The sequence below is a fragment of the Cydia amplana genome, chromosome 5, assembly GCF_948474715.1.
Source record: "Cydia amplana chromosome 5, ilCydAmpl1.1, whole genome shotgun sequence".
Lineage (NCBI taxonomy): Eukaryota > Metazoa > Arthropoda > Insecta > Lepidoptera > Tortricidae > Cydia > Cydia amplana.
The window spans coordinates 5,970,425-6,114,603 of record NC_086073.1 but is presented as its reverse complement, the minus strand read 5'-3'; the positions used below and the strand labels follow the sequence as shown (position 1 = coordinate 6,114,603).

Below are 144,179 nucleotides of genomic sequence, written 5' to 3'. Positions count from 1 at the left end.
AAGGGATTATAAAGTGCATTAATTCTTAGACTACATGTTCAAATTAAATGTTATTTTGATAGAATGTTATTGAGATTTGATGGTACGGTCGTGCCACTTTGTTTTGCTCGACTTGGCGGCGGCACTGCCGTGCCCCCAGATCCTTTGTCCTTCCCCGGGCCTCAAACTATCTCCATGCCAAATATCATCAACATAATATTGGTTCAGCGGTTTAAGCATGACGAGATAACAGACAGACAGACAGAGATACTTTCGCATTTATAATATAGTAAGAATAGGATATATTTAATTTTTCTTGTATTAGAAAAGCTAATTTATAACTAATCTATTAAACGAGCAATTCTTGTATATATTTCGGGGATCTCGGAAACGGCTCTAACGATTTCGATGAAATTTGATCATATATGAGGGTTTTCTGGGGTGAGAAATCGATCTAGCTAGGTGTTATCTCTGGAAACACGCGCATTTTTGAGTTTTTAGGTAGGTATATGTTTTCCAAGCAAAGCTCAGTCTCCCAGATATTTAAACTTTATACGGCATACGCTGTCAGCTGTCAAATTTACAAAAAAAAAAACATTGCAAATTTGAGTCATTTTGTTTCATGTAACCTTAGGTACAGGTATTATAATATGTAATCATTCCAGAAATAGTTTTATGTTTATATAATATTTTAATGTTATAATATGATCAATGAATAAGGTAAGGTGGGGCAAGACTAACAGTACAAGGATTCCATACAAGTGATAGTCTTACCCCGGTGTCATCTTACCCCACCTTACCTTACGTATTAAAATTGCCCGGGTTATTCGGGTCCACCCTGTATGTACTATAATACTTATACTAAAAAACCGTTCACAGATTTTTGTGCATTCTTTAAGATTTCCTTAAATGTAAAATAAAAAGATATACTTCATATTATTATTACATATAATATATATTCAATGCCAATATATATATGTAATAATAATATGATGTAAACATTGCCAATTAACTTACAGTGCCCCCAATAAAAGATTTGTTGACAATATATGTAATACTTTCTAATTCCCGTGCCACTTAATCAGCTGTTTTAGGTAAATATGCTATGGGAATTAGGGCACGGAAATTAGAATTCGTAATAAAAAAATTCGCCAAAAATTTAATTCGTGTTTGACCAAACTGTTATGTTATCTCTTACATAAAGATACATAAAGGGCTCCTAAATATGACAATTGTTATTGAAAAGCTATGTGGAAAATAAAATTTATAAGGGGCATCGAAATTAGAAAAAAATTGTCGCCCACCCGGCTTCCGAAATACTTACGCGATTTGCTCGAACACGCCGCGGCTTGACTTACATCCGCTTGCTTTGAGAGACAGCCGAATACTGCCAGTACAGGTGAGGCGGGATACGAGGCGGTTCAAATACAAACGTCGGCTGTCAGAGCCCTTTGAGTTTTGCCAACGAAATTGTACTCGCGCGCTCGGACAAAATTTAAACATCGATCACGAGTTATTTACCACAATGAAGCTAATAGTGTATGTGCTCAGTGATAGTAAATATCATCTAGTTTAAGTATTTGACACTAAATTAGTGATACTAATGTAGAATTTTTCGTAGGATTTTTCATTATGCTCAAAAGTCGATTCCGGACAGGGCACGGGAGTAGTAATTTGAGCCTTTAGGTATTTTTAAGTGTACTCTAAAAACCAACTAATCAGTGAATTCATATGGAACTCGGTGAGAAAGGGTGACTTCTTTATGTAAAAAAAAAATGGTAAGTATTATCTGATGCTAACCCGCGATTTTCATCACGGACAGAAAAAAAATCGTGTTCAGAAATTGACCCATTTAGGAAATTTGTCCTTCACTCTTTAAGCGTATTTGAAGTGAAACAGCAGAAAAGTCAATGTCGAAATCGCCATAATTGTGTACACAGTACACATAGTCGCTTAGTAAGCGGCTATTCAAGCAGCGATTCGAGGTCTATCGGCTCGATTTGTGTGTACAAGGCAATAACTGCGCGTGCCCTCATTTCAATTCAAGAAATTAATTTCAAAAGCTCACATCTCATTGAATCATGTTGCAATCTATGACTTAGTGTAAGGCCTGAGTGGACGCTCGAAGCGGAGCGTTCGGCGGGGCGTGCAGCGTGGCGTTGAGCTCCCAAGGGATTAGAGCAGCGTGCACTAAGGCCGCTACTATACGTTTGCATTTGTTTAACATGTACGCCGCACGCCCCGCCCCGCTGCACGCCCAACTCGAGCGTCCACTCAGGCCTTACACTTATTGCTTGGATATAGCGACTATTTAAACTAATGATGAGAGTTTTTGCAAGTACCTACATTAATTATATTTCTGAATCATATTAAATGCATATTTTGTATAGCTACACGTATCGGAAAGCCAGGACCGCGATATAACACCCAGATTGCTGTTACTGAGTACATATAAAAACTTTTGCTTGTGTAGGTAGCACAATCTTAAAATTTCCTTAAATTAACCACAATCAGTGAGTTGACATTCACACAATCCCAATAGTCAAAATCAATAATGTCAATTGAATGATTGAATGTGATTCAAAACAAATCGTGAACTTAAATTGTTCATGGAATGACAATTGGTTTCGCGTTGAAAATATCCAATGTCAAATTCCACACATACTGAAAAAGCTTTGCTCATGTCTCGTGTGGCGTTCAAAGGGTGTTTAGTAGCTTTGTGCATATGTAATCCAGCGTCAGTTCTATTTTTGTCGCTCAACTACAGGAACCATTATTATCCTGATCATTATTAGAGCTTAGTTGTTACAGGAATCTCTAGTACCACAACCACTAACATAAAATAAAATATTTATTTTCAGGCTACTTTTGGCCCATAGATTAAAACTAGCAGATTATAAAATATTTATTAAGAATAAAAACCTAAGTATTTAACTAAGGTTTAGGCCAAGATTAATAATAACCACTAAGGTTCGCCAGAGGAGAGTGCACGTTGCCAGCTTTTAGTTCCCCCGTCAGAGTGCCTTTGTTTCTTTGAGGAAACTTACTTATTTCAGATGTTTTGTTACTGTTTTGCATTTCATGCAAATGTGACTGGTTTGGCTTCATTCCAGGTTTGATTGCAGATTGCTCAATGTATCTTCGAACCATGGCATGTATCAGTGCCAACGAGGTTTAATGAAGGGCATAACCCGTGGCACGATACGCGGCGTACAACGGCGTGCATTGAACTCAGGACTTTTGAGTCAGAAGCGGGACGCTTTGGTTTGAGAGCTTGTTACAATTTGTATACTGATAACTTCATACATCTTTATCGTGAAGATAAGTACTAGAATTATTATTAATTCAGCTAGATCCTAGATCAAGAGAATGATAAATTGTTGTAACGAATTCGTCTCAAATAAAATAAACTTTAGAAAATCTTAACTGAAGTACGCTACTTAGTAGGTAGTAGCAACACATTAAATAACAAATAATAACGGAGTGATATGCTGATATGTCGTCGAGCTTAAATAAAAAGCTCTTAATGTAAAGTTTATTTATGGGCAACTTTGTATGGAGCCTGGACCCAACGCCAACAGAAATGAGAGTAAGGTAATAGATATAGGTATATCTATGTACTTCATTTTTTTCTATGGGCACCAATCGGAATTCCATTGTAGAACTGAGATATTGGTATTTTAGCCAAAATGACATCACCCTTATTACCTAGGCAATAAAGTCCAAGTAAGTAAATTAATTGCTGCAGGGTATTAGATGTTCGCGCACCGCCGGGCGAGCACACCGAATGATTTGCCGCGCTCGCCCGGCGGTGGACTCTATTGCCTAGGTCTAGGTAATAAGGGTGACGACATTTTGACTAAAATACCAAATTTCTCAGTTCTGCAATGGAATTCCGCTTGGTGCCCATAGAACGAAATGAAGTACAGAAAAATACCTATGTAATGACCTAACTCTCAACTTTGTTGGTTTTGGGGCAATTTTGACGCATAGTCCTTTATGGAACGCATTAATTCAGTTAACTGCGTCTGATTGACCCCAATTACATTAACAATTCACAATTCATTATAAAATTTAATTAAATAGAACGTCACACATCCAGGGCCGGATTAAGCGTGTCGGGGCCCGTAGGCAGTGCAATGCCCCCTTATAGTCAATTCTGCATGCATTTTCGGTTTTAATTTCAACCTTCAGATGTCGATTGAGCCGATCCGAACAAGCCGAGCGATGTCTTTTTCGCTAGGTAGTTAAATATTTGTCCGACTATAACACCATAGTCTGAGCCACAGGATTAAAATTAAACTACTAATAATGATTTTCCATGTATTCATTGATCAGTTAAGCTACCATGTAGGTACAGGGTCAACCAGCAAAAAACGCGAGCGTAGCGAGCGCGAAATTTTTTGTGAATAAATTGTGAGAGCGTGTTAGAAAGGCCGAGCCGGCCCTAAAAATTCGAAGTTCTCCAGTGAGGCGAGCTTTCATGCGAGGTCAAAGCCGTGCTCCAGGACAAGCTCAGCTAGAGCACAGACGCCAACTAATGTCCTTGTATTAAAAAGCGAGACCGCAGGCCGAGCTTGGCGCAGCGAGACCAAAGGGAAGAGAGAGGTAGCCTCACTTTTGGTTGAAGGTCGAGCTCAGTAATCTCCACATTACTTAACAAGCCCAAAGCGTACTTATAACCAGCGAGGTGAGCTTTTATGCGAGGCAAATGGCCAAGCTTCTGAAATCAATGTTGATATTTGTTAAAAAGCGACGCCGAAGATCGAGCTGTGAGAAAGCGGCGTGCAGCGCTCTGACACGAACCAATCGTCAAATGTTACTCAACATTCTCAACAATAATATGTGTCATAACTCATATGTACAAGAGTTACTCGGAGGGCCGAAGTTCCATTGATGAGATTTTAGGCCCTCAGGAGCCTGAAATTCGAGCTCGACATTACTGACTTTAAAAGCCATAAAATAACATAATTTACATAATCATCTAATGATTGTGTGTCTGAGAAACTGATATTGGACATTAGGTATAAGTATAAGTAGGTACCATAATTTATTTATTTATTTGGCCCATATGAAACAAATATTTTTTTTGGCGCGCGCGGGCCCCCCTAGCCGAGGCGGGGCCCATAGGCAGTTGCCTACTCTGCCTTAGGGTTAATCCGGCCCTGCACACATCTGGCCCGTAACCCGTTAAGATAATAAGAATCCGTTTGTGTCATTAAAACTTGAGCGATAACATTTTTCCGACTACTGCGACACGGGGGTAAAGTCCGAGGCATTTAGCCTCTGAATAAAATAGCTCACAAGCTAGCCAGTAAATTTTTGTTTGTAATGATACAAATGATGTAAGAAAGATAAGTTGTGAAGTTAATGACTTATTGTTATATAACAATAGCATATGAAACGAGTACGATGATATTTCATAATCCATCAGACCATACATTTTATTTCTAATAATAATAGTTACGAGTAAGTTCGCCAGAACGCCAGTAAGTTGAGTCTAATGATGCTGAAATAGAAAATTACCTATTTTATTCTCAATAACCAGTACTGGCGTTCTGGCGACACAGGTACCATTTTTTATACTACGTCGGTGGCAAATAGGCATACGGTCCGCCTGATGGTAAGCGATCACCGTAGCCTATGGATGCCTGCGACTCCAGAGGTATTACATGCGCGTTGCCGACTCTAACACCCCGCACCCTCGTTGAGTCCTGAGCTAGCAACCTTTCTTTCCGGCAGGAACACAACATTATAAGTACTGGAAGAGATCCCTTTGTACCTATAGTTCGTTTTTTTTAGCATTAGAAATAAGGTAAACAATCTTGATGTGTCTTTTAATTGAAAAACACATTTTAAAAATAAGTTACGGCAAATATGTAACAATTATGAATCTAATACGATCATTTATATTCTTCTGCTTTCATAAGTAATAGTCTTTGATTTATAAAAAGCGTTTTTCAATTAAAAGACATGTCAAGATCGCTTACCTTCTTGCAAGTTCTTTCTAATGCTAAAAAAACGAACTATAGGGATAAATTCGCCTTTGTAACTAAATTTTGTGTGAACCTATATTTGTACAATAAAGTGATTTACTACTATTATTAAGTATTAGTACCATATTTAATTTTGACTCTTTGTCAACTGATACAGTTATATCTAAAATGCTCAATTTTGACACCCAGACCATAGGGGCCGATGTCTGGATGATAGTTACTTAGTCGTTAGTAGTGTAAATGTACCTAAGCGCGTTTGGGTCAGTGCCGTGCCGTAGTAGTCACGGACCTATTTGAGGCGGATATTAGTTAATTGTAACGTAGGTGCAGCAGCCCACTCGTTAGTTGAACGAACTGGACAAGAGCCACATTTGTATTTTAAAAACATCATCTTGATTTGATATTCACTCATATCACTTACTCCTCGTCTCGCTTCCACCGCGAGCAATATGCAGTAAGACTAATATTTCTACATTAAGCGTTCTTCATAAATTTATTTTCTTCTTCTAATAATAACTTATTGTAATATTTTAGTATTTACTCTAGTATTTACGTATCTACCTAAATAATGTACAGTCAGTATAACAATCAGCTTAGCTTAGTGGTCACGTAGCGGACAAACGTGTAAAGAAATAATCATTTATAGGAAGATATAATATTTGACTGGTAGAGAATGCCTTTTGGCATTAAGTCCGTTATTATTTTAATATTATAGGAGGCAAACGAGCAGATGAATCGCCAGATAAGCTACTACCGTCGCATATGGACACCTGTAACCCCAGAGGGGTTGTAAGACTTGTAAGTGCATTGCCGGTATTTAAGACGCTCTTTTGTTTGGTCAGACGGTCCGGAAATACCGCAGGTGGGACACTAAATTGTTTGTGTAATAATTTAATAAAGTTTATAGTACATTACATACCTAGGGAGGTGAATTCGTAAATGCTCCAGATCACAGGTGTTTGTGGCCCGAACCGAAGGCGAGGAACCGTCTTGGCTTGGCCAGGAAGTGAGATTTACTTCTCGCGTAGCGGAAAGAAAATCCCACTTACGGGTCTAGGGTGACGTAAAATAAATAAATAGATAGGTATTACCAATACCAATCAATTAATTGGTACCAATCAATCTCTTTCGATCGATCGGCGTAACGAGCCCGCTAGTCGTGTAGTATTTGTATTTACCCACTTCGCCTGTCAAATCATTTCGTCCATATTTGCACACCGTGTACATGACGGCCTGTCATGCCAAGCGCCGTATCGCAAACAACTCATTAGATTAGAGCAAAGTAAATCATTTAAATATGTGTCGTTCGTTAACAATATTTCAATAACTTATTACGCTCTAATGAGTTGAGTGTAATTAAAATGCAGACAATATGATTAAACATTTCTATTTTACAAAGTACGAGTACTTAAGGATAATAAACATAATTATTTTAAGTTACTTTGCAAATTAGTATAGGTACATTAATATTCAAGATTTTTTTTATCAGCTATCAGGGTCCAAATGTCGGTACCACAAGCTCTTTCAAATCTTGTAGAAGAACATATATTTTTCAATCCTTTTTTCGTTGACTTTCTAAAGCAATGGAAGGAGCTATAAATGTATGGATATTTTGTGTCTTTGTTTCTCCTACTAGGATCAAAATAACTCGTGAGTCGGAATATAAAAACAAAAATAACCAATTTAAAAAAACGAGGTGTGTGTTCAAATTGGCATAAAGGTGACATTCGGATGGCAACTCCAGCTGTCCTACAATACAATACTGCAGCTGCAGGTACTATCGGAATGGCACCTCATTGCCTGAGGCAATCGGTCGCTTGCGTTCGGTACGCAGAAGAAGCTCTGTACGAGCTTGAGACAAAGGGCTGTAAGCTTGTAATCTAATAAGCAGAAAACTTTGTTACCCGGCTTTATTGAAACTGAATCCGCTCGAAGTGCTTCCATCCTCACTTTATTGGCAAACCCAAGTTCGCAGGCAAAACGATAACATATCAAAAATATTGTTTTTTTTCTGTCAATATCACATGTCAATGTGCCATAAAATATGATTACAATAAAATAAATCGATCTAACCTAAACTTTGCTTAAGTAAATATAGTAAAAATACTGTCCAGTATCGACTTACACCTGCAGTAGAGGGGCTACCGCGAAAACCGATTTTCCCAAATTGAGGGCATTTTTCTCTGTCAATCTAATTACGCCTTCATTGGATTAAAAGAGAAAGATCCCCGCAATTTGTGAAATTCGATTTTCGCGGTAGCCCCTTAGTAGAGTTTGTGCGGAAAGAGAATTAAGAGTCGTGAAATGTATCAATACATTCTACGACTCTTCTCTTTCCGCACAGACTCTAATATAAGTGCTTGGAGTAGATATTCTTCCAATCTTACAATGAGAAATAAAATCAAGATTCTGGTAGTCATTGTGTTGAGTAGGTATTGAACAAAACTGTTATTATTCTAAGCACATAAATATCTATCAGTAACATATTTCGTTCAAATTGTTTACTTTCAATTGTAGTGTTTATTTTTATCAGACAGATAGTTGTTAATAGCCGTTATATTTAACCCGGCCTCGGCGGCGGGCGCGGATACAGCGATTATTTACGTATGCAGGCCTGTGGATGGTCCACATTCTATGCAAATAGGGGTCGGCGGTGCAAGAGACTACGAATAGCTTGTATTTAACTGACATAATAATATGTATGTGTATGTAATTATATATAGAATAGAAGAATGAAAATACTAGTGACTGTGTGAGCAGTAAGTAGATCTCGCGCGTATAGCATAAAACTGAATAAATGCATACATACTACGCACTTAAAAAAAAACCCAAATCGAAATATATAATAATCATTCATTTACAAACAAGATATATACAGAGTATTACTAAAAGAAATTAAAAACTAGCTTAAATCTAAAATAGGCCCTTGAGGCATTGTACCAAGGATGCTGGCGACATTTCCTCGCTGTATCGCAATGCTGATACGTTGTGCGAGGTAGCCGCCAGCTCTTCGGTCACCAGTTACGTCAACCAGACGTTTCGCGATTTCTGCGAACAACTTATGCGCGCTGGGACCCCATGGACCTAGAGTTTCAACTCCAAATGGTACAAAATGGTACTATTGACAATCGAAATTGTCAATTAAAATATATTTAAGTAATCATCGAACCTGCTCACAAAACTTCACGAGAATTGGTTGAGAATTACGACCTGCAGAGAAGAATATTTGGATTTGGACATACGAAAGCAATTATGCCCAAGCTGAAACGGAGACCTTCGCTAACGCTTGCTCAATAATTGACATCTGTTGTTTGCAAGCACAGAAAAGTGTTTGCAAGAGATGTAGGTAATATTAGTTATGCAGAACTCTGCGTAGGGGACGCCACTAGCACAAACAGTGGGTCTACCGCGAAACACGAAAATCTAAATGTTCTGTCTCTTTCGATATTTGTGCGAGATAGAAAGATAAGTATATAAAGAAATTTAGATTGTAACTAGTTACTTATTTTATAAATTATTCTCTTTGAATACCAACGACAATGGCAGCTAGTTATGTAAATATAAAATGTCACCAAAACTGTTCTTAGGTACTGTTGTATGTATGTATTTCTAAAATATGTTTTCTTTAAGCCTCGATACCCCTCTCGGAGGCAGAGCGGGCGTGGAACGCGATTACACCCGGATGATTGGTTGTGCACTCGCTCCGTAGCAACCACTGAACTCATTTGATGGCTAAATTTCCACGGCCCAAGTGTCGAGTCAAATGTTACACAAGGGACATAAATTATTGAAGCATGGAACTGGTCACTATTTTGGTAAATAAGTAACTAATTTCTTTTAATACTATCTCTTCTAAAATATGTTTTCTTTAAGCCTCGACACCCCTGTCGGAGGCAGCGATTACAGCGGGCTGATTGGTCGCGCACTCGCTCCGTGGCAACCACTGAACTCATTTGATGGCTAAATTTCCACGGCCCAAGTGTCAGAGTCAAATGTTACACAAGGGACATAAATTATTGAAGCATGGAACTGGTCACTATTTTGGTAAATAACTAATTTCTTTTAATACTATCTCTTCTAAAATATGTTTTCTTTAAGCCCCGACACCCCTGTCGGAGGCAGCGATTACAGCCGGCTGATTGGTCGCGCACTCGCTCCGTGTAGCAACCAATGAACTCACGACTCATTTGATGGCTCAATATCTATGATGTGGGGGACCACACTACCTATAGTTTTGATGCGAAAAAAAATTACACCCCCACTTTATGTGTAGGGAACCTCCCCTAGGGTACCTACCCTACGTAATAAGTAGGTACCTACCTAGGTAACAAAAAATATAAGATAGTTTCAAGCTATACTGATAGCATTATATTTTAGTTGTAACCATTTTTCATATTAGGCACTGATTAGTAGGTAATTGGAACATTAGTAAATTAATTTATATTAAGCAGAAACGCCTGCAAACGAGGCTATTAAGTTATGTCACTATATAGTATAAAACAAAGTCGCTTCCCACTGTCTGTCTGTATGTATGCTTAGATCTTTAAAACTACACAACGGATTTTGATGCGGTTTTTTTAATAGGTAGATAGAGTGATTCAAGAGGAAGGTTTATGTATAATTTGTTAACCCGTGCGAAGCCGAGGCGGATCGCTAGTTATTTATATACTAATTACATCCATTTGGGTCTGCCCGCGGAAGCAAGGTCGATGGGGTGGAAAGGTAACATGCCGACCATGCGGCTGATATTTCCGTCGTTCAGGTTTTATTTTGCTTTTTCCGTATCGTGAAAAGGTTTGGCAAAAAGTTGGTAGAATTTTAATTGCGTGTGCTATAAACATTTAAGAAACGAACCGAAAATAAATTTAGTAGACACATATACTTATCGATATCATATACCTATTATGCGTTATATATTTATTATATTATTCAAACATGATATAGCACGACTAGTATAATATTTACCACTGCAGTAGATCTTCAAACATATGTTTAGGTACCTATTTTTACCCGACTACGGCAACGCAAAAGGAGGGTTATGATTTTCATCTAATGTTGTTAACAACGATTTCTCGTAGGTACTGCGTAGGTAGGAATTAAAATGTTAACCTTTAAAAATAGCTTTGAATACCTATAGAATGTTTGATAATCATTATCCACCAGTTCCACGATCGCAAGTATCGCAACATAAGCAAGAAAGAAACACGTGTGGAGCCCGTTATAGCTACGTCACGTGCGCTGCAGTCTGCAGTGCGAGCCGCACCGCAATGGAAACAATCACTAATACACAAGCAACTATATACCTTTCTACATTGTCTTAAGAGCGTTGGGGTTAGTCTTAATACACATTATATCAAAATAAACGCACAATCATGCAAACGCGGACGTGAATATGAAAATAAAACCCGCGTAGAGAACGGCGCGGAGTAGACTAAATACATTCATATAAATTCCTTTGTTAATGATAATTCAAATCGTAAGCGAATCAGCATCTTTTAAGTTGGTGTATATGACATTGGGCCCGATTCGGATTTTGTAATAGACATCTATTAGATATCTTTTAGACATCGCCAAGATACGATAACGATATGCTTAAGATCTAACCTGTCAAATTTGACATTTCCGCGATTCTGGAGATACTCTTGAACGATTTCCACAAGATATTACTTAGAGATCTAATTCACATCTAATAGATATCTAACACGATCTATAGTAAAAGTGACATTGGTTGCCCGAATTGCGCTGCAAAAGAGAACTAGTTGAAATCTAAACTATAACGTATCTAGAATGGATCTAGTACGTGTCGTCTCTTGTGAATATCTTGAAGTTCGAATACGGCAGATTATTTAGGAACTTTAACTATTTACAAGCAACGATTCTCAAAAAGCTAAATGCGTGCTTATAAATAACAAAAAAAAGGCTGGTTTATTTGTATAAGCATTATTCTAGGTATATAATTATAGTTTATTTTAAAATGTATCATTAAATATAATTCTTTACTCTACTACGACATAAATTTAAAATTATGCCTAAACTTTTAAAATTTAAAGCCTTCGAAACAAACACGAAACGAACAGCAATCTAGTGTCATAAAAAATACTTACACTTTATTCAGGTTTGAGGTTACGAAGCATTTAACGATCTGCTAATACTCTCACTTTTTAACAGCTGTAATCACTGAATCGATATACACATTTGTTTTGATTTGACTCTGAACTCGCACCTGACTCGTCCAAAATGTAAATTATTTTAAAAGTGCCCGTTTACATTTCCTTTGTCATTATATATGTGGCGTTGCTTATGGTGTGGATATTAGAAGAGGGGTTTAGGGTAAAGGGTTCTTTGATGGATGGTAAGTTGGTTGTTTTAGGTTATGTTTAGTGCGCGGGTAAGCCACGCGCGGCGCTGTCGGCGGCCGGCGGTGGTCGACTGAGCGAGGGCGGGCGGTTTCTTGCTTCATTCTTACTCACTTACGCTTTTAGAATAAAATCATCCGTCTCATTTCCCCTTCAAAACTCGTATAACTCAAACGGGACAGGAGTAACATTTACACTGTAGTTTGTACTCGATTCACATTTTGGCCATTGGTAGGTATTAAAGTGTCATTCTATAGAACTTGCTAACTATGTACACGAATCGCCATAAATAAACTGTCACAAAATATGAATTTACTAGTGACTTTTGTTGACATAGTTAGCAAGTTCCATAGAATGACACTTTAAATGATAATGTAACGCTACTAATTTGATGGTTTGGCGAACTTTGGTCATATTAAATATTTCATTTCGTTGTCGATTATTTTACAGAAGTAGTTGGGAGGTGGGCCACTTTAATTTAAACTTCTGCCTACTCAATTCGTCGCAGCAGCTGACTAACCATGAGGCGTATTGAGATTGTAATAAATTTGATCACGATATGATCTATCAATGTCAAAAGTTACGTTTCCGGTTGAAGAAATGAATATGTCTCCATGTAGGTATATGTTCTACGTACAAAAGCTTAAAGTTACCTACATAGTAGAGTCTGTGCGGAAAGAGAAGAGCCGTGGAATGTATTGGGCCCAATATAATCCACGACTCTTCTAAGCTCCTTCCGCACAGACTCTAACATTACGTTTGTCAACATTTATTATCATGTAAAGTGTATGGGATAACTTCATCACGGGGTAATTTTGAAAATCGCTAATATCTAACAAGAAGCACTTTGGCATACGGATGTGCAAGTTGCGGAAAGCTTCCATAAAATTCTATAAATTCTCGGAAAATTTATAAAACTTTCACTAGGAAATATGGGAAATTTAAATTTTAAATTGGAAAGTTTCAATTCTCATACAAAAATGTAAGACATTTTCCGAATTTTTTCTACGTTAAATTTCCGAAACATTTCGCAATTTTGGAAAGTTTCCTTAGGCACATCAGTACTTTGGCAACACTTATGCTACTGCACCGTTTACCATACCGAGGCATCTTGATTGCTGTTGCTACGAAATTACTCCAAACACCTTAACAACATTTTCCTACCAACTTTAAATTGCGCATTTATTTATCAAACCCTATTATTTGGGGGGAAGTTGGTTCGATAAACTATTGATAGTAGTGTGTTAGTTCATACATACGTCGTGTGAATTTTGTCGTATAATTAGAAATTGATTGTAGTTGAATTTTGCCACTTCACTGATTTTACTCGACTATAAAATCTCCAGTTATCGAAGTAGAACGCCCCTGTATCGACGCTTTTAGGAGAACATGCCTTATAGAACTTCAGTTTTTTTTTATAAAATTACAATTTATTTCCAAGTTAATGCCGTTGTCTGCCATATAAAAGACTTAGGAGAAACAAAAGTAGATTTATTAAAAGCAGAAATATTAATAGCTGGTGGCAAACCTGCGGATTTAGAATCGTACCCTTGGAATGTTCAGTTCTTGAACAGTGGAGGCATGTGTGCGGCAAGCATTTTAACTCAGAAAACCGTGTTAACAGCAGGACACTGTTTCGACTTTAACAAAAATATTGGAGATATGTCAATACTGGCAGGTAGTACCTGCTTGCTCGTAATATCACGTAGAACGATAGCTAAGGCACAGTTCCTAAATTTTAAGTATAATTTTCAGCATCGCGTTACATCTTTGATCACCATAGGCAACAACACAATGTCTGGGATTTTAGGATCCACCCGGATTATAACACTTCAGCGATATTCTCCGATGACATAGCCATCATTTTCATAGAAGACATGTTCCTCTTCGATCGGCACGTGAAGCCCGCGAAGCTCGTCAATACTGATCGGTGGATGAGAGAAACTGGGACTACGTTCACAGCGACTGGATGGGGACAGACCTCGGTATTTGTTTATATTTACATCAAACAATTATTAAGTTTTCTATTATGTTTAGATGAAACGTACGTGTTATAATATTTTATGATTTATTTTTTAGGTATAACTCCTAAAGATTAACTCTGTTTCGAAACTGATAAACCTTTCGTATACTGATCATAAAATATATGTGATTAACTTAGCCTTAGCCTAGTAGTTTTTGTGCTTAATCTGCATTGATGAGAATTGTTAGTTATGTAGGGTTTTTAGAACGCTAGTTATATACAATTCATTCATTTTATCCCACATGTTTAGTTAACGTAATGTTGTTCTTGCGTACCTAGTGTAGTCGCATTTCCGTTACCAAAAATGCCCCAAAAATCAGTAAGGGATGAACCTTTCGTTTGTCTTTACATTTTTCTAATTTGCCGGTTTTTCATGTGAGGTCTGTGGTTTTTGATGTACCGTCACGCTCCGCGAGTGTTACGCCATTTAGGGTTGTAGCTAAATTGGACATTCCATAGCGTAAGGAACCAATTTAACTAGGACCCTAAATGGCGTAACAATCCCGTGTGGTGACTGTACGTGTACAAACTGTTATTGTTCAATCCAGGAAGATGGTGAACTATCACTGAGAGGTCTTATGGAAGCAAAATTGCGCTTTATTCCACGCAAGGAATGCTTGAAAGAATACGAAGGAGTGATATTCAGTCATGACATGTTCTGCCTTTACGGGAATGGGACTAGTGATACATGTAAAGGAGACTCAGGAGGAGGCATCTTGTGGAATAAGTGAGGTCTATTTTACAGCATTAACTTAATTTATGAATGAATTTCTCAGTATAATTGTGTGGTTTGATCTACAAGGTATTTCGAGTTCAATGTTAAATATTATATTGAACGTTGTTGCTAACCGTGAGATTGGGGTAGCTTGGAGCGTCAATCGGTATTTTATTATTCTTCTGATAGAAACATAAGTATTTGTATTTGATGCTCATTAGTACCTACAAGCATGGTAAGGTCAAATGTCGGCTGGCTATATCGGCTATTAATAATGTAGATGTACTTACCCTCTTTATCGACCGACCATAAAATTACCATGCTTTCCTTAGTTTTCATATTACGTCAAGCAAATGACGGGTCAAGAAAAATGTACTACATTTATTTTCATGATTTGCCGACGACATCGACACTACTTGATTACCAAAAACAGTGAAGTTACCGGTCATGAAAACTAATTTTTGCCGCCTGAAAAGTAGCGATACTTTTGTTAAAATCTACGATATCGGCGTTTTACAATTTAAAACGCATTGCCATAAGAAGTAGAAGTATACATGTTGAAGTTTGGTACATCACGGCCATGTGAAAAAAAAAACAACGGGTTGCACTCAGGGAGTGCCGGCAGAAATGAAAACTAAATGACTATTGCAAAATGTCTGCAGCACTATGTATAATTGAGGTTAACGCCATCTAGCGTTATTTCGTCGCATTACTTGAAACCCCTAACCACATCACTGTTAGTACTCGAGTTATATTAATACCAGTTAGAGGGAAACTCACTAGATGGCATTTAAATCAATAAAGAAAAACTCAATGACATTGAAAGTCAGTTTTTCGATCAGGTCACGTGTCCGTCTTACGTCTTACGGTCACATGACACCTGTTACGAGTTTAACATTTTTTCCCCATCACAAAAAGTGCACAGCGCCGCTAAAGAAGTTTTAACTTCAAAAAGTAGAATACATAATAATCGCTTATGGTTCCAGTATGATTGTGGGCATCGTGTCGCACGGCAAAGGCTGCTTGAAGTACCCCGGCGTTTATTCCAACGTCTACTACTACACGGGCTGGATAAAGAACATTACCCAAGAACTGTTTCAAAAATATTGTCGATTTCAGTCATTTGGTTAGGTCCTACTTACAAATAATAAAAAATAAGTATTTTTGTACATATACACTTTTTTTTTAAAGTGATAACCTAACCAGCGATTGATAATAAACATAGATGACGAACTAGCTCTGCAAAATGACCCCACACATATTGTGCCACGGTGGGTAGGGCGTAAATATTGTGCCACGGAGCTATTTAGTTCGCAAATGGCGGCCCTTTGTGACAGTCGTAGTAAGAACTACTTAGATCAGTGTTTTTCAAACTTTATGGTGTCACGGCCCTTTATGACCACTAAATTTTTTTCGCGACCCCCACACCACGTTTCTACGTTTTTCTATCTATATAGAGTGTGTGAGGAAAGAGAACAGTCGTGAAATGTATGGGATCCCATACATTCTACGGCTCTTCTCTTTCCGCACAGTCCATCAATGGTCGATATCAAAACTAAAAAAAACCGGCCAAGTGCGAGTCGGACTGGCAAAAAAATCACGTTTGTTGTATGGGAGCCCCACTTAAATAATTATTAAGTATATTCTGTTTTTAGTATTTAGTTATAGCGGCAACAGAAATACATCATCTGTGAAAATTTCAACTGTCTAGCTATCACGGTTCATGAGATCCAAAAAAAGCGTTTTGAGGAATTAATTCCCAGCAAGCTGGAAATCATTTTAATACCTTCATTTGGTCCTAAATGCGAATAATCTGAGTTTGCTCCATCCCAGGAGATGTGGATAAATATTGGAAGCAAGGCTTACAGAGATACATTTTACCTTGGGTTGTCAAAACCACTCGAAATAGAAGGAACCCACCGTCAAAATTAATGTCACTACCAGCAAGGTTGTTGTGGATCAGACACTGGTAAAAATAATTCGGATATTAACACGATTTTACAAAAAAAAAACAAAGTGCCGGCCATTTTTTACAATGTTTGACTAGGCATTAATTCATATTAAGGTACTTTTCGGATCCTCAGATATCTATTTTTATCATGATTAGAGCAAATTTTCCGTCGGACGTACCGTAAAATGGGGTGAGTAGGTTTCGCGGGGAGAGGTGGGTTATGAATGGGGAGAGAAGGTTTGAGAGGGGGGTGAGAAGGGATTTTAAGGCTACTGCTACAAAAATAATGTATTCCAATTTAAAATGGAGCTATAGTAATACGCATAATAAAAAAAAATTGATCCAACATTCTTCCAAAATCACCTTTGTATGAAAAGCCCTCTCACCCCAAATACGAGGCACTACGGGGTGAGGTGGGTTTTCCTCTTTATCGTCAAAGTTATGAAATGGAACTACCCAAAATAAGATAAAAACTAAAATACAAACGTCCGGAACACTTATTATATACTTACACCATTCAGTTTGCATATGTAAAAATAAAATGTTATCGAGGTTTGAATGTCAGTTTTGCGCCTACTCACCCCATTTTACGGTACCGTTTTTGTTCTACAAGCAAAAAACTGAAAAACAGCAGCAATTTTTCCACAACTCCTGAAATGGAGCAAACTCGGATTACACTAATTTATAACTAAATGAAGGTATTAAGACGATTTCCAGCTTGCTGGGAATTCATTCCTGGAAAAAATCTAATTTGACTGGCCTAATAGATATTAATTTATTTAACTGTTTAATAAATACAGATTACCTATCTAATAATGGTTTGTTTTATTGATACGTTAACGACCATTAAATTTTAAAGGATTGGATTATTTTTAAGTTAAAAACAAATCTGGCCTTCGCGACCCCCTTGGACAAGTGCCGCGAACCCCCTGGGGGTCGCGACCCACACTTTGAAAAACACTGACTTAGATTATTTCTTTAAGGAAAAAATATGCCTTAATGTAAGGTTAAATGATGTGCTAGCCTTTCTAACAAACACTGAAAATATTATGGGATTACCTTTCACGTATAATTTAGCCAGGATAGTATTATTTTGATTTATTTTGATCTCAACAGATTTTATATGGGGATGCTGTTATGCAATTTTTTAAACAGCCATTGTAACAACATGAACCTAGCCACCGCCAAGTAATCGAAGTTACGCTCTCATTTTCACACATTCACAGCTGAGTCGAGCTATGGTCTTAGCGCTACATCGTAGCCGATAACATGCATTTCCCGGTATGTAGCAGAAATGGTTCGTAGAGGCAAAACAACAACGTGTCGCGATTAGCGCTGAATGGGTTAATATTAGAGATGCCCCGAATAGTGGTTTTGGCCGAATACCGAATATTCGGCGACCGAATATTCGGCATGACAAGAGAACATTTTGAGGCACGATTATTATTATGAAAACTGATTGCCAACAAATCTCAACGTTAGATGACGTTAGCTAAGATATATTTTTGATGAACAGAATTAATGAATAGAGTCAAACAAATCAGACTCATGATAAAAATAAAATGATTTTAACCAACAAATGTTCAAAAAAGCGGCCAAGTGCGAGTCGGACTTGCCCATGAAGGGTTCCGTATTTAGGCGATTTATGACGTATTAAAAAAAAACTACTTGCTAGATCTCGTTCAAACTAATTTTCGGTGGAAGTTTACATGGTAATGTACATCATATATTTTTTTTTAGTTTTATCATTCTCTTATTTTAGAAGTTACAGGGGGGGGGGACACATTTTACCTCTTTGGAAGTGTCTCTCGCGCAAACTATTCAGTTTAGAAAAAAATGATATTAGAAACCTCAATATCATTTTTGAAGACCTATCCATAGATACCCCACACGTATGGGTTTGATGAAAAAAAAATGTTGAGTTTCAGTTCGAAGTATGGGGAACCCCAAAAATTTATTGTTTTTTTTCTATTTTTGTGTGAAAATCTTAATGCGGTTCACAGAATACATCTACTTACCAAGTTTCAACAGTATAGTTCTTATAGTTTCGGAGAAAAGTGGCTGTGACATACGGACGGACAGACAGACGGATAGACGGACAGACGGACAGACAGACAGACAGACAGACAGACATGACGAATCTATAAGGGTTCCGTTTTTTGCCATTTGGCTACGGAACCCTAAAAAATGGACTTCGTATTTAACAACTTTCCAAGAAAACATTCTTATACATAGTTTTTGGTTATTTTTATTTTGCAATTTTTATTTTTAAGTAGGTGCAACAGATATTCGGTATTCGGCCAAATAGTAGGCAACATTCGGCCCAATACCGAATATTCGGCAAAGTGGCCGAATAGGCCGAATACCGAATAGTTGCCGAATATTCGTGGCATCTCTGGTTAATATAGCGAGTAGAAGTTTTGTACCTGTGTAAAGCTCTTACTCGCTCCATTTTTTTAATTATAAGTAGGTAATATCGACGCATGTACACATACGCACGAAGACGTCGGTTAATTACAGCCAGTCAAGGTCAATTATTTTAATTTGAACGTGCAATCACAATTTCGCTTACGTACCTAGCCATAAATTCATTATAGGTACCTATAATAAAAAGTTAATTAGAACACCGCTGAGCTGCAGTTTTCATTTAATAATGCCGTATCCGTGAACAATCTTTGAATATGTTATATCAGTCTCGGTACACGTGTTTTCGCTTTTTATTCTTAGTTCTGTTTACACAAACAGTATGTCATAGACATAGACACAAACACGCACATGTATTGACAATTGAGGGTAAAATCGTGGGAGGCAAGGCGGTCCCTATAGAGAAGTTCCCTCATATGGCCCAGTTGCTGAACGGGGGGGCGCTGTGTGCTGGCACCATCTTATCGAGCTGGGCAATCATGACCGCGGCGCATTGCTTCGAATTTAACCAGGACACATACGATATGGAAATTCACGTAGGTATGACCTAAAAAATTAAATTATTCAGTTAAGCCTAAGTAAAACACAGAACGAAAAAATAGTTCTATCAACTGTAACGATTAATTTACTGTCTGCATTATTTCAGGAGCCAGATATACATACGACTCTAATGCTGAAGTGTATGATATATGGTATTTTATTATACATGAGGACTATAGTAAGGTCATGCCTTTTTCGTGCGACATCGCACTTATATTTGTGAAAGAACCTATCAAATTCTCCGTTAAGACAAAAAAGGCCGTCCTTGCAAACTCGGACAAATGGATGGTGCAGGGCGCAAGGAATTTTTCAGCTACGGGATGGGGCTGGATAAAAGTAAGTACATTTACCATAGATGAGTCCGCGTCAATAGTATATAGCAGACACACAAAAGGTATACGCCACCTTATAATAATTTTACAAATACTAATTACATATTTCTACAGTTTGCTCCGTTTCTGAAAAGTTTGTCTTTTATGAGACTACAAATCGAAATCTAGGAGAATAAAAAAAATAACTTCTTACTGATAGTGTCCAGTTCGCATAACGTGTAATTCCTCATCTTATTTCGAGATTTGATTCAATAAAATTACTGATGGTATTTTACATTAAACATTCGCATCATATTCCTTTATCTACATAAGGTAAGGAAAACGTCCGTGCTCGACATGCTAATCCCCAATAGGTGACACTTTGTTGTCACCCCTATTGCTAATGATGCAAGTTGAAAGATGACATGCTCTGGGACTAGGGTTACCAGATACAAAGTTAGAATTTCCTGACAAAATTCCTGATTTCCGAATATTTTTCTTGACATTCATATTTTTGACGACGACTGGGGGTCTAGAGCGATGCCTACCCGATTGAGCCGATAGCTAGCCGCGATTTATTTAAGTTTTATTAAATTTATTACTTGTATCAATTTAAGTTAATAAAAAGGTACTTTATAAAAAAAGTCCATCAATTCAAAAAATTCCTGACATTTTCGTGTTCCGTCCCCATTCCTGACAAAAGGCCAAAATTCCTGTCATCTGGTAACCCTATCTGGGACCCGTGTCCGGGACAGTGACTAGCATTCGGAAGTCGACCTTATTGTTTGGCCCAAATGTATGTAAACCCTCGATAATATTTTGTAGTACAATGGTCCGCTCTCCAGCCACGGCTTGATGACGACCAGACTGCAGTACGTGCCATTAGACAAATGCGGTCAGTTACACAACCTTACTATGTCCGAGGATATGTTCTGCTTGTATGGAAGCGGAAAATATGACACATGCAAGGGGGACTCCGGCGGCGGCGTGGAATGGAATGGGTAAAGATAGGTTTTTTTATAACTTAATTTTAGTTTTAATAGTTATTCAATTAAATGTCTGGTCTTCACAAATATTACTCGAAAAAAAAAACAACAAAAGATGATGGCTGTTTTGTATGGCCCATGTATTTATAACTACTTTGTATAACTCGAGTTGAATTGGGCCTCAAAAACACTTAAGTACATATACAGTGTGTGGCCTATAACGCGGGAGAATAATTAAAACGTAGATTCTACTCCTCAAACTAGACAATGTTTGTTCAGCAACTTTTAAAAATAACTTGTGGTTTGTATTTTAAAACACTTTAAAATTTAATCGAACACGCAATGTATCACGAAATTGATTATGCCTGTACGGTGACAAGACTGACGGGCGATGTCAATTAGACGGAATTTAAAGTACATTGAAAATATTATTTAGTTTGTTTGAAAAAGGGACAATTTTAAGACTACATAATTTCAAAAAGTTGTCGAACAAAAGTTTTATTGTTTGAGTAGTAGAATCTACGTTTTAATTATTCTCCCGCGTTATAGGCCACACACTGTATATACACACACCTCATTTATCATTTATCATGTAGCAGGAATACTGTGTGGAAATGATGTTACAATTGGAATTTCACATTAATCCCTAGATTCTTTTCTTTGAATATTTTAAAGGTAAACCCGTATAATAATCAACTGCTTGGCCGGTTAAGACACGACATTGCAGACACAAAATCTAGTTAGCCGAAGTTTTAAACAAGATCGGGGCTTGGTAGAGTTGCGAATTGGTCAACAATGAATAAGAACATTTTAAACTATTAGCAGTAAAAGTAGTATGTGTAAGTTTATGGGTCTGATACTTTACTTACGAATTATATATTTTTTAGGATGGTAGTAGGAATTGTATCGCACGGTGATGGCTGCGCTCAAAAAAACAAGCCCAGCGTGTATGCCAACGTTTGGTACCTCAGAAGCTGGGTAAAGAAGAAACTGTTTGAATTCCAAAATGAGTATTGCAACAGATCGATTACTGACGGGATTATGGTCGGGACGGAAAACACAAATACAAGGTGTAACATAAAATAAACTTAAAGTAAGGTCAATGTGGCTAATTCCGTCATAGGGACTATTCCGTCTACTAGTGTTTTTCTCAAACAACGAACAAAATCGATAATTCATTGACAAATCAGCGATTAAAAAAAAAACCATTGAAAACCAAAGAAATATACGCTCGTGGATAGAGTAGTCCCTATGGCGGAATTAGCCACATTGACATTACCAATTTGTCTAGAAATCTAGTTTTTTTTCTAAAATAAATCCGACCAAGATTTTAAAGTAGATATGTATATGTCACCGTAAAATTGTAAACACTCGTCAGTTTATAATCTCGCTAGTTAAATTATAAACTGACGGTAGGGAGATTATAAACTAACCTAACCTAACCTACGTTAGATTATAAACTAACGGGTTCACATCTTACGGTGTCATAATACAAAGGATTCGTGATGGCATGGAAGAAGCTAAACTAGGTATGCAGTAGAAAAACTGAAAGTACGACCTGAAGAAATTAGAAGAAGCGTAGTAATTCTTCATGAAATACTATTAGGTACCTACATAATTCTTAAGTAAAATTTGTAGTTGGCTGGTAAGCTTTTCAAGGTTGCTATTAGGTGGATAATTCAGAAAAAATACAATACATTAACAATGCTGGATTTTAGAACGTTAAGATTACAGAAAATAACTGGACTAGAATTTATTATAATAAACAGAAGTAGGTAATGTTTTTTCATGTTTCTTCTGCAAATACTGAAAAAGTGTTTGATCGTTTTGTACCATGCTATTAAAGGTAATGAGCTTTGGGATTAATTACGCTTTTAATTTAATTACCTTAATTCTCCGTTTGCATTGCTACATGTAAAATGAAGGGGTAATGAAACGACATAAAACACGTTTCTCGCTTCTACCAATTTGTGAATTTGTGTTATACGTTTTGCATAAGTTATACTAGTATGGATGGCAGAAATACGTATTATAACTTTGAGGGTAAAATAGTTGGAGGCCATTCAGTTCCCATAGAGAAGTTTCCGTTCGCCGTGCAGGTGTTTAACTATGGGGCCCTCTGCGGAGGCACTGTCCTGTCCAGTTGGGCTATCTTGACCGCTGCTCACTGCTTCACCAACAATAAAAACGTAAAGGATATGCATGTGCGTTTCGGTGAGAATTATATAAGAATTATCTCTAGATATTTGAAAACAATAGTCCACTGATATATCTCTATTAAAATGTATATCTCATGAACATGATAAAACCTAAACAGAGGTAAGCAACGTTTAACAAGAATATACATAATATTTCTTTAAATAAGCTTACTAAAATGGTTGCAGGTGCTAAGTATATATATGACATGAGTGCTGATTCGTATAAAATATGGTATATTGTCTTGCATGAAGATTACGATAAGGAAGCTCCTTTTGCCTGTGATATCGCATTGATATTTACAAGACGGCCGATCAGATTCAATAAGAAAATACAAAGAGCTATGATCGTGCAATCAAACAAGTGGATGAATGAAAGAGAAAGGAATTTTAAGGCAACAGGTTGGGGATTCACGTCGGTAAGTTATACTTATCTATAACTTATTATATTGTCTGAGATACGGTGTAGCTATTGAGCGTTTATTTTTCTTCAGTCCGGTCTTAATATTTTTATCAAGAAAATAATACGTAGTACTTACCTACCTACTATTACATACTTGTTTGAAAAAGGGTTTGTCTAATTTCATATCACTAAATGGGCGCTTTTATACTTCACCGTGGTCGTCCACAGTAATTACTCGATTTAAACCAAAGAGGCAATTCTTGAAACATAAATAAATAAGACTAATAAACCTCCTAAAAAAATAATATATAAATGTTTAAGATTAGAAAATCACCCCTTGAACTCCCGGACGTCTTTAATTAAAACTCATCAGGCTATTCTTTAACTAACTATTAAGATAAAATTACAACGGCTTTAATTTGTTATATACGGGATTATGCAGTACGGTGGTTCGATGTCCAATTCGGGGTTGATGGAGACCCACCTACGCTTTGTGTCATTAAAGAACTGTAGACGGAAGCACCACGGCACTCGGTTGACCGAAGACATGTTCTGCTTGGACGGTGACGGCAAACGGGACACTTGTCAGGGAGACTCTGGAGGAGCCATTTTATGGAATAGGTAAGAAAATGAACTCTCATACGTCATTTCTTTAAGAAAGTTATATGTGATAGCACTTGGATATCAGTATATTGATAAATTGCACATAGATTGCTAGGAAAAGGGGAGTGACAAAAGGTATAGGTACCATACCTACTGTTTTTCATTCAAATATAAACACAATTTGCGTTTTAAGGTTACCAATTGTATGGTTAGATAACATTTCTCACAGTACCCAAGCTGTTTGAAAAATACTATTAAAAATTACGGCAATTATTGATGAACTTTTTATCATCGTTTTGAAGAAAAAGTTAAAAAATGTGGCATTCCTAAATAATGTATTAATTTTCTTTGCAACATCCTGGAAATTCAGTAACATTTTGTAACTGTTAAAAATCAACATAATGCATAACTCAAGGGAAGTATATTTACTCTTTATTTTAGGCAGGTGGTGGGGCTGGTTTCGCATGGCGACGGTTGCGCAAGAAAGGACAAGCCAGGCATATACACGAATGTTTATTACTTCATTCCTTGGATGAAAATGAAAATTAAGGAAGCTCACAGAAAATACTGTATATATAAAATGAAGTAGGTAATAAAAACATAGGTAAATAAAGCATAATAAAGACATACATACATCTTTGGATTATTCATGTACTGATTTATAAGATTTAGTAATAGGTATAAGTATACCTATTACTTAATTACCTACTGCCGGAACGCAAAATTACCTCAGTTGTCTGGACCGATTGATATTAACTAATTTCTGTTTTTGGTGGTCTATCAGTCTCTATGAGCAGCCTAAAGGAAGTAATAATATCTGAAAAGTTGCCTAATTCAGAGCTAGAATGGTAACATGACTAGTTTAAACTAATGTAAGTTACCTACTGAGCATCAAGGACAGGTCTAACGTATAAGCGGGTAGGGGCACGGTTTGGGCTTGGCACAAAGCAGCGAATCATCATTTAACCGTCTTCACTGATAAGACAGTTTATTACTATAAGTCATTTAAATGAGGAATGATTTGTAAAAAATATAATTACATAATTCCTTGATTCTAAGTATCAAGAAGGAAACAGTTAAATATTAGGAAATTTTACGGGTGAGTTGTGTCTTTCAAAACAACGGAACAAATTGGCCATGAGTGACGTTGGTGCTGTATAAACAATATTTGTAGAAATATAGAAATATTTGTTAACAATACCTGAACTCATTTAAGTTTCAGATCGTGAGCGGATATTCACAGTAATTTTGTATAGGTATCGGAACCAGATTTGAAGTCAAGCACACATCATGTTCTGATATATAAAAAAATGTTATTTTTTCGTACAGAAAACTGCAGGGTGGACTAAAAATATCTATGTAAGTACTGAAACATTGACCACCATATGCACTGAACACGAATTAAAACTTCAAATGCATATAAGTCAGTCACATTCACTCTTTCGCTCATTCACTAACTTTTTTGAAGTTTCGAGAAACGTAGGTATTGAGATTTTATAAAAATTATATGAACATGATTTATTTATTTTATTTTATTTTAGTACATGAAAAACCAACAGCGTACATATATTCAGAAATTACAATAGAATCACAGAGCCAATTATAGGTTCTCACTTATAAAAATATAATAAATTGTAAAAAGTTTTTGCCCAACTTAGTTACACATACAAGTTCACAAAGCGTAAGAACAGATGATTTATATGTATATGATCTATGTTTACAAAAATAAATGAAGAGAAGAAAAAAGAAAAAAAACCTTTTGCTAGTAATACACATTCAATAGTGCTGATATTGATTTATCTCACAATAATCGCAAAGTACTCGCTCTTTTATATGACTCATAGGACACGAGCACTTCCACTTCTGTAAATATAGTACTTAGGCAAGAAACCTGAAGGTTAACATCATCTGAAATTTTCAAAAGGGAATCAATATCAAAAAATTGTTCTGAAGCTAATAACATTAGGATAGATATTTGACAAACCGTGATTGGTATCTAACTCTTCATGATCTTGTAGTGATAACATCTTAAATGATAAGGTGTCAGGCCGCGATGCTGTTGGTAACCAGTGCGCTATCGCGACTTTTAGCGCGAGCAAGTATCCATGACCTGACGGTTGGTGAAGTGTGAAAAACTATTACTTATTATGTGGTAGTTGTCTGAAGCCACGTAAACGTCGTATACGCTGTCTCTGAAATAATTTTAACTTTCGCTAACATTTTTATTTTATTTAATATTATATATTTTCATAGATTGTCGATCGCGGATTTATTTTAACCATTCGTCCATATCTTTCCACTGTTGCATTTAGTGACTGATCATTTTATTTGTTCAACCAAAGCTCATACCTGTTAGGAGATTTTATATATCACTGGCTTCCAAAAATCATAACTTATAAGCTAAATATAGTAAATATATTGGTTAGACAGAAGAAGTGAAGTGATTAATAAATTGTAGTAAGATGTCTCACGAGGTGGAGAGTGTCAACGGGAAGGGTGCGCAGGAGCCGGTGTCCTCTCGTAGGAGCTCGGAGAGCCCGCCGCCGCCGCCCGACGGCGGCTGGGGCTGGGTCGTGGTCTTCGCCTCCTTCATGATACATATAGTCAGTGAGTATTTGCTGTATTTGACATCAGGTGTTTATCTATTACCACAGAAGTAATTCGGGCCTGTTGACGTGATTTTCCTAATAATGTACTTTTAATGTTTTATTTATGTTTAATGTTAAGGTTGGATAATTATTGGTTAAAGTTATATTAAGTACACTAAAGTTATTACTATATATTCACTGAAATTCAAGTAGGTACTTAGATTTTGATTAACATTCATTTTTTATGGAATTTAAGTGATACCTAGCGCAAGTCTGATCCTGAACGACGATCATATATCCCCTAAATTAAGTAGTACCTAATATGAAAAATGAAAATATGAATATGTTCCAGTTGACGGGCTGACTTATTCATTCGGCGTTTTATATTATGAGTTCCTGGGCTATTTCCAAGAGGGCGAAAGCAAGACTGCGTGGATCGTCTCAATACTGTGTGCGATCACGCTCAGTTCAGGTGAGTATCACTAAATTAAATTTTGACCAGATTTATATTACAGTTATGCTTGTTGAGTAAAGGAGCCATAGTGTATTCAGACTTCTATTCCAGGCCCATTAACGAGTTCGCTCGTGAACCGTTGGGGCTGCAAACTGGTGACGGTGTTTGGAGGCCTTCTGGCCGCGGCCTGCATCATCGCGTCGGCCTTCGCGGGCAACGTGCTGACGCTCATCTTAACCATCGGCGTGGGCACCGGCTTCGGCTGCGGGCTCATCTACCTGCCCGCCATCGTCAGCGTCACCGTCTGGTTCGAGCGGTATAGGAGTCTTGCTACGGGTACCTAAGCTTGTTTATAAGCTTCAATCAGAGAGAGATTTGATATTTGAGATGATTTTATTTTTTGTCTTAACTGTGTATGTAAGTAAGTGTATCAAGCTTTTTGTTTTCTTTTATTTCAGGCATTGCAGTGTGTGGTTCAGGACTTGGAACCTTTATTTTTCCGCATTTAACAAAGGGTCTAATCTCCAGCTACGGTTGGCGAGGTGCCTTGGTCATTATAGGTGCCCTTATATTAAACTGCATTCCATTAGGCTTTCTGTTCCTACCAGTACCCGAAGTGCCAAAAACACCGGCCAGCGAACCGATGCTTATAAAACAAAAGAAATTGGTACTGAATAAGTCTCAAAGTACTGAGCATATGGCTCGACCAAACGGACGTACGGAAGACGGCGATGTGGCTAGACTAACTTTCTCGCAGCCCGCTCTGAACAAATCCCACGAGTCTAAGCCGCAGCCGCATTCTAGACGTGGCAGCGGCATCATGCACAGACCTGATGTATTATATCAAGGAAGTATGACAAGCCTCACGAAATTCCGGGCTTCATCTCCAGTAAGAATTCAGACTATGACCGAAGACGAAGAGTCTAAGTCGCCGTTTTCGGAAATGCTCGATGTATCTCTATTGGTGGACCCCATATTTGTGTTATTCTCTGTATCAAACATTTTGACTAATATAGGATTTTATATACCTTATGTTTATACTGTGACCATGAGCAATGAGCTGGGCATCGAAAATCCGGAACGTTTAATTTCTGTAATGGGGGCGGCTACTTTAGTAGGAAGGATAGTTCTCGGCTTTATCAGCGACAAACCTTGGGTAAATCGGTTGATGGTGTACAACGTGTGCCTCACGATAGCTGGCATGAGTAAGTACTTATTTATGTGCCTTATTTAGTAAATATATAACGATCATAAAATTTGACATAAACTTCATCATAAACGGGGTATTTCTATACTTATATCGTTCGTTAAACACAACATACTACCAAAAATATCTAAAATATGAAACAACAAATTAAATCTTCTAGAATCTTCTAGTGCTACTTATTTTTCCTAATATGGTACTGTATTTGTAAATTGTTATTTTGGTTTGACGACTAATAAGGGTCCTGGGCCTTTCACTCATAGTCTCCGACCACATTAAGTTTGCATTAACTTGGCAGTAACAATGCATATCTTACATATCCCTTCAAGTATAGCCCTCATACTTGACATAGCATTTGGCATGAAAACTTAAGATTAGTCTGTCATTTTTCGATGTCTCTTAATAAATATCGTCTCATTGCAGGCATGGCTTCAGCAGCAGTGTGCACAGAGTTCTGGGGTCTAGCCATGTATGCGGCTATGTACGGCTTCACGTCCGGAGCATACGTGGGGTTAACGTCGGTGGTACTGGTCGATCTTTTTGGAATGGCGAAACTGACTAATGCCTTTGGGCTCTTGCTATTTTTCCAAGGCATCGCCTCACTATTTGGCGCGCCTCTTGCAGGTGAATTTTAGATTATGTTGTGATTATAGAAACAGCTTAAAATTTTGTTTGGAGAGGATGCATTACATGGCGTTAGTAAAAGTGATTTAATATAAATACAAAAAAAAACTTTATTCTGTCAACTACTTAGATAATGCTTTTTTCTTTTATGGACGCGAAAATATATTCTAAGAGCTCTATATTAATTACTCAGAGTACCTACACAACGATGAAACGTGTATTAATTCATTTATTTTGTATTTCAGGATGGCTCGTTCAAGCAACAGGCTCATATATGCCCACTTTCATCGGGGCCGGAGCCTTCGTGTCCGTCAGCGGGGTAATGCTGTTCGTGATCCCATTGGTGCAGCGCAGGGCTCGGAACCGGTATTGAAACACCTGTTAATATCGTTCCAAAACCGTTATATTATTTCGTTCTTTAAAAACCGGTTAATTGATGGAACGCGAACTAAAAAATTAAGTTCTCTCTCCTAACCGGTAAGAAGAGGGAACGGAATTTTATGGTTCGCAGGGAACGATACCTAATACCGGTTACTCTTGGCTTTCGGAGAAACTCGGTTAAACTCGTTATCATACGTGAAAGAGATAGCAATACTTACTCGTTCTATCTCGCTTAGATATTTTTAATTTAACCGGTTAATTTCGTTCCGCAAATACGGAAGGCGAACGAATTTGACATGAATCAGTGTCACAATAGAACAGTTCTTTAACGGGTAACCGCAAACGGAAAAGAAATCACGAAACCGGTTTGAAAAATAAAATGGTTTCCGAGCCCTGGTGCAGCGACGCCGGCGCACAAGCCCTGCGCGCGCGCTCTCCTAAGGAGCTATGTTTGGACCACATGTAGTGGCTTGCCAACCGGGTGCGCACATAATCCTTGAGGCGAATTGTAGTTTAAAAATTGCTACTTTGATCTTAAGAGAAATAAGCCCGAGCGAACGTCAAGGTCGTATTATAGCAAGATCAAAACCGTAATAAATTGTTAAATCAGAATCGGCCTCTTTGCCATCGTGCTGCACTCCCTTTTCACTCCACCGATAGCTGCTTCTACAACAGGGTATATTCTATTCCAGTGCTCTTACAATAGTAGAATATAATTATACTTTTACAAAGATGAAAATAACTAAGACATTGTAAATATAGCTTATCTTAACAACGAATGCATGTGATAAAAGTTTTGATGACTGAAGCATTAAACTCATTCCAAAGATATCGTTTAGTATATGGTATATAGTACCTATCGTAGGTATGACGAAAGATAAATAATGTAAATATAGTATTTAACGAAAAGGTGCTATAATAATTTATTTAATTTAACCTTACGTGCTCTTTGTTGCTGACTTGTGATGTTGTCAATTGTGATGTAAAAAAATTAAGGAAGTTTATATAAAACACAGTATTATTATTACTTATGTCCTATATAATAAATAAGCGTTTACAGAAACACCAGTCATCGAAGAACTCAATCTTAACAATATGCCTACTATGTACATATTTAAACCGTGAAGACCTAGTTAGATTTTATCAAACTAGAATTAGAATAGAATAGTTTATTCGGAAACACACAGACAATATACATAATTACACAAAAAGAACATAGTGAAAATAAAGTGTCACGAAATGGCCCCATCTCAGCAGCAGCGCTGGTCTTCCGTGTGTGATCATTACGTGTCGATGTTGTTGAAACAGTTGTTTCACATGGAGGCAAAGTTGTTGTTTAACTCCTAAGCAAGCGAAAGGTTTGACTTTTCGAAACTGCTGCAATTTTGGGACCACGAGTATAGCGAATGGTTTGAAAAGTAGAATCTTGAGCTTTGCTAGGTTTTCTAGGCACCAGAGCTAAACGAACTTTGCTACGAGTGAAACACAACACTTTTCACCACAACAGCGTGTAGAAAATACTAACTGTAAAGCATTACAAACCAAATCGAAATTAATGCTATTCTATTAAAATATACGCATAACTGATTCAAAATCATCACTAAAAAGTCAATTCTACTAACCAACGTGAGAGAATTCCATCAATTCAAAATTTGCATCAAATTATACTTCCACTCTTGTGCAACTTAATACCTACTCATCAGTTTTTAAAGAATGAAGATAGCCTATACAAGCTAGTGTGGTATTTTTTTTATGACTAGTATCTACAAATTTTAAAATTTTAAATAAAACTTGAGAATGAGAAATCTACAGAAAAATAACTAGCGCGTGAGGTCGTATTTGACCTAGAAAACATTTAATACTACATGTAAAAATATAAATCACGTCTATTATAAATATTATAATATCGTTGTTTTTTGATTATGCTGAACACCACCAGCACCACCGAATGGGCCCTACGGAAGAACAGCGCTGGCTTTATAGCTAGCATTATGCTGAGTTGGCTCTATTTCGTGATGCACACTTATTAATTTCTTATTTTCTTGCTGTTGTTGTTGTCTGTACATGTCCGTACATGTTTTGTGATCATCACGAATAAAAATCTTTTATCTTATCTTTATCTAAAAAATTTTTACGTAAATATTAGCAGAAAGTTTTACTTCAGACCACTTCTCAAATACTTCATTAAAACCTAATATCAGTTCAGTAATCTGGTATCACAGTATGCAGTACGTCTCTTACTTCTTGCGAACAATGTTTTTTCAACAACCTCTCAGTATTCAATTTGATCCATCTGAAAATATATATGTTTAGTAAATTACAATCGGAAAAATCTTTTTCGACTGTTTTGCGTCTGTTGATACAAGCTAGTGAGACTTGATTATATTTATTACTTCCGGCTTCCAGTACATTTCGCGCGCACTAATCAATCAAGGTCTAATCATAACAAGATTAACAAATAGTTAAACCTAATCGGCCTCCAAGTGCATTATACCTAGGGGTCACACACTCGGTTTCACCGAAATCGAAAAAACCGGAAAAACCGGGTTTTCAGCCAATTACCAGAACCGGGTTTTAACTTTAATAAACCCGCGTTTATAAACAAAGCTAGATAGGAAGTGATTCTAAAAAGAGTAGCTTTTCCTTAGGTACTTACTGGTAAAAGTAGGAAACGTTGGTGAACAAGGCGATGTGAGGCGCGTCTTCGAGATTGGCGCCGTACGAGGAGATGCCCATGATCATACCCTTGTATAGGGCTGCGCCCCCGTTGTCACTCAGGCGATTCAGCTGGAATTCATGAAACAGATTGTTTAAATGTTGCTTTAATATACGGTAGCGCTTTTTTAGAAGCCGATTCGATTTAACCCTCATGTACGTTTATAGTGAAAACTAATGGTTTCGGGGAAATCAGCGATCTTGTGTTCTTCGTGAACCGTGAATGTAAACTATTTCGCAATTATTTCAAAAAGTCTGGATGTAAGTTGAACCCTTACAAAACAATGGTCGAGACTAGCTGATTCTATTAGATTTTTAACCGAATTTTACTGACCACGGTTCTGATGGAAGAAACCGACACTCAAACCAAACCAAACTATGATATGAAATATGTTTTAGGGCACTGTAGTTAACTATGAACTATATTTTGTCATGTCCTTTTGTCTGTTTCTCTGTTTCTCCATATATCCGTCCCAGTGGCAGAAAGCGCTGAAATTTGACATGGATATTTAGGAGGAAGTTTCAGACCAATTTCTTTTACAGTAATAGATGTCTTAGTGACCTACAACCCGGGGCAATGAGAAGGGTCTCTCTTTATAAGACGGTTACACGTTAATGAAAATTCTACAAATTAGTTAGGCATGATCTTTCGAACAAATAGATACATAAACCTATGGACTACAACTTGGTAGGTACTCACTAAGTCGTATTTCGCGCAGAACATTGAGGAGGTGATGACATCTGAGTAGGTCTTTACGCATTCTTCCTGCTCTATCAGCTGCATAACCGATTCAAGAATGCAATTTTCTTGACCTTTTCTAACTTCCTGTAAATCATCATCAAACTAAATAAAGTCAGGCTAAGCTAACTCTGCACCATGTTTGGTAACAAAGAGTGTGGAAGTGTTACGTCAAATTTCAATGAAATTACGACGTTTAAAATAACACTTGCACACTCTGTGCTATCAAACACGGTGCAGAATTAGCGTAGGTTGACTTTAAGAGAATCGTTATATAGGTATTGATAAATTATGGAAATTAATAAAGAAATAAATAATACCTAGGCAATTTTAATAATTTATCAGTATAATTTAGTTTACAGAAGGTTTATATAAGCAAAACCATAAATTTATAGTAGGTAATAGGTATCAATTCAGTTATCTGTTCGTCGATTAGGCCGCCTATTTGAAACTTTGAATATAACGCCATCTCTGCGAGAATACGCGAAGTTCTACATTACTCAGGAATGCTAACATCACGACACCAACAGAACACGGTATGTTGTCATAGATGGCGAAATAAGTCTCATAATCTTGCTTTTACATGATTGTTGCAATATACTGAAACTAGATGGAGCAGAATATGCTCGTAAAGATTGAGTGTCAAAAATAAATCGGAAACCTATTTATTTCTCACTGATATTGACTTCTGCTCAATGCTCAATTAATTAGTCTTAAAAATAAAATATATGCAGCGAATTTAAGTTTTTCATACAAAGCTGTCAGCCAAATCGGGCCCTTAGAGCAAAAACTGCTCTAAGGGCCCGATTCGGATTCTGAAAAGACATCTATTAGACATCATCAAGATACGATAACGATATGTTTAAGATCTAATCTGTCAAATTTGACATTTGCGCGATTCTGAAGATACTCTTGAACGATTTCCACAGGATATGACTTAGAGATCCAATTCACATCTAATAGATATCTAACTCTATATAACGTAAAAGTGACATTGGTTGCCCGAATTGCGCTGCAAAAGAGAACTAGTTGATATCTAAACTATAACGTATCTAGAATGGATCTAGTACGTGGCGTCTCTTGTGAATATCTTGAAGTTCGAATACGGCAGTATTTCGTTTGTTTTATAAACTGGAGCTGTATAAACTATTTAATTACAGAACTAGATATACCTCATATCATTGTATGTGCAAAGTTTCATTACAATCCAACACGTAGTTTTAAAATGAGAACGAAACTCTGTTTGTATGGGAAGGTGAAATTCGGCCGAGCATGCTGGAGACTCTTACTTCTAATAATTGCCACTCTAGTTGTCAAAAGTTAACATAAACAATTGCCATAAAATATATGGTGCGGTCAGCACTGATTCTCTTACACTTAACAACCCTTCCACAATCAATAATAACACTATGTTAACAATTAATAAATAGGATTTTATAGGTACCTTTCCCCACCCCGTTACCGAGATAAAACTAAGGTTCGGTACTGTAGTCCCTGGCGCGAGTAAAACGCTTTTTCTCGCACCCAAATCGAACTTGACGTGTGTCTACAAACAAATGAATAGAAAATTAATACCTACCAAGCATAATATCTATGGTGACTGTACGTATAGTACTATACAGTCGCCATAGATTAAAATATACCTTTGATCAGTGAATAAAGATGAGAACTTAAAATCACATTCAATGTTGACCTTACCTTGAGTATTAGCAACGCGATATCGTTGTCCAGGTAGCTTTTGTACTGGAAAAATTCATGCTCTTTTTTTTCAACCACAGCAACAACCTGTCTGGACAGAAGAATTACATTGTTCTAAACTTAATTTTGTTCTAAACTAATACATGACAACAATTTCTTCAATAGGTACACATAATTAGGAGTGTTAGAAAAACAACAAGGATTTTTTAATACGAAAACCTTAGGTGAGAATTGTAAACTGTGCCCTTTTGAGCTGTAGACTCCGCGAATCCCCACGTCTCGGAATCATCAAAAAGAAGTAGGTACCTATTAAACCCCTCACAAAATTTTATGAGAACCAATCGGTTGAGAAATGTGATCAGTAATATATATAGAATAGAACAGCCGGACAGACATAAGCTCATTAATAAAATTGACTATTTAATCGCCGATTGTACATTTTCTGAAAACCTGTATAAAGTTTATGTATTAGGTTCATACTAACCCTATATCCATATAGTTTCTAACTCCATACTTGACGTAAATAGTCTCCGTGGCTGTTTCCTCGTGAAAGCAGCTGGCCACGGTGAGTACAACCTTGCTTCCGATGAAGGACCCGGAGCAGTAGATGCGGTTGTAGACGACGAGCGCGTGGTGCGCGACCGAACTTTCCAGGGCTTTATTAGGCTCGTCGGTCATCAGTCGGTACATGAGTATATCTTCGTTAGTCTCAGTCATGAAGCCGTGCGCGTGGGCCAGCGAGTGTAACAATAACAATTGTTTGCTGTGAGTAAATAAAATTTGTTGAACGTCGATGTCAAATCAAAAATAATTTATTTTCAGGCAATAAAAGCCCTGCCTTACAGACTAACATGCATACAATAAATAAAATCTAAAAAAATAATAATGTAGAGAGCCTGTACCTAACCGCTATTGTGTCTTGGCAAATTACGCAAGAGATATTAAGTGGCGATGCTGACTAGACCATTGCAAACAGTTATTATACAATTAATAGGCCTTACTTAACTATAAGTATAAGGACTAGTGTATGTTTATGGTAGCTTCGTAAGAGTATGTCCTCAAAGGAGAAATACCAAGACAAAGTAGAAAAAATAGTTCTCAGTTCTTACAGTGCTCATGTTACTAAAATGTTTATAAATTAATTAATTGCCCCAACAAAATAAAAACCTGTGCTCAAATATATGAGGACATAATTATAAATCAAATAATTTGATTTGTTTCCTAACTAGTTGTAATTTGTAGGTATGTATACAGAGATACAAAGTACCCCAAACATCTTAATCTTCAACGTTCCAACAGAGCGTTAATAAGCTGTTTAGTTTGTAACAGATTTCCGCTTCCTTGCTTTCTGTTCTGCAAGTAAGACTTATCAAGTGTAGGTACTATTACAGGATGTTACTTCGAAATGGGGCAATGAGAGGAAAACAGGAACTATAAGAAGCAGCTAACATTGTTCTTATCTTATACTCATAACATGGTCGATTTGGGAGTTTAAAAAACCTATATACATAAAAAAAGATGTTGCATCACCTACTGCTCTGTAAAAAGGAAAAAACTATAAATTTGTAGAATGACACATGCAAACACCTAGGTTGGTATGTATGTATGTACTAATAAAGTATTCAGAAAACTCACAAATTCATTCCAGTGAAGTGGGTACAGCTACAATTTCAATACTTGACTTAATTAGGGTTTGAAGGGCGGGCTTGCATAATAGCAATGTCCGAGGAGCACTCCTCGGCTGACTAATAAACTCCAGCCATCAACAAAGCGAGACTCGTATTTGTGAGTAAAATTTGCAATCATACTTCGCCGCTCCAAATAGTCGATACGACGTTATTACTGTTTTGGTAGAGTTTTGTGTAACCACTACAGATAGGTTTCAAATTCGTAGTAACTTCAGGAACTTTTCAGTCGTAAGTCTAGTGTTACAAAGTGCAAAATCGTTTGGAGTTTTCTGTTAGAAAATAACTTCATAAAATAGTCGCGATATAACTACATTGTTCCAATATTGCACCCATATAGGTAGGAGGTATGTATAAACGCTATTACGCGTACACTTCGCCGCAGTGTTTATGCCTCGGCATACACACGATTTGCATTTCGGTCACGTTTCGAAGGGAAGTCGCAGAAATGGACTAACTTCCTCGGCTATTGTTATCTCGCGCCGTTTTAAGGGTCAAAAGGCCCATTATTTCTTGACTGATGTAGGTTTACAGACTACTTTCGGTCTTATATCGTATTCCGATCATAAAAGGTTTACTTTTTCACAATCACAATACAAACCTTATTGAACTACTTAACTGTGGGATTAGGTCGATTGTCCCGTAATATTGATTTAATTACAGATAAAAAAAGCGGCCATGTGCGAGTCAGACTCGTCCATGAAGGATTCCGTATTTAGGGGATTTATGACGTATTAAAAAAAAACTACTTACTAGGTCTCGTTCAAACCAATTTTCGGTGGAAGTTTGCATGATAATGTACATCATATATTTTTGTTATCATATGTTTTATCATTCTCTTATTTTAGAAGTTACAGGGGAGGGGACACACATTTTACCACTTTGGAAGTGTCTCTCGCGCAAACTATTCAGTTTAGAAAAAAAATGATATTAGAAACCTCAATATCATTTTTGAAGACCTATCCATAGATACCCAACACGTATGGGTTTGATGAAAAACATTTTTTTTAGTTCCAGTTCTAAGTATGGGGAACCCTCAAAATTTATTGTTTTTTTTTTCTATTTTTGTGTGAAAATCTTAATGCGGTTCACAGAATACATCTACTTACCAAGTTTCAACAGTATAGTTCTTATAGTTTCGGAAAAAAGTGGCTGTGACATAAGGACGGACGGACAGACAGACAGACAGACAGACAGACAGACAGACAGACAGACAGACAGACAGACAGACAGACAGACAGACAGACAGACAGACAGACAGACATGACGAATCCATAAGGGTTCTGTTTTTTGCCATTTGGCTACGGAACCCTAAAAATGCACATCAAAACCGTGACTTGCCTGCATTGTTTATTGTGTTAGGCATATTTAACGTCATAAATAAACCCAGTGGCAATATTCGGTACATTTCTCTGCTCTTTGAAAATGCGCAGTTGCATAAATATCTAATGAAATGCGGTAATTGTGCATCAATCCCGAGATAAAAATATATCACCCCGGGCACTCCTTTTCGCTCCGATATTAGTAATTCAAAAGCTTTTAACAGAACGCCGAATACCAAAATGTTCGCTGTGAAATATAATGTAGTCTTTTATTACTTAACTTTGTGAGTATAATCAGCGTGCGAGGGTAGTTTCACTGCATGTGGGAACGGCAACAGAACTTTTAAGCCATATTGCATACGAGCCATTAGTGTTTAGCGGTGCAGTTACTGACCCACAACTGAGGTCTTAAAATAAAATTATGCTGTGTTAGTTTATGTTTCAAACACACAAATGTTGTTGGGAATCGTAGCATATAGTCTAAGCATTTGCATAATATCTGTGGTTTAGAAATCTACACAAATACATTTTATGCATTTAAACTCGGGAAATCCACTTTAAAAATTAAATGCATTGCACAAAAATAAAACGTAGGTACCTAATGCCCTGATTGGAAAAACATGTTAAGGTGATTTGATGATTCCGTCAGGCAAAAATATTTGATATGTTCTAAAGAGGTCATTATAGAGTCGTATCACGTAAACAGTAGGTTATAGCTCGAGATCCAGTACGTGAGATCGGGCGCCGCCAAAATGATCAGACATCAAAGTACCGACATTGCTTTTAATGTAGCCTTGATAAATATTACTACGCAAATTCCTCCATTTTCTACGAAATGACTACAGTACAATAAAGCACACAAATAAATATGAATTGAGCATAAGAAAGAACATTTTATAATATCAATAATCTTGGTTGTATTACACCTGTAATACAAAATGTCAAGTTTTTTTTATGATTTATTAATAAATTATTCGCTCATAAATCTGACCCGTAGAACATTTCAATTATAATACCGACCTAACTTATTTAATACTGAAACTGTAATTGGAATTGTTTCAGGAATATTTAACACTGACCAAAAAGTGTGGTCGATTTAATGAAAAAAGTTATAGCGACATAGGCAAACGACACGGCCCGGAGCGATGCGCGGGCAGGGTTCTCCGCTGCAACAACGCGCTGTTCAGCTCGAGGCTGCTGACCACACAGGCCGGCAGTTAAGGTTTTTTACTAGCGAGAGTAGCGAGCTTAGAAGTTGCAGTGATCAACCCATTTAGAGCAGCCGGAAGTTATAAATGCGTAATTATATAACAGTGAATTATTTCAAAGTTATTCAGAATTTTACAATAGGTATCAACTAAGCCTCACAACTTAATTAGTATTATTCGCTGTAATTATTGAGTTAAATTGCCGCAAGTTGTCGGTCCGTGTGTGATAATGGCAAAAGATAATTCTTGAACTAATGGCTTGTATAATAACATATCTTTTATCAGCTACATATGTTGGGTTTTAAATTATGGAACCGAAGTGTTTTATACCCAACCAATCCCTACTTTAATATCTTGAAGAGCAATATTTTTTTTGAACAAAACCTGAGTCTTGAGTAATCTCAGTGCCCCATTTCAAAAATCGGCCCTTTATACATATTTTTTTTTGTAGCCTATGTGTGTGTCCCACTGCTGGGCAAAGGCCTCCCCTCTCCTTTTCCAATCCTCCCTGTGCTGAGCAAGATCCCGCCAATCCCGCTGGAATGCATGCAAGTCGTCCCGCCATCTCTTTCTCGGCCTTCTTTTTTTTTTTTTGACGGAGTGGGAATGCATTTACGCACGGTGTGTGGGACTCGCCGCTCCTTGTCCCTCTCTTGGCGAGAGGAGGGGAGAATTTGGCCCTACCCACTAAACCCACTCCGGCGTTTCATCCTCTTTGCCGTTCGTGAGGGCACACTGGGATCGATATCATTCCACCACGGCGCCCTGCCTCTGCCTCGACTACACTGGGGATGCCAGCTAGTGGCTAGTGGTATGCCTTTATACATACATGACATATAAATCAGTTAACACATTTCGCTGGGTGAAACCTTTTCGGTTTTACTACTCCTGATTAGACTAAGCTTACAAAGTGGCGTTTCGTGCATAAAAACATGAATTTGTACGCGGTTTCACGAACAAACACGTCTTTAACGAACAAACAAAGGTCCTTGTCTAGTAAATGGTATTCTATTTACTAGACGGCTACATTCTTAAGCTCAAAACGTCCTTTGATCTGTACGTTATCATTTGCGTCTCCGGAGTGTTACTACAGTACAGATATATATTGAAGTAGACGTGCAAAGTGTCGCGATTTCAATACAACTATGTTTATTTAAGTATATTATTATAAGCTGATTTGTAATTTATGGTATTTTTTCCAGAAGCAAATACATTTTCAAATGCATTTATCATACAAACCTGTGTGTCCTGAAAAAGGGTTAAAGAGATAAGCGTATATTAAACAAGGTACAAATTTATTACCCATTTATTGCCCTCTGCATATTAAAAATAAAAATTCCATTTAGTTTATAGAATCAGGCCATATCACAATTAAGAATAAAGCTAACCATGGTAAGCAGCGAGGATAGATTTCAGGGTGACAGTGCATCGTAATATAATATATAGTTTAGAAACGCAAATATTTCAAAATAGTATCTATTTTAAAATATGTCTGTGCTCGACACAAATTCTCCACGAATACTGTATAAGTACAGCTCCTCCGCCTAAGGCGCCTTGTCAGCGCACCGCCATTGTCGCGACACGTGACGTCACGTGCCGGTTGGCCATTCCTCACACTCCAAGGCAATGGAAACGGGTGGCGTTGTGTGAAAATTCTATACAAAGTGACATGTTTACATTGCACTTGAGCACTGACTTAATATAAAAGAAATAGACACACAAAGCAGAACAAAAACGTCAAGAAATGTGGATCCCAATGACGTTTCGCACCATTTGCATTGATGATAAAAACGCTTACGTAAATTTTGAGTCAAGATAAATGTTTCGTACAGAAAAGAGCTTAATGTCGTAAGCATTAAGTGTCAAATTTGCAAACATAAGTACCAACACTGTTAAAAAATTTAGTCCGATGGCACTAAACGTAACGTATTTACGTCAAACAACGTCAAACGAGAATAATGAACGAATGGAGTCACTTTGGTACACTTTAATATGTATTACTGTACAGGAAAACCAATTGAAGTAATAAATAAAACAAATTTAATTTAATCGGGAGCTCAAATAAAATTAATTCGTGGTTCAAATTCAAACAAATTAAATTTTTAATTCGTAAGTATACGTCTTTAAATACTAATTTCCTTGAAATAAATTCTACTTATTAAATAACTGTGTATTTAAGATCTACATTTACTCATAGCGCGGGTGCACGGGGACATTTAGATACTGATTGGATTTTTTTTATAAAGTCTACCTATACTTTATAAAAAAAATCCTGTGGTTGTCACTGTGTTCCGACAGGTTTAGCATTTACAGTTAGTCGATATAAGCCCTTATTGGTGGTGTATATGTCGGAAACATGGAAATGGGCCGAACACACAAGTGCCGTTTTGCCTTGTTTAAAACTGCATCACCCCTATCTCTTGCTATAATTAAATAGCAGTCCACTTTGCACGTCGCATAGGTTTTCTTGGAAATCTTGAATTTAAACATAATATTATTTCTTATGAATTCCATATAAAAATATAAAAAAATATTGACCTCACATCGACTCATTAGATTTTTGTTCCTTAACATCCCTTCTTTGGTACTAACAAATTAATTTATTCAAAACCATAAAATTACCACCAGATTACATAAATTATGTAATGCTATCCAAAGAACTAACCGAAAGAAATACATTCCATCCTTTTTCCTTGTTTTATCATTGTTATTTTTACATATTTTAACGGCACATTTCGTAATTGTTGACAACTTCACATTTGAGCGTTTCAAACAAGACTAAACGAAAAAGTAATGCATGATCTGTTTTGACATCAACCATTTGCCATTTTTGGCGGCTGATTGGGTATCCAGTTATTTATACTATATCAATGCACTTGAGTGTAGAAAGTTTTGCAATGACATGAAAGCATAATAGTTATTTACGATACAAGTGCGGGAAATAGGAAATTCGAAACGAGTGGCGATAAATTAAAACACGACCGAAGGGAGTTCGGGAAAGTAGCACCATATGTACTGTAAACAATTAATTTTATCTGTCCAAGCCGCCAGGCTAGCAACATCAAAGGATGGAGGTTGTTTAGTTATCTTTTTAAACCTTACCAAATAAGCCTAATAGTTTTTAATCTATTAGCCACTGCTGAGTGAGAGATATTGAGACGTAAGGAAAATAGACGTAGCGGTCTTCGTCCCTAAAATCAAAAAATCTAAAAAAGTCAAATGTAGGGCATAGCTATGGTTCATATAAATAGGTACCGTAAAATGGGGTGAGTAGGGTCAAAACTGAAATTCAAACCTCGATAACATTTTATTTTTACATATGAAAACTGAATGGTGTATGTAAGTGTTCCGGACGTTTGTATTTTAGTTTTTATTTTATTTTGGGTAGTTCCATTTCATAACTTTGACGATAAAGAGGAAAACCCACCTCACCCCGAGTGCCTCGTATTTTGGGTGAGAGGGGTTTTCATACAAAGGTGATTTTGGAAGATTGTTGGATCGATTTTTTTTATTATGCGTATTACTATAGCTCCATTTCAAATTGGAATACATTATTTTTGTAGCAGTGCAGTAGCCTTAAAATCCCTTCTCACCCCCCTCTCAAGCCTTCTCTCCCCATTCATAACCCACCTCTCCCCGCGAAACCTACTCACCCCGTTTTACGGTACATCAAATCATGTTTAGTTCCAGACTTCGGCTACTCTTCTATTAGAAAAACACTGCGCAACTTCTTTAAAAAGCGCCTGATAAATGATTGTCGGAGTTTCTAACCTTCGTGCTGACCTGACATCGACTGACTGACTGACATACATACATATTTGGAATAGGGATGATGACACATGTTGAATTTTATAACAAAATCTAGTAAAATAGATAGCAAACGAGCAATTTATCACAATAATGTGGATATTAAAATAAAATATTGAAAAATTACAAAAATACAGAACCTGAAAGTTTCAAAATTTAAGTTTTTTTTAACTTCCAAAAACGATAAAAGTAAGGGTACCATTCGATTCCTTACATTTCATCCAAAAAAATATTGTATAGCAACTATATACATAAACGAAATATTTCACCGACAAAAACGCAATTTTCTTGTTTTGTCCATACGTCATACTACAAGATGGGCGATGACGTCACGGCCTCTGGCCGTTTTGTATAGGGCGTTTCGCGAGTGAAGTGCGACTGTCGGCCTTTGACTACAATTTCTGACTTTTGTGTTACTTTAATGCATTGTGTCCCATATAGACATTTGATCCTAAAAACAAACCCGATCGATTGATACCATAAAAGACATTTGATCCTAAAAACAAACCCGATCGATTGATACCATAAAAGAAAATTAGTCATGTAGCCTATTACAGACATTTCAAATTGAAGAACAATACGTTAAAATACAAATATTCAGTGGCCGGGAGCGATTCTCTTGTCACCAGTAATTTCTCAAAAACGTTTTAACTACTACCTAACTTTCTCTCAAATCTTTTAGATTATTTTTAATTCTTCACGTACAGCGCATGGTGAGAGCATTCTCCTATTGCCAGTGTGCAGTGGTATCAGTGCTGTGGCGTAGCCATATAAATATGTAGACATTGCTATATGCATACATATCAAGCAAATTGCGGTATAATAATAAAGGTTGACTCACGTTAGACCGGGGCGGGCCCGGGCCGAAGCGTCCTACATTTGTCATTTTCTATGATGGCTGATCAATTGGTCCTTAGCCATGAAAATGTCTCTTTAGAAATAAAAAACCGGACAAGTGCGAGTCTGTCTCGCCCACCTAGGTTTCCTTACTTTTTAGTATTTGTTATTATAGCGGCAACAGAAATACATCATGTGTGAAAATTTCAACTGTCTAGCTATCACAGTTCGTGAGATACAGCCTGGTGACGGACAGACAGACGGACAGAGGAGTCTTAGTAATAGGTGTCCCGTTTTTCCCCTTTGGGTACGGAACGCTAAAAAGAAATAACAGTCCCATAAATTAAGCCTATCAATAATTTACCAGAGTACATAGTATGTTTCCCTCAGTGACCTTCGTTTCGTGCAAACATATACCAGGAGGTAGGTAGGTACTTCCACATTTTACTGTCGAATACTTTGTTTACATAATTTACAAGGAAGGTCCAAGCACCGAGGTCGAGGCGGGCAGGCACGCGAGCGGCACGTCGTAGCGCGTAGGGCTCGACTCGTAGCGTCAGTGCCGCGGAGGCGAGCGAACCGACCGGCCGCTACGACGCTACGCGCGGCTACGCAATGTTGTGGTTATCCGTTACGCTTTTGGCGGTTTTTGCCTCGGTCCAAGGACGAGCGGTAAGAATAAGTTTAAGCTTTACTTCAATAATGTTATTTAATATTTTTTCTTTGTATCCTAATCTTTAAAAAAATTGTTTTTAAAATGAAACAATTTCATGAACGATGTCACATAACTTACGTTAACAGTTCTTCGTGAAAGTTGCATATTACGCTAAAAACTAAAAGGTATTTTGTTATAGTTTTGTAATAGTTTACTTTGTTTTATGAGTGTTAAACGCACAAAATTAAGTACACTAATTATAACTATGAAGATAGGTACAGTTTGCATATAAGCTCCATAAATTGAACAATGAGTCTTCAAGTGGTTACTCAAGTTAGAACAAGTTCGGGACCATAATAATTGAGATTTGCATCATGCAATTGCCGTATTCGAACTTCAAGATATTCACAAGAGACGACACGTACTAGATCCATTCTAGATACGTTATAATTTAGATTTCAACTAGTTCTCTTTTGCAGCGCAATTCGAGCAACCAATGTCACTTTTACGTTAGATAGAGTTAGATATCAATTAGATGTGAATTAGATCTCTAAGCCATATCTTGTGGAAATCGTTCAAAGTATCTCCAGAATCGCGCAAATGTGTAATTTGACAGGTAAGATCTTAAACATAACGTTATCGTATCTTGGCGATGTCTAAAAGACATCTAACAGATGTCTATTTCAAAATCCGAATCGGGCCCCAAATCTAGACTGCGCAAAGAGGTCAGTAACAAATACAACAAAGTATGTTGTATTGTTATGTATAGTTTATACATACGTATTTAATTTAATAACATTATCATCATTATCTCCGACAGCAACTTCGACTATACTAACAGTCAAGTGTTCAACTGTAAAAAAAAACTATGTCTGAGTGTGAAATTATAACGTACAGTCAGCATCAAATAGACAATGATAACCTATTTAAATGATTAAATTTATTGCTATAGTAAAACAAGTCTTTGTTCCTAACGTAGGTACGACTGCAACATCAGATATATAGGAGCGGCCAAAATTGTCAAAAATATATTTAACGTTGGCCGCTCCGATTTATCTGATAGCGATTAAAGACAGGTGTTAAAATATTTTTGATGCCGACTGTATATCAAACCAGAAAATTTTCATAATGAATTAAGATTAATTTCTCTCTTCCACACTAGTGCGACAGTGGCAGTTGCAATTCGTTCGCTACGGAGCGTTAACGATTGCACGTTATGCACCCTGTATATTTCTACGTACCAATTCCCAATCGACTTAATGTTCACATGTAGGTACCTAACATGCACATCTTCCTGGAACCGTGTATAACTATAATGAGATTAAGTAGATATCTATACTTTTATCTACAGCTTGGCAAAAAAGAGTACAAATTAAAAAATGGCAACATTGTAGTGTCGTCTCTTTCAAACCAATTTATATAAGAAAACGGGACGACACTACAGGGTTGTAACTTTTTAATTTCTACTCTTTTTTGCCAAGCTGTACCTTCCTCGCCGCCGGTGCCTTGAGACTGTCGGTTACCCACCAATCACCTCGACCACATGTCAAGCGTAAGCGTTAAATGGAACGCGCTCCCTGTCCGCATCCAGCGCCTAGGGGGCTCATTGACCCACCTCTCCGCCTACGCTACTACATACGCTATACGCCTAATTACCTGCCTTAAACGACCCGACACATCGCCTTAAGTGCTATCTTAATTACTCTAACGTAACTTGAATTATTCCACAAAGCATGACTCATAGATATTCAATCACCCTTATAATCTATAATCCGGAATCACTGAGGAAGTCCATATTACGAGTAAATATATATTCCCAGTAATCCGCTTCGAAAACAAAGATTTGCAATTAATTTATTTGATTGAAAACAGTGTTTTGGGTATACTCTATTGTTTGGACTCCAAAGCCAAACGAAGGGTACGCTAATTAATTATAGAACCGGATTGTTTTGTCTAGTAAAGTCAAAATACATTCACCAATTATAAGTTTGTACTGACTTGTATTATTGCACGTCTGACGCGAGATATCATACTCAAATAGGACCCGAAAGTTAGCTGATAAAAGCGAATATGAAATTAGCTTCAGTGAAGTTGGTGAAACACAACGGCTCTATATTGAAGTGGAGTTGGCCGAGAAATGAAACCGCAATGCAGACGCATTTTCAACTGACGAAAGACAAAAGGAGGTTTTTTTTATTTATTTAAGTCTTACAAAAATAGTCAATAAAAACTTAAGATATAACCTAAGTTTACAGGTCAATTCGAACGAACACTGACATAGGCCCCTATTTCACCACGGTGACAGGTGCGATAATTGTCGACATCACTGTTACTGACGTCACATGCCTCCATAGGACTACGGCAACCGCTTACCATCGGACGGGCGGTGTGCTTGTTTGCCACCAACATATTAATTTGTAAAAAACTCCATTATATCGCCAATAAATAAGTACTTATTTTGCGAAGCTAATGACAATTGTCGCAAGAAACACGACAATTGTCACGAAATTCCGACACAGAACTCATTTCCTGTCAAGAATTACCGAAAGTTCTATTAAATCGTGTGCCAATTGTCATCATCATAAACTTCGAAAGAGAAATACCTGTTTTTTGCCGATATAATAAAGTTTTTTTTTAAATAATACATTGATGGTGGCAAACAGAAATACGGCGCGCCCGATCGTAAGCGGTAACCGTAGCCCATGGATGTCTATGACGTCAGCAATAATGACATTTGTCGAATTGTCGCACCTGTCGCCGCGGTGAAATAGGGGCGAATGATATCTGACTGATGTAATTTATTTGCGAGCAAAATGCACGATAAATTCTACATTCGCTAAAATCTTAATCAAAATATAACCTAGTTCTATATGCGATGAAATAAATAATTATGTTGATCACTATCACTACTCACATTAAGTTTGAAGCGAAGAGCGAAGGGTACAAGTTTTAATGTCAACCACCTCAGCGCAGTTCATTAATCATTTCCTTATCAGTGGCTCCATTCTATTCAGCGGGTAGATTATTTCAACTGGCTCGGCACGCCTTGCAGCCCAATGTGTGGAATCGCACCAAACTGATTAATACATTTTGAATGGAGTTAATAACTGCTGATTGTTACAGACGGTGGTTGGAATATGATATACTCAGCAAGTTGGTTTCTATATTGTATGCTTTTTTTTCTCTTGAAAATTTTATAAGTATACTCACAAAGGCTAACCTGTCAAGTCTGTTTGTATTGGATTGCTTCGCTATCTGTGTTAAGCTTTGTACATTTAACGTCATTAAATTAAAATGAAATTGTCCGCAGAGAATGCAAGCTCTCTGATTAACCATATAATGTCCTACACACTGAGTAAGCAGCCCAACTTGAGACATAGCTTCAGTTTGAAGAGCACTTCAGAACCATTCCGCTTAACCGAGCAGTCCTCGCGGTTATGCATGTAACTTTCAAAGGACCTTATTCTCGTATGCGCATTTCACTTACTAGAATAATATTGGTAATGTAGCGTTGCGTATACGATGGCGACGATGAATAGGTACCTACTGCTGGTTAAATACCTCCCCAAGGATATTCACAACAACCATTTGTACACTAGGCTTTATACAAGGGTTACCTGCGATATTATCTAGAATGAAGGTCCTCCACCAGGTCAACCAACGATCTAGATTCTAGATCGTTGGTTGACGGTAGAGGACCTTTCTGTCTCTGAGGCATTGTTATTGCTTGCGTCTTGTACACTATTATTTTAGTCATTGGCACACTGATAATTCATACTGAATTGATATTATTTTGGAGTGTTTCGTTTCTGAATACTGCTGTAGTCCGTTTGTGGTTATGCATGTAACTTCCGATAGGTATCCGTGCGCGCTCGAGTAGCACTGACTTCAAAACTTCCCTCTTGGCCGCAACTCCACCTAACTGAGTGCGACTTTGTCGTCTATTGCCAAACATAATGGGATTTGTATTGCTTTGCTGTTTAAGTTTTGTATTGAAATTTATTTCATTGTTGATATTTTGTCGTGTACTAGGAATCAGCAAACAGCTTCTGAATTATTTGGGAAAGCGATGTATTTCGCTCCAGTGGAATTAATTAAACATTTCTACTTTAGATAAATTCGCGGAACAGTTGGTACGCCGACCGATAATTCCTGCATATTCGCTTTGGGGGCCGATTTTTGAATTTCGATCGCTCGATTTCGTCACTCGAAAATCGGTGGAAAACTCGTGGAAAACGGCGAAATGCTAATTTTTGAAATACGAGCGATAGAAATTTGGAATCTATTGGTATTGACCACTCGATTTCAATTCTATTTGTAGAATTTAAATGCCTAGTAGTGGAGATATTATTTAACGAAATACACGAAATCGAGTGGTCGAAATTCTAAAATCGGCCCCTTGATTTAATTTTCAATACGATAATACTCATAATTTAGGTATTACTGCCGATCGATTAAACGAACATCAAGCATTTTTTATGTGATTGCGTCGAATTGATAGTGGTGTTTTACAACCTTTTTTTATATTTACTAAGCTATTTTTATTTTTTGAGTGAGGGTTTAGTTAAATTACGGGCTTGTTATGACCGAACCTTCTCGCGACCGCCGCCAATTAGGGGAGTGTCCGCGTCGCGGCCTATGCCACGCAGAGGCATATTTAAAAAAATGGCCGCGCCATTTCTCCTACCGTTCAACCGGAGGTGCTGCCACCCGAAGGGTTATAGCTTTGTATGTAAATTTGTAATTTTTTGGAAGCAGTAAAGTATGTCAAATTTTGTGACGTTTACCGTATGCTAACAAGTGACTGTGTGTTGGTTCAGGTGAACATCAGCAACACGTGGGTGCTGCCAGAGGAGGGGTTCCCGGTGTTCTACCGCTACTTCAGGGACCGCATCTCGTGGTACGAGGCCGACGCCGTCTGCCAGTTCCATCATGCCAACCTTGTCACTGGTCAGTCAATTAAAACATCGGTAATCCGCAAGTATAGCAAGCTGCAAAATTGCATGGATAAATACAGTGGCCATACGATTTTGCAGCTGGTTAATCACTCACTTTGAAAGTTACTCAATCGTTAGATTAACATAAGATAAATATTACAGCAAAATGTCAAGTTTAATCTTCAATCTTACTCAGCATTTCCTAAGAATAGCAATTCATACTGACGAAACACAATAGGGTGAACAAACACAAAAGACTCCACAACAGAGTTATTAAGAATTCCTCAGGCTCGCTTTTTGTGCGGAAAGCTGGCATGGGTATGGTGGATGAGGTACATTTCAATATGGCGGGGTAATCGGCGGCAATCCAGCGAGACCCCATTACCGCTGATGGCGCTCTCGACCCTTGAACCGCCAGATACCGACCTATCACAAATGAGTATACCCGCCGGTTGCCCGTAACGTAAATGTATAAATAAATACCGCCCGTAAAGTGCTATGGTATTAAACGGCAATATCGATTTATTTGGAAATAAGAGTACCTGTGTAAGTATTCATAGCGACTGATAGGGTTGGAAGTATTGTAATTATGTTCTTTAATTTTTAATTGCTACTATGTAGTACGTCATAAAATATATATAATATTTAATGTATTACCTATAAATATATTTATAATTTGGTGCTTTGGCGCTGAATTTACAATAGGTAGCTAAGTATTAAGTTATCGAATTGCAAATTATTAATTTGTGAAGTCTCAGCTTTGAGTTATATTAATTGTTTCTATCTATAACTACATTTTGAAGTAAGTGTAGTTTTCGATTTACTTTGCATTAATATATAAAATATGCCATTAAACATAATAGGTACTTACTGAATAATACATCGAAAATATCACCAAACGTAGGCGTCACCAATATTCGCCGATTGCCTAATGATATTATGGGAAAGATATTTGAAATGTACCTATTCACGATATCAATGAGTGATAAGAAGGATACCTTAATGGGTATTAGGGTTGCTCTGGAGAGGGTTCTTCCGTCGCCGGCGACGAATGGAAACCGAGATAATGACGACTACGGCCAATTTTCAATTACAATGATAACGCACTTGACGAGATTTTAAGATTTTAAAATATCATGCGCAAACCGCAATGTGCCGCAACATAAATATATATGTGTAATAAATACTTCATAATACTAGGCAGTATTTGGTATTATATTTAATAATTACTTGTCAACATGTGTATAGCAACATATTGAATGGAAATATGAGGGTATAGAGGCGGGCGAGGAGATATGCAAAATTATAATTGCATAACCATTTTTATTTAATTTTCAACAGGCTAATGAGTGTAATATGTATTTGCCTTGCAGTTTTGGAGGCGTACAACAACAACAACAGTTACTTTGATAAAAGTTACTCTACAATTTTCTTGTTGAAAACCGTTGTTTCTTTTGTTTCGTAAGCACAAAAGAACATTGTCTCGTTTGTTATTCGGTACTTCTTAAAAGCAAGTGCAGCCGCCGTCCAGGTCAGGATCTCGACGACTCAAATAAAAAGCTTCGATTTAAAGTAAACTGATGTAATCTTCCAAAGATAATGGTTACAAAGGGTTCTTGCCAAAACGGTTAAATGTAGAAGTGGTGGATATTGTATGGAGGCTGATGAGAAAGTGATTTGCAATACATATTTGATCAGTACAAAAGGTGGTTTAAATTTAGGTGCCTCTAATTGGCCGCGATACAAAGTATGTGGAGCGCCCCTATTGGTGCTTAAGAAAAAGCTTCCGAATACTAGCCGAGCCCGACGGCCGCGTTTAGCTACTGCATTAGGAATATAAAGGTTGCGTTCGCAACACAAGGATTGTAAATGAGGTAGAAGTTTTAACAATACGAGTATATGCTTTTGTCATCAAAGTCATTAAAAACGTGTTACATTGAGATATAAAGAAAAGATTTTGAACTTTTGTTCTTTTCAGACCTAAAGTGAACTTACGAGATAATGTTTACCACATAAAGATACGGTCCCTACGGAACCACTAAAAGAAAACAATATTGTATTTTTATTACGTACGCAGGTACTTACATTAAGTAACATGTGTGTGTATAAAATTATAGGCCTACGAAAAGCCTGTTAAGTATATGTGTACAGATATCTATATCCAGAACGCGTAATTTGTCGCTCCGTACAATTTCGGCTTTTATTTCACAGGCCAGACTTCCAATTGATTGATCACACAAAGAAAAGGTAATCAGTCAATGTCTATCACAAATATTATTCCAGACCAGTAAAAATAATAAAATCGTGAGCTTGTAGTACAGTTTTCCAAAAAAATATTTAGCGAGAAGAAGAGGAATATGACGTAAGCAATCAGACAGTAATTAGAGAGGTTATTGGAAATTATTATTGGGTGCGATGTTTGCCTTCCTTCGTAAGCCTTAATTTTCGGATAACACCTACCTAATGATTTATTCTGTTTACGAGTAAGAGACGATTCACTTCATAATATACGACTATGGGCCCGATTCGGATTTTGAAATATACATCTGTTAGATATCTTTTAGACATCACCAAGATACGATAACGATATGTTTACGATCTAACCTGACAAATTTGACATTTGCGCGATTCTGGAGATACTCGTGAACGATTTTCACAAGATATGGCTTAGAGATCCAATTCACATCTAATAGATATCTAACTCTATCTAACGTAAAAGTGACATTTGTTGCCCGAATTGCGCTGCAAAAGAGAACTAGTTGAAATCTAAACTATAACGTATCTAGAATGGATCTAGTACGTGTCGTCTCTTGTGAATATCTTGAAGTTCGAATACGGCAGTTAGTATCTTTATTAAAAACTGAAAAGTTCAAACATCCGAAAACTTTAATATTTACATTCGTTCTTGCTGTATTTGTACGAAATTATATTATTTATTTATATAGATTAAGATTTGTAGAAAATAATTATATCTATATGTAGATAGGAATATACCTAATAAACAGGCATCGGAGTTTTTGTCGCATGGTAAGACTAATAGCAAGCTATGGAGTCGACATTTGCCATAAATGTAAACTCTTATTCATACTCATACTCATTTATTTAATTTATCTTAAAATGCCTTTAGAGCGGTCGGTCGTGTATATTATCTTAGTCGAATTATATAAAAAAATATTTTTCTATTACATTATGAATTCATAACTTCAACTATTTTAACATACAACTATACAAACTACATCGCTGCGAAAGACCTAATGTCATGTAGGTACTGACCGCTGATAAAATTGATTAGTATTTGTCATGTGTCAATCACTGGTGATTGCAAACGTAGTAGTTATTTATATCTGTAAGTGGTAAATACGTTGTGAAATATTCCATAATTAATTATTATGCCTAACCCAGAAATAGCTGCAATTTTGGCATGGATAGAGCCATACAACGATTTACAATATGACTATGAAAAATCTGCTATAGTGTGCTTGAGTTGTGAAGTACAACTCGCCCAATTGAAACATACATTTATTGCAACAAATGAGGTTTAATAAATTAAAATAAATTAAACTTATATACGTAGTAACTATTTAGTAATCTGTTCTCATATTAAATAAAATTAATCATGAGTATGAGTATGAATAAGAGTTTACATTTATGGCAAATGTCGACTCCATAGCTTGCTATTAGTCTTACCATGCGACAAAAACTCCGATGCCTGCTAATAAATACATATTATGCCACCAGAAGCCACCAGCAACATGCTGAGATGAGGCCATTTCGTGGCACATTAATCTTATTTTGTGTTTTCTTTCATATTATGTATTGTCTGTGCTTACGAATAAATTATATTCTATTCTATTCTATTCTGTTCTATTATTCGAAATAGTACTTAATATAGATAAAAGTAAAAGTAAAATAAGATTATGACCCCTGTCGTTAGCAACTGAACTAGATATAAGTACGTTAAGAAGGGGCTTAGCGAAAGCTTCTTTATAACGTAAGGCGCCATTATTATGCAAACTTTAATTAAGTAGCTCTAGAAATAACAAAGGTATTTAATGTCTTTCGAATTTTCGAGATCCCAGTGACTACGACGTTATTAAGCGCTATCAAATATACCTAAGACGGTAACCTAAAACGGATTACTATTAAAAGATATTTACCCATCAAATGAAATTCGAATTGCGCAAATGAAAAAACAATTTTCGGCACGCGTTGGGAAACTTGATGGCGTGATTTCGTGAACATTGGAGCTGGGGATTTTAAATTTATTTATTTTTCAAGAAAATTATATTAGGTAGGTACATTCGCAAAACAAGAGACTTCAAATCATGTCCTCCACTTGATAATAAATGAATTCTAGGACCAATTAGTTACCTACACAAGACAAAATATGAACCTAAGGATTTGCGGTGACGTGAGTAGAAATCAAGGGGACATCCTAGTTATAAGATAAGATAAGATAAAGATAAAAGATAGTTTATTCAAGTAGGCATAATTACAATGCGCTTATGAACGTCAAATAAAGCTAGGTAGACCGGCTCTAACCCTACACCTCTGCCCCGAGAAGATTTAAGTCCCCCCTCAATTGGAGGAGGGTATCCCAATATGGGACCATATACTCGTATTATGTACCAGGTAACATTCAGATTCAGAATAATCCAACATGAATACTGTTCAGCAGTTGCTGCAGGAAGCGTCCACGTAAATGTCGATGTCGGTATAGACCGACTGACGATCGTGGCCACAATGTCAAAAGTGAATGAAGAAGAATTGTATTGAGACTTGAACTCGTGAGGCGGGTCGTGTTTTAAGGGTTTTGCTTACATTATTCAAGCGCTCTGTAGTCCGGCCCTTCGGATGGAACTCTCGTGTAAATTGCCACTCAAACTTTGAATATTAAGTTTTGGGATCAAGTGCTCCGTCGACATTTTCTAAACTTCTATTACGTGAGTTTTGATTGACGACTTGCTTTCTTTGAATAAGAATGCCATTGAAATATAACAATTACCTAAATAAAGTTCAGAACAATTTGCAAAGTTGTTATTATTTAAAATTAATGAATGAAATGTAATGGGACATAAGGTGACAATCAAATAATGTAATTAGTCTGAGTAGGTAACTAATAAGTAAAGTAGGTATATATCTAAAAAAACTAGCAATTAAAACTTCCAGCAGTCACAGTATACCACGTAAAATTTAACTTTATAGGTACCAGTGGCGGCGCGTCAAACATATCCATAGGCAAGCCGGGGCTAATTTGGCTTACATATTTCCTTTACAACTCTGCTCAAACGTCCAAAAACAGGCAAGCCGGTGGGAATCGGCTTTTATGGACGCGCCGCCACTGATAGGTACATACCTCCACTATTCGGGTTTAAATTTTAGCATGCATTGAAGGCACCTACTTTATTTGTGATACGAAATTAAAACATGAACCTTTTGAATTTCAACTTTCCATTTTCCACTATGTTTTGTCTGTCTGACTTGTAATAAATTTTTGGTTCATAAATTCAAGCGAGAACTTAGGTGATAAAACCGCATTTGCACATATACAAGTCTACATCACGAGGAGGATAAGAGGCCAAATAAAATTGTGAAATAGGTAAAAAATCCTTATTCGGGCATTGTACGTGGCTACGGGCGTGAGGCGACAGCTGACCTCCGGCCATATATCACCGCGATATATCGACTTGGTGGAGATTTCATCCGCTTCACAGATCACTTACTCACTAGACGTAGCACGATTCGCGGTCATCACCCGTGCCTACACTACATTCATTTAATATGAACGTTAGAGGCCCGGGATGGGCCAAGTTAGAACCAAGAAAGTTTCAGGTGATATGGAGACAATACGGTAGCCATATCGTCAGGTGACAAGCAAAAGTCACTAAGTACCACCACAAGTTTATAGCCATAGTGAACCATAATTAGTACGAAAAGAAGGTTGATTTTTGTTTAAATATTTTATAGTAATTAGTGACTTTTGCTTGTCACCAGACGATATATCGATTTTTTTTAGTTTTTATAGCCATATTCGACATCATGACCGAACTTTCTAATTTTGTAATTCGTCTTTGTCGTCTTAATTTAGGTAATAATTATAAAATACGACGAAACGTGCCGAGAAAAGATATGCACTACCTTTTGCCCTTTGTCTCGTCTTGGCGGGGGTACGGCCGTACCCCAGATCAGTTAGCCACGACACTTTTGTCACTTTCTTGAGTTAAGTAATTGGGCCTAAATTTCATTATTAACAAAAAATTAGAATGCCGACTGGCTATAGTATCCGCGAGTAGATATTCGTAAATGCCTTATAATGCGAGGTCCGTAGGAGGTAGTCAATGATTCCCTGACACATACATAGTGTTTTTTCTCCATTTCCGTTTTGTGGTGAAATGTTATCATCAAAGGCGTTTATAGTGGATGTTCCCTCGGTGAGCGCGTCACTTTTTTTGAAGTGAAAACTTCTTTAGCGGCGCTGGGCACTTTTTGAGGTGGGGAAAAAATGAGACTCTTTACCTATGTTCAAATAATTTGATGTTGTCATGGCAGTATGTAAATAAACATGTCAATGAAAAAGTGTGATCTTATTTGAGAATGATAATAATATATAGTTAATAAATAAATAGAATACCCCCGCTAAACGTATGTATCGTGTTACCGGCCGTCGGTAACATAGTGAGGTGAGTTTTCACTTCTATCGGCACTCCCGGAGTGCAACCGTTGTTGCTTGTTTTGTTTTTTTGTTGTTACCGCAGGCTAATCTATTACCAAGTTTTAATTACTTGCCAACGCAAATGGTTCAAAGTTTCTAAGGAAAATATTATACACAAAAGTTAGAGGCATTACTCATTTATGTCTTTTAGATTATTTAAAAACGGCATCTAAATAGGTTACAAACATTTACGACGTCATTCTTCATGAACATCTGTCAATAGGTATAAAAAGCCATTGTTGAGGGGGGTCATTTTTGTATCATCACTAATTAGGCTAATTACTATTGAGCATATAAATTCCACCTTCGTCAATCATGAAGAAACATACCTGATTCTGATAAGGTTTAATTTCCCTCTGAATTGGAGGGTCAAATGGCAGTTGGAAGAACCTATACCAAAACTTGGGATTACATAACAAATTAAGACATAGAAAACTATTGACTGTATTAAGGGACCATCGAGCTCATATATTTTTTGATAATCTTAAAATAGGTTACCTACTAGGGACGGAGTTATGCGAATTATGTAGCTACGTCCTTTAGCAATTCAGCTTAGGTCCTAAATAGAATCGCAATAAGACATCATGGTAAGGCCTCAGAAGTCGGAAGTGGTGAATGGATTTCGACCGATTTTAAATGGCAGTCACATAGGCACGGCGCGTGTAGGGGCGGCCATAACGCCCATAACTTTTTCCAAACATGATCGCCGGGCGGGACGAATGTGAACGTGATGGAACTGCGCCGGCTTTAATGTGTTTCTTTTGTATAAATATACACGTCTAGTAGTTATTAAATATATGGATGAACTGCAAGAAAATAACAACTGATAATGTATTTTATTTAATAGAACATAACAAAAAAACCTTAAAATTAAGGTATCTCCTAAGGCCCAAGGTCCTACCTATAGTACCTATTCAGTACGATGTAATTGAAACCGTGTTCAATTGGAACAAAGTCGCTTTTGCTTTGATTCGTTCAATTTTCAAACAACGCAAAATCAACTCCTTTTCCTACAATGTAGGTTCAAATTTCAGTGGCAAATTTTGGATGTTTCGTTAGTATGGCTGGGCCTTAAGAGGGTATACCTACAGTAGTAAAAATGTATATTATTTGATATTATCGATAGATATGTTTGTTAAGTTTTCGATCGTGACCTGATTTAAAAAATGCAAATGGAAATTATTAAAATGATAGACCATTTTTCTGCATTTGTAAATCCCATCTGGTTCCCCTATCATAAACTATCACCATCCTTGTTCGCAATCAGAACGTATGAATAAATCTCACGTCAGCAATCGAAAAGCAACATATTATGCCTAAGTAAGTCCTGTTTTCATTATGAATCAATACATATAAAGCAGTTCCGTTAATAGATACTGTCAGACTCGTACGTCGTAGTGGTCTAAACACTAAACTGGTGAAAGTAGAGGCATCTTGAAATTTAAAATATATAGTTTTTAAATGTTGTAAACCTCCACTAAGAAATATTTATAGAAATTCAACTCCTAAAGAAGTTTAAATAGGGATGAACGTTTTTGACGATTTATACGCGGACAAAATCGTAGCGCTGCTGTTTTTCCATATAATCATTTAACAGTGTCCGGGATCGGTTATTTTTATTAGATCCCAATGATTATGCGCGATGGTGAAAAGCCAATATTTTTTAAAATATGATATGGATATAAATATAAAAGGATGAATATTTACTACCTACATAAAATAACCATAAATTTATCCAAGTCCGCTCAGAATTTTGATAAAGCGTCCGTTTCGGCATGCATTCAGGCATCGGCACAGCTAATAGAGGCACTCAAATCAGGGCTGCAATTCCCATCGCTAGAAAACATTTTCTCACTAGGATAAGATGATCTCCGATAACGCATCGTACTTATGGAGCTCGAAGCCACACTAGACTAGTCTGTGAGTACTTGGTGGATAGCAACATCAGGGAAGGCTCGCAACGTGCGCGTACACGATGATTGATCCGTGCAGCTCTGCGGGCACAGTCGGCCTTTGATAACATTCGCTTTTGATATCGCTTAGGTAGATTAAATTGATCACTAATATTAAACATCCTGGTCTAAACGGCTGTTATATCTCTTTGAAACTACTGTTAATCTATAACTAGTATTGGTCAAGTATTGGTTATCTGTCAAATTCAATACAATCTCTGATTAAGAGGGGAGGCAGGAGGGAGAATATTTGTATTTTTGTTATTTATAAACATAAGCTAATTTTTTGCAGCACTGCGGGTAATATAGCCAGATAGGTCAACGTTGAGTATTTTCGTTCGGTGTTTATTTTCCCGCTCCCACTCGTAAACTGGGTGCGCCTGAAACTTACGACTGTAGGTTCAATTACGGTAATGTTATGAATACCTACTAGCTTTCGTCATATAACTGTTGATATCCACTCTTTTATTGGTTAACACCGCCATTATAGGATATTTCTAAAATAAAAAGGTGTGGTGGCAACCCTATTTATACGCACTAATTAAAAAATCGCAAACGTTTTTGCGGTGCTCCGCAATGCTAATGGATGACTTTCATTAAATGTACTTTGTGAAAGTAACCTAGTTATCTCATACGTTTTAAGGTTTTATTAAGAATTTAATGATTATGCTAACAATACTTCGTTATTGATAGCCCACATTTATAGTTTATGTTGCAAACATTAAAAAAATAGCAACGTTTAAAACAAGTGAAAATATTTTAATTTTTAACCCTTAAATACATGATTTTTTCTTTTTGCCCGAAATTAATATATGCATCACATAATTGTTTGCCGTTTCTAGGAAAAATAGTAAAAAAAATGATATCATCGATTTTCACTGCGAAATCAGTGTTAAAAGTTGCATAGTCTAAATCATATTTTTGGAAATATAAAGCTATTAGTAAGGGGTATAGGAAAAATCTTAACTGCCAACAGAAAGGTACACTATTTGTGATGTTTCTATGATAAAGTTTGTAAATATAAAATAATTACAAACCCCGAAAAATCTGCCCAAAATCACATACTAAAAATCATCAGCTTCCAGGTTTTTCCAAGTTTTCCGACATTTTGTCTATAAACAAATGTAACTTTTATAAATTAAAATACTGCGTAAATTTATGTAATAATTCGGAAAATTTATTAGTTTTACTATTGAAATAATATACAAGAACAAATAGAATTTGTTTAATAATGCATAACATTTGATGTTTATGTTGTGTGTATAAGTGCATCACTATGCATTTAAGGGTTAACAAGCAGAAACGTCTGCGAACGTTGCTATTCTAAGCTTAAGTGAAAACATCTCTTTAAGATCTATGTAATTTTAACGTACGAACATTTAAAGATACCTATTATATGTAGATTATGTACAAAAATATCCAATATTTGCTTTCGAAATTATTTACGTTTATTTTCCATTGTTAGTTTTAACGAATTATTAAAACTGTTACTATACACACGTACCTACGATACATTTTTACAAAACTCTTTTCTACTCGTATCTTGCACCACAACTTGTCGATACAGAGACACCTCTCCGTGCGTAGATTGCCGACGTGCCTGCTCTATGTTACACCTATAAGGCCTTCGGTAGCTCTTTCTTGTCGTAATTTCCCCCGAGGATTTGCGTCCTATATTCTTCTTAGTTCGTGGGATAACTTAAGCCAAATAACAAACTTTGCCTCGCTACCAATCTGTCTGATACTCGCTGTTGGTACAACACAAGCGAAACTTGATCAGCCCAGTCACGTCTACGCGAACAATATGCCAATAATTACGTAATGAGGAAGTTCTTGATAGAATTTTCCTTGATTAGGGATGCTTTTGTATTCAGGTGTATTGATACAATTTTTTTTGTTTATAATACTCCTTATGGATTTCTAAGCTACCTCTTAAATTTAGTCTCTTTCTAATAAACTGAAACGTAAATATAACATATATGGGCCAGTGATTACCACCGGTTTGTTTGTTTTGACAGTCGTTTATAAATCGCCATCAATATTTCCTTTTACTAGCTATTTTTACCTAATACCGTAAAATGAGTAGGGTTCGTGGGGAGAGTTGGGTTATGAATGGGGAGAGAAGGGATGAAACCCCGGGGTAAGATGGAATTTTAAGGTTACTGCTACAAAAATAATGTATTCAAAATATAAAATGGAGCTATAGTATACTCATAATAAAAAAAAATCGATCCAACAATCTTCCAAAATCACCTTTGAACGAAATTCCATCTCGCCCCGAGGGACTACGGAGTGAGGTGGGATTTCCTGTTTATCGTCAAAGTTATGAAATGGAACTACCCAAAATAAAATAAAAATAAAAATACAAACGTCCGGAACACTTATTATAGGTATACATCATTCAGTTTGCATATGTAAAAATAAAATGTTATCGAAGTTTGAATGTCAGTTTTGCCCCTACTCACCCCATTTTACGGTAAGTACTCTTTTGTTTTGGTATTGATAGTTTGGTGTAATGTGACGGATTTAGGCAACAGTCAGCTTATAGGCAGGATAGATTATAGGGATAATTTTTGGGATTAGGTTGCCGCACAGTGTACCCCAGGCTTCTTAATTTACTCGCTGCGAAAGTCTGGGGACTAAGATTGGTAGAAGGAGGGATTGGCTTATTTTTTTTACTTAAAACGTGAAATAAAGGAAAATCGACTCAAGTTTCCAAATAATTTGGTTTAAATTTCAATGGCTTAAACTGAGTATGGTGGGCAAGACGAGGATATTTATGACATTCAAGATAAAATTACAAAGTAGCAAAAAGCGTTAACTCAGCCTCGGCCCCGATGGCTTGGGTGACATGGGCAGTGAGAACAAAAACTTGCAACTGAAAGCGGTTCGAAGCGGCGGTTTTCGGTCTTTAACTTAACAAAACTTTTTTACCTTCATATTCATTATACTAATAGTATGCTAGAGCACTAATTAGGACATAGGCAAATATAGGCATTGGATCCACCGTGCATCACGTGACGCACTGACCGACTAAAATTAAAGCATAATGTTCAGGACAAGTCTGAACATAGCTTATAAAATATTGTATGTTTAACCTTAGTGTTAATATTTGTTGCTTGCAACATTTTAGGATAAGTTTGTCTGTGGCGCGCTGTCAGCGCTCTCTTCATTCTGTGCCATAACTGATGTAGTAGCTTTTAAAAATTAGCTTTCAATAAAAGTTGATTATTATATAAATCTAATCGCATTTTGATTCAAACATGCGATTTTGGTCCTTCGCGGTTAAAAAAAAAAAGTTTAGAATCAGTGGTTCGGTGGTTATACTACGAGCTTCGCTTGCTGGCAGGGCGAACGTGACTTGCTATATCTTGTCGCCGCCCGCCGCAACCTCGTCCAACCCATAGCTTGGACGAAGCTATCATTGTGATTTGGTTGATATTATCCCGAAATCGTTTATCTCCGTGCTACAACGATCATTGCGAAAGTTCCCGTTCGTCGGCACAAAGGAATTTTTGTGCAAGTACCGGCAGATTTGTATGAGCGGTACATCGAGAACATTTTGACAGATTGTCAACTCAGGTGGGACTAGATTGTAAGGTTGGTAGTACGGAACGTCGTCATCGGTGCGTGTGTGGCTGCCTTTTTAGAGTTGGCGGTAAAAGTGACAAGTGGCTGTCACAGTGACGTCTGTCAATCGGAATTTTCTTCACGGTTTGTGCAACTGCATAACATACTGTTATTATACTTTTCAACTGCAATTTTTAACAAGTTCTTGTACCAAAGTGCGGGTCTGTGCTTAAATAGTGTTTACAGTTATATTGAGCGTTTGTTTTATGAAATACGGCAATGGCGGAGCTCAAGAAGTTAAAAATTATGCGCGGCCAAGTTAAGGCGTCAATGACTCGCATCGAGCAGTTTGTCAACGACCCCAATAGTTTAAATTCCGCCTCCTCTGTGTCCTTGTCATCAAGGTTCAATATATCAAGTTGGATTGCCTCATTAATCTTTGAGGGACGAGGCTAGTTTTTCCTTACGAGCCTCCAAGGACTCCAGCGAGGCGGAATTTAAATTTGATTCAAACACATAACATTGTATACTAATACGGGTTTCATAATTACTGAACGAGTCCTCCATCTGAATATAAAAAGGAGGGTGTTCATAAGATTTGTTGCGCTTTCATTTTGACATGTCGGAGTAGGTATGCTGCACCATAAAGAGTAGAGTTTAAGTCCTGAGATTTATTCAGGAGCCATGTTAAATAGTTAAATCCAAATTGCAAATTGCTTTATGTAGGTATCTTTCCATCATCCCATCTACATTTTCAACCCACGACCGCAACACATTCGGGCGGCGTAACTATAATCTACTTGAAATCCAGAAAGTCAATTTGAGTTTGAAATGACGGTCGGTCTCCTTGCAGACCTTTGCACAAACTTCTCAACTCGCAGAGTTTGGAATTGTAGCCATTTATTATTCAAATTCGACTGGACATAGTATTCCAATCCGTTTATGTAAATCGATGCTAATGTTCTCCGTAGCAGAGTGTTTCTTTTTGTACAGCCGTGTCGGTTGGCATCTTTCTAGAGTCCACTTATCAGTACTTATACGTCTTCTACCTGCCTATCTCTTACTTTTATAGTTAAATATTTGATGCCGCTGATTTTAATTGCCGAAGTATTTATGGTAGTCACAATTCGATTTTTTTTCGAGCGAACTTTATGTAATTGTGCTCTTAACAATTTAAAAATGTCGTTAGAACATTTCCAACTAGTGACATAAAATACTGTATAGTAACATTATTAAATAGTTCTTGTAAAGTTGACGATAGAAAATTAATTTTAAATATCAAATATCAACCTGGGCATACTTTGGCTCCAGCAAATTAGGTAAATAAGGTAAAGACTCACCTGATATAGAATATATGATTTGTTTACGCTACGACCTATAAAAATAAATGTGTTTACTCACTCTTGAAGGCAAGTCACCTCGTAGCCCGCTCGAAAGGGGTTTATCGTGCGCGTAACGAGGGTTATAGATGTCATGTTTTTTTTTCAATTAAAGTCTGAGAGGCAACTTAAATTTCACGGGCCCTAGGCAGTATTAGTTTGGTGTACGATAAAGATACAACTTTTTACCCTGCTGGAGAAAAGCTGAAGTTATATTTTCTTTGGCACGCTCCTGCAAGTCTAACGAAGCGACTGGCAGGCCTAACGGCACTATTAAATAGAATAATATAAGTTTATTCTGCATATTTGAACACTCAACTTATTTAATTTCACCGGTATTTTGAAAATAATAATAAATATCTGGGCGACCGAGCTTTGCTCGGAAAACATATAAAAACTGAAATATGAGCGTTTTCCCAGAAATAAGACCTACCTAGATCGATTTTTCGCCCCCGAAAACCCCCATATACCACATTTCATCGAAATAAGTATGATCTTTTGATAACTTTTAGTATCATATTTTAAACAGTCCGGTGGCAGTGTTCAATACTAGGATTCAATACGATTGCAAAGTCAAAAGCATTCTATTCATTACCTGACGCGTCAGCTTTTAATAAACTATCGAATAATAAAAGTGTTATTAGATATCGCTGTCGAATTGAAACACGTAATACACGTAGATACTAGATTCAAAGCAAATCTATCTATCTATCTAATAACGAGCAATTCTTGTTTATATATATTTCGGGGATCTCGGAAACGACTCTAACGATTTCGATGAAATTTGCTATATGGGGGTTTTCGGGGGCGAAAAATCGATCTAGCTAGATCTTATCTCTGGGAAAACGCGCATTTTCGAGTTTTTATATGTTTTCCGAGCGAAGCTCGGTCACCCAGATATTATATTATATGTAAGTACGTGTTAACTGTCCATAAGTATTTTATGATCTGCCACACATATATGTATTAAAATTATAAATGTTAAGTATTTAAATGAAAAATACCTATAGTTAAAATAATGAGGTAGATCAACCGACAACAAGGTAGCGAGGATAACCTTATTATATCATATAAATAAGCAATATTGTGTTGGGCAAAGAGTCAAAGAGGAATGGAAAAGGAAAGAAGATGACGCCTTTCTCCGCCAACAAGCAAGAAAAATTCAAATAAACCGACTTTTTTTAAACATGCTCCAGCCAGTATTGTTCATGTCGTAGAGCCATAATAAACCGGCCTAGTTTATCGCCGGTAAATCAGCCATAATATGTTTCAGCTAAGGCGCGGCTTTATTAGCGCGCGTATTAGCTGGCCACTCCGCGAGGTGTGCCACATATCGATCGCTTCAGGTGTCTATTTCAGTCCCGTACATTTCAAGGGGTACTGTTTGTGTTACCTAATGTGTCGTATATTATTGAAACATACGTATTTATGACGCCGATTCGAAAAATTCAGTGATCTTTTAAGGGCTTCTTAGTTAGTTAGCTCATCTTATAATTCACTGTCACATTTACCACAAACTGATCACTCTGGATGTTTATTTTACATTTGATGGAGTAGATTTTCAAATATGTATCTTACCTGAATGTAGGCACACTACCTATGTGTATTTAAGCCCCTGATATAGTGGAGTTCGTGTAGATAAACACAAATAGGTAGATATTATAGATAGATATAATACTCTTTATTGACACACCTCAGTAAAAATATACAAAAGAGAAGAAAAAGAAAACAATTGATTAAATGTAGTGGCTGAACTTTAACTAATAAAATATTTTTGTACAAACGGGTGAATTTTAAAAAATGGTCTGATGTGAAATTATGTTTGATAAATTGCTTGCTTAGGTATTCCTCTATCATTGCCTACTTAGAAGCTAGAGCAGATAACGTTTAAAATTAAAATGTGAAATATTTTTCTTCCATGGCACTGACAGGTACAGAATAAGTAAGACCTTAAAAGGTACTATACCCGTACTTAGTCATGTCCCAACAAAAGCGGTTCACTAAGTAAATAAGATGCAATTATAAAGTTTCATTGCTTACTTGCATGTCTCAAACCTTTGAACATGTGAGTGAATAAGTATCATTAAGTTACAGAGTATTAACAAATTTCAAAATTCAATTATTACAAAAAATAATTAAATCTAAAAGGGTACGATAAACTTCAAATTTCAAATGAGATTCACAAAAGCATTTTCTATTAGCCTCGTTAACTAGGCTTAGGTACCTACATACCTATATACATGCCATGTTGACATGCGACAGGCTTTAGCAGACGACCGAACACCTTCTCATATATTTTATGGCACTATTATTCATTAGCGTTGGCGCTAAGGGCACACCCTCGTGAGCTGAGTTATTATACGTCATTAATTCAACGACATGAATTGAAGAGCCTCTCAGGCACTTTTAATGATACCCTATTACTAACGGGCGATGGGGGCTAAGGAAATGAGGACTGAAGTGTCGATCGTTGCCTAGAATACTTTAAAGAATATAGATTGCTGTTACTACCCGTTACGTTTTTGCACGTTTGAATAAACGATTCGTTTTTACAGTGTGGCACGTGCATGCTAAAGTCATCATGCTAAAAATGGAACGCCTAGACTCATTATCTTTATAGCGTTAAATCCCGGGGACCCGGGGGACCTTGGGGCCCGGGGGACCCGAATTGCAAGAATTGACATAGAAACTACGTTTTACGAAAGTGGCTGACCATCTAACCCAGAGGGGAAATTAAGCCTCATCTGGATTTAGCCTGGTTTCCTCGCGTAGCACTATACATAATATATTATAGACGCGTAATACCTACAAGGTGATTAAATGTACGTCGCTCTACAAAATGGCCCATTGCTATTTACTACAAGTGCCCGCAGGATGTTATTAACGGTTGCTCCCTCACCGCTACACCGCGTTCAGGCCTGAATTATATAAATAACAATCTGCTAAGTTCGGTAAGGCCCGTTATTTTTTTAGGGTATTTGGGTTACATTACGACAAGCACTGTGTGCCTATTCTGCGCCATTTTGCGCCGCAGAATAGAATATTTTTTTAGAAATTATTGCCATTGACAGTGATAGTCTTTTTTGAGGTTCGTTTTCCAACGGTAAACACAAGAGCTAGTAAACTTTGTAACAACAAATCCATGTTCCTTATATATGTATATATACTTAAATAAAATGATTTTTCGTTCGGTCGAAAATCGTTACCTAGACTGACGAAGGACTAAAAGCAACATTAAAATACATAAATAAGGGTTTAACAATATCCTACTTTTAAAAATAATTTCAGGAGTCCTTGTTTGTACTGACTTTGCGACCACTTTAAGTTATCAAAAAAACCAATTCGTTAATTGTATAGTAAAGTAAATCATGTGTAGACGAAGCCACTTCCCGCCTCAAATACCAGGAATCCCATCAACAAAGCCGCGACCTGATTATTTCCACATAGGAAAAATCAAAGCTCTCATATCGGCAGTAACGGGCCTTGATATATTGTTTAGGGCAATCCATCACGCGGGGCATTGTTGTGGCTTTACAGCTAGCTCGTAATAGAATTTCAGCTGAAACTGATAAGCTCACGCATCACCATAATGGCTAGTAGGAAGGTAAACTACGCATGTGCTGCCGCTGTAGATAAAGCCAAGTACCGTACTTGCGCGTCTTCTGAATTGTTTATGACAACATAGTTCGGCTTTAAACCAAATAGGCGTGGGCAAATCTGCTTTTAGTTGATCGTGACAACTAAAAGCAGATAGTCGGTATGCTATTTCCAGAAATCGGAATAGGTAGAATATAAATTCCTAAACTTGGTAGAACAAAGGCATAAAGTGGAGACTGCCTTGCGATAACATTTTTTTCCGGGACTTTAGTAAGTACTGAGTGAATAATATTGTTATAAATACGGTAAAATAACAATGCATTCCTCGTTTTCGTCCAATACAATCAATAGGCATAAAATACTACTATACTACTACTATAGGTACTATAATTTCATACTCTTATAACTGAACCAGAGAGTAGACACATAAATTAGGTAAGTAATAACATGTGGCACAATTTATTACTAATATTACCTACTCATATACTTTTTCGTAGTTCTTTCCAACACTCGCATACGTAACTTATTGTGTTTAATATCGTGGAGAAGGCAAAAAAGTAAGATGTAAAATTGGCCCATGAGTCCCCGTCGAGCCGAATAAGCGCATAATGAGAAGAGGCACAAAAGCGGCGCGGTCCGGCCGCCTACATTGCTTCCGCTAATAAATTGCGAGCCGAAAACTCAATAAAAATTTCGAATCACTTTTCACAGGGACAGTTGACATTGACATTGTGTTAGCCTTAAAAGTTTGTTATGGATTTATGAGTTTGTACATTTTTTGTTAGACGAGATTTTGGTCTTGGAAGTCTTTGACATATATTTTGTATGTTTTATGAGTACCTACTTGTATACGTGATACTAAGTACCAGTACCTTATGATAAAATACAAACTTACTAGTCTTACTACTACTTACAGTAGCGCTAAGCAGCAGACTAGTAGGTTTATTAATTACATAAAAAGTAGCTAATATTTTCGTTTTAGCCCATGTAAGCCGTATTTAAAGTAAACTCTCTGATTGGCTCTAGGCGAGGGTCGAGTCGATTTTTTTTATTATATTACATTTCTCACTTTGACCCTTATCAAGGGTTAAATTTCAAAAAACTGACGCGGTCTTCGGTACCCTTCACGTACGTGTCCTTATTGTAATAAAATAAATTGAAACATTGGCCTGGATATTCCTACAATTGATAGCACTTTCTTTATACTAGACGCCAACAAGTAAGGTTCAGGCGGAGCATGTCACTTTCTGACTTTGTCACTTTCTGAGATCGTCACATTCTGAGTTCGTCACTTTCTGACTTTGTCACTTTCTGAGATTGTCACATTCTGAGTTCGTCACTTTCTGACTTTGTCACTTTCTGAGATCGTCACATTCTGAGAACGCCACTTTCTGAGGACGTCACTTTCTAAGGACGTCACTTTCTGAGAACGCCACTTTCTGAGGACGTCACTTTCTGAGGACGTCACCTTCTGAGTTCGTCACTTTTTTAGCATAGGTACGATTTAACAGTATAATATACCTGCACAAAAGATGTATACTGCCAGCAACCAGATTAGCTGTTCGACATACGGTTGCTTTTATTATATCCTACATACCAATACCAATCTCTGTTTGCCTTACGCCTGACTGGTAGAGAATTCCATTTGGAAAAACGTCCTATTTGTCGCGCAATAAAGTGAAAACAGAGAAATAAATAATAATAAAAAACAATCTAATTATGTTTAAATCAGAGTATTTAATTCAGAATAAGTACTTAGAAACTACAAGCACCAAAACATTTAGCCACAGATTGGAGTTAGGCCGGCAACAGCTTCGATTCAATACGCATAAATGTTTCGCACAGTAGGAACCATGATTTTATCATTCGTCGCTGTGATTAGCTCGTGAAGGTATCACGGCAAGCTCGCTGACACCAGTGGAAGGTCATTCCCACATATTTACATTTAAACGGACTGCCGCTCCTTTCGTGACAACATATTCTTCATACCGCGTCTTCTGTCATGTCTCCATAAACTCAAACGTCTTTTTTTCTGATGATAGTGTACATTTTGGATATAAAAATATGCATTAGCGTATAAAATCAGCATTGCTGCAGTTTTGTTTCAGACAATATTTCTTCTCGTGTCATCTGTGGAGAATAGGCGTCAATGGATTTTTTCTTCAAAGCGTTGCCGAATTTCAGAATATATGTTCAGCCATCAATCACTTCTGCGTATGGAGTGATCCATACTCTCATAGTTCTCATGTTCTTTATTTGTTTGTTTTCTTCCTATATACTTAGGTTACACGATGAATTTTTAAATTATTATTACATTATACTTTTAGCCTGACAATAAAAATCTTGCATGTCGCCGATTTGACATCGCTGATTTTTTTTTTCTATTTAAAATGCGAAACTACAAAAAGGTTATACATATATACCTAGTTTGTCAAAGAACTGTCTCATTTCAAACATAGACAGAGATAATCATACTATCTTTGTCTTTCTCTAGTACTAGCACCCAAAACAAAAGGATGAGTATAGTTTGTAGGTATTGTTCTCAGGGCTTGTTAACGTTACCAATTCACATTATAAAGTAACGTTACTTAACGTTAAAATCATAAAGTTACCTTATTACCGGTAGTAAATGGTAACGATACTTGATAACTTAACATTATTATAACGTTAGCTAGTTAACGTTAATTTTACCGGTAATTTTACTTTTTATTGCAGGGCTTGTTAACGTTACGCAATTCACATTATAAACTAACGTTACCAAACTAACGTTAACACTATCATTCTTTAAGCTGATATTTGCTTGTAATTTCATACACAATTTTAAGGCCAGTAGACCTTATTGACCATAAATACGGCAGGGCTTCTGTCAAATTGAAATAGAATCAGTCAAAATACATTAAAGATAATTATGTACGTTAGTAAAACTCAACTTTAATTCTAGTAGTTAAAGTTCATAGTCTTTTGTCATTATTCTTTTCTGTTTATCAAATGAAAGAGGTGGTATTCTACTTGTTTAAGATCTTTGTCCAATATGCATTGCGTCTCACTCTCTCATTAAGCAAAATGTGAGACGCAAATACACATTGGACCGAGATTGGACAGATAGAATACCACCCGGCTGTGTCGGAATATATTTGCCAAAATAAGAAGGTTGCAAAACGTCATAAATTAGTTTGTTAAATATGATGGTATAGCTAATTCGTTACTTGGTCGGTTTATATTAGGTACAGGCGTCTTTGATATAATATACGTCAAGATTATATAGGTTGGATAATGTCTTGATTTATTTTGTGAAATATGGAAGTGTTGCTGAAATGTAATTTAGTCGAATTATATTAAATAAGACACCTATTTATTGATGTTACTGCTTGCTTGTAAAAATGATTCGTTTTTTGTTTTTTTTTTCTATTTTTGTGTGAAAATATTAATGCGGTTCACAGAATACATCTACTTACCAAGTTTCAACAGTATAGTTCTTATAGTTTCGGAGAAAAGTGGCTGTGACATACGGACGGACAGACAGACGGACAGACGGACAGACGGACAGACAGACAGACAGACATGACGAATCTATAAGGGTTCCGTTTTTTGCCATTTGGCTACGGAACCCTAAAAACACGAAAAACAAAAAAAAATTAAAAAAAAGAAAGAAAAATGTTTATGGGTTGTATCTCCTAAACCGTGCGTCGTAGCGCAAAAATAATAAAATGTTCATTCCTCTGTAAAAAACCCCTAATTAATATTAAAAAAAAAAAGAAATTAAAAGAAAAACTTTATAATGCTGTATCTCCTAAACCGTGCGTCGTAGCGCAAAAATAATCAAATTTTCGTTCCCCTTTGAATCTTGCAAGTAATATTTAAAAAACACGAAAAACAAAAAAAAAATTAAAAAAAAGAAAGAAAAATGTTTATGGGTTGTATCTCCTAAACCGTGCGTCGTAGCGCAAAAATAATAAAATGTTCATTCCTCTGTAAGAAACCCCTAATTAATATTAAAAAAAAAAAAAAACAAAAAAGAAATAAAAAGAAAAAATAAAAAAACTTTATAATGCTGTATCTCCTAAACCGTGCGTCGTAGCGCAAAAATAATCAAATTTTCGTTCCCCTTTGAATCCCGGAAGTAATATTTAAAAAACACGAAAAACAAAAAAAAAAGAAAGAAAAATGTTTATGGGTTGTATCTCCTAAACCGTGCGTCGTAGCGCAAAAATAATAAAATGTTCATTCCTCTGTAAGAAACCCCTAATTAATATTAAAAAAAAAACAAAAAAGAAATAAATAAAAACAAAAAAAAAAACGTTATAATGCTGTATCTCCTAAACCGTGCATCGTAGCGCAAAAATAATCAAATTTTCGTTCCCCTTTGAATCCCGAAAGTAATATTTAAAAAACACGAAAAACAAAAAAAAAATAAAAAAAAATAAAGAAAAATGTTTATGGGTTGTATCTCCTAAACCGTGCGTAAAAAAAAAAAACAAAAAAGAAATAAAAAGAAAAACAAAAAAAAAACTTTATAATGCTGTATCTCCTAAACCGTACGTCGTAGTGCAAAAATAATCAAATATTCATTCCCCTTTATGAAACTCCTAAGTCATATTTAAAAAACACAAGAAAAGGAAAAAACTAATAAATAGAAGAAAAAAGGAAAGAAAAGTCTTTATAGGGCCTGGATCTCCTAAACCGTGCGTCGTAGCGCAAAAATAATACAATTTTCGTTCCTCTTCAGAACCACACGCACTGAACAACCTATCGTATCACTTCCTGAAACGTATAAAACGACATCCATGACGACTTTTATGACATACTGCATGGTCGCCATCTTGGATTCCAAAATGGTCATTTTCGAAATCCTGCACACCTGATTCAAATAAGGTGCATCTATATCTAATAAGCCAACATCAACAACATATTATTATCTACTATCGAAATGTACTTTTGATAGTAGGGGCATTTCACGCCAAGCGGGCAGCGAAAAAAGTGTCAGGTTATAGAATTTGCTGATATTTGGAATAATCATACTACTCGATGTTTTAAAAATACGCATTGTTTTAAAAAAAAATTATTTGGCACCGTTTCCGGTTTGGAAGCATTTAAAAAGTGGACGAAATTTGAGGAGAGCATTTTTCAAAAGCTGATGCAGGTATTATTTAATAAACTGAAAAATAAGTTGAATATTGGTTTGTATACAATTTTAATTGCTCTTTCTTGCAGTTATAACAATTTTGTTTTTTTTTTCATACAAAAAACCGGAAATGAAAATTTTAAATCGAATTTATATTAATTCCGACACAGAACTCATTTCCTGTCAAGAATTCACAACAATTCTTTTAAATCTTGTGACAATTGTCAGAAACTTGGTAAGAGAAATATGTTTTTTTTTCGATATAATAAAGTTTTTTTAAATAATACAATGATGGTGGCAAACAGGAATACGGCCCGCCCGATGGTAAGCGGTAACCGTAGCCCATGGATGCCTGTGACGTCAGCAACAGTGATGTTTTACAATTGTCGCACCTGTCACCGTGGTGAAATTGGGGCCTGGTCTAACGTTAGTTAGAACTTAACGTTAAATCTGTCAGCTTGTGATTGTTCTTATTTAATGACAAATTGCTTTGACCAATTATACTTACAGTCCGTTAACTCCGTTAACTCTCAGAATGAACTTCGTTTTTCGGGTAAAATCGGACGTAATCGCGTAATAGAAAATGACAGCGTCGTACTGATTTAGTTGCAATCCAAAATTTTTTTTAGATTCCTCATATCGGAGGCTATTAGAATATGCCCCATGTACTTTTTTAGGTACCTATAGTACACCAAACGAACACCAAAAATTGCCAATCGGGGGAAATAATACATTTATAAGCCAATTTTGGCATAGTTCTAGAATCTAGGGAATGGTGTATTCAGTTTCAGTTTCAGTTTCATTTATTTTATTAAACATAGGTAACATGAAAGATGGTAGATACATTAATTTATACATTTGATCTCTATGTTTTACCCACTATGCAGGACACAAGACAAGATACTAAAAGTACCCGGGGGTGGGGGTGAAGCTAACGGGTGGGGGAGGGGGGGTTGAGGTCCCTTTTTGGGTCAATTTTTGAAGAGGGTGTTTTTTCGACATTTGTATGGCAATTTTTTATTTTTGGAAAATTAGATTTATAATCATAGATTTAGGAAGTATTCTTAACAACAAAAAATATACTGTACGAGGCACCACTCTACTTTTTATAGTTAGCTAGATATGGACGTTTAAATATCAACATTTGTATGGCACTATTTAGCAATTTTTAAGGCACTTTTGACATGTATATGGCATTTTTTCGACATTAGGTATATGGAAGTATCAAAATGTTTATGTCACTATTTATTAATTTTGTGTCATTTGTAAGACCCTGCTACTTTTTTTCGCTAGGATCAACATTAAAAAAGATATTAAAGGGAGAAAATAAATTCTAAGGTCCCTTTTTTAGTATTTCGTAAATAACCCGTAAACGATAGCCAATAGCAAAAAATGTGTTATTCAATTAATTCAATTATTTATTTAATTCGAATCCGTAGATCCATAATAAAATTGTTAGTACAACAAATCTTAAAATTAATTAAGGTTAGTGACATTAAAATACAAAATAATAATAATAAATCAAATAACCCAGGGCAGCTTGTGGCGAGCTGTTGGGGAGTAACGACCCCACGTATCCGAGTGCTTCAAAGAGTCGGTCAGGGTCTCCGTCTCCGGCGTGTCTTCGTCGGTCGGAGTGGACCCCAAGGGGACCCGCAGGACTCTCGGCTCTGGCTTGCCTTTATTGGCCGTCCAGAGAGGAGTCGTTACGTCGTTAGAGCTATATGCTCCAGGGGTGGAAGTGAAAGATGCATAAGACGCGAGTTGGCACAGTGGCTGTTAACAGCCACTGGGTAGAAAGCGGCAGAATATTGATCCTATCGAAAAAAGTAGCATTAATTTTATAAAAAATCTCAAAAAGATTATTTATGTAATTATTTATTTATTTATGGCCTTTCAACCAGTTTTGTGTGCTCGTGGCGTAGATAAGGAGGGGGGAATGGTCATTTTTTGCCTATTTTCTTGAATAACTGCTAAACTATTTATCCTAAAATTATATAAAAAAAATATTTGAGATTCTTACAATGAGCTCTTTCATTTGATATGTAACACGATATAGTTTAAAGAACTTTATTTTTTAATTTTCTCATTTACCCCCCAAAAATGGCCTCCATATTTAAAATTCATTTGTTTACATTACACGTCCATCTTTGGGTCACAAACTTACATATATGTGCCAAATTTCAACTTAATTGGTGCAGTAGTTTCGGAGAAAATAGTCTGTGACAGGCGGACGGACAGAGAGAGGCACGAGTGATCCTAATAAGGTTCCGTTTTTTCCTTTTGAGGTACGGAACCCTAAAAAAACGACTTCAGTGGGGAAAGCCGGTAAAAGTTAATTGTAAATTGGTGCTCTTCTAGATTTCATACAATACCATCTAATAAATATGTAATAATTAATATGGAAACACAATCCGTAGCGACTCTATTCATTCCATATTCGTTCGCTATTCGCTTTTGACGTAAGTCATTTGGATATGTTACAATTAAAGTCATTGGAATAAAAAGCTTTTACTGTATCGCAGTTCTTTTTGCAATTTTGATACTTAGTGTTAAAAACAGTATGTGATTTGAATGTTTTTCTTTGAAGTGAGCGTTATTACCATCAACAGGAACATCGTAGAAAAGTATTTTGCTGCCATACTTTTTTGTTTGGCTCTAGACGTCCATTTATAAAATGTCATTCATTCCAAATTCATTCTATGTAATGGCGTGGGATGTGTTGATTTGGTTTAATTACTCTTCAACTTATTCTCGTTACTAAGAAGTGTCCGTTGGAATCTAATATATGAATGACATTCTAAGAAATATGATTAAATTTATCGTATATACATATAGCATGCTTATCGAATGGTAGGCCAAATTCGGCATGAATGATGAAGGTCGAAGCTAGCGCACCATATTATCTAATTATAGTTGGTCAAAGCCATTTGTCATTAAATAAGAACAATACCTACAAACTATACTCATCCTTTTGTTTTGGGTGCTAGTACTAGAGAAAGACAAAGATAGTATGATTATCTCTGTCTATGTTTGAAATGAGACAGTCCTTTGACAAACTAGGTATATATGTATAACCTTTTTGTAGTTTCGCATTTTAAATAGAAAAAAAATCAGCGATGTCAAATCGGCGACATGCAAGATTTTTATTGTCAGGCTAAAAGTATAATGTAATAATAATTTAAAAATTCATCGTGTAACCTCTAAGTATATAGGAAGAAAACAAACAAATAAAGAACATGAGAACTATGAGAGTATGGATCACTCCATACGCAGAAGTGATTGATGGCTGAACATATATTCTGAAATTCGGCAACGCTTTGAAGAAAAAATCCATTGACGCCTATTCTCCACAGATGACACGAGAAGAAATATTGTCTGAAACAAAACTGCAGCAATGCTGATTTTATACGCTAATGCATATTTTTATATCCAAAATGTACACTATCATCAGAAAAAAAGACGTTTGAGTTTATGGAGACATGACAGAAGACGCGGTATGAAGAATATGTTGTCACGAAAGGAGCGGCAGTCCGTTTAAATGTAAATATGTGGGAATGACCTTCCACTGGTGTCAGCGAGCTTGCCGTGATACCTTCACGAGCTAATCACAGCGACGAATGATAAAATCATGGTTCCTACTGTGCGAAACATTTATGCGTATTGAATCGAAGCTGTTGCCGGCCTAACTCCAATCTGTGGCTAAATGTTTTGGTGCTTGTAGTTTCTAAGTACTTATTCTGAATTAAATACTCTGATTTAAACATAATTAGATTGTTTTTTATTATTATTTATTTCTCTGTTTTCACTTTATTGCGCGACAAATAGGACGTTTTTCCAAATGGAATTCTCTACCAGTCAGGCGTAAGGCAAACAGAGATTGGTATTGGTATGTAGGATATAATAAAAGCAACCGTATGTCGAACAGCTAATCTGGTTGCTGGCAGTATACATCTTTTGTGCAGGTATATTATACTGTTAAATCGTACCTATGCTAAAAAAGTGACGAACTCAGAAAGTGACGAACTCAGAAAGTGACGTCCTCAGAAAGTGACGTCCTCAGAAAGTGGCGTTCTCAGAAAGTGACGTCCTTAGAAAGTGACGTCCTTAGAAAGTGACGTCCTCAGAAAGTGGCGTTCTCAGAATGTGACGATCTCAGAAAGTGACAAAGTCAGAAAGTGACGAACTCAGAATGTGACGATCTCAGAAAGTGACAAAGTCAGAAAGTGACGAACTCAGAATGTGACGATCTCAGAAAGTGACAAAGTCAGAAAGTGACATGCTCCGCCTGAACCAAAAGTAAGAGTAAAATGATGAAAAGCTTGGTAAAATACAAAGATAATAAATTATGTTTGTGTTTTGTGAAGCGTACTTTATTCCGGTTGATTAGCCCGGCTCGGAAAATATTTTCTGAATAAATAAACTCGATATATGCTCTGCACGTAATGATAACATGTCTAATAATAATAAAGAACAATAAATAACAACTAGGTATTCCAAATTCCAAATATGTTTTCAACTTGTTTGAAGTTGATGTTTATTATTATTGTCAATAGTCACGAACAACCAAAAGTATACTTATAGTATAGGTACAAACGTAAACCCCACATGAATTTGTATTATCTAAATACATTACGTAGGTACGTGATTAAATATGGTAGGTACAAAACTGTGCATATACGAGTACGTGTGACAAAGCTGAACTGTAAAGTAACAGCAAATATTTAATATATTCATTGTATGGAAGACAGGTAAAATTTATTTATATCATTCAGAAATAAACATTAGATACCTACCTTACCTTTCTCATTTTCCTGTTCTCATTTCGCAATTTCATGCCAGAGTAGTCAAATATCATGAAATATATTTCACGTAAAATAATAAAACAAGTTCCAGTTACGTTTCCAATGAGGAAACACAATCCGGAGAAATGTGTTCGAGAAAGCTAATAAATCATTTGAGTGCCAAGTATTTGTAATATACTCCAATGTTATGGAAACAACCTTGTTATGGGTTATTTTTCGGGTTGAATTATATTACATGTATTGTTTATTTTTGTTTTCTAGATCTAGATCATAATATTTTATGAAGCATCTTCGCCTTTGTTTTCAATGTGTTTAAAGATATATGTTTTGACGACCGGTCTGACCTAGCGGGTAGTGACCCTGCCTGTGAAGCCGCGGTTCTGGGTTCGAATCCCAGTAAGGGCAATTATTTGTGTGATGAGCACAGATATTTGTTCCTGAGTCATGGTTGTTTTCTATGTATTTAAGTATTTGTATATTATATATATCGTTGTCTGAGTACCCACAACACAAGCTTTCTTGAGCTTACCGTGGGGCTTAGTCAATTTGTGTAATAATGTCCTATAATATTTATTTATTTATTTTATTTATTTATTTATATGTACCTATACTACTATTGGTTTCAAAATAGTTAACAAAAAAATTGTTTTTTGTTCGGTTTTTAAGCTTGTTTTGTTATACAGTGAGAACGCATGTAAAAGGTAATATAACTACAAAAAATATAAATATGCCAGATACTGAATTTAATTTAATACTTTCTATAGTCTGGGCAATAAAGTGGGGTTTCTATCAACTTTTAAGTTTTAAACACTACATTAAGCTTAATTAAAATAAGTTTAAAAAAACATTAAATATATTTTGTTAAACAAAATATTACAGATTCAATAAAATCGTTCCTAGTTTAAAAAAAGGTAAACTATTGCTATATTAGTTAGATTTTTTTTTTTTAATTCATTAATAGTATGTACCTAAATGATAAGTTTGTAAGTAGTTGATAAGAAAATAAAGAGGCTTTTTATTTTATTTTTATTTATCTCTATAGTACACGATATGTCGTTAACAGTAAATACATAGTTCTTTGTACACACAATATACATTAGCGAGGATAGTAACTAATTTGCGCTAAGTGGTGTGACACGATGTTAACGATAATGACTGGCTTCGTCCATCGTAGGGCCTGGCGGACAAATGCTACACGCGGACTAATTCAATGCGTTGGCATTTGTTACGCACGATTACGTTTCATTATTAATGTGATACACATAAACACAAAATACATCAGTAACATACACTCGTGACACATTATCCTGGCTGCTTCATCGCTCAGATATATATAGCTGGTATTCTACGGGCCAGCAATTAAGAGGCCGATATCGATTTTACATTTTAGTCGCAAAAATGTAAAATTGATAGATTTAGTCGATGAAATTGTACACCTTTTGTTACGTAATAGAAATAACAAGTACTGGTATCTATTAGCACGTCTTCTTATCTTGCACTTTTACAGATAATTTTTTTGAAAACAGACTCACTAAATTAGTAATGATTTTTTTTGATAGACGTTTAGGTAAAGCGCGTAAAGCACTGATTTTGTCGATCTTATTTGTAATTTTTTTAAAGCTTGGACTGCTAAAAATGGTAGTTTTGTATTACACGTATCCTGTACTCCACCTTTACATATTTGTTATATGATATTGAACAAGAGTAAATGAAAGTTAGACGAAATCAATTTTCACCAGAAATTATTCAAAACAAGTGACAATTTTTCGTGAAAATCGACTTAATTTCAACGTAATTTTGAAACTTAAACAATCTACAACACTTCCTGAAACTGTTCTTATACATCATTTTGTATAATTTACCACTATAATTTTTTGATGAATTTTTAAAAACTGGCTTGTCATATATTGCCAGTGACGCACGCTCGGGACCTCATTATTAAAAGGCAAGATGAGAAGACGTGCTATTAGAAACCAATACTTGTTATTTAGATATTACGTAACAAAAGGTGTACAATTTCAACGACTAAATCTATCAATTTTACATTTTGGCTCTAAAATCGTTAACGGGCTCTTAGACATTGGAGTTGTAAATTTGTTTATAAATAGGGGAGTTAATGGCCTGGAACCAATTAGTAATGGCGATGGCGCTGTAAGCCCGCCCCGGGCTATCGTATCGCTGTTTTAATTGCTGTTTGTTGCCCGCGACCCATCTTTGCTACCAAATGTAATTGAGCCATTATTACTTGATAAACAAAAAGTATTGCGGTAATAATTAAATATCATTCGCCACTCTGGTAGATTTCCGAAAACGTTTCACTAACAAACGTGTTCGAAATTGTCTTATGCATGTACTTTGCCTACGTAATGAGTTTCATCTTATTTTGACACCTTGATCATGAGTACCGATCACCGTTAGCAGCTAACTCTGATTAGTGGTCTTGAAATGTAATATTTAATCGTCTCATTAAGCAATCAAGGTCCTGTCAAAATTTGACAAAAGCCATATCAAATAGTTTAAACAAAACCGGCATATATCAGGGTCGTGATCTGATATTTTTTTATACCTCATTCGCTCCAATGTGCTGATGGCGCATTTACTCGCATAAATTTTACAAAAAAGCATCTAAAGGGTTTCTAAAGATATCGGGTGAGCGCTGATCCAAGTAAGGCCATAAAGAGATAAAGGTAATCCTTCCAATTCGGGAGGCACGTGTCCCCCACACTCAGGTTAACTCACCTAGTGTACATACAAAGGAATAAACAATTTTATTCATTTATCTAAAAAATAAAATGTATTATTCATTTATCTTATTATTTGCCTATGAGATTAACGAATTCAGAGCCAGTCACACATTGCCTCCTCTACGAAGTATTTTCGCTACAACGAATTGCTTGTAATTGCCAAGCGGCTACTATTTTTTTTGACCCAAGTTAGCTATGGAACTACAAACAAAACCAAAAGCATGTTCTTCTATCCGACTATCAAGTACCTAATTTTAATTTCCTTTAGTGCCTCGAAACCCTTTATAATTACTTTAAAAGGGTCGGCTGTTATGTTTGTGTAGCTTAGTGATTACGGCTGGTAAATTAGTTTTAAATTGATGGTATTTGATTGAAGTGTATCTTTTAAGTTGTATGTATAGTAAATTTACGCTTTGAAGCTTTCGATAAATAGAACAGCGTTGCTTTTACCTTACAAGAATCATAAAAATGTCTGAAAGCTAAAATAAAATATTGTTCCCAGAACTTGTATAATTCAGGAGCTGGGGTTTTCATATGCAGCCCTTCGGGATACGGCCTAAACTTTTACGCATAAAAAGAAAACCGAACTAAACGTCTTACTTTTCCATGACCATTTAGGAATGTACGCTTTTTTCTTTTAAATTGAACATTTTAATATACTTAGCTAAGTATATAAAAACCGTACCTACATTATACATACTTATGTGTAACCAACAACTAATTACAATAAAAATAGGATCTAAGTTTTTTGTAGGTTTTTGACTGACGATGGCGGCCCTATTCTAATTTTAAGATACCTACGTCAAATATTACGTCTATGATATGGATTATACAGGGTGATTCATGAGACGTGAGCAGGACTAATCCTGCGCACTCAGTAACTGATAATTGATCGATCACCGTCGTATTTAGGTGAAACAACCACACTTTTTCCTATTTTTTAACATTGTGGTGAGGGCAAATTTAATTCTCTACAATCATGGTCACCCTACAAGACCTAATTAATAAACATAAAACCTCTTTAACCGTAATGACAGCATTTTGATTACGAAGAAAATAAACTGTCAAAATTGAGTGAGATACGAGTTTTCAAAAGTAACCAGACCGTGATGACAGTGATGACATTCAATTAGACACAGAATATCGGTAGTTTAGTATTCTAATTTTAGGGTGACCATGAATGTCGTAAATAAATTAATAACTTTTTTTTTCAATACGACTAGAAAATTAACGTTAACCTCACTAATACTGATACGAAACAGTTGCTTATAATTTACGAAATGCGCAGTGTTAGTCCTGCTCACGTCTCCTGAATCACCCTGTATATGTCAGTGTCAAAAGTTATGTTTCTTCAAAAAAAACGTATATTAAAGTTCGAATAGGGCCGTGAACGTTGTGAAATGAGCAGAGCTGTCACATTACAAAATGACAGCATGAGGCGACACTAAATAAGCACTGCGTGACGTACACATTAAAAGCCGACGTGTTTCGATTTAGCGAAAACCGCTTTCCCAATGACTAAATAAATACGTCTAACAATATGAAATCACAGAGCACTATTGAGTTGGCAAAGCGTTCTATGTCACTCGATCGGAGTATTTATCGAAAGCTCGGAATGTGCGTCTGTTTTAGTTGCTATGGAAGAAGGCCATGGAGATATGACTTCGTTACACTTTAAAGAGATCTGTGGGCATAGACAATACGACAATCTTTCATAGAAAACGCCAGTCGAAACCACTTTTGAGTGTAATGAATCTAAGGTTTACGGACTTGAAAACACGAAAAGCAGCAGTCAAGTTACGTTCCGTTTTTATTCCCATTTGAATTTTTAAACATAATGGTAAGTATAATTTATTTCCTCGGGAGGATATGTACCTACAGACTGTATTGAGTTACTGAATACGTCAATATAAATCAGGATGGTTTGAATTAAAGTTAATTAATGAAGCTGGTTCCCGGAGGCGTCTGTTTAACAGCTAATACGGCGGAAACGGCGCCCCCGGCGATCTGCCTTCAAGGTGGCGTATTCCCATTTAAAAAAATATCTTGTTTTACTTTCGACAAGATATTCCTTCGTATTACTTTAATGTGCTTTAATTATCTGAATACTTCTTCGACGGATTTGGATTTGTGCTATTCTACTTTAACATTTCCTTTCTAACTAGCTTAATATACAAACTACCTATAACGATATACTTATTATGAGTATCATTTAACCTCTCAGTTCCCAGTGGCTCCAATATGAGTCGGAATTGTATGGATTTGAGAGGTCCTGGGAAATGAGGGGTTAATATTTAAAAATATTCTAACTGAAATAAGAACACCAATAAATAAAAATATTATTACTGGTGCAATAAAGATTGTAATACTTACTTACCCAAACGACTGAATGTTTCATTTTCCTTCAACCTTTAAGCTGAATTCAATGAGTAGTTAATAAAAAGGTATTCTAGCTAGCTCTTCAGTGCGCTGAAGCCGTCGATCAGCGGGTTATCTCAGAGCGGTACGTCGTCGATTTACTCACTGAATAGCTCCGACGCTTGCGGTTGGCGCTCGTCTTACGATTAATTTGATGCCTATTCATCGCCGGCTCGTGGCTTCAGACTTGTCAATGTATTATCAATACCTACCTAGCTGTTAAGTCATAGCTACTTCTCTCTTGACTTGACATGCATGACACTAACGGTCTAGGTATATTGGCCCGTTCCAAAACATAAGTAATTTCACAAATCTGTTGAATCCGATTGACATGTTATCGCTTTTGGCCATCAGCCAGTAAGCTCTGGCCCCACAAGCTGTAGTTGGCATGGCAACAGTGAAATATTACCTGTATGTTTGCGATACTGACGACTCTATTAGTAATTTATGTTCAGCGATAGGATCAATTCGAACATAAACATGCAAACAACACGCAAACTACCTATTACTTGTAAAAGGTGTCCCGTAGTAGTTACTAGCGCTGCGCTAACTACCTACTGATTCGTGATATCATTAATTCACATCATACATCATATAAATGTAAAAAACGTAATAAACGTCATTAAGTAATTATTTTAATTAGAATGATGTCAATACAAACAGTCTGTTTCCAAAAGCCTAACTACGTAGTTGATTTAACCATAAACATAGAAATATTTGAAGAAAACCAACTTAAATTAATTTAAATATTAAAGCATTATTACTTGATACCATTTTCTCAATGTTGGAAAACATACATATGTTCAGTGTTTTACTGGTATTATATCTAAATAGTTTTGATTTCCCTAATATACCGATAAAAAAATCTCCTGTATTTCTTTTTATTTCATAAGTAAACACTACACTTTAGATTTCCACTTAACCTGCCATCGTAAATTCTCTTTACATGGCTCGTTGCAAAATCCATTACCACCACAAAAGTGCTCACGAACTAAATTCCCAATATGCATAAATATTGATACAAAAATTGGCGTAACGGCAATATCGTAGAATAAATATTGCCACGCGGGAGAGCCACGCCTACGAGGCTCAAACGCCGTTACTGGGCGCCTAGGGCTAAATTGCGCCTGTCTTTGAGCTTCGACCGTGGGAAAAACATAACATAATTAATATATTCCAATAAACGTCCCCACGTTTTGTAATTAGTAATGAAAAGTATATAATTACAAATTCCAGAATTAATACAAAATAATTGTCAATAGGTAAACTAAATATTTTGAATAAAACGTGGACTCAGTGTTAACGAGAGTACTCCTATAATTAGGTAGTTTAAAATACTCATGTAGATAAATACCCAAAAAATCACATATATACGAGTATTAATGCGATTGGTAAGAGCTTGACCAGTAAAGAGAGGCCCTAAAACTAGTTACGACGCTTTAAAATTGTGAAATAACTTGTAGCTTTATGAAATGAGCTCCAGGTATTGACACTTTTTTTTCAATATAATTTTTGTCTTGCTCGAATGGAATTGAACTGCACTGGAAACAGCCTTCAGCAGACGGAAGTTTCCAGGAATCATAAAAGTTTCAGCTACAGAAGCATTATGAAAATATTTGTCTGTTTTGTTAGAGATGTTCAACATTCGCTACGTCTTGCAACGGAAATACAATTTCTGGGTCAGCACGCTCTAGAGCGCTTCTGCATCTGCACTCCACTAAAGTAGACACTTTTGTTTATATTTCTTTCACAATCCTTCGCTTACTATAAATGAACCCTTAATCTGATACTAGACAAAAGTTAGCAATGTAATTTTTCTGATGCGTGTTGAGCACCATTACCAGGTACCTATTTCACTTTCGGCGCATGATGGTGTTGCCAGATAAGAAAGCAATTAATATCGTAAGTAGCGTGTGTTGGGACAGTTAAATGGCATCGCAAATATTGACTCGGCGGTCCCGGAGCCGCGCCGCGGGATGCCTGGCGCTCCGCCAACGCCGCTTGTGTATAACTACGCGCCGCACCGTTTCGACGGAGAAAACATCAAAACGTTCTGAAACTCCTAACATTTGTGTAATACAAAACTTTTTCCGACGCCTGAGTTTTACTAATGGTGTTAAAGTCAACGCAGAAGTGTTAAATTTCGCTAAGTAGCGCTTGGCATTAAGTTACAGAGTTAACATCTTAATGTGTGTTTAATACATAATATATCTAAGTAAAAATTCAGAAGAATTTTTATTAAGTAGGTATGCCGCGTCTCGCCCGGATGAAAAATTACTTTCAAATAAAAAGCGGTTTCCAGACGGATTATACCACAATGTGTTATTACAGTCCAAGTTAATCTCTTTTGTTATGAGTTCTGAAAGTATTAAGGGGATTTACTTCTTTCCTCTCAGGCAGCCGGTTCAATAAAGGCTCAATGGCTTCATTTACGCGGTGAAACACCAATGAACATCCCGATAGGTTTAACATTATCTACTTGTAGGTGCTAGATAATTAATTGAGCTTAACATACTAAGTCGAAAGGGAAGACTTACTTTCTAAGGTAATTTAAATAGTAGGTTTCACGACGGCAATATATCGTTTACTCCTTATAAGTGATTGGTTTAATTAAACTGATTTAAACTTTCATGATTTCACAATTGTGTAACACACTGGTTTGTACTTTCACGATTTTTTCAGATTATTAAATTGTAAAACGGGACTTAATCGCGTATTTAAGTTTTATTATTTAGGTAGGTACCTCAGACGTTTCGAGGACGGCGTTGCCCCCGTGGTCTCGGAAAAGACTCCTCCGAGTCCCGTTTTTCAATTTAATAACGTGCGTGTGTACATAATTAGTACTGAAAAGCTAACATGTTGATAAGGTTTTCATCCGTTTAACCGGAGAAGGTTTTTGCTTAGGAAGTAGAAACGTATGTACACACACGGCATTGCTTTGCGGGCGCGTCGTGCACCCGAATTAATGGCTTCAATTTGAATACGAGTACAGTACAGACTACTGCCGTCTTGACGCCTCGTGGCGGTGGTTAATGCAAATTTCCGTCTCGTGGCGGGAAATCTCTCCAACTATAGCATAGTGTTAGGGTTGGGTGACGCCAGAGTAACGTTAATCAGGCATTATGTACCTGGAAGCTGTCAGCGTGGCGCACCGCGTATTTGAATCTCTTTAGAATTGAGATTTATTGGTGGTATAGAAAATAGTAATTTAAACATTCGATGTACCTACAGTCAGCTGTAGAGGTAAGTGACCCCCACATAGAAACGCAGCTGACTGTCATAAAATGTATATTCTGTTATTATAATCTATGGTTCTAAAAATATGCAACGATTTTCCTTCCGTCGCTGTTATTTTCACGATAACAGCTCGTGATAAGTGGATCTAACAGCGTCCAAGTGCAATTGCAATGCGTTTTAAATGTAGGAATTGCAGTAAAATATTGTACTGTAAAGAAGTTTTATTTTTCTTGAAATAGTTTCAGTTTCTGTTTCTCTAAGGCTTTTTCTAGAACGAAATCATGAGAGAATTTGAATTGGACTTTAATACGTTCTTTATAAAATATGATATTCGAAAGGACACTATTTTCGGGTAATATTATATATAATACGTATTATATATTTAGCTAAAACCACTTGATTTACAAGTATTTTTCAAATGTACATAATATAAGTATATGTAGATCCCAAAGACGCCCTAACAGTGACTCCCAACACATCAATTTATGATACCATGCAAATGCGATCTCGTAAACTCGCAGTTATTGTTCGCGAACAAATTTAGATACTTCGCAAAACATATATAATGAAAGAGGTCGATTAAACTGAAACTGGGTAAATCTGGTTAAGACTCAGATCATAATTATTAAGACCATCATGCAGTTACGAGTATAATGGGGGTATAACAAAAAAAAATCGTTTAAATAAATCGTTTATTCAGATGAAATAAACCCTAGCATACATATTTTTTTTCTTCTGCCAAACTGCAGAAGAAGAAAAAACAACAACAACAACAACAAGTGGAGTTGTGTGTTTACAACTCCACTGTAAACGTTTGAGTCGCTGTTATGGATATATTATGGTATATAACGCGGTAAATTCAAAGAACTTTTTGTTACAGTGGACACAACAGCGCAGTACGACGCTGTGCGGGCTTATCTCAAGGAGCTGGACATCTCCAGCGCCGTCTGGGTCGGCCTTATCCGCAGTAATCCCGATGGAGACTTCACCTGGACGTAAGTTATCTTTTCTTTGTTCACTTTTCGTACTAGAGAAACTCTTAAGGAGATATGTATTTTTTTTTGCGCTTTTACTGGGAAAATCGAAATCGAATTCTCCCGGGGCTGAATTTGTATGGCGAAAACCGGGAATTCCCGGTTACAGGACTGATTTTGTATAGAAAACCTATACCTAGAGCAGACCTTATAATATCTATCTAGTCATTGTACAACAACAATTATTCATAATTACAATTTAATTCTATTTATGATGCTTTCTCAAAGCACGTACATATTTTTAAAGCATATGTAAAGTTGGTTTTCTTTAATGTATACGAAATCATGTAAAATACGGCAGGGACTACCGCGGCTTAAGCGGAGAAGGGTATTGGAGCTCAGCCCCTGACGCTCGCTCCGCCCCGCTGTGTGCGGCCGCAGACCCGGCAGCCGACTACCGCTGGGAGGCTCGAGCCTGCGGCGGGCCTACTGTGGCCTCCTTCATATGTGAACTACCTGGTGAGTAGACTACCGCAGAGGAGGGCATTCTCCGTAAGGTAGTGCTCTTCCCCCTTTCCGCGCGCATGAGCGACCGCAAACTCGGCGGAAAGATTGATGGCGGTGGGAGGCCCAAACCTGCTGCGGCTTTCCCTTCCCGTTGCCTATTTGTCTTTCTTAATATGTGGGCTTTCTGGTAAATCATTCAAAAGTCAGATAGGTAGTCATGAGAAACGTGAGCATCCACATAGAATTATCTACTCTATGTCTTAAAAATTTATATCGACATTTATTGTAGTGTTTCACCGTACTCGTTACTTCTCAATCTCGCATTGCCAATATTTTTAATTAAAAAAAAATCAGGAATTAATTTCAATATGAATACTTCTAGTTTAAATATAACAACTGTAGATGTATAATGTAAGGTAATACTTAATGTGTTTGGTCTTAGTTGAAAATAAATTATTTTTCACCAGTGCCTCAATGGGCGCTCGGCAAGGATGGTTGCATGGTGCGCGCGCTGCCAGCGCTGACTGCGCTGTACCTGCCAGAGAGCGCCGCCGTGCAGCTCACCGCCGACTGCGGGCTGGCCGGCGTGAAGCGAGTGCAATGTACTGGCAATGTGGTAAGTTCTATGTGAACGGTTTATCTTTTTAAGAGCGTGTCCTAATTGGTCCTTTTCCAGGCCGCACCAAACTACTAAGTTTTCCCAATAAATCCAGATATGTTCCAATTAATCTATCTTTGATGATTGGCGCTTTTGTGGTCGATAAATCGTACTATGCCTGGAAAAGGGCTAATGAACGGTAAGAATGGTTGCAATCTGCCAAAAATCTAGTGCGAAGCAGTCAGATAGCATGCAGTGACTAGATCATATTTCATTGGCTTGTTTTAAATACGAAGACTGGAAATTATGGTAAGCAATTTAGCCAAAACTTAAAAAAACATTTATTTATTTTAAACAGAAACGTGAGGAGCTGTTGAAAGAGCTATCCTGTAACGAAGAAGATGAACCCTCGACTACTCCGAGCCTGACATCAACCAGTACAATATGGTCGGCTACTGACACTACTCTCACTGATCAAGAAGTAACTACAGATGAACTATCAACATCTGATAATATTGTTACCGAAGAAAAGGAGATAAGTAATTCACCGCCACATATTACTGAAACTTCTACTCCATTCAGTTTACATTCACAACCAGAAATTTCCACACCAACAAAATTGAGTTTGAACATCCAAAATTATATTAGAATACCTCTAGATAAAGAATTTAATCTAGAACCGATTCATAGTAATGATATTCCACAACCAGAACACCAAGAAACTACTTTTGGTAAGGATCATCTTCATAATATCGAGAATAACAAGAGTTATCAACATCGGCTCTTACACGATGAGATGACGCGATTGGGCAATTCAGAAACTATATTTACACAGCCTACTGATCATTTTGTACCACCGCTTGTCATGGCAAAAGCAAGAATTAGCGATGATATGACTGTTTTATCTCTAGAAGAAAAGCATGCCCAACAAATAGCTGAACACCAGCGCCTATATAACCATAATAAGATAGTGGAGCATATCAGTGTCACACCTTCTCCAGATACCACCCCTAATGTAATATCAACTACTCTAATCCCAACGAACGTTATTACAGAACAAAAATCAACAGATACGCCAGTACTTATAGGCAGTGTGACAAAAGAAACAAAATCGAATGTTCCCAAAAAGTACTCAGAAAAACATGATAGTCTAAAGGTAAAGACATATAAACTACAAAAAACTGTAAAACTTGATAGTCTTTCCACATTACAACCATTAAAGTCAGAAAAGGTGACTGAAACAGCAATTACCAAATTACAAACAGATTCACACTCTGCTTCAGAAGAGGATCCAAGTATTGATCTCACTGTGATTATAAACGAACCGGGTGCCGGGAATGGTCAGCAAATATTTTATTCCAACCACACAAATACTTTAACTAGAACTGAACAGGTAGCCAGCATGACGAATTCAAGCACAAAACAACCTGTAATGAAATCCTCAACAACAGAAATGCCTATTTTAACAGCAAGTCCCGTTACTGAAAATGAGCCACAAGAACCGTCAAGTGTTACGCTCAACCACGAAATAATTAAAATAACACTAATCAATGATAACACGAGCGCTGAAAATTCATCTCCGATTGTATTTGAAGTTTCAACTTTAGTACCACTCTTCAATAATCAGTCTGCAAACTTTTCACCTTCATCGACACTATCAACAGTGTTTGGTAGCAATCATACGACGTCTCCAGCTGTTAGCAATAATTCTGCAACATCTACCACTGTTTTGACTATAAGTAATTCAAGCAGTACAACACAATCTTCTGTAGAAAATAATTCAGTCAGGAATTCTACCTCAGAGTTAACTACTGCTATTCACATGTTGACCAATAAAGACCAAAATGTTTCAGTGACCGAATCGCCAGTAACAACACCAGAATTGATAACAGGGACAGCCACTTTAGCCACAACAACGTTATTAGTAAATGAGAATGCCACCGAAGAAGTTACCAAAGCTGTCAATATGACTGCTGCTACGACTATGAACATAGAAGATTCGACACCAGCACAAATTGAGATATTTAACCACACTGATAATTTTGAAGGCCACGAGAACGAAGAGCATGATGGAGAAATCATAGATGATTATCAATCACCGTTACTTTCAGCTGCCAACGAGCCACTGCATCGACCGCGGTCCCGAAGACCCCTGCCTAACCCGAATCGGATGAAAACATTTAATCCATTCCGCATATTAGGTTAGGTTAGCAAACATGACTGTAATGACTGCCACAAAATGGAATTATACTGTGGATGAATGACGACTGAAGAAGTAAACACTCTGCATTTCATTCATAGAATTAGTATTCTAAAACTGTCACAAGAGAGTGATATGGTGCACTTAATTTAACCCGTGGAGCGCTCTAACAAGACACGTGTGCTAGTAACTAGTATAGGAGTTCCATACTACGGTAATTCTGGGGCGCTCCAGGGGTTAAAGCATGATGTTCTTCATTGCCGTTACATGTTAGACATACATATTGAAATAGGTATGTACTTGTTTATTTTATTACGAAGTAAAAAAAAAATCTTTAGATTAACTAATTAACTACATTCTGTTATTTCAATTAATAATGAAAATGATTAAAAAATCTAGCGTATATTATTGAAAAAAAAAACCGCCAAGTTTTTTTTGTTAGGTGTAACTAACAAATTGGAAATGATGATTAAGATAGGTTAGCTCGTTTTAACTTCGAACTAATTATAGCCGAAGGTATTAGTCAATTCTATTGATTTAAAATATAGCATAGCTATAATTTATAACTATAGCCATAGGGATCAGTCATAGTACTCGAATTCATTTATACCTAATGATACGTATCACACACAATTTTGAGATTGCCAAAATACACACACCCTTAATATTAGTATCTACCGTACATAAATCTTTAGATAGTGAGCAGGATTATTTTAATAAAAAACTATAATATAATTATAATTAAGAATAGCGAGCGGTGATCATGTTCATGTTATTGGTGGAACTCACAATCATATCATGTAGGTTAAGAATCTATATGTTTGATGAAATTATTTTTATGTAAAATCTTTTGGAGTTATAGATGTGCACAAGTGAATTAATTTATGAACACGGAGGCTGAAAGAGGTGTGCGGGGCTTAGATAACCTTTGCGGCGGGTGATTCTGATTCTTTAAGTGGGTAAATTATTCTATGGAGTCGAATATTTTCATACTTATGTGAACTCCGAAGTTTTTAACGACGTTGTTCATACTCAAATTCGAGTTACACGCCGCGAGGGCTCTGTATTTATCAAATGATATTTAGTTTAACAATGAATGTTATCTTTTGTGTTCAGATCTATTTGTCATGTATGTAGTAATTTTAGACTATTAAAATTTTACAATAAATATTAAGACTGTTATTTTTATTTAACACCATTGTCAAATCAATTCGGTACCTACCTAACTTTGATACCAAAACCGGTATTATTTGATCATGCTGTATATCTTAGTTGGACATTGATATTTTATAAAACAACGCCGTACTCCTCAGAGGAATGCCTTTGTATTGTAAGGTGCCTACCTAAAACAAACCCTTTCCACACTTAAGTTAATTCGAAGGTATGTTACGGTCGAGTTAGATGATATTTTATTTCAGTTCCTGCGAGCGGCGGCGCAACGCGAGTTCATAAGGTATCAGTAAGTTCGCGGTAAGTCGCAAGTTTCGGGACACTCCGCCGCAGTCAATATTGGCGGAGCACTCGCGCTCACGACATCTCACTCGAGAGTCAACTTCACCTCAAGCCACCCTGAAGGATGCACATTTTTCCTATGTATTTACCTACTATCGCAAATAAATACGAAAAGCATCTACCTCTAGGGTATAGGATAGGTATGTAGATGTAGTATATGGTTAGGAAAAAACTGTGGGCAATTCAATACTTAAATATACTTTTGCTGCCAAAAGTTGTAAGTAACTTGGCTACCGAGAAAACGCACACAATTCAAATTACAATTCTTCACGTCCACTGTCTTTGTAATGTTATCGCTTTACCTACGAGAATAAAGAATTAAAATAATAACAAAATTAACAGTTTTGAATGATTCACGGTTAGTTTCACTAGACATACTTACCCCGTTACCCGTGAACAAGATGCATGTAACTGCGTCGAAGTATCGGGAGCTCGAAAACAATACAAAAGGTAATGACGGTTCATATCCCGGTCGATATACCTATGTCCATTCCTATGTCTAATAACAGTAATAACAACATTAGTGCCTACCTACTTACCTACCAACCTACTTAACAACATAAATGCTTCAATACCCACTCCAAACGTAAAGCATTGTTCTATAGAGCGCTATCAAAAACATTTCCAGTCTTCATGCCTTCATTCAACTCATCAATGGATATATACGCGCGGGCTAACGAGGCAGGTACATGAAAAGCCCATAAAACCGGAGCCGGAAGCCCGCACTCGATGCAAGTGCGGTGTGGACTGCACTGAAGCAATCCAGGCGTTTGCTCTGAATAAACGAGTTAAATTTCACGAGAACCTGCAGCGTCATTATACAAAAAAACAATTCCATTGCAAATTTATGTATATGTATCACATTTTTTTAGACATATTAACTTGAAAGTAGACAGTAGTTCTTCTTCTCGAGTTACGACAGCTGTTTTTGCGATATAGCGTTATGGTTATAGCGTGATTCATACAAGCTACGAAATTCTCCGAGCCAAACAGGGACACGTAAAGGGTAAACTATGTACTTAACTAAAACTGATGGGTACCTAAACTTACAGTCTGAAAAAACGATATGCAGGACATGTGCAAGATAAATCTTTTTAGGGTTCCGTACCCGAAGAGTGAAAACGGGACCCTATTACTAAGACTTCGCTGTCCGTCCGTCCGTCTTTCACCAGGCTGTATCTCATGAATCGTGATAGCTAGACAGTTGAAATTTTCACGGATGATGTATTTTTGTTGCCGCTATAACAACAAATACTAAAAAACAGAATAAAATAAATATTTAAGGGTACAATAACCGTGACAAACCCATACAACAAACGTGATTTTTTTGCGGTTTTTATAGATAATGGTACGGAACCCTTCGTGCGCGAGTCCGACTCGCACTTGGCCGGTTTTTTACTAACCTTAAGACAAGATTTTCACTTATTGACAATAAATTGCCTGGTTTTATAATTAAGTACCGAGTCCATTATTATGGGGGTCAGTGGGGTGTTTTTAGGCTGCGCAATCAGGAATTGGCGGGACGCCATAAATGTCGTAGAATTGTAATAAAGTATAAAAACCCGTATACAAATTAGGTACATTATGTAGATTTCAAATGTGCCCTTAAATAAATAGTGATAATGTTTAGTGAGTTTTGAATTGTTTTTCCATTGTATTAATATCGTATAGCTTAAGACGTAGTCTGACAATAAGAGAAGATACCTTTGTTCATAGCGAACATTTGTAGATATTTAATGCATTTTTAGGATAGGAGAAGGATAGATGACATTGCCCTTAGGTATATTTAGCTCAAAATATCAGTGAGAAGGAAATCCGCCGAAGGTAAGTCAGTGGCATAAACAGAAATATGAAATAAACCGCACCTATAAAGAAATTAAGTTCCTTACACAAATAAGGACCTTTTAACACTGTTAATTAAATAATAATTAATGGTGTAGACTTGAAAACTGCAACTTGTAGCTTTGTGGAATTGGAAACGAGGCGTATTCTGATTATAATAAAAGGTTAAGACTTTGATCTAACCTGTTATTACAATCAGAATGCGCCTCCAACACTATGCTTGAAGCCAGTCCATATCGTGAGCTCGCTTAGTGTGAGTAATACTAGCTGAAGTAAGCTTAGCCCGACCCGCCACGCGAGGTCAAGGTTGTTCCGCAACTATTATATAAATTGATACACACGAGATTTGGCTGCAACCAACAACAACGCAGTCTGAACAATACTGCATTTACGAAATGATACAGAAGAGAGCGGAAATGGGTATTTATTTAGGTCATAAAATACATAAATGAACAATCTTTAATGGAGTAAACATTTTAATAATTTAACATTGCACTGGGTTTATATATAAAGAACTCGCTTCCTAACAACTTTACATTGTAAATATCCTGTGATTGACTGTAGTTTATTAACTGTAGTATTTTCTAATTAAACATAGGTAAGTAGGGTAATATCGTACAAAATAACATTACTTATAAAAATAAAAGATACTAAGACTAAGGGCCAGTTGCACCAACCACATTTGACAGACTGATCAACATCACTCGGCAGAGACTATGAAAATTCCCATACAATACAAATTTAGCGAACGCTTTAACGGTGACAGGCGGTTTGGCGCAACCGACCCTAAAAGTTACATAATTCGTAATCAAAGATCATCCACAAATACCTACTCACCTACACAAAATAGGAAACATTTACGAAAAACCGGCCAAGTGCGAGTCGGACTCGCGCACGGAGGGTTCCGCATCAACAAAAAATAGAGCAAAACAAGCAAAAAAACGGTCACCCATCCAAGTACTGACCCCGCCCGACGTTGCTTAACTTCGGTCAAAAATCTCGTTTGTTGTATGGGAGCCCCACTTAAATCTTTATTTTATTCTGTTTTTAGTATTTGTTGTTATAGCGGCAACAGAAATACATCATCTGCATATGAAAATTTCAACTATCTAGCTGTCACGGTTCGTGAGATACAGCCTGGTGACAGACGGACGGACAGCGGAGTCTTAGTAATAGGGTCCCGTTTTTACCCTTTGGGTACGGAACCCTAAAAACCTACAGTGGGAAGTACATTTATATGTGTATGTGAAAGACGAAGTGATGACATCAAAGAAGTGATGCCTGGACTAAAATCGGAAATGATGGCCCTAATGGGTCGCTTGGTTAGTTAGTCCACTTGGACACTCCGCTACTAAATAGGGCAGAGGTCACACGAGACCCGCCGTTCTCATCCATTATTCAGAATTTTGTCGTTCTTGCCGCCATGAGTATCCTACTCAATTTGTGTTAATGGAGATTAAGTGTTTATTGAAGTTTACCTCTCTCGGCGCGGCCGAATCGATGTTGTTTGTCATGTCGCAATTTGCGATGGTCGAGTCAGCCAAGATGCCCTTAAGGTCTCTGCCCACTACACCGTATCATACCATGACCGTGCTATGAACATACCAGGCACGAAATGTAACGCGACACGGACTACTATGCCCACTACACCGTGTCCACATTGTTTCATATCCGTATATAACAGGTTTAGTGCCCGTAGTAACCGTGTATCATCCCCATAGCATCCGCCTATAATCCCCGTGGCATCCGCGTTTCATCCCCTTAGTACCCGCGTTTTAATCTCGAGAGCCAGACTCGTCAGAAAGAGCCAGCGAATGGTTATCATACTGGCAAGAGCGAACAACAGATACGGCAACGCGTTTATAACGGGCTTAGAACGGTCACCATAGGCGGTAATAACCAGTATGTTCAACGTTTCGCCGCCTGCACGCACCGTTCTGGCAGCGTTGCGTGCCATGGCCGGAGCGTTTCGGCACGGGCAAAATATCCTCGCCGACAATTTTTGACGGTCCGTGCATGGCACGCTACGGGTATGGTCGGTGACGGAACGGGCTAGTGGGCATAGTCTCATACTTTTTAATACAAAGATATTTTTTTTTGCCTGACACGTTCATAGCACGGTCATGGTATGATACGGTGTAGTGGGCAGAGACCTTTAAACAGAAAGACTATGGTTGAGAAACTTTGTAGAAATCAAAGGAATACTTCAAACGGGCTGCTCGTGATTTGATATACTTTAAAAACGTAACATCAAAGGTGAGAAACTTCGCTCGCCTTGTTGAAGTTGTTTCGTGTTATCTTAGATTAAGTTTCATAGCGAAGTACGATTACTGTGTTTTGTGTTTGTACAAAATTTATCCAAAAAGTATTTTAATGTTGCTCTGTGTCTGGCGAGCAAAACAAAAATAATAAATTTAAATTAAGCGCCCGACTTCCATTTTCTCAGAAGCTTCGAGACTGTAAGCTTTTATAGGCATGTCTATTATTTTAGTTCCCGGAAACCACCGGTTCACTTTTCCTTAAATAAAAGGTTTTGATGGAAGAGCAACATAATTCGGTTAAATATATTCAAAATTTAATTTATGTAACAAAAAAGTACTTCCTAACTTAATAATACGCAGTACTTTTACGAACAATCAATCACTCAACGGATCTTCCTTTTACATAATAAGGTTTCAGGTTACTTTCCGTCCAAGTCATCTCGGATGTGGGTATATTTATTGTCAGTGCATTCAGTATGATGTCCTAAACACAAATATTTGAGCTAACGTGCGTGAAAACGATGGTGGTAGAATAACTATGACGTCATAAAGTCGGCGGTACATAGAAACACATTTTTCATTTAAACATACTATGTGGGGTATCAAATGAAAGAGCTTTGCGACTAGATTACAATAATATAGGTATATATATATATATATTTATATATATAACACACTATATAAATTTTACTTCACATTTGGATTAGCAAATTATTAGAAAATGTGCAATGATTTCACAATTAAGTGTTGATTTGGAACTGCTCTACATTGAAAACGACTGAATGAATTATTCCTAAATATACACCAATGACTCTTAGTGTCCTTTATATAATGTTTAATATTGTTGTGTGTTTTATTTATTTAAGTTAGTTATAAATATTTTAAATTGATATTGTATAATGTGATTGTGTGTGAAATGTATTGTACGCCTAAAAAATGTAGAGTCTGGTGAGACTACTAGAGTAGCAATTAATTTAAGCTTAATATGTAACCCTTTCTCAACATACATTAATAAATTTCATTTCATTTCATTTCAAAAATAATTAACCAATATATCAAAAAATAAGAGCAATAAGTACATCAATTAAAATCACAGTATAATTTTGTGTCACAGGTCACTACAAAAATAAATAAATAAAGAGCTATTATACGTAGTGGGGCCGTATACTCAAAAATATCAACTATAAAACGACGACGCATTTTCCTAGACCTCGTCAATTCTCGAAAAAGCTAAAACCTATAGTTATCGGCAATAAAGACGGCGCGGTAAGACTAATTGCAGCTTAAAGCCAATAGCTTTTCTGTGCTATTATTGGATCAAAACAAAGGGGCAGCTCGACTGTAGGTAGTATTTCAGAAGAACAATACAATTTTACTCTCGGTGCATTTGTGGCGGAAAACATTTCATATCCTAAAGCTTTAATGATCGGCATGATGATAACAAATTCTAAAGTTTAAGAATATAACTGGAGTAGATATTTTGTGTTGCAAAAATATCCACACATGTAAATACATAATACCAACTTTTGTAGATACCTACTTATTGACAGTTGTATCTCCATACATGTGCATAGAAATCGTTCTAAACTCGCTCAAAAACCTAATCAAAACAATAACACCTTACCTATATAATTTAGATTTTAAATGTCTCAGTTCCACACATCAGCCAACCAAACTTAACATAGCTGATGTTGTCGCCGCGAGGTGGCAGCACTTGATGACGTCGGTTGACGTCACATCCGAGCGAGCAGAGTGGGCCGACGGGTTCTCACGCCACCAAGTTGTGATGGAAGGGAGAAGACCGGCGCGCCTCACTTTTGTACTTGACTTCGAGCGAGAATGTTGTCTTGATAATTATTGATATTTATTGTACATTGTTGATCAAATTAATTATATTGGTTATTTATTACTACAACCCGTGGCTTTCATTTATACTACGACGCTATTTAATACCATAATGCAATGAAAAAAAAAACCGGCTAAGTGCGAGTCGGACTCGCGCACGGAGGGTTCCGCACCATCAACAAAAAATAGAGCAAAACAAGCAAAAAAACGGTCACCCATCCAAGTACTGACCCCGCCCGACGTTGCTTAACTTCGGTCAAAAATCACGTTTGTTGTATGGGAGCCCCACTTACATTTTTATTTTATTCTGTTTTTAGTATTTGTTGTTATAGCGGCAACAGAAATACATCATCTGTGAAAATTTCAACTGTCTAGCTATCACGGTTCGTGAGATACAGCCTGGTGACAGACGGACGGACGGACGGACGGACAGCGGAGTCTTAGTAATAGGGTCCCGTTTTTACCCTTTGGGTACGGAACCCTAAAAACTGAATTTCATTCGGCTAGATGTCGCTGATAATTGAGGTGTTTGCTTGGGGAACAGTGAAATTTGAGTAGAGATCTTCGATATGCACCGCACGATTCACTGCCTAACTCGTGACCCTTGAGTCGCACAAATCACTGCCCGTTATCTCTCCGGATTACAGCAGTAACGCTGTGTGTCAATTAATCCGGCGTGTTACATAACGCACTTGGACCCATTAGTTTTGACTTTCTTTTCAGGCTGTGACTGTGTACCTTCTTATTTAGATAAAGAAATAATTAGGTGTTTGTATATTAATGTACAGTCAGCAGCAGGATAGGTGTTAAGAATGTCCTGAAAACAACTTTGTAAGAATAAGGGCGTGTGTAGAACATTTTGGACCCTTTTCCGCCTTCTGCTGCATAATCGTCGCTACTCCATCAAATGGCCCCTCCAAAGAAGTAACTAGCCTCCACACTTGATGACGATGTTCGGTCGCTAATTCAAGAAAGCAACAGCAGTATAATACGTTGACGTTTAGTCAAATGTTTGATAAGCAAACAGTAAAGTTTGACACAGACAGTCGGCAGATTATGCAAATCACACGATTACCTGCCCAGCCTGCGACCCGCTCGAACACAAATCACTCCACGTTAGCCCTCCGGATTACTGCGGTAACGCTGTCGAGGATTAGCCGGGCTTCTTATAGACCTTATAGTGCCCGTTTTACTACCACAATTAGGCCCACTAGTCTATTTCAGATAATGACTTTCATTTTAGGATGTGACTTTGTACTGCTAGACTAAGGACTCATTTAGACGGTGCCAGAACTCGCATGCGAGTTTCATTCCATTGCGGTATTTGATCGGTCGACTTAATTGTTGTAACCTCAATGGTCCGCAATGTAACTAAAGTCGCATGCTAGTTCGCGCGCCTTCTAAATGAGCCTTTAACTCTAATATCTTTTGTTAGCGTAACAAGCTGCACTTAGTTAGTACTCACTGTTTTCCGTATTAACGCTGTAGCATTTTTGAAGGATTAGTTCGGGGGCGCCTGGCAGCCTGGCTGCGTTCTCTGTTCTTACGTACTCTACTGGTACAATTAGAACCACTGCTTAGCTGTGGATAACGACTCTCCTAATGGCACGGAGGTTTTTTGCATGGCTTCGTTTGTAAGGTACTCGAGAATGTATATATAGGTAGACCTTGCATAGATATAGTTATTAGTACATGTCGTATTTAGTTTAGCCTATTACAGTAATTGAACCCTACCCAGGTAATTGTCAATAATTCAAAATCAAAACTAAAATCATACGATGAAAAAATAGTTTTTTGGTTTTTGAATTATTATCTACCCCCCTATGAAAAAGAATCTCCGTTGGCTGCCTTCCTGGCACATTCGTGTGCCAACCCATCTACTGTAACTTTGACTTACCATAATACTTTTAAAATTATCAATAATTAACATAATATAAATCAGCTTCCTGCACCCAAACCATACCTTTAAGCAATTCGTAGCTGGCCCTAATAACTTTCTACCAACCGCCTCAGTTAAAAGGTAGACATAGTTTTACTCTTACAATTTATTTTGGAAAACTTTCCCGACTTAAATTTAGAAAACAAACTACACCTACTATGCGGGCATCCATGTTTCATGTGCTGCACGCCCGCCGACGGCCCGCTCGAGATACCTCGACTGCCGAGAATTTATCGAGTTGCGGAATGCAGCGCGTAAGTGCCCCAATAATTGGGTTGGCGGTGTCGAGCCACGAGCCGAGCCGGTGCAGCGGTATTGATCTAGCGTTTAGACTTCCGCAGGGTTCACATTCATTTAGCTTAGCGATTGGTTGGTTTCGGGGTTTTGTACATAGATGTAGCTTTATGAGTATGGTTTTTAATCCCCGACGCAAAAGGATGGGTGTTATAGGTTTGACCGCTATGAGTCTAGGTGTGTGTCACCGTAGCTCATAATTGCTGTCTTAAATCGGTTCATCCGATTTGGATACCGTTTTTTTAATATTTGAAAGCATATTTTCTAGCGGTGATTCGTAGACATCTTTTATCAAAATATACGTTTCATTGCGACAGGGTTTTTTTATTATTATTTTAGTATTATTTATCCTGCTTATAGAACAGTATCATAACTATTACCTATAATAACATCCCAAATTTTGCGCATGACTGCCGTTCCATGAATATTAATTCGAATAATATATGGGCATAAATGTAATATGGCTACATTTTGAATAAAAGCAATTGGTAAAATAAATCGATCATATTCATTAACACGGAGTTGATTTCTACCCTAAATATAAAATCTAACGAAATATATATAAAAACATGCACCAAATATTAAGACTTCCTTTCTATAGTAACAATTAAATTCAGGCAAATAAATCAGGATATGAAAATTTTAATTTCGACGATCCAATATACAAATCACATGGCTGAACAATTCATTATGTTCGTCAAGCGATTGTTTGTTCATTCAGTTGCCTCTACTTGACTTTCAGAGAGTTTCTGAATTGAAATTCTAATAAAATGCGAAGTCAGTCGGGCGGAAATTAAAAACAGAAAAAGGAGAGGAAAGATTTAATTAGCGGCGATCAACAGAGCGCCCTCTACCATCCGCAAAAATACAGTTAGTTATAGAAACGGCTATTCAACGTCAGCCTTGTTTTTTATCCTTCGTCGTTTTTAAAGCGGTTCTTAGCAATTTATTGGATATTCCTGACGAACAATAACCGTGGTCTTTTGAAGATATTATACTCCTTTCGATAAAAACTTCAATTAAGTAATCAGATTTTAAAATTATTTGCAAGAAAAGTGCATTGTTGTAGGCGCCATTGTTTATAACTTTTGACATTATCTACCATTCAAGTCCACGTTTTTAAGTGAGCTTAAGACTAAACTAAATCGCATCACATTACCGTAAACGCCAAGTCTCTTTCAAAGGCAATTCAAAAGATTATGTCATTTTATTTCATCCTTTGAAAAGGCTAGCGCGAAAGGGTAATAAATTGTCGTAAAAGAAGAGCCGGATCCAGCTTCAAAACGTTTAGCAAATTGTGGCATTGTAAATCATTCTTTGTTATTTTCTCAAAGACGGGATTGCTGGTAACGTTGTTATTTATAATTATCTATTTTAACTCAAATATGTTTGGATTTATTCAATGTAAATGTTTACAATCTATATGGTAAATAGGTCCGTTTAAATCTGGCTGTCTCGAAAGCCTATCACAATAAAGCCTGTGTAGTTAAATTTAAATCCTGTTTAGAGACCCTCGTCAGTGCTGTCTTGCTCCTTATTAGGGATATCAGTCTTCGGCCTCGCGTGCAAGAACAGAACTGATGTAATTATTTATGGGGATCCTAACTTGCTATTGTGTTTTAGAGACAAAAGATTAAATTATGTCAATAGATAATGGCGCAACTAAGGCGAACCGCAACTATCTTGTATAAATAAATAAATAAATAAATAATTAAATAAATAAATAAATAAATAAGTAAATAAATATTATAGGACATTATTACACAAATTGACTAAGCCCCACGGTAAGCTCAAGAAAGCTTGTGTTGTGGGTACTCAGACAACGATATATATAATATACAAATATTTAAATACATAGAAAACAACCGTGACTCAGGAACAAATAACGGATATATATGGGCTTAAACATACTTTTAGGATGCCTAAATAATAAAGCAAATTATCCCTATAATATTTATATATTTAATTGAAACAATTATTAAGTAAACAAGAAACTTTAGGTTGTCAGAATATGTTACAATATAAAACATTTTACTAAGGATTTTAAGAAAAAAAAAAACCAACGATACGATACGCTTCAAAGAATTAACACAACCCTGTTCCCTTGAGAATAACGCAAATAATTTTGCAAATTTAGAGAGAAAAATTAATAATATTTTTTGGTGTTTAATCTCACGGATAAACGATTTGTAACGTTATGTTACGTTAAAATGTATTTTGTATGTATAAGTACTTACCTACTTTTTATTCTTAGTATTAATTTGTCTGCAAGTATACACTCGTGTTTGTACTCACGATGGCTTATCTTTAGGTAATTAATAATACTGATCTACCTGTCTTTCGAAATCGAACTCAATATATCTATTTAAGATATTAAGTTTGCGACAATATATGATACAATACAATACAATACAAATACTCCTTATTGCACACCTCAATAAAAGAAGACAATACGAATAAAACAGAAATACAAACAGAGGTAAACAACAGGCGGTCTTATCGCTAAAAAGCGATCTCTTCCAGACAACCTTTGATGATGACTTTTTACAATAGACGGTCACTAGTCTTTTTCAAGCTTCTCTTTGAAAAATGATCTCGTTAAAAGTTCTTTAACTTGTCTCTTTACAAATGTCTACAACTCCCTGAAAAGTATTATAAATCTATTTTAGTTACGTAATTCTTTTGTAGAAATGCCGACTTATTCGGTTCGTGTGTAGTCTTCTCGGTGTGGATAGGATCCTTCAAAGTTTTTATCTTACTTGGAAGCAGAACGATTAGAAGTTTTAAGATTGATGAATCTCCTACTTGCCTTAAAAGTATTTTACTAAGACTTTTTTCAAGATAGCAGGGTTGAAATTTACTGACTAAAGTTTAATTACGGCATAATCTGAAGACCCTGTTCTTCATCTTTTAATAGGTTCCGTCGTAAAAGGCTTGTTTTGGTGTAATAGATAGGGTATTATGACGGAAAATGATGTGCTTACTCAGCTGATTTTTATGACGGTCGCCAGTAAACAAAAAAAAAGTCGATAAAGCCGATTATGTAAGTAAATATTATGAAAGGGGTTGCTGCTGTTCTGAAACTTTTAAAGCTTATATAAACCTACTATCTCTCGGAACTTAGTTGAAATGCTTGTATGTAGATATTATCGCTACTCGAACACAAAGTACTTAATTCTCAATTTGCAAGCCAAAGTTTGCCTTCGGTACACAGACGACAATAATTACCGAAGCAGCGCATATAATCGTAATATACAACTGCTATGCAAATTTTATGGTTTGCCCGCGTTACAAATGTGACCGCACTTCGACCCCAGCCTATTACGGATTACCTACATAATGTATGCGCACGACTATCGGTCCAGTCTGTAGGTGCGGTGGTTTGTAAGGGAGCGGGGGGAATTGGAGCCTACTAAGGAAAATTGTTAATAAAAACGACATATTATGTTTAAATTATAATATATTTCAAGTATGAACATAAACCTTGTTTATTTGAGTATCAGATTATCACGTTTTGAACCTGCTAAAGATATGCTTTTTGGAAAAACAAATCAAAATATAAAAAAAGTCATTCCCTCTCATTACCCCACACTTCGGAAAATGAGAGCCTAATAAATTTTCATAAGGGTAATGAGAGCCATAATTTAGAATCTTGCTGGATATGATTTTTACCATAACTAAATCAGCAAAACCTTACTCTGCTAATAAAGATAAATCTTTAGATCCTTAGATAGATCTTTAGATAGATCTTTAGATAAATCCTAGGCTTACCTCCATTTTGATAAATAATTACATAAATATTTTAATCAGCTTTCTATTAGAATCGATTGAATGGCACTTGATAGATGATTAATTTGTGTATGCAATTAATACAAACTTGTTCAACAATATCATATTTCCATGCTTATCTCGTCGCTGACAATTTGAACTTTTTTATAAGCACAGCTGCTCAATGCTGCACACCAACGAGTCGGCCGCGTTACACGAACATTCCCGAAGGTCGAAGAACACGCCCGAGTGGTCACTCGTGCGCCAATAGGGGTAGTTTTCGGTAAAATACCATCGCTCTCATTACCCGATGGCTCTCATTACCCCCCGTTCCTATACGTGGTCATGTACTTTTGGGGTCGGAAGAATAAAAATAATCCTTTTTATCCTTTTAAGTAGGTACCTTTGTATCATTTACTCAACTTCACTGGGAAATCTGTTTGCAATATATAGAAAACCAAAGAATATGTGTCGTGGTGGTAACTGTTCACCAGAACGCTATTCACCAAAGCTACATAACTTCACAATTAAGACCCAAAAGCACATGCCACTAGTTTGTAATTAAGTGCCTTCCCTTTGATACAGTTCAGTCATTTTGGGGAATTGCTTCAGCTCCAACGATGTCTTACGTAACGATAAACACACGTAAGTACATTACTTCAAGTCAATATAAAGAAGTAACGGACATGTATGTATTGTAATTGTGGGGAAATGTAACAGAAATGCTGTCAGTAGACACACGAATGGAAATAGATACCTTTATTTCAGCTAAGTAAAAAACATACTTTTTAATAACAATTTTTAAGGATATATACTATATTACTTTGAGCCATGAGCCAAAATACAAAAAACAATATAGCTAGGTAATATAACAAAAACAATACATCGCACAGCCAATCTAAATACAAATATTTTTTTTATTAAATAATATTTCCAATCAAATCATTGAAGAATCGACCTCCTTCATGCCACATTATGCTTTACAATTAATCTAGTACCTACTTACTACCTACTGATACGTCTAGTATTTATTTATACCGCTCGTACATAAGCCAAATATAGCAAATATGAGCCCTGCCACTTACACATGCCTACCAACTTGATTCGAGCACTAATTATAGTACTAATTGACCTAAGCGCTACCCTACTAAACTGGAATGGTCTGATAATTATTGACTATTCACAGAACACTCACTTTAACGAGAAGTTACTTAGTTACAATTATTACCGAGTTTGAACAGATTTGAATATATACCTAATCAATTCGTTTTAGTCAAGTTAGGTGCTTTAATTTCTAAATGTAGTTATTATGGTTATCTCTTACAGCAAATCTTGATGTGTAAAATATTTTAACATGACTTACCTACTTTATACATTTTATAATAGAACTATGAAAAACACTGTTTTGAACTTATGCGACTTTTATTATTTTATTATTACCTTTTTATGCACTTAAACGGGACTTATCGCGTATAATTAAGGTTAAACATTACCTCAGAAGTTTGACGTTTCGAAAAGGTACCTATAAAATATCCGCCTGTACCAGAGCTTAGACTTCATCGGTTTAGAATTCTCGAATTTCCCGATGATCCGCTGTTTGAAATTTACGCTTCAGCATGTAATTGATATCACTTAGAGCCGACGTGCGAGCGTGTTAGACGCGTACGGTCTGGAGCACCATTCGCAGTTCAAAAACGACGTGTATGCAGTGAAATTCTCGCGTTAAGTGCTCTTTTTAAATTAACTAATATAGCCACTTCTGTCGTGAGCAATTTAGATGGCTCTTAGTACCGCGCCACTCCGTCACGGCGGGCGACGACGTCTCGCGTCCAACCGCCGTGACGACGCGGTCGTGACGAGTAATCGCGTCGTGTAAGTGCGGGCAAACGCTTAATATCTTTAATGGATGTTTGATAAATAGGCATGTTAAGGTTCTTGATGGTATTGCTGATATAGGCATGAAATGTGTTGTGGTTAATGTTATTTGCCGCAGAGTATTAGTTGGTATAACAGTAATTTCTGTAGTAGTTTATGTAAACAAATTAATTAAGCTAATGGGTTTGAATAATTAACAAAAAGTGATGTGTATTGGACCGATTTTGTTTTGACACGTAGACAGCTTAAGTCAGTGGTTCCTAACCTGGGGGTAATTATCCCCGTGGGGGTAAAAACTGGTATTTTACGGGGGTAATAAGCTAACCTAATATAACAATACAACAAACGTACACGTTTTATTTTTTATTACCATTGGGAGGGGTAAAATCAGGTTCCCTAGTTAGTCATAGGGGTGACCGGACTAAAAAGGTTAGGAACCACTGGCTTAAGTCCTAGGGATGGAGAATAAACATACCTATGCTACGTTTTTTGACTAAAATGCGATGATCATACCTACCAAAGAAAAATAGGTACGTAGGTATCCACTTTTACAAATAAATATATACCTAGTTATACAGGGTGTTTCTGACCATGGGGCTTTAAATCGAGGGCTCGATTCTACTCGCTAAACTGAGCTACTTTTATTATGGCACCAACCCCGAAATCCCGAATTTTTTTATATTTTATTTGTAGTTAGGGGTAAAGTGAACTTGATAACTTGGATTCAAAAGGGTCCGTCTAACAGGCGCTGGATAACTCTGCCGTATAGGTACTTGACTGGAAAAGAAACACATGAAATATTTCGGGTTTCCTGTTCAGCAGGGTGCTGCCGTTTTATCACAGAGGAAGGGTCCAAAGACGCACGTTTAGAAAATAAAACGAGCTCGTTTTTTCGCCATTTTCTTTTACAGTACCTAAGTATTGTATTGTACCTACATGCGAGAATTTATAGGTCATTAGAAAAAAACAAAATGTTATTTTAAAAGTTAATGTAACTACGTATGATTTTTGTTCGGGAACGGGTTCCCGTATCATATGTTTATTTTTAAATAAAACAGTTTCGTATAACCAGTCACATGATTTTGATTTATTTTGTTTGTACGAGTTAAAAAGTACTTTGTATTTGTATACCTAATAGTTTAGTGATCAGTGTCGTCACTAGATCAAGAAAGGGCTCGGAATAGGAATGTGTTGTTAGTAAATTACGCAGTCTCCGAAAAATTTATCCTTTTAATAATATTTTCTGCGTAAAAATTTCAATCAATTAAGATCATATTTTCTCCAAAAATTCCAAAAAACGAAGTGACATATTCAAAGGGCCCGGCAAGAATGGCAGTTAATCAAGATGATGTCTGCTGAGCGCCATTAGCGGCTACTTTTTGTACTAAATTCTTCAGACAGGGTGTGGTCGCGACACTCCTGGAATACTTGCTAAGATTTAGCGAAATTAAACATTCCGTTGGAGTTTCTGATGGTATTCCATCAGAGATCTTGCAGGAAAATGTAAATAACGAACAACTTTAAGAAAGTTTTCAGGCCTGTTTTAGTAATAGCAATAGTAAACACGTTAAAGGTCACGTTAGCTCAGTTTCAGTTTTGTTAATTATTGTGATAATGCCAAAATGTAATCTGTGACAAAGATGATATGATGATATCATATCATGATATTATTACCACTTTTTATTAAAAAAAATGGATTAAAACTATGTAGCCTGCCAGTTATTATTAAACCAGCTACTTAACCGTGTATTAACTACGATAAACCTGGTTAACACGCGATAACCAGAATAATGATCGTGGTAAACTCCCGCGACTTACCACGCTTTAAAACTGTAGGTAGGAAAGTTGACATTCGATTTTCACTCATTAAATTTTTACCATATTCTTGCGAAATCAATCCCAAGTTCATACTGTTTTCCCAATATCACGGTCGATGTGCAATGGTGGGGAGTTTATTATTTACTAGTCTCTGGGTTAAAATAAAATCTGGGTTAAACAAAAAACTATTATAAGTTACAAGAAATCAAGTAGACATAATTATTATTATGTAGGATGAAAGTACACAATACGGATGCTTATGTAAATGTGCACGCACACATACATAGTTAGTTTCGGATCCAAATTATAGATAGCGCTTTGAAATGACTCCAATATTGTTGTCATAAAATGCTTAATCTAGAATTTTGGACCCGTTTTATGATCCTTCGAAAATAAAGCGTTCACTACGAGAGCAAGGAACAGAGTGCTTTTGTAAGATGTCTTGATCTTTTCCACTTGATTTGAGATGTTTCCGGGATTTTAATAATCTTTTTCTATAAATGTAATTTGAAGAGCTCTTAAAGGGAATAAAATTTTAATTTAGCTGTCCTTCCCGATAGCCCATTATGAATTATTATTCCTATATCTAAGTACTTACCTACCTTTACCTAATTTCATTTGAGTTCTTATCGTGCTTTGTGACTTCAAAATATAAAATTATACCGTTGTGTCACAAACGCAAAAAGAAAATAAAACACCCGTAAAAATATAATGATAGGTATGTAATAGGGTCGTTCTACCGTTTCGTGCCGATTTCGTGTCCGAGCCCACATGAAGCGTTAAAATTATATTTTTTTTCTTGTGGTTATTTTTAAAAGGTATGTTTATGTGGTACGAAAAATGCGCCAGTTTTGGAATTTAGCTAAACCTAATGATCTATTAAATAAAAATTAAAAACATGCGAAAAATTCATTTCCCTCGCACCTAAAATGGCGTACCATTGGGTTCGAAAATTAAAAAACACTATTATTTGCAGATAAACCCTACTTTCCATTATTGTTTATAAATAAGCACATAATCAGTATTATAATGGTACATGGTACGTATTTTTAAAGTTAAATTATCATAGAGAGAACGCACTTTTTAATTTTGTCACGCGAAAGGCTTCATTTTCACTCTAAAAAATTGCCACTCATGCCAAATCTAAACGCGCCTTTATTCACGAATAACTGTGATTGCTACGTGTTTTTACTACCTTAGTCTACCGCAATACGTCAACGAAGGAGGTTTCGCGCTCTTGATTTACGAGTAATTTAGGTTCTCCTCACCGGAAAGGCACTTTGTCACGGTTACTACTCATTTTTATCCATTAAGTAATTTGGTGCTATATATATTGCAAAAAAATCACCTTGTTAATAATCTGTTAGCATTTTGGTATATTCATTTCATTTATGTAAGCAGTTTTTTACATTACAAATCTCATTATTATATGTTTCTAGTTCTGACAAATAATGAGACCGAAAACGAATACTGAAACATCGTAAAAAGTATTGTTAAAAAGTAGGTTATTATATTAAACAGGTCAACAGGGTAGATATACTTTTAAAAAGCCAAGATATTTATGGTTCCATCGTTTAAATATTATCACTTTGATTTTGAGCAATAAAGTTAATTTATATTTAATCTAATTTCATTTCCTTCTATTCGTGTTTCATTACCTTCCCTTGCTTTTTCATTTCCATCTGTGCCTTCATTACATTCCTTATTTGTTTTCCAAAAGTATAACTAGTATATAGGTGCCTTTCTTAAAATAATATACACAATGCGTATACACATTCACAATATCAAACTCTACATTGTAACTTCAAAATAAAAAAAATCTCCAAAAAAGTGGCAAATCGGCACGAAAAGGTAGAACGACCCAATACCACCAGTAACTCCAGAGCACGCGTTAGGTACCTAATAATCGTAATACATACTTAAATGTAAGATTTTAAAGACAATAGATAAATAACGCCCGTAAATTAAAATTCAAATAATGAAATTGAGGGAAACATGACTATTTAAAACGTTCTCCATTATGGAAGTCGATCGAAAATAAGAAGAATAACAAATAACATTACCTAATCTGTCATAAAAACCGATTTGTTATCGCAGAGTGTAGAGGAATTTTGCGCTTTATAAGCGGTTTAAATCCGATTTATACCATCGGAAGTCTAGCTGTGTTGAAGACGCCGCAGAGGCTCATAATTGCCTCAATCCATAAGCCGTCTTATGGAAGCCAGCAAGATGTTTACCCGGGCGGGCCTGTTTGCCTCCTCGGTCACAAATATTGACACAAACACCAACTTATGCGCTAAAATCAATTGCCTTCAACTGACTTCACTCTTATTATTACGAGTAGTACTAGTGCGATCTAGCAGTGCATTGTATAATTCTTTAGTGGAACGGACGCAAAAAGAGCTTGAAGGAAAAGGTAGAATCGTACTCGGTTGGAGGCCTGCCAGCGATCTAACGAATTCTTGAACGCCTCTCCACAAATGTAATTTAGAACGGATTCGAAAAAAGACAAATCTAGTATTTTTCGAGATATGAACACGAGTATTTTTGGCAAATAAATAGATTTTGTTTATGTATTTTGTATTTAAGTAGGTAGGTACTTTAAAAGGAAGGTGTCGGAAATACTGTTTTGATGGTAACGGTAACGTAGGTATATATTACGCTTCGTGTATTTAGGTACGAACAGTCTAAGGTGCGTTGCGCAACCAACACGCATTTATAAATCCGGAGTTTCGAATTTTTCAAAAGTTTGTACGTACTGAGGTATATTTCAACCCTTTTATTTATATTTTCAAACCAATAATTCAAGATGTCAACAAGGCTGCTTAAGATTCAGTAATTGCTATTTGCTTATTCAAATGAAATTAAAATTAATTATGTCAGTTACGCTCTCGTTCCTTCAATTTACTTTACTTAGATAGGCTTTTCTTTTCAGAGAGGCAAATTTATATATATTTTTACAATGTAATAAACTCAGTAAAACTTAATTACAATGCTGTAATGGGCTCTGCGCATGAAAAGCCTAAAAATGATTGTTCCATAAACACGTTCAACAACACGAATTCAATACGAAAATGTGAAATCTGCAATGTATTGTAACGTCTTCCAAAAAATCATGCATTTAGCTAATTGTCAGAGCCTACGCCTACATATACAATTTGACATTACATTCATGTATTCAATATTTATTATGAAGCTGGTTATAAAAGTAGGTATACAGAAAAAATAGAGTAGAAGGAAGAAAAACACCGTTGGCAGTGACCAGTTTGCAGTCGCTGTTTACTTAAAAAAGCATACAAACGGATATTTGCTTTCGGGACATCACATTCTGTACGTGGAGTTGGAAATTGTTCAATCCAGTTGCAATGTCTGGTGTAATGTGTGTTTTAGTTGAAGTTCAGTCGACACCATCATACCTTTTTTAACCTGAATTTTTGTCTGTATCTCTTGGAACTCATGCTGCAAAAACTGCGTCTTAAAAAAACAACGGGTTGCACTCCGGGAGTGCCGACAGAAGTGAAAACTCAATGACTAGTCCAAAATGTCTGTAGCACCATGTATAATTGACCCATCCTCCTTTCTATTGAAAAACTTTAGTTCCGAAATTGCCGGTTAGTGAACTTGTTTAAAATTCAAAATTCAAATTTGTAGCGTTAATTGTTTAAAATTAGAATATAAATTGTAAAGTTAACTTGCAGACCTCGCATCTAAATATATTTGGTCATGATATTTTGAGTTTTATTCACCAGTACTAGAGTTCACTTTTATTTGCGATTTCATCAAGATGTAGCTTTATTGAATTATATTTGAGTGATATAAAGTTAGAATGTAACTGTGAGATCCTCGTATTTCAGCCCGTACAAGATTAGAACCTTTTTCATGTTATGTCATTGAGTTTTTCATTATTGATTTAAATGCCATCTAAATGAGTGGCCATCTAAACATTACGGTCACGTGATCGTCTTACCGTCACGTCAGTCACGTGATCACCTTACGGTCACGTGATCGCCTTACGCTGTCTCGAGTTTATCATTTTTTCCCCACATCAAAAAGTGCCCAGCGCCGCTAAAGAAGACTTCAAAAAATAAAGAAAGATTAATATAGAACCCAAACCCAATATAATATTCGTAAAAACATGTAAAAAAAATCATACATACATTTGAAATAGGAGATAATAAAACTTAATTTTAAACTGGCGGATAGTTGGCCTGAAAAACCTACCTACCTACTGTAATCTCTACTTTAGTTCATTCTTCTGTTTGCCTCTCTATCATTCTTGCATATTCGAGGAAAAGGGAGGCAAATAGACAAACGAGCGAAGTGGTTCTCGATAATAATATCTATATAAAGCCCAGTTCTCTGCAATTTTATTACCCGGAGTAGAAACTGAAAAGAAATTCGTTATTGATTGACGTTGCTTTGTACAACAACGCCGAGTACCGCGACGGAAGACTCCTCACTCGTCCCAAAAACATGAATTGCATCCTATTTCCTGCTGCGCAAACGTGGAAACAATACGCCCGCCTTTGAAATAAAATTTACGCTCTCTTTACGTGACAACGGCGCTGAAAATTCATTTTATTTTAGAATGAGGACGTAATTTTGGCGACTGGAAACGCGTAACGGCAGCGTTGCTACAAGTTAATGAGTAGGAGCATTATTAAATTAGTACCTAATTACAAATTAGTGAGAGTGTGTGTGTGTACCTAGATATTTACTTAGAAATAGATATGATAAAAATGAAGTAGGTATATAACTTTTCGATAACATTGTGGTTCTCTTTTAAAAGTGCGAGATTACGAAGTAATGAAGGTAAAATTGTTTGTTACATTATTTGCAATTTGTATTGAACTCGACTTTACAAGTCTTCATAAGCATAACAGTCTTAAAATGTATTATGTTGGCCAAAGTGTGGTGTTTTGTTACCTATGTCAATTTTTCATACATATTCCTATCCCTTTTTTAACCGACTTCCAAATCTAAAAGGAGGAGGTTATCAATTCGGTTGTTTTTTTTTATTTTTTTTATTTTTTTTTATGTTTGTTACTCCATATCTCCGTCATTACTGGACCGATTTTGAAAAATTTTTTTTTGATTGTATGTATATGCATACAGATTGGTCCCGTTTTTGTCAAAACCCAGTTCTGATGATGGGATCCATGAGGAATCGAGGGAACTCCTCAAATCTTAAAGGCATACATATAGTGATTTTTGTGTTTTTATCAACAAATCAAGCATATACATTTAAAAAAGTGACATTTGATGAAGTGGAACTGCTGATGATGATCAGAACGGAACTCTTCAACGACGCATAGTACACGTTTGACGATTTGTCCTCTTCGTTATGTTTGTTAAGCAAGTTAAGTTTTTAAGCCACATTTTTGTCAAGCTCGAGTTCTGATGATGGGATCCATGAGGAATCGAGGGAACTCCTCAAATCTTAAAGGCATGCATATAGAGATTTTTGTATTTTCATCAAAAAATTAAGCATTTTCATTAAAAACTGTCGCATTTCATGCAGTGGAACTGCTGATGATGATCATAACGGAACTCTTCAACGACGCATAGCTCGCATTTGGCGATTTGTCCTTTTCGTTATGTTTGTTAAGCAAGTTAGGTTTTTAGGCACATTTATGTCAATCTCAAGTCCTGAACATGGGATCCATGAGGAATTGAGGGAACTCCTCAAATCTTAAAGGCATACGTATATAATTTTATATATTTTCATCAGAAAATCAAGCATTTACATTACAAACTGTGGCATTTGATGAAGCGGAACTGCTGATGATGATCAGAACAGAACTCTTCAACGACGCATAGTACACGTTTTGTGATTCTGAATTTCGATTTTGACTTGGACTGGGCCCGCCTCGGCCGGACTCGGACCCGTACTCGGACTCGGACCCGGATCCGGACACGGACCCGGACCTTGATCCGGAAAACCACTATGATACCTAAACTAAACAAACCACTATGATTACCATAAAATGTATACATATTACCAAATAAAGTATAAGCGCCGTTAAGTGGGTCCAGGCTAGTAGTTAGAGAAGTCGGTTTTTTTCTATTAAAGATTATATTATCATAGGTGTGTGTGGGTTCCATGGATAAACTTCATGCCCCTGTTGCGCGGTGAATTTGTATTTTATGGATGATCCCTATTCCGGCGCAATTAAAACCATGAATAATTGATGGCAAATGAAGAGTAGACATAAGACATACGGGTTCACTCGTTTATTTATTCAAAACATGTGTTTGGTAGGAATGGTAGGCATGTTCTACCATTGAAAGACAAAGTGAATTTTTGGTATATATCTGCTGCCTTAAATTATGGTTTAAAAATAACATATATTTAGGTATACCTATATGACATGGAATGCTGATAATATTTTAAAGTAAGTATCGAATATGTCTACCGACTCAATCTGCCCAGTGAAATAGTACAAGTAGCTTATTGACGTTGTTGTATATAGGTATGTAACCCGTTTTTAGGGAAAACAATGCCTTGCCTTGCCGCAATGCCTTGGTGAAAACGCGTTTTCTCTAGTTAAAACTAGTTTTCCGAAACGCCTTGTTGTAACTAGTTGTAACTGGAATGTTTATAAATCAAGGCGTTCCGTAAAACCAGTTATAACTGAAGAAAACGCGTTTTCATTAAAAACGCGAATTTACGGTAACCAGTCTCAGGGTTTCGATTAACGCCCTCTAACGACATTACAGCTCAATTACTATATTTATGAAATTACCTTCTTCATTCCGGCGTGAAAGTGGCATCATGATAGCACATAGACAGTTTTGCTTAAGATCTAGCTGAATTTACGACCTAACGTCGCCTGCCCTAGGCTCTACGTAGAGCACGTTTGTTCGGATCCTTAAAGTAACTGCTTAAATGATGTTTTTTTTTAACATACAATGTTGACTTAGCTTTGGTGCTCGTGTTGGATGTAATATCAGGAGGCACTTTACTGTTTATTTTAAATATGAGAATTTTTCTTACCTCAAAAGTAGTGGTAAGTAGTTAACTTTTTCTTCCTATGATATCTGAATACGTGGGTACAATAATATGTAAACGACACTATAATTCAGTGCATAGTTACTCAGATTTAATTTTGGAGAAAAAAGTTACTACTACTTTTGGGGTTATAAAATTTCTAATCTGAAAAATAAACGGGGTATAGGAAAGAAATACCTATGTTAGCTGAGTCATCTAGGTGGTTTTATAAAAATAAGTCATACACCGGCTTTTTTGTATGATTACTTTGTACGACTGGTGTTAGAGGTTTTATGCTGGTCATCTTTCAAAATTACAATTTGAATTTGAGTATGTCAAAGCCTGTGTTAGACGGGCGATTTTCTTGAAAACATGTCGTGAAAATATTTGTAGGATACCTTGAGGATACCATTTTAACTAAAAATAACCCTGCATATTCATAAAAAAACCTGCAGGTGGTATTGACCACTCGTTTTGAATTCTATTAGTAGAATTTATACGCCTAGTAGTGGAGATATTACTGAACGAAATAGGTACACGAAATCGAGCGGTCGAAATTCAAAAATCGGCCCCCAGGATTTCAATTTAATGAATAAGTAAGATTGATTAATTGGCACATTATTTAAATAAAACAATGTATACAGGAATACGCAGGTAATTAAATTATCTGACGTTAATTGCTAGTACCAGAATTTTTCACGGAATCGCAACACTAATCGCGATCAGCCTGTCAGTGAGTAAATAAATGATGGCGCGTCATATTCCGCGGGACGAGCGCAACGGAGGCTTTCGTTTAAATTGCGAATTTAATTGCGGCGCCCCGGGCAAGCGAAATATACTGCAATAAATAAATACATTTTACGATGAAAACCTACTGTATTCACGTGTATAGAAATTAATGTAATAATTACTTTCTATGGTTTACGATAACGGTCAAATTCGAGTCGAACTCACGCTCTAAATACCTATGCCATTTATTTTTCTTTATGCATACTCTATAAGAACATACAGTGTCCTGAATATGGTTCTTTAGATACAGCCGCCGGACAGACAACGAATAGGGCTTAGTAATAGGGTTGCGTTTGTAAACTTTCGGGTAGCTACCTACATATCTCTAAAAGAAGACTTCGTTTTACCTACAGTCTATACTCTACACCTACAGTAATAAAGTGTAGGTAGGTATATCACATTTTAACAACCGCCTAATTAAATTGCGAGTGCTGTTCCGTATACAGAAGAACAGTCCTAATTAGCGCTGCAAACGCTATTATTACTTACTTACTTCCGTTGGCGCTACAACCCTTTGTGGGTCTTGGCCTCCTCCACAATCTTCCTCCAGTTGTCGCGGTGCCTGGCGACCTTCTTCCAGTTGGTAAACTTTCTCATCTTCCTAAGATCTTCTTCTACACAATCCATCCAACGCTTCCTAGGCTTGCCTTTCGGTCTTTTTTGTTGCGGCGTTCACCTTGTCATGACTTTTGCTGCCCTCTTGTCCGGCATCCTTTCAAGGTGACCCGCCCATCTCAGCCGCTGCGACTTACAGAACCTGACGATGTTCTCGTGCTCTATGAGTACATCCAACTCGTGGTTCATGCGTTGACGATAGGTATTATGTTCTTTTCTTTCGAACACTGCCAGTTTTAGTTCGTCTTTCTGAGTTAGGGTCCAAGTTTCGCAGGCGTAAGTCACGACAGGCCTGATAGGCTATTATTTAAACGCTATTATTAACGATGTTTAAAATATACATACAAGCGCTCAACGCTCAACGCTCAAAAATTCCCTTTTTATGCGGAACGACACATTATGGGCAATACAGCATTGTCCAGAAAGACCTCAGAAAGACAAAAGGAAAAGTCAGATCAAATCTTTTTACAAAGTTAGCTAGTTATTGAGTACAATTTAGTGATATGTCTATCTATGTAACTGTTAATGTTAAAGTACTGGTACCGTAAAATGGGGTAAGAAGGCGCAAAACTGACATTTAAACCTCGATAACATTTTATTTTTACATATGCAAACGAATTGGTGTATATAATAAGCGTTCCGGACGTTTGTATTATAGTTGTTATTTTATTTTGTGTAGTTCCATTTCATAACTTTGACGATAAACAGGAAAACCCACCTCACCCCGTAGTCCCTCGTATTTGGGGTGAGTTGGGTTTTCATACAAAGGTGATTTTGGAAGATTGTTGGATCGTTTTTTTAATTATGAGTATTACTATAGCTCCATTTTAAATCGGAATACATTATTTTTGTAGCAGTAGCCTTAAAAATCCATCTCACCCCCCTTTCATCCCTTCTCTCCCCATTCATAACCCAACTCTCCCCGCGAACCCTACTCACCCCATTTTACGGTATGAATGTAGTTCTAAGACAACTTACCAAATATTGTACGTGAAAAATTTGTACCACCTTTGTAAACCCATAACCATACAATAAATATATTTTGGTTTTGATTTGATTTTGATCGATTGGGTAATTTTTAGGCTCCTAAATTTTGTAGGTATCTCGTACGATTGCATTATTTTATTAAGTAATTGCTCATTCTAGTTCAACTATGCTCTCCTTAATTTGTATCTTGGATAAAGTGACTCAACAAATATGTATAATATTTCAATCGATAGAGCTCATTTCTTCGCGTACTTGTACCTAATTAATTCTTAACGTAATATTGTTGATAATAGAAGCACAAAAACATTTTTGCGTCAACATAAAGAAGAACCACCCTGCCCACAGTATAATCAATTTCCATTATAATTATGAGTTAGGGAAGTGGGGTTCTGACCTTCCATGCTTTATGACGGTTCAACTAATAAAATTATGTGATGACGTTGGTTACTTAAGCTATCATTGTTAATTTGTTAGATATTTTCTACTTGACCTATTTTTACTAGGTAGGTTTATTATAAAATAAGCTTTTCTCTTCAAGCTTGGCCGGGCACACTGCCGTATGTATACAGGTAGTACATATTATTATAAACTCGTAGACACTTAGATTAATTTTCCTTTCTTTTCGATTCGACACATTTAAAAGTATGGTGATCAGACGCGTTATAATGACGTCTATGAGCACTGTTTGAAAATATTGGGAATCCCTAATTTAAAGTAATGTTAAGTAGTGTTATACTTAGCGAAACTCGTTAAAAAGATCATTTATTCCGCATCGAAGGTTATTAATAATTTGGCACTTCGCCATACCCAATGATAGCGATTTCAATAAAAACGAATGACAAATAAATGTCTAGCGTAATTAGCCCACAGCTTTCGTCTGCGGTTTAATTTTTTTTTATCTCGTTATTTACCTTGTTAATAAAACTAGTTTTTTTAAAGTGGCTTCGCTGAATTTGGCAAAACATTTATATAATGACAGCCCCTAAGACTAGGGTTGCCAGATCGAAAGGCGCTATTATCGGGAAAAAATATAAATTTTTCGGGATTTTGGGCCTTAAGTCGGGAAAAAATAGCATTCAAATTAAATTAATTTTATTAAAAACAACGATATTTTACATTATTGGCACTACGTCAGCTGCTCTGCCCAATCTCGCCACGCGCGCCGGGGCGCGCGCGCTGACGGGCTCGACGCGGGTCGCTCGCTCGCTCGACGACAGTTCGGAACTTGAAATTACTGTTTTATAACGTGAAGCTGTTTTTCGGGACAATTTTCACTTTGTCGGGAATCGGGAACACATGCTAAAAATCGGGAGAATCCCGCCGAATCCCGACCATCTGGCAACCCTACCTAAGACGCCTTAACTTTATACAACGTGGGAGACAGTCCTTCAAAGTTACCTTTAAGGTGACAGTCCATTTCCAACCGCAGCTGCACTACTATTCATTTTACTATGGAAGTTGACAGTAACAGCGACGCGTTCAGTACCAGTACCAGTAGTGCAGCTGCGGTCAGAAATGGAATGTTACCCATAGGCATGTAAAATCACGTGTTGAAATAATAAACAAAATAAAAATATCAGACTTGGAAGTCGTGATCTCGACATCTTGTTCTGACAGAATGAAGCATTGAATCCCGCAACTTTCCTTAATAAAACATTTGGAAGCAAATTAACTTCCGTAATTTTTGCCAGAGCCATAAATTCTCATCCCAGATCTACTGCAAGGTAGAAGTAATTGCTTGTTCATCGCGATTATACTTGATAAATGATTTCGGCCTTATATTGTTATATGATTTCTCATGTAAACGTAAGAAACCGTAGAAACTTTATGGAAAAAATTAATAGCTACAAAGTGCTACGATTGTATTGATCAACTTGATCATGAGAGTAAGTGCAATATATTTACCAGAAGATTGGCGTTAAACCTATCCGCAGGTCAATCGTTATCAATTTTGCAAAATTAGGAGCTCTTCAGGAGCAAGTTATAAAGCAAGCTGTTGGGTATCGGGGTTATATGTACAATTGTACAAGTACGCCTCGCCACATTTAATACACACGGTGCTAAAAATATTTCGCGCACATGTCAACTGTTGCGAGGGCCTTACCCATACAAGAGTTTGTACGAGTATACCTATACGTGACATGTCGGGTCGTATTGGGCTCGTTTGTGTAATTGTGTTTGTGTATGCGGCGGGCTTGTCACCGGCCGGCATCAATTCCGGCGTGACGTGGACAAATTGACATGTCCTGCCCTCGCTGCTTGACTTATTCCAACTCGCTTTTTCGTTGCGTAAAAGGGAAATAGGTCGATGAAGACTTTTTTTTCATGTTCGCTCGTTTGGACGCAGTGTTTTGCTTTTCTGTAAGGTTTTGGGTCGTGAATTTTTTAGAGAAGAAAGGTCAGTACGTATTTGTTTTAGTCATGAATATCTAATGTGACTTGTGTCCTTCCAATAAAATAGATATCTACTGTTACTGTTGACATGCGGTCATTTGAATTTGTTTGTTGTCATAACGTCTGTATTTTACGTACAAATATAATCTAATACCTTTAAACGAGCAATTCTTGTTTATTTATTTATTTATATATATATGTCGGCGACGGATGGTCCTAATGGCGGTGGGCGCGTGGGGGTAGTACCTAGATGTATTACTTCACAGCCAAAATAGTAGGTATGCTACCAACGCATGAAATAAACATTCGGACTCATTAACCATACTAGTGCCTACTATTATTTCAGTACTAAATCATCAAAATAACAACGATCTTACGATGGAATCGGATTCGATAAAAATAAAAAGATCATATGAAATCGTTCAAATCTTTATTTAAGTCAAACTACACCGGCTCCAACCCTACACCTCTGACCCGAGAAGATTTAACCCGGCAACAAACTCGGCGGGACACATCTTTTCAAAACAACACATAGTTTCTATTTTACAAAAGTAAGCTTCTAATGGCACATAAGAAATCAAAATAACACTTGGAATAAAACACTTAGCTAAACGGTTAAACAACGTGAGAATCTATAAGCTTTCAGAATAATCCTTCAGGTATAAGCCTTCAGGAACGTAGCGAATTAGGCACGAGCTTGGCTAACGTCCGATCTCTACCGCGGTCCGATCAAGAAGCAAGAAGACAGTTCCAGCGGCGGAGCCAACCGCTCCCGCCTCCAATTCAAGTTGGTAAACCTGCCTGACCAGTCTACCAACATAACGACAAAAATGCCTGCTCGTGCCTACGTTCACTCAAGATACCCCTCTTGACGTTCCAAAGCCTTCTACCTGTCATTTTCGTACAACAATACACCAATAGATGGCGGATTATACTCTCTGCGCAACTTTATTATTTAGTTACAAGCAAACAATACGTAGCCAAACATTGCTAATCGATTTTATACAGGCGTCTAACTATGAAATGTAATGCTGCAATACGTCTTTCTGGTGTCTCGCTCCGACACGGCCGTCCTGCGCTACACACGTCCTCGTGTGTGGGTGTATGCATTTGATACTGAAACAAAACATACAGCACAGTATCTCATCGCTCGGTCATTCCTGACCAACAATTTGGGTCTCACTCAAATTACTATTAAAATCAAACTTTGTTTTCAATCAAACCAGAAAAAATAATTGTTCTAGATTACTTTAACAATCCTCAATTCTCTAGTCAAAAATAGTCCATCGAGCAACGACTAAATAAAATAATCATCAGTATAATCATCGCCGCTATCTAACGGATACGCTCTAATAATCATCGCCTCCATCTGGCGGATACTCTCAAATTTATGTGAAAACAAAACAATCCAAGGATCAATTGATGTTTGCATCAAAAACACAAATCACAACAGCTCTAATTAATGAATTAAGCAATGGCTCGACAGTATCACTACTATTGTCGTCAATATCAATTTACGGGGAAATTATCTGGCATAAAAAAAATTGGTCATATGTGATCTAAATTTTTGTAAGTCATCTTAAAGTAAATAACATTCTGAATAAAATTGATAGTTCCAATTTTACTCATATGAACACAGTACATAAACGGGAATTCATTTTTAACAAAACAACACCAGTCCTTCGGTGCATTGCCAGTCCTTCGGCAGATACCAGACCCTCGTCAGAAGTAACCATCTCAGCTGCGTAAGTGCTACTCCTCGCAAAGAGCATTCTGCACATAAAAAGCAGACCACGTGCACCTCTTACATGCTCCGGCACTTCTGATGCGGTCACTAAACAATACCCAGTCCATCGGGCATACTTTCAGTCCATCGAAAGCAAAACAGTATTGCCCAGTCCATCGGGCGTGCCTTCAGTCCATCGAAAGCATGACAGTATTGCCCAGTCCATCGGGCGTGCCCTTCAGTCTATCGAAAGCAAAACAGTAGTGCCCAGTCCATCGGGCGTAATTTCAGCCCTACGAAAGTACAAGCTTTCAATCCGTCGAAAGCAAAACAATGTTAACAGTGAATTCCAAAAAAAAGAAAATCACAACAGGTCTTTAAATTATGTTACTCAGAACCATTGGTACTATCAGCGTCAACTGATCAACTGAAACTGAACATTACTGATCAAAATCACTAAAGATAGCTTTCTTCTTTAGCTTTAACAACAGAAACTCGCTCAAGACTTCTATGCAGAAGTAAAACATCTCAAAATAATCCCAACGAAATGGGAACTGCTCACCAGCTTAATAAAGTATGATGCACGCGACCAAGTCAAAGGTGGTGGTGGTGAGGTCTACCCAAGCACGGAGGCTGATCCTTTCCGCTTGCCGTTGCCGTTGCTGCGGCAGATTGCGAGAGACACGATGTGGTTCAACATAGCTGGCTGTTACTGAAATCATCATTTGCACGGTATCAGGTTTATCATGTATGCAGGCTAAACTCAAAAGGTTTATGAAATGCAAGGTACATAGCAGACACAAAAAAACATGTTTCCAATGTATACGGGACTTCAAAAATCTCAGAATAAAATTTAAACTTCAATGAGTGCGTTTTATTTCTATGAACAAACAAACACGTATTCCAAAAATAAGTAACACGGTAAAATGGGCCAATACGAAAAGTGACAGCTTATTAGTTACGTTCGACTGTTATGCTTCGCCATTACACTCAAAATAAAATTCACTAATAAACAATTAGAACGAAACCTGTCCTTTTATTTCCAAATCTCCAGCACAGAAGATAATGCACAGCTGCTTCTGTGTCACGGGCGTAATGGTATGATGTCTGCAAGTTCGCTCGGCTCTGGCTGCAGGACACTGTAACATTAATTTTCATATGCGTAGCTCATGTTTCCATAGTATGCACGATTTGTGATCTATCACGGCATTACGAGCAATAATTTGTCGCAATTTTATTAATTACTACACGTTACAGGGTAAAGATTACATAATCCTTGCATTGGCAAATCAGCAGGATCAATTTCTAACGGTGCATTGTATTTTAATGAAAAAAATATTTTTTGAGGGTAGATGCACAAGTGAGCGATGAAATAATATCACGTCGCGACAGCCAATATTGGATTTTAATTAACAATATGGATTTCATACCAAAATAACTTAAGATCACTTAGATTTAAATGGATTTTAAAAATTAATTGTATGTTCAAATCAATTATTGAGGGTAGATTCACAAGTGAGCGATGAAATAATATCACGTCACGACAGCCAATATTTGATTTTAATTAACTATATGGATTTCACATCAAAATAACTTAAGATCACTTAGATTTAAATGGATTTTAAAAATTAATTGTATTTTCATGAAAAATAAATTATTGAGGGTAGATTCACAAGTGAGCGATGAAATAATATCACGTCGTGATAGCTAATACTTGGTTTTAATTAACAGTATGGATTTCAAATCAAAATAACTCAAGATCGCTTCGATTTAAATGGATTACAAAAATTAATTACAAAGAAACGTGGCGATATCAGAGATGACGTCACGTAACGACCGCTATGCTCGACTGCCTCAATCATAATTCACAGTTTCACAATAATTCTCACCAAATAACAATGAATTACACTCACCATTCAATCAAGGTTAGACACGTGAGCTTACCATTACAAAGTGTCCAGATTATGGAATGTAGGTCACCAGAAATACACCACGCTCCCAGGTGGCTGTGTAAGCAATACATGAAACTCCGCATCCATCCCACTTGCTGATGTCGGCGACGGATGGTCCTAATGGCGGTGGGCGCGTGGGGGTAGTACCTAGATGTATTACTTCACAGCCAAAATAGTAGGTATGCTACCAACGCATGAAATAAACATTCGGACTCATTAACCATACTAGTGCCTACTATTATTTCAGTACTAAATCATCAAAATAACAACGATCTTACGATGGAATCGGATTCGATAAAAATAAAAAGATCATATGAAATCGTTCAAATCTTTATTTAAGTCAAACTACACCGGCTCCAACCCTACACCTCTGACCCGAGAAGATTTAACCCGGCAACAAACTCGGCGGGACACATCTTTTCAAAACAACACATAGTTTCTATTTTACAAAAGTAAGCTTCTAATGGCACATAAGAAATCAAAATAACACTTGGAATAAAACACTTAGCTAAACGGTTAAACAACGTGAGAATCTATAAGCTTTCAGAATAATCCTTCAGGTATAAGCCTTCAGGAACGTAGCGAATTAGGCACGAGCTTGGCTAACGTCCGATCTCTAGCGCGGTCCGATCAAGAAGCAAGAAGACAGTTCCAGCGGCGGAGCCAACCGCTCCCGCCTCCAATTCAAGTTGGTAAACCTGCCTGACCAGTCTACCAACATAACGACAAAAATGCCTGCTCGTGCCTACGTTCACTCAAGATACCCCTCTTGACGTTCCAAAGCCTTCTACCTGTCATTTTCGTACAACAATACACCAATAGATGGCGGATTATACTCTCTGCGCAACTTTATTATTTAGTTACAAGCAAACAATACGTAGCCAAACATTGCTAATCGATTTTATACAGGCGTCTAACTATGAACTGTAATGCTGCAATACGTCTTTCTGGTGTCTCGCTCCGACATATATATATATTTCGGGGATCTCGGAAACGGCTCTAACGATTTCGATGAAATTTGGTATATAGGGGTTTTCGGGGGCGATCGATCGATCTAGCTAGGTCTTATCTCTGGGAAAACGCGCATTTCCGAGTTATTATATGTTTTCCGAGCGAAGCTCGGTCACCCAGATATTTATACTATTAACACTTGCATGAACGAGACAAGAAATCATAAACAACAGATGTATGAATCTGGTTCGGGCGTCAAAAAAGTAGTCATATGTATACCAAGAGATGGCGGGACGACTTGGATGCATTCCAGCGGGATTGGCAGGATCTTACTCAGCACAGGGAGGATTGGAAAAGGAGAGGGGAGGCCTTTGCCCAGCAGTGGGACACACACATAGGCTACTAAAAAAAATGTATACCATAAAATCTTATTATGTACTTATAGTTTATGCATGTGTGTTATTTGTTATTCGTGTCGTTTTTAACTAGACGTCATTTCATTTCAAGTCGGCAGAGTTCTGTTTTTGAGATCCAAAAGACCGATTACGAGTTTAACAGATTCAGTTCGTAAGCTTGGTGAGAATTAACAAATTTTGTTTTTAGAAGAATGTTCAACATCGATGAATTTTTCACCATAACATATAAAAAATGGAAGCATGAATACAGTGCTGATTGTTTATAAAAAATAGCGCAATATCCACAGCTTCAGCCGCGGGACAGATAAACCGCCGACCCGGGACCCTTCATTTTGCATAACAAATCAATGTCATAATCCCCGATTGTGCCGCCTCGGCCACCGATATTTTACCCCGTGAATGGATCGGGATAACCTGTGTAGGTACTTATTGCTCAAATACCGCATCATTCCGTCGTTGGCACTCTTTTGGTTTCATACTGACCCTATAATTCATATATAAATCAAAATATATTGCCGAAAAAAGCTATTCGCACCGTAGCAGTCGCCATTCGGATTTTCTTTCCGTGATATATTTTGACAGCCTAACGACAGCAAACTACGAGTAAGGGCACGCTATTATTTATAGGAATTAGAATAATTTTATCTTACCTTCTTGCACAGCTAAAACATGCAGTCAAACTGGTTATAAATCGTTTTTGTTTTTTGGAATCCGTCAAAACCTTTAAAAAATTAATATTAAATATAAATATCTGGTAGACCGAGCATTGCTCGGAAAACATGCAAAAACTCAAAAATCCGCGTTTTCCCAGATGAAAGACCTAGCTAGATCGACTTTTCGCCCCCGAATCATCATCGTCGCCCCCGAATTATCGAAATCGTTAGAGCCGTTTCCGATATCCTCAAAATATATATACATATAAATAAATAAATATACAAGAATTGCTCGTTTAAAGGTATAAGATAAGATAAAAAACAGGCACTAACAAACAATCTTTGAATTTGTATGAGTCATATACAAAAATGTCAGCCAATTCCGGATTTATAGATTTTTTCGAATCATGCGTTATTATCCAGCGAAATATTTTGGAATAAGGATAACGCTCGAGGTGGGTTCATGTAATACGCACCGAAACAAGCTAAGCAGATAAAAACGAATTATGACTACGATATTAACGTGGAAATTCGCTGTGAATTTTTTGCAGAAAATGAGTTTAAACATTATTTGGTAAAATAATCCATTTTTAGGGTTCCGTAGCCAAATGGCAAAAAACGGAACCCTTATGGATTCGTCATGTCTGTCTGTCTGTCTGTCCGTCCGTATGTCACAGCCACTTTCTTCCGAAACTATAAGAACTATACAGTTGAAACTTGGTAAGTAGATGTATTCTGTGAAGCGCATTAAGATTTTTATACAAAAATAGAAAAAAAAAAACAATAAATTTTGGGGGTTCCCCATACTTAGAACTGAAACTCAATAGATATGACCTATGCATAGGTCTTCAAAAATGATATTGAGGTTTCTAATATATTTTTTTTCTAAACTGAATAGTTTGCGCGAGAGACACTTCCAATGTGGTAAAATGTGCCCCCCCCCCCTGTAACTTCTAAAATAAGAGAATGAAATAATTAAAAAAAAATATGATGTACATTACCATGCAAACTTCCACCGAAAATTGGTTTGAACGAGATCTAGTAAGTAATTTTTTTTAATACGTCATAAATCCCCTAAATACGGAACCCTTCATGGGCGAATCCGACTCGCACTTGGCCGCTTTTTATTTAAAAAAGGTACGAAATTGGTTTTCACTACTCATTAGTGAAAACAAATTTCGGGTAATTAAGACCTATTTTAATACTTCTCGATGAAAACAATGCAATTTAGAAACAACTTATTTATCAAAAAACAAAATTGGCAAATGCCACCTTATTCTAAATAATATGACAATCACATTATTTGTACATAAAGTAGGTAGGTATGTGTTTAATGATATTGTATACCTATCCTATCGGTATCCGTCGGGAGGATCTTAATAGCCTGTGCAATTTAAACAGAAGCCCAAACCCACGCTAGATTTATCTCGTGCTCAGACTGAACTTATTCAACTGTATTTATATCTAATCTGCTATCGCAAGGTATCCTAATGAGAATACAGGACTTTTCAGACACACCATTAAATCCCTTTCCAGATGTGCAGAAGCATTTTTCCCCATCATATTTTCCTTACCTAATCAAAAACCATCTGGTAAATATCAAATATTGTTTCGTACACGCCAACAGCAGGCAAATATGAACCCTCGTCGGTTTCATCGAGATAGTTTGAAAACCTTTTACAAACAGATCTAAATTCATAAACCTATTGATTGTTTTGATTTATAAAATAATTATTAGTAAATTCATTTAGAAAAATGATTTTTTATTGGTATGTGAAAGAAGTTAAGGTAGGTACTGATTTACAATGGGTTCCACTGTGATTTGCAGTCCCGCTCTGAATCAGGCACTCGTTATTAACAAAGCCATTGAGGCAAATAATGGGGCTCAAAACAATTTGCAATTCAATGAGAGGCGTCTTGCTCCTTAGTTTACTGTCAGGATTATCTTTTTGGATCAGCTACTCGGAATAATTAAGAGTCGGTAAGTATTCTTAAGGATTATTTTGTCGCTTTGACTTAGATTGAAGACGTTGGTAAAAAATGTTGAAGTCATTACATGCCTCTATCACACCCTGCAAATATTATGATTGCGAACTCTGTCTGTCTTTTACCTCTTCACGATTAAACCTCTGAACAGTCTGAACTGATTTGTATGTATTTTGGTATCTCGAGGAAGGACGTATGATCTTTTTTTTTTCACGGAAATCATCATTCCACATAGATGAAGTCGCGGGCAGAAGCTAATTATAAATTATACATTTACAAATGAACATTTAGGCACTCTCTAGAGAAAAATATGTAAATGGAAATATTGGCATGAATATTTCCATGGCTTTAACTAATCTGTAAATATCAAAAAAAGTTGTTGGGCTCGTCCGGGATTTGAACCCGGGACCTCTCGCACCCTAAGCGAAAATCATACCCCTAGACCAACGAGCCGGTTGAGGCAACTGCCGAAAATTAGCATAACATTCAGACATGCGTATACGCAGAAGAGAAAGTTGTTAAGTAAGGTGCTTTTGCTTGTACGCACTCTGGCCGCTCAGATATATCTGATGGCGGCTGTATGTACTTACATACCTCCGCTGTGACGATATGACCATAAAACAAAACGTTTGATAACGAAGTTGGTTTTAATTATTCCGAAAAATTAGCATTTACCCGTCTCGTAAAGTTTTCTTTTTTCTTTTTTTGCGCATCTTTAAGCGTCAACGTCAAAGCCCTGTCAGCTTACTTGACATGGTTTAGAATAGTCTCCTTTAAAAAATAATGGAATTAAGGCAGGTAGGTACCTACTTATAAACCTTCTATTAACAATATCAATAAGCTGAATTTATTTGTTTAATCTTCTATGTACCTCTATGATTCATTCGATAAATACATAAGTAGTTTAAAAGTAAAATTAAATTATTTTAACTTGACTGTGACTATATGTATATAATTTTTAAACACACGCCATTGTGGTCAAAAAAACAGTGATAACAAAGTTATATGAACTGCTTTAACATATCGCTAGTGGAGGTATAGGTAGGTAAGTAGGTGAATTGTGTAGTGGAGTGTTATGTGACTTATGTGTACATACATAATACAAAATTCAATGCATTGACAATGACTTAATTTCCTTTAATTTATACCTGAAGGTACCTTGAATCAAAAAAACTGATGCACATCTAAATAAGTAGGTACATTACTTACACAACTAAGTAAGTAAATCATAAAGGTATAAGTAAACCAAATTTCTAATAATATACTTATGCCTTTCATTCACAAGATAGGTACATACACAACTGACAAGCAAACATATCTTATCAATATAATATACGTTTTATTATAGTTTACTTATCAGTAGTTTAGGAGGTGTTCCGTTGTCCGGAACCGTTCTCGATTGTGATTGCAGATTGACTAAAAAACAAGCCATGTATGATCAATGATCATGACTCAGTCATATTTTAATATAATATTCTCAGATTCTCATGATTAGTAAATAATAAAATTGAGTATAAATATACGTACTCCATTTAAAAAAAAGTCAATCATAAACAAGCTTAACAAAATAAAACAGTAAAAAGTCGGGCTCGTCCGGGATTTGAACCCGGGACCTCTCGCACCCAAAGCGAGAATCATACCCCTAGACCAACGAGCCGATAGATGACTGCGACGAAATTCCAATTCACAATCGCTAAGGTTATTAGAAAGTAATAAACAAAACAAATCACCGTTACATCGATTACGTCATGCGAACTCGGGCCTCGCGGCGTCAAGTGTGAAGAACCCATTAGAGCCGCATAAAAAACGGCTTCGATAATGTTTCCAGTTTTAAAAGTTGTCTTAACGACAACGGTAGGTAGGTATAAATTTAATTCACATAAAACTTATTTGCGAAGTTGCGAGTATGATCATTTTTAACGGGGGTGATTAACTATGCCTATTAAATTTAATTTAGGTAAATTTTTGAAGAGGGTGTTTTTTTGACATTTGTATGGCAATTTTTTATTTTTAGAAAATCAGATTTATAATCATCGATTTAGGAAGGATTTTTAACAACAAAAAATATACTGTAAGAGGCACCACTCTACTTTTTATAGTTAACTAGATATGGACGTCTAAATATCGACATTTGTATGGCACTATTTGGCAATTTTTAAGGCGCTTTTTACATGTATATGGCATTTTTTCGACATTATTTGGCAGTATCAAAATGTTTATGTCATTATTTATTAATTTTGTGGCATTTGTAAGACCCTGACGTCATTTGTATGACGCCTTTTTGACATTTGTATGGCACTATGTCGACATTTGTATGCCACAATCGACATCTGTACGGTCAAAATAGCCGTACAAATGTCACCAATAATATTTTTTGGCGAAATTTCTTACACTATATAACCGATTCACTTATTTATTTTACTATATATTTGAACATTATATTTGCAACTATTATTATGAAATACACATTTTTATTTCGACTGTGTACCAACATATGAAGCGTCCATACAAATGTCATTGTAGTCGTACCAAAATATATCGACAGAGATTCTTAACTGTTTTTACATAAATTAAACTTTTTCCGCGTGCATACTTAACGGTGATAGACGCCCAACTAACCGCACTATTGCGTCGTAAAGTTAATTTAATCGTTATTCAATAGACAAAAAAGATTTTGGGTGGTATCTTTAAGTCATAACAAAACAAGTGTCGCGCGGGACAACGATGAAAAGGCTTCCCTTGTTTTATTAAATAACGCATTAAATTATCGAAATGATTAAATAAATTCTCTAGAAAACGCTCTTTATAAACATATAAAGCTATTAATAATACGTTGCCTACATCCAAAGTTATGATTTTTTTTATTGGACTATGCCGCCACTGGGATACGCGAAAAACGCCAAATTTCGCCGTTTTTGGACCTTCAAATGCGATTTTGTCAGAAATAAATAATATTTAAGGTACAGTTGTACATTATTTTTAAAGTTTATAATACACTGAATGAAAATATATACATATCTAGTCTTTAAGACCTTAGTTAGTTAGTTAGTGTTTCTGGGCATTTTCCGCAAATCGACAACCATTGTGCCTATTTTGCGTGAAACGAGGTAGCGCTACTCTAACCACCCCAGCTCCTCCATGAAACCTAGCAGTGTTTTCAGGTTGCTGACTGCCTCTTTTAGTGTGCTCGGAGTTCCTAGGTATTTGTTCCTGTATGTTTCTACCTGTTTACAGTCTAGGAGTATGTGTTTTGTTGTTTCCTCTTCTTCCATGCATGCTCTGCACAAGGGGCTGTCCGTTTTACCCATATTGTGTAGGTGTTTGTTTAGTGTGTTATGTCCTGTGATAAGTCCTATTATTTTACGTAGTTGTTGCCTAGGTGTTTTCAGTAGTATTTTGGTGAGCTTGTAGTTCAGTTCCGGTAAAATATCTTTAGTCTGCCTGCATGTGTCCATTTCATTCCAGTACTTATTATGCAGTTGTCTGTGATGTAGGTCTAGTTGGTTGTGTATGTAGGATATTGGAAGGGGTATAATGGGCTCGGGTCCGTATGCCGGTGTCTCTGAGCCTTTCCTGGCCAGTTCATCCGCTGCATCGTTTCCTCTTGATCCACTATGCCCCTTTATCCATTGGATTGTTACTTTGTTGCCTTCCTTGCTCACCTCAGTAAGTCTTCGATGACATTCCAGTATAAGTTCCGAAGTTAGTTTGTCACTGCCTAGCGCTTGTAGTACTGACTTACTGTCTGACAGTATTAGTATATTCTCGTGTTTCACTTTTCGTCTTGTTATAGCATTGCAAGCTTCTATTATACCTACGCATTCAGCTTGGAATACTGTGTTGTATTCGCCCAGGGGTTTTGAGATGTGTATGTTCAGGTCCTCTGAGAAGACACCACATCCTGTTCCTGTGTTTGTTTTTGAGCCATCTGTGAATATTCTTAGTTTTGTTTGGTCTAGTCCTTCTTTAGGATCTTCTGTTAACGATATGGCGTAGTCTTTCCAGAAGATCATAGTTTTTGGTATTTGGTCAATTGGTGCTTCCAGCATGGGCAGTTTTGAGATCATATTGTCATAGATCCTCTTGTGCGGTGAGCTGAAAGATGTCCATAGGTTTAGATTTTTCAACCGAAGAGCTGTGGCAGCCGCTTCTTTTTGTATGTATATGTGTAATGGCAGGAGTCCTAGCATTGTTTCTAGGGCCGCAGTCGGAGTAGTTCTCATACAGCTCGTCGCAGCTACACATGCTAGTCTTTGTGTTTTGTGCAGTTTATCTATTGCCGTGGTTAGCTGGGTGCGGGGCCACCATACAACCGCTCCGTAGCTGATCATTGGCATTATTACCATTTTGTACAGCCACAGTATAATGTTAGGGGCAAGTCCCCATCTCTTGCCCACCATCCTCCGGCATTGCCAAAAGGCTACTGTTGCTTTGTTCAGTTTATTTTCTAGGTGTTTGTTCCAGTTCAGTTTATCGTCCAGTATTATGCCTAGGTATTTTACATCCTTTGAAAGTGTCAGTCTTGTGCCAAATAGTCTTTAAGACCTATGGACTTCGAGTTTTAGCCGTGGGACAGCAAAAAATGCCTATTTGAAAATTGACCCATTACCTACTTACGTAATACGGTATTGCGTTCTATGCCTTCAAATAAATTCCAACTTTTAGCAAGTGCAAACATGTATGTAGGTAGGTTGAAATACACAATTAGTACATGCATAATGCTAAGCAATTATACAACTTTTATAGTTTTTGTTAAAATTAATAAAACGACCCCCGACACCCGACACCCGAGGCAGAGGCAGACCAAAAGTGAGTGACCAAAGCCGTGACGAGTGGTGAAAGATAGGGGAGGCCTTTGCCCAGCAGTGGGACACAATATATTATATATAGCCTATATATTATATATAGCCTATATATAGGCTATATAAAAAAAATGTATTAGTAATAGTAATTTTCTGGTACCTAATCAAACGGTTATGGATAATATCTATCAACTGTGGACATTGTCATTTTTGGTTGAAGAAACCCATAACCGTTTGATAACAAGAAATTATCTGAAAAGGCCCGTAGCATTTTTCTGCCACGAGATAACACACTGTATGCTAATGCTTAACAATTTAATCTAGTCTAGTAATAAAGTAAGTGCTCAATGGAATGCCTGGAAATTGCATTACTTATTGAAAAGTCAATCTGAAATCCATAATGTATGCGAAGTACCTATTTCATTTAAAAGAGAAATTCAAATAGGTGTATTATACTATTTAAATTCAGACAAGAATACAAATGTTGTGTACGCCCAATAGAAGAGCGGTGGGTAGGAGACTCATAAAACTCGAGACTTGGGTGTCTATTCTCTAAATAATGAAATTTGTTGCAAAATAATCAATATATATATTATAAAAGAAAGTGTACAATGTGCGTGCCGCTAAAACTCAAAAATGAGCCCCGATACGACTGAGGAAGTTATATGGTGAGGTAGCTCTCTATCTCCCGTCCATGAAGAAGTTTCCCGTTTTTACCTGAAGCGTGTGCTTTTGAAGATATAAGGGCTGAAAGTTTAGCGCAGACCCGGTCCCAGAAGCAGTCATATTGTTATTGAATATTGAACCTTAACTTAATAGACGAAAGTTCAGAATTGATCGTGAAATGGTATACATTTCACGATCAATTCTGAACTTTCGTTCTGTACCTGGTGTGGTGTCTCGGGTCTCGGAGGCTAGACATTTCTAGAATAGTCCAGAACATTCGGGAGAATTCGAGAGCATTCCAGAATATTCTGGAATGTTTTCAAATGTTCGAGAACATCCTAGATCATTGTGGAACATTCCAGAACACTTTCGAATGTTCTGGAATATTCTGGACCATTCTGGACCATCCGAGCGGAGCTACCTATTGGTAAGGGTATATAAAGCAAGATCCGTCGTGAAGTTCAAATGTTCGAGAACATCCCAGAATATTCGGGAATTTATAGCCTTTTTCGTATTTCCATGAAGAAGGTTCCCGTTTTTTCCTGAAGGGCGGTGCTTTTGAAGATATAAGGGTAGATAATTTCGCCCTCTAGACATTTTTAGAACAGTCCAGAGCATTCCATAACATTTTAGAACATTCTGGAGTGTTGTCGAATGTTCGAGAACATCCCAGATCATTATGGAATATTCCAGAACACTCTCGAATGTTGTGAACTCTGCAATATTGGGTGCCATTCGATGTTTACAACTACCACACAATCACATGTCTACTCTCTGAGCGAAGCCGGGTACCTCAGCTAGTCTTTAATAACGGAGTCGACTTAAAAACGTGTACCTACTTCAACTTCAATAATAACTTCTTACCGGCCGGCTTCGTAGATCCGTATATTACTCTACATATAGTGGTTCGGAGTAAAGTGTCATTCAATAGAACTAGTTTGCTAACTATGTAAACAAACCGCCATACTAAAATTGACACTGAATGTTAATTTACTAGTAACTTTTGTATAGTTAGCAAGAATAGCAAGTTCTATTGAATGACACTTTATAGTACGATGCTGACTGTGTACCTTTTACCTCTAGATACGTCATAATTATGAATATTTATTTGCAGAGCAATCTTATATCGATTCCCCTTACCAGCCAAGCTCTATAAGCGTTCGTAATAACCTAATAACACCTTTGCATTTGGTTTCAAGTCGAATCAATTTCGACGTATTGTAATTCAAGGGAAATTATAGACTAACGACTAAGACATAACTCCAAGTGAAACACCAAAAAAGATATTTTTTTTGAATAAAATTAAAGGGGACCACTGACAAACGAATAGCTCAACAGCCAATCAGCGAGCCGGTCGAGCCGAAGCAAGTGCGTGTTTTATTAATCATTATAATAGTGTTAGTTGATGATGGCTGCTCTTTTAGATGTCGTGAGTTTAGTGTAAGAGGAAACCATCATCGAAGACTAATGATGGCAAAAACCTTCAAGAAACTAACAGGTCCCTGTTTCACCATGTTGGCATTGACATTGACATTGATATTGCTGCTCCAACAAGTAAACATTCACGTTATTTACTTACCGACTCAGAAATGTACAGAAAGCTGTCCGTCTCCGGTGTCAATCGTCCTGGCGATTAAGGCCGTGCATCGAAAAATAACAGGATCTTAGAAAGGTGGCAGTGGCTAGCCCCGGAAACAAACAGTAGTGATTTTCGGATATATGTTTCTTGACTATATGATAAGAGATTTCGTAGTAGTCGAAACACGAATGCTTAAAATTTTCTCGATAGAAAATAAATCCAAACTTACGTGTTCATTTTTCGGTTTTAGCTTCGTGCAACTAGAAAACACATCCATATCCAGCACAACCCACCTTACAGCAAAGGTTTTCATCTCGTCTTAACTTTCAAAGAACTAAATATTAACTTATTATCCTTTACCGATGGATTTATTATCGATTTTTGATTTTATGAATTCAACAGCAAACGCCCATTTTACGCAGTTCGGTTTCTCTTTCTGTCATGCGTCAAAGTCATAAATGCATCCTTTATGCCAGTAATGTTAGATGGCCGTCGTGCCTCAAAGAGGTAAGACCTATGTCACTTCGCGCAGCGCTCCGAATTACGTAAAATTTTAATATCCAATAAACGTTGAGTCGTAACTCCATTGAGTAGTAACGGAATCTGAGGTAAACCTATGATGGTGCCTTCTTACAGGCCTATACGTTACGCATGTGTGCGTGTTTGCTAGGCTACGTCATGCTACGTCGAAATCTATACTCTTTGTCAGTTACAACGGGTTAGGAAATTTCGACAGATATTGAAATGTATCGGTAGCTGTTTGGTATTTAGCCATCAGAATCTAACCGTAACTTTTTGCTTTATTTTTGTTTGAAAATAAAAATATCTATAAGAATATATTTTTTGCTTTTTTTCTATTGTAATGATAAAAATAAATCTAGTATGTTTCATGCTCAAATAATTTAAAATAATTGAATAAATATTAAAAACTAATTGATATTATTCGTTTTAATTATTATATTATTAAGTTTGTTTGAATAAAATATTTTATTTCAATAATACGAAAAGTTATTATATTTAAGTACCACTAAAAAAAGGTCCCTACTTACAAAAACTCACTTGCACGGGCCGGGGTTCGAACCCGTGACCTCCGGTTTGAAAGTCGCACGCCACTACAATTTCACATAAGTAATTTACAATGACATGATACCGTGGAAAAAGTGAATATTACAATGTACTGTGTTACTATCATTATATAGTTTATTTTGGCTTGACAAGGAGGAATGAGAAAAACGTGCAGAGCGAGAGGATTAAATCTCTCTGTCCCTTTCTTAAAGTAGCCAATCCTAATTATGACATCTGTTTTGATATTAATTCTTTGAACATAATTTGTAGATGTGCTTTTTTATATCAACGAGAAAGATTTTTATTAAAAAAATGTGTTGAATTTATATGTTTTATTTATGTTTTTTTGGCATAAATTTCATTACTTTTGACAAATTTTGATTGTGATGACAAACGATTTGATGTGATGTGTGAAACGAACCATGTGATCAATGATTTATCTAATAAAACTTAATTTAGTCGAAAAAAATAGTTGTCTACTACCGGGTGGAAAAAAATTATGGGCCCTGGAGGGAAAAGTGCCTTAAAACCTTAAGTTTGCTCATTTTACTTAAATGAAACATTATTGTTTTTTAAAGAAACAACTGCATTCAAAGATTTTTGAAGTGAAAACTTCTTTAGCGGCGCTAGGCACTTTTTTAGGTGGGGAAAAAATGATAAACTCGAGACAGCGTAAGGCGATCATGTGACCGTAAGGTTTAGATTGCCAATCATTTAGATGGCATTTAAATCAATAAAGAAAAACTCAATGACATTACATGAAAAAGGTTATAATCTTGTACGGGCTGAAATACGAGGATCTCACAGTATTATAACTTTATATCACTCAAATATAATTCAATAAAGCTACATCTTGATGAAATCGCTAATAAAAGTGAACTCTAGTACTGGTGAATAAAACGCAAAATATCATGACCAAATATATTTAGATGCGAGGTCTGCAAGGTAACTTTACAATTTCTATTCGAATTTTAAACAATTAACGCTATAAATTTGAATTTCGAATTTTAAACAAGCTCACTGACCAGCAATTTCGGAACCAAAAGTTTTGAATAGAAAGGAGGATGGGTCAATTATACATAGTGCTGCAGACATTTTGGACTAGTCATTGAGTTTTCACTTCTGTCGGCACTCCCGGAATGCAACACGTTGTTTTTTTTAAAATCGCTTAGTCGCGCCCGGGAATCGAACCTACTTTTTCCACACTGTATAAAAGAACACAAATGCTTTTCTTCTGGTAACTTAATGTTCTATCTATCTTGGTGATATTTCAATGCAATCAAATAATCTGAAAAAATAATAATAACCCAATTTATGAATTCCGTTCCTTCAGAAAAATGCGAAATGTACGTACAATTTTTAGGGATATCGTACTTTTCCCAGAGACAAATTTAGTTGGCTAAGAGACATTTTCACTGATTTGGGGTCTGTACTAAAAATATAACATAATATGATAAGGACTTAATCGTTTTAAGCTCAAGAGTGAGTTTTCCTAAAGCTTTTTCTAAAAATTATGTCTTTATTAACGTTAGGAGTGCACTGCAGCATGTCAAATGTATGCCAAAATGTAAAGGGAGAGAACAATAAATTAAGTTTCAATTCCACTTCCACTCATCAGCAAAGTGATATAAGTATATCAGCAGTTTAAAGTTATTTTAGATTACAAAATTAGCGCATCAAAAAAATCAAAGTGCATAGAAAAAAAGTCTCCTGAGTCATAATAAAATTGATGTCTCTTGGGTCACCAGAAAAATCACCAGGGAGAACGATGACCCAAATCACATTTAAAAGAAAATGTAAATTTTGTGTACTACCTACGAACATTTTTCAAAAAACTATGTTTTATAACATATTAGACCCAGGATAGATCTAATACCTCTTTTCGTACCCCGGATAAAATGGTCGGCGACTAAAAAAGTAACTGAAACGTTACGTTATTAGGTTCACGATGCCGCGTTGTACCCTTGCCTTCGTTGCGATATGTTTGGTAAGTCAGGAGACTTAAAAAATGAGCCATGATTTTGGAACATATTAACAAATATTTTTTTACGGACAGATGGACAGACAGACCGACAGACATGACGAATCTATAAGGGTTCCGTTTTTTGCCATTTGGCTACGGAACCCTAAAAATGAGTGTTTCAAAAAGGCACCCTGTATTCATTACATACCTAAATAATCTCTTATTCAATAAAACATATAATTACTAAACACTGTGATTTATTTCAAATAAATGCAAATCGATCGGATAAAAGATATTAATACCTACCTATACAACAATGAATACGAGTACAGTCAGCTGCAATAATATGTTACACACATGGCCGTTTTCATGTTAGATCATGTTAGATCTTATTTGTAGAGCCATAAGAGCGTGTCACATATTTTTGCGGCAGTCGAAGAGTAACATATTATTGCAGGTGACTGTACCTATGAAAAATTCGAGGGTTAAAAAGCATTTCAACCAAAGCATTTATAATAATAACGACTATGGACGCCTGCAACCCCAGGGGTATTGTAACCCCATAACAATAAGGTTGAAATTTGCATTTAGTGACCGCAAAGTCAGGTGAGCGTAATCAAGTAAATCTGTTTTCATCATATTTTATCAAAAATAATTTCTTTTCTGTTCTTGTGCTATTTTCTTATTATCAATACTCTTAACTTATATGCTATATTCGCTGCTGCTTCTATGCTGTTAACATCTTCCAAAACAACAATAAATATTCAGGTTTATTAATTAATTATTTTATTGTTTGCTATTATGAACAAGTAACAACGCCATCTGTTTTAATTTTTTCCGAATTTAAGTTTCTGGCCGACCGCAGCGACCGCGTATAATGGTAGTTAACTTCTGTAGTTAACGTTAGATGGTGCTAAAAGGTCATACAAACTTCACGTGCGCGCGAAGCGTTTCCATGTGTGCGTGTTAGCGGGGAGGGAAGAGCTAGCGGGCGTGGTTTACGAATCGCCAGACGCGGCTGCAGTAGGCCCTTAACATTAAATATGAAACCTGGAAACACAGGTGAAATAGGTATCAGTTATATAGTCATATGAGTCATATCGAATGTTTCCAGGATAGCAGACCCGTGTCGAACAGTCGTAAAGCCCGAGATACCGCGTCCGCCGCGGCCGCCTCGAGCCGAATAAATGTACCGCACGATTTATTCATGCGGCCCGCTGCACCGAGCTTCAAACTGGTTATACTATTCCGAGTTATCTTGTATTGAGAGTACATCTTACTGGAGCTTGATCTGCTCTAACTAATCCATTAAAACGCGGGCGTAAAAGAGTATATGCCTTTTTATGGCAAAGGTCAAAATGCCAGTAGAGTCATAGCCCATAGGTATTATTCATCCTTTATGTATGGCAGGGTACTCGTAGTATGTCTATTCTAAATAGCAAGAAAATATGTCTTACGAAACGTGTACGAAACTATGACCTTAATGTGAATGATTTTGAAATACATGGTACCTAATACCTACCAAAATAAAATTGTTAACATTCTCTCCACACCACTCGTGTCAAGAATGCTCTATTTCTCATTGAATCGGGTCAAACACGACTTACTTCGCAATTCAAGGCCGGATCTCCCCCAAAGGGTAAAGCAATCTTACGGAACAATTACTGAAGACGCTGTGGCACGCAGGTTCGCCGCCGCGCCGTCGATAATTCGAGATATTTCAAATATCAGGGGCAAACTTTCTTGTTCGGTGAGTACCTATTAGGTACTCGAAATAACTTAATTTAATTGAAACTTCTGGAATGAAATTTGAAATTTTCGTCTTGTAATAACAATTCGAAATGTCTACTTTAGAATATCTTAGATATATACAATTGTACAGTGTTGGCTGGGTATTTATTAGGCCACGTGCAGGGCCGCTATTCCACTCGAGAAAGTAACAGAATTCGACATTGCTACCACATATGTAGTTGTCATGTGTACCTTTTTTAAGACAGAGAAAAAATTCTTACGGCTTTTAAAATAAAAATCCGTTATGCTGAAATTATGCTACTTCTTTTATTAACGACCTGAAGGTTTATTCTGATAGTAATAACTGGTTATGAATTTGATCAACCATTAAGAGTCACATATCTTCAACCAGAAATGTCACGTTGACAGCTGACAGATCCTATCTACCGGTAATTAACTACAAACAGAATAAGTCTTATGAGCCTAGCTGAAAGACAATATTTATATAGGGCATAGAAGGTAGCATCCTATAGAAGTGGTCTACGCGTGCCTCCGTGAGGGACAAAACATACGCAATGCGATGCTATGATTGGTCGAATTTATTTGTTGCCCACCATAATCCATACTAATTTATGGTGGGGAATAAAAAAAAATGCGAGACTGTGATAAAGACAAACCTACTGAAAGATACATAAGACTATCCCGTTCTGTCAGTTATCCCCACCACTCATGCCCAATCCAGTTTAATACTAGATTCATGATATAGGGTAACGATACGTACCTACCAAAGCTTTACATTTCACAAGATTTTATATCCACTCATAAGATAGGATGAGTCTCCGTGTGCCTAATGGCACGTTCACCAAGCGAATTTTTTGACTTCACAAGAAACACCTTTGAATTTCTTCGCAGGGGTATGCATGTTCCCTTGAAGTGTTTTCCCCCCGAAGAGCAACTAGTAAAAATATTTTCATTTCGATTTAAAAAGTCTTAGGTATGTATATATGTTAAGTATAAGTGTCTTAAGTATGTAAGTATGTATGTATGTATGAAGTTCGAACCACGACCTCTGGTTTGGAAGTTGGCTCGCCTTCCAGTCGACTATCAGCACACCTCTTACACGCTCGCATATACATATCTACATATAAATGTGCCAAATATGTATGAAGTAGGTATTCTATACCAGCATAGCATGGCAACACAAGACATGTTACGAACTTTACCGTACCTGATCGTGAATGGGTTATTTATGCAGTGAGAGAACTACGGCGCCTAAAGACCATTATTTATTGGCGTCAAAACCGCAGATGGAGCCGTTTAAAAGGGGGGATCGTCATTATTCAAACCATTTGTCGCAGTGAGTTGGCAGCAACTAATGGGGGTCCTTAGGACTCGCTTTATTTGTTACAACAGCTTGTTTTATTTAGACTTGACGACATTATTTACTAATTTGTGATCAAAATTCTTCACAATCATTAATTAGATATCTCTTAGGTTGTTATTTTTTAATCCGTTCAAAAATCGAAAAGTACAATAGGTAATCGATAAATCTTACCATCAAGCGATTCGTCTGCTCGTTTCCGATATTTTATTACGTACTTTTACACGAGTTCTTAAGTAACTTGTAATTTTAGGTTTTTGTGTGTAACACAGAAAGGGTTAATTTCAGTTTCAGGCGAAAATTAAAGAGATTTTTATATTATCTTGTAAAATTTATGAGTAAATAGATAAATATCAAACTCAGTTTCAAACTTTAAGCTTGCTTAAATCTGTAGTTTCATTAACGTTGCCAAAGGTTCTCTTGATAATATATCTCGTGTTTATTTTATAAGTTTTAATATTAAATAAAATAACATTTCCAGTGAATTATGAAAGGGTATAAATAATACTTGTATACAGGGTGGCCCATTTAGATCGGTCAGTATGGGAAAATCTGAAACTATAAGACATACGACGATCTCTTCTTAGGAACCATGTCATCGATTTTAGTAACAAGAAAAACTGCATTCATACATTTAAAAAAATGTATGTAAAATGTATTGAAAAAAATGGTGGTCATTTCGAAAACTTACTAAATTAGATTAAAGCATATGAAAACAATGCATTTTATTCATTTCAGACATCATGTTTCATAGTAACATTTACTGCACGTACGTACACAATCGATATCTAAGAAATAGAAATAGTGTTAGTTTTATTTTTCAAAACGTCCGGGTTCGATTCCCGAGCTAAGTACACATTTTTTTTTAATATATGAATGCAGTTTTTCTTGTTACTAAAATCGATGACATGGTTCCTAAGAAGAGATCATCGTATGTCTTATAGTTTCAGATTTTTCCATACTGACCGATCTAAATGGGCCACCCAGTATTTAATAAATAATCCTCTCCGGTACTCCGGTAGCCGTTTAAGAAGTGTAACACTCTTACGGTAGATGTTGCTAGGGTCCCCTTGACCCATAATATGGTGGAAAGATTTGCTGGCTATGGATGAGGTCTTGGTGGCTCAGACGGCAGAGCGCTGGAGTATCGATCCAGAGGCCGTGAGTTCAAGTCTCACCCAAGACAGTAATTTTTCCACTTTTAAATTAATTCTAAGCTTAAATAATCCTCTGATTTTAGTTGAGTCTACAATATCGCGCAAGATTATTAGCTATCACAGGTTCGTATTGAGCATTGTATTGACATTAACCAATACTAATTTTATTGTACGTCTATATCACATACATCATGAGATGTACATACATCATCCGATGACGGAATGAATCATTTATTCTGGAACACTTTCAAATGTAGGTACAGTAATTTACAAACTTATAACTTGGTAAATATAAAAATTAAATTATTAGATGTGTAATTTAATTTTTTTACAAGCAGAAACGTCTGCGACCGATGCTATTAAGCTTAGAATAAATTTAAAAGTGGAAAAATTACTGTAAAAAAAATTAGATGTGTAAATGAATACCGAGTTTTTGACCTCGCATGATCAGTCGCTAAATTCAGATTTTTTGCACATTCTCATAATATATGAAATGATTTTTTTGGAATAGATAAACAAAATACTTACCCACCGAAAACAAAACTCAACATAGGTAGGTACACCTACAGGTAGAAAATAATTAGCCGAACTAATTGAGTAATTTAAAAAAATACTGAAGACATATTTTTTTCTAAATATCCTAAAACCGATTCGATTTTGTAACAGGTACCATATGGCACACTCAGAATATTTTGTTACTGTTATGCAAACATGCGCCACGTTATTTAATTTCATATTGTTTGTAACTTAATTATCAATAATTAGTTGCCAATAAAGGGTTCATCGACAACTAAAACAGTGATAATCTATTGAAAATCAAAAGCGGTTAACACCACGCCTTTAATTCTATCAGTCTCCCATTAACACACTCTTAACGTAATTAAAAACTTGGATAGAGACAAACCAAAGAAAGTCTGCAGCGCAATAATTTGATATCGAATTAAAAAACTGCATATGGCAATGTTTTTTAAGCAGTCAGTAAACGTCATGCACTATGGTATGTGTTTGTCAAAATCGTTTAAATATTCATTGTGTTTTGTGATGAACGGAATAAACATGGTGAAACCTTACAAAACCGGCGTGCGGGAGTTACTTTTCCGCGTGACGAATAATTTTACACTTGTAAAAAGTCAGCACGAGGCGATTCAAGCTGAAAAACGACAATGTTTACAAAATTTGGAGTTGATGACGGGTAAGTGGAATGAAACATCTTAATACTTCACCATATGTACCTACTTAGATAATATAATATTGGTTTAGACTAAGGTTTCACAGCAAATTGAACACACCTAATAGTTATAGGCATACTTATGAACTTCCTCTAACATTTCGAGAAACTCATTGGTACTAGCCGGGGTTTGAGCTCGAACCCACAACCTCCATGCTTATGCTCACGGCATGGGTACCTACTAGTTAAAGCTAAAATTAATTTTTAATATATGTTTATTGTTTTAATGGTTTATTTCGTTTTTCCGAAAACTTTAGTTCGCAAATTGCGGGCAATTTCTCTGTCAATCTAATTACGCCTTAATGGGAGTAAAAGAGAAAGATGCTCGCATATTGAGAACTTCGGTGTTCGCGGTAGGCCCTCTGTACCTATTTACCGCCGTCGCGAATATTACAAAAGCTTATTAATTTTGATGAAGCCAAATGTCACATTCTCCCAATATTATTTATCAATATTAGTATATGTCTACATATTAATAGTGACATCTATTGTTGGAATGAAATTTATTTTACCATAAAAATTAAGCTGTGCATACAGCTTAATTTTTTCATAGACGGTAAATATGGTAGAAATTTCACAAGTATCAAGAATATTTAATCCATTTTCTGTGGTGTTGTCGCATACTGATTTTTAAAAACTACTTTTAATCTAGCGCTGCAGACTTTCTTTGGTTTGTCTCTAGGTACTTAATGAAAAGATAAACTTCCTAAATCCTCAGTAAATTTTGTCGGAGTTCTAAATTCGAATCGTTCACGACATAATCTGTGGTAAGCCATTATATCTGTCGGGAAATCTCATTTCCGGTTGGAGAAAAACGGACTGAGAGCTAGGTTTGTTTCCCACCACTTCCCGGACGCAAGTGAGTCGAAAGCTAACGCAAACTACCAATTTAAGTAAAGACGATTCGATTACTCTGAGTTTCCGGATTGTGAAAAAGTACTGAAAGCCGACTACAAACATATTAATTGCTAGCGCGTATACTCGTATAGAAGGGATAATATTTTATTTTATTCCTTTTTGAAGTCGGTTTTTTCTTTGTAAAACCTAATAGTAGTCAATACTTCTATGAAAAACCTCATAATACATAATTGTAAGATATCTCTAGGTCAATCTACATTGGAAATCCTGAGCAATCGACTCGCCTGTACTTACTCAGTAAGTATACTGGAAGCACATCACGGAGCGGCCTGAGAGTCGCGGGCGGTTTGGAAGTGGGTCGCGAGTGAGTCGAGGGCACTTACCTATATATACCCTGCGGATCGACACCCCTTATCAGACGAAAAAATCTAGATATGGATCCCATCAGATGTTATTTAGTTAAAAGGAGACAAAATTCGATAGATTTAATACGATTTATTTTGTGACGAGACCAGTTTGCTGGGGGATGTCAATAAAGCCGTAATAACCTTTTAAATGTCTTCTTGAAAAGAAGAAGTAGTAAAATAATGAATATTTTACATTCGATTAATATTCATGTTGCCAATAAATGAATCCCGGGTATAAAAATAGGGTTTCATTTTGTATGGTAGTATATAGGTATTTCTAATTCATTACGACTCACTTTCTAAGAAAATTCAATTAATAAAAGACCTTTCCCAAACAAGCTGAACCTATTTTCGCACTAGCAAGCAATTACGAAAATAAAAACAGATAATAACCTAAATATCGTAGATCATACCAAATATTCACAACTTTTTCTAGCTGGATAGATACTCGGTTTCAAAGCAAACCATTTGCTGTGAAAACGAAAATAGTAATAATAGATACAGTTCCCCAATAATTTCCTGTTTCGGTTAGGAATGAAGGTATTTTCTTACAAATTACCTAATTTCGCTCCGCGGCATCGTCACCGTGTCACATCAATCTGTCGGCGGATTTTCTTTGACGTGAATTGATAGAACCTGTCGGCCGTTTGTATAGTGAACTTTACTTCTTCCCAGGCCGTACTAGGCTCGCGTTTTATTAGTCATTTATTTAATATTGTTTGTAATACGAATTTTAACCGCAGATAATATGATATGTAACGTGGGTAGTATAATGGAAATTTTGGTAATAATTCTTCTTATTTTCCTACAAACGTCCACCGATCGACGTAGGTATGACAAAGCGAACCAACAATACCAAACAACTTGGATAACGGGGCACAAAGCATTATTTCACTATGAAACTATGTAAGTATGTACTCGTAGCTAGTTGAAATGTACGTGTAGATTAAACCTAAAGCTGTTAGTAGCCTTAATTGCTGAATATAAAGTACTGTGTTGTCAGATACAGTGAAACCTGGATAATTGCAATCTCAAGGGACCGGCAATTTTTTGTCAATTAACCAGGTTTTTCAATTAACGAGGTTCAGAAAATCGTTGTGTCAATTATAGAGGTTCTCATTAATAGAGGTTGCGTTCTGACAGATTGCTTTTATGGAGGTGCAAATAACAATTGAAAGAAGATTTACAAGCTTACATTCTGTGTTTCTGATCTGTATATTATGTAACTTGCACTTTTACACTACATTAATTACTACTTTATTTACTTATAGTCATTTGGGTTAAAAAAAAAGTCCCTTGTGTAGAAGAAAGTTTAATTGGAATGTAAAAAGCATACTATGTTTTTTATTTTATCAAAACTATTTCACCTACTACACTCTGTGATAGATAGCCAATAAATAAATTGACTTCCGGATGAAGATTTAAAATAAAATTATCATTACTCTTAAAATATTGTTTCTGCTTTCTACAAGTCTACATTCTTTCAATTACAGAGGTAATAATAGTAAGACTTGTTTCAATAATAGAGGTAATGAGAAGAGCTAAAATAACGGATTTTTTAGCACAGTGTCAATTAT

At 36.5% G+C, this 144,179-nt stretch overlaps 6 protein-coding genes and 2 non-coding genes across 8 annotated transcripts; 5 read left to right on the top strand and 3 right to left on the bottom strand.

Moving 5' to 3' along the window:
* Positions 1–13,591: 13,591 nt before the first annotated feature.
* Positions 13,592–16,229, top strand: LOC134648436 (chymotrypsin-1-like). The gene is made up of 4 exons (XM_063502956.1): positions 13,592–14,009; positions 14,087–14,316; positions 14,903–15,081; positions 16,056–16,229. Exons 1-4 carry the CDS (start codon positions 13,721–13,723, stop codon positions 16,198–16,200), a joined length of 843 nt encoding a protein of 280 aa, XP_063359026.1. The 5' UTR covers positions 13,592–13,720; the 3' UTR covers positions 16,201–16,229.
* A 3,444-nt stretch (positions 16,230–19,673) lies between these two features.
* On the top strand, positions 19,674–22,372 carry LOC134648435 (trypsin delta-like). Its single transcript, XM_063502955.1, has 4 exons — positions 19,674–19,984; positions 20,091–20,320; positions 21,121–21,296; positions 22,169–22,372. The coding sequence occupies exons 1-4, from the start codon at positions 19,702–19,704 to the stop codon at positions 22,365–22,367; spliced, it is 888 nt and encodes a 295-aa protein (XP_063359025.1). The 5' UTR covers positions 19,674–19,701; the 3' UTR covers positions 22,368–22,372.
* Positions 22,373–23,272: 900 nt separating this feature from the next.
* On the top strand, positions 23,273–25,091 carry LOC134648434 (chymotrypsin-1-like). The gene is made up of 4 exons (XM_063502954.1): positions 23,273–23,495; positions 23,666–23,895; positions 24,322–24,500; positions 24,924–25,091. The coding sequence occupies exons 1-4, from the start codon at positions 23,291–23,293 to the stop codon at positions 25,069–25,071; spliced, it is 762 nt and encodes a 253-aa protein (XP_063359024.1). The 5' UTR covers positions 23,273–23,290; the 3' UTR covers positions 25,072–25,091.
* A 1,845-nt stretch (positions 25,092–26,936) lies between these two features.
* On the top strand, positions 26,937–29,725 carry LOC134648176 (monocarboxylate transporter 13-like). The gene is made up of 6 exons (XM_063502657.1): positions 26,937–27,089; positions 27,423–27,542; positions 27,636–27,860; positions 27,983–28,729; positions 29,152–29,352; positions 29,598–29,725. The coding sequence occupies exons 1-6, from the start codon at positions 26,945–26,947 to the stop codon at positions 29,723–29,725; spliced, it is 1,566 nt and encodes a 521-aa protein (XP_063358727.1). The 5' UTR covers positions 26,937–26,944.
* A 2,167-nt stretch (positions 29,726–31,892) lies between these two features.
* On the bottom strand, positions 31,893–37,076 carry LOC134647868 (trypsin-like). Its single transcript, XM_063502213.1, has 7 exons — positions 36,521–37,076; positions 35,370–35,648; positions 34,886–34,976; positions 34,632–34,733; positions 33,149–33,274; positions 32,390–32,520; positions 31,893–32,026 (listed from the first exon to the last, which is right to left on the bottom strand). Exons 1-7 carry the CDS (start codon positions 36,526–36,528, stop codon positions 31,936–31,938), a joined length of 828 nt encoding a protein of 275 aa, XP_063358283.1. The 5' UTR covers positions 36,529–37,076; the 3' UTR covers positions 31,893–31,935.
* Positions 37,077–44,273: 7,197 nt separating this feature from the next.
* On the top strand, positions 44,274–89,298 carry LOC134647861 (uncharacterized). The gene is made up of 6 exons (XM_063502201.1): positions 44,274–44,416; positions 49,220–49,349; positions 85,753–85,867; positions 86,208–86,365; positions 86,821–86,969; positions 87,310–89,298. The coding sequence occupies exons 1-6, from the start codon at positions 44,360–44,362 to the stop codon at positions 89,155–89,157; spliced, it is 2,457 nt and encodes an 818-aa protein (XP_063358271.1). The 5' UTR covers positions 44,274–44,359; the 3' UTR covers positions 89,158–89,298.
* Positions 89,299–126,146: 36,848 nt separating this feature from the next.
* Trnap-agg (transfer RNA proline (anticodon AGG)) lies at positions 126,147–126,218 on the bottom strand. Its single transcript has one exon. It is a non-coding gene; the product is annotated as a tRNA-Pro (tRNA).
* Positions 126,219–127,350: 1,132 nt separating this feature from the next.
* Positions 127,351–127,422, bottom strand: Trnap-ugg (transfer RNA proline (anticodon UGG)). The gene has a single exon. It is a non-coding gene; the product is annotated as a tRNA-Pro (tRNA).
* Positions 127,423–144,179: the final 16,757 nt, after the last annotated feature.

What these genes read in the sequence shown, in the direction of transcription:
- LOC134648434 (XM_063502954.1), top strand. Translation starts at nt 23,291, where the DNA reads ATGGATGGCAGAAATACGTATTATAACTTTGAGGGTAAAATAGTTGGA. An exon ending in GGATATGCATGTGCGTTTCG is followed by an intron (nt 23,496 to 23,665) that starts GTGAGAATTATA and finishes AAATGGTTGCAG; the next exon opens with GTGCTAAGTATATATATGAC. An exon ending in CAGGTTGGGGATTCACGTCG is followed by an intron (nt 23,896 to 24,321) that starts GTAAGTTATACT and finishes GGGATTATGCAG; the next exon opens with TACGGTGGTTCGATGTCCAA.
- LOC134648436 (XM_063502956.1), top strand. Translation starts at nt 13,721, where the DNA reads ATGCCTTATAGAACTTCAGTTTTTTTTTATAAAATTACAATTTATTTC. An exon ending in CTGGATGGGGACAGACCTCG is followed by an intron (nt 14,317 to 14,902) that starts GTATTTGTTTAT and finishes TGTTCAATCCAG; the next exon opens with GAAGATGGTGAACTATCACT. An exon ending in GGAGGCATCTTGTGGAATAA is followed by an intron (nt 15,082 to 16,055) that starts GTGAGGTCTATT and finishes TTATGGTTCCAG; the next exon opens with TATGATTGTGGGCATCGTGT.
- LOC134647868 (XM_063502213.1), bottom strand. An exon ending in CGGTAACGGGGTGGGGAAAG is followed by an intron (nt 33,275 to 34,631) that starts GTACCTATAAAA and finishes GATGATTTACAG; the next exon opens with GAAGTTAGAAAAGGTCAAGA. An exon ending in AACGTTTCCTACTTTTACCA is followed by an intron (nt 32,027 to 32,389) that starts GTAAGTACCTAA and finishes ATATATTTTCAG; the next exon opens with ATGGATCAAATTGAATACTG.
- LOC134648176 (XM_063502657.1), top strand. Translation starts at nt 26,945, where the DNA reads ATGTCTCACGAGGTGGAGAGTGTCAACGGGAAGGGTGCGCAGGAGCCG. An exon ending in CTTCATGATACATATAGTCA is followed by an intron (nt 27,090 to 27,422) that starts GTGAGTATTTGC and finishes AATATGTTCCAG; the next exon opens with TTGACGGGCTGACTTATTCA. An exon ending in TGCGATCACGCTCAGTTCAG is followed by an intron (nt 27,543 to 27,635) that starts GTGAGTATCACT and finishes CTTCTATTCCAG; the next exon opens with GCCCATTAACGAGTTCGCTC.
- LOC134647861 (XM_063502201.1), top strand. Translation starts at nt 44,360, where the DNA reads ATGTTGTGGTTATCCGTTACGCTTTTGGCGGTTTTTGCCTCGGTCCAA. An exon ending in TCATGCCAACCTTGTCACTG is followed by an intron (nt 49,350 to 85,752) that starts GTCAGTCAATTA and finishes TTTTTGTTACAG; the next exon opens with TGGACACAACAGCGCAGTAC. An exon ending in CTTCATATGTGAACTACCTG is followed by an intron (nt 86,366 to 86,820) that starts GTGAGTAGACTA and finishes ATTTTTCACCAG; the next exon opens with TGCCTCAATGGGCGCTCGGC.
- LOC134648435 (XM_063502955.1), top strand. Translation starts at nt 19,702, where the DNA reads ATGTTATATCAGTCTCGGTACACGTGTTTTCGCTTTTTATTCTTAGTT. An exon ending in CGATATGGAAATTCACGTAG is followed by an intron (nt 19,985 to 20,090) that starts GTATGACCTAAA and finishes GCATTATTTCAG; the next exon opens with GAGCCAGATATACATACGAC. An exon ending in CGGGATGGGGCTGGATAAAA is followed by an intron (nt 20,321 to 21,120) that starts GTAAGTACATTT and finishes AATATTTTGTAG; the next exon opens with TACAATGGTCCGCTCTCCAG.